General features: G+C 42.3%; 2 protein-coding genes across 10 annotated transcripts; both read right to left on the bottom strand.

Moving 5' to 3' along the window:
• Positions 1-1,218: 1,218 nt before the first annotated feature.
• Positions 1,219-46,508, bottom strand: PPP4R3A (protein phosphatase 4 regulatory subunit 3A). 2 transcript variants are annotated; one of them, XM_038755437.1, is made up of 15 exons: positions 46,051-46,508; positions 29,046-29,101; positions 25,286-25,384; positions 22,119-22,736; positions 17,693-17,770; positions 17,485-17,601; positions 16,669-16,824; positions 14,201-14,332; positions 13,971-14,073; positions 12,263-12,421; positions 7,729-7,898; positions 6,917-7,059; positions 4,934-5,127; positions 2,867-3,093; positions 1,219-2,517 (listed from the first exon to the last, which is right to left on the bottom strand). In XM_038755437.1, exons 1-15 carry the CDS (start codon positions 46,190-46,192, stop codon positions 2,407-2,409), a joined length of 2,505 nt encoding a protein of 834 aa, XP_038611365.1. In that variant the 5' UTR covers positions 46,193-46,508; the 3' UTR covers positions 1,219-2,406. The 2 variants fall into 2 exon arrangements, with proteins under 2 accessions (XP_038611365.1, XP_038611401.1); XM_038755473.1 differs by having other exon boundaries at positions 16,708-16,824.
• Positions 46,509-57,093: 10,585 nt separating this feature from the next.
• CATSPERB (cation channel sperm associated auxiliary subunit beta) lies at positions 57,094-129,808 on the bottom strand. 8 transcript variants are annotated; one of them, XM_038747556.1, is made up of 29 exons: positions 129,677-129,808; positions 128,264-128,321; positions 127,847-127,890; positions 127,292-127,376; positions 125,043-125,134; positions 122,756-122,902; positions 120,805-120,856; positions 118,434-118,529; positions 116,514-116,663; positions 113,218-113,310; positions 112,302-112,420; positions 106,201-106,233; positions 104,236-104,302; positions 103,853-103,899; positions 93,637-93,789; positions 87,344-87,496; positions 86,156-86,300; positions 84,731-84,885; positions 78,725-78,861; positions 76,640-76,830; positions 74,926-75,258; positions 73,444-73,583; positions 70,677-70,868; positions 67,036-67,146; positions 64,050-64,160; positions 63,656-63,791; positions 62,914-63,014; positions 60,830-60,904; positions 57,094-57,687 (listed from the first exon to the last, which is right to left on the bottom strand). In XM_038747556.1, the coding sequence occupies exons 4-29, from the start codon at positions 127,374-127,376 to the stop codon at positions 57,484-57,486; spliced, it is 3,318 nt and encodes a 1,105-aa protein (XP_038603484.1). In that variant the 5' UTR covers positions 127,847-127,890; positions 128,264-128,321; positions 129,677-129,808; the 3' UTR covers positions 57,094-57,483. The 8 variants fall into 8 exon arrangements, 6 of the variants coding, with proteins under 6 accessions (XP_038603484.1, XP_038603485.1, XP_038603483.1 ...); XM_038747557.1 differs by lacking the exon at positions 129,677-129,808 and adding an exon at positions 128,426-128,642 and having other exon boundaries at positions 127,292-127,379; XM_038747555.1 differs by lacking the exon at positions 129,677-129,808 and adding an exon at positions 128,426-128,642.
• Between the last annotated feature and the right edge of the window lie 14,371 nt (positions 129,809-144,179).

Here is a 144,179-nt window from a genome sequence, read left to right as displayed (position 1 = left end):
CACAGGGGGCTCACAGTCAATCCCCATTTTACAGATGAGGTAACAGAGGCACAGAGAGGTTGTGACTTGCCCAAAGTCACACAGCTGACAACTGGCAGAGCAGGGATTTGAACCCATGACCTCTGACTCCAAAGCCTGTGCTCTTTCAACTGAGCCACGCTGCTGCCAGAAGTCAATAGCACCAAATTTCAAGTTTTTGCCACCTTGTGCCCTATGATCTATACTGGTCATTCTCACACATCTGCCAAGTGATAAAGCCAGGGAGGATGGGCACTTTTGTACTTTCATAAATGAACCCAAAAAATCAGTTTAAATACATTAGTTTTTAAAACCATGGAATGTTTAAAAACAGGCAACCACCCTTGGGGTCCTCTAAAACAACACACTTTCTATGGAAATCTATGGAAAGAAAAATTCAACTTTTCACAATTTAATATACCACAGCCAATTTGTACAGTTGCAAACTCTCAACTGACTTTCTCTGGGCGACACAGACCTGGGAGGTTTTAGATCCAACAACCACATTCTTTCTTTCACACTCACTTTTTGTAACAGTAAAGTACCTTTTGCTTTTTACACCTGCTGCATAAATGAATTGGGTTAATTGGTCTAAATCAGCAACTCAAAATTAGCAAAATACTCTCTGAATTCCTGAAATTCACTTTAACCTCTTATGGCTAAACATACCCAGAGGGTTCACCATCAGATATATCATTACAAGGACGAGTTCATAGTTTGATTGTCTCGGGAACAATCCCTTGACCTCCAGCACTCTGGCATGTTGCAAGCCTATTGGTTGGCATCAGCACATTTACAGTAAGAGAGCAGTGAAATTTTGTTTTATGAATGAAGCTCAGAAGGATAAACCAAAAGGAAGCCAAGATAGTGCCAGGAAGATCAAAGTAGTCACGCTCAACTCAGTACTTTCTTCATTACTACGAACTGTTATCTCCTTCTGTGGGTTCTAGAGCTAAAAGATCTTTAATTAAAAAAAAGGGGTGTGTGCAATGGATAGTTCAGCATTTAATTTTATTCAAAAATGAATATATCAGAACTTGGCAAACAGGGGGAAGTGAATGATAATGGCTAGTTTGCTAAACTTGCTTTAACGGAATTATTAAAACTGATGTCATTCTAGTTAAAGGAAATTTGGAACCATCTCCTACATCTCAAACTGGTATTCCAAAGAAAGAGGTTTAAAAAATACAACTAATACCATTATTCTGAATTTTCACTTTATTTTTCAAAACTCAAATGTGTTACTCTTAAATTACCCATCGTAAATTTTGATTTATAAGTGTACCGTCATTCTTTCCAGATAAGAAATTTCAGGATCTCTTTGGAATACTCATTCACTTTCTAGGTTTAACAAAACTGTTTGAATTTTTAAAATTCCACCCTATTTCCCTGAATTGTTTCTCAAGACAGTTGCTGATGTAAATTTTAATATAAAATACTTAGTCACAAAATAGTATTGCTTTTGTATGCACACTAATGCAAGATTACTTTGCTTTTGTCAATAAAAACTATACCATTTTCCATAAAATCCTAAACAGATTAAGAACTGTGATGGAGAACAAAACTACACAGGATGAAACAGGTACCAGCACAAGTTAGATTATATTACATCAAAAAAATTTTAATGGTCCCAAATATATACTCAACAACTAAGCATACACTCAGGGGAGCAAAATAACTCAACAAAAACAAAACCCAAAAGAGAAACCAAAAAAAAAATTATGACACAAACGACCACACCTAGAATTCCACTCAATCTTTAATCAAGTAGGGAACATACCCCTACTTTAAAAAAAAAAATTAAAAAAATCTGCAGTTTCAAGGGCAAAGGGAACAGATAAAAAAGAGGAAACTTTCTATTCGGCCCCTCCCCCACAGAGGTTTTTAAAACCTGTTGTAGCTTGACTAAAATGTTCAGAATGTATGATTTCAAAGGCAGGTCTCTTTATATATACATTTATATAAAGAAACTGCTGGCATTCTCAACTTGTGAAGAATTGTGGCAGAAAAGCCCATTCTTCGTAGTCTCATACATGGTCCAAGAAAGCATGTTCTGATTGTAGCAACTGACCAGCCAATCCAGAGTTCCACTTACAAACTCCTGCCCTGTTGGCTTAATTTTTTTCCATTTCCTTCCCTGAGAAAAGGGCAATGTGTGGTCCAAGCTGGAGAGCTCAAAGGCATAAGTCTTTCCCCTAAATGTTTAATTTCCCCCTCCTTCTGCTCCATTGAATTGGCACTTGATTAGCAGAAAGCCAAATGCATAAGGCTGATCTGGGTCAGTCATCACAAAAGACCGCTGCTTTGTTGTGGATTTTTTTTAGGGGGTGTGAGGGAGAAAAAAAAATGTTTTTCTTTTTCAACAGGTACTGATCTAGGCAGTTGCCATTATGACTCAAGCTTTGCTTTCTTTGACAACGATAGAGTTTCTTCCTTATCTTCATCTTCATCATCCTCTTCATCATCGTCAGGATAATCCACAAGTCCCACCAGTCCTCCCTAAAAATAAACACAAATTGTTGAAAAAGTGGTTTTCATAGTCAAAAATCTCCTTGTAGGAAGAAAGGCAACTATTGATTTTTTCACATCTCCCTTAGAGGTATCACAACTGCAAATGAAAACCAATTGTTTTAAACTGAAGATGACATTACTAATGATGAAATCCTTCTACACATGCACAAAACTCCCTAATAGAGTGTATCTAACACAGAAGAAAGTTGTTCCCTGTAGGCCCTGTTTTCTTGCCCATCTCTTGTATTCTGCTCTCTGTCAAGCCTTTGTTTTGGGTGGCGGGGTGGCAGGTGGGGAGGTTAAGCCCGGTCATGCAGGTCTGCCAGGTGAAAAATACCTTAGTAGTAATAGCTGCCGTCTGAGATGTGCTTTTAGAAACAGATCCAGGAGATCCGGGTGATCCTGGAGACCCAGGCGATCCTGGAGATCCAGGCAAGTTAGTTGCAGATGACTGGCTGGTAAGATTAGTCTTTGTCCCACTTGAAAGGGAAAGCTTGAAACTTGGGCTCTGACGACCAGAGAGATTTGTTTTCAGCAGGACCTCCTTTTCTTCGCTTTCTTTCACTGAAGAGAAAACAACTTTCAGTAAATAGGAATCACCCCACGTATTTTTAACTGTAAGCTTGTTATTGGCTGGAAGTGTGTCTGCTAATTCTGTCATACTATACATTGCCAAGCACTTAGTGCAGTGCTCGGCACAAAGTAAGTGCTCAATTAATACCACTGATTGACTTGACCTCTTTTCACAGAAAACAGAATCTAGGCAGTCTTGCTTTAGAGCACAATTTGGATATAACACAAAGGATGAACTGGGAAACAGAGCGCTACATAACCTGACGGTGAAATGGCTATAATGTGACAGCTCTGAAGGTTGCCTCTTGAAGCGTGATTCTAAAGGATGCAAGACAACACCAACAGTAGCTTAGCAGCACTGCACAAGGAACCAACTCCAACACTTACCACTGCTTTCTGAAAAATGAACTAAAATTTTGCAAATTGGTTCCTAGCATAGTGTTAATGAAGTGACAGATAGTAAGGCACATTTGAAATTGGCTGACTTCCTCAGCCTTCTTCAATTTCGGCCAGGATGACAGAAGCCTGTACCACTTCAATTGCTTGAGCCATTAATCACATTCATTATACTTATTGAGAAGCAGCATTGTGCAGTGGATAGCGCATGGGCCTGAGAGTCAGAAGCTCATGGGTTCTAATCCTGGTTCCACCACTTGTCTGCTGTGTGACCTTGGGGAAGTCATTTCACTCAGTTCCCTCATCTGTAAAATGGGGATTAAGACTGTTGTGAGCCCACGTGGGACAGGGACTGTTTCCACCTGATTTGCTCATATCCACCCCAGTACAGTGCCTGGCAAATAGTAAACGCTTAATACCATCATTATTGTTATTATTGTTGTTGGGGGTTTACCGTTTGCAGAGCATTGTACTGCTTGGAAGAGTACAAACAGTCTGTAGACAACCTCTGCTCTCAAGGAGCTTACAGTTTAGAGGGGAGACAAACTTTAAATTATAATAGGGGAAATGGCAGAGTAAAAGGATGTGTACATAATGCTATGGGGCCGGGGTGGGGTATCAAAGTACTTATGGGATACATACCCAAGAGCGTAGGCGACAAAGAAAAGGGTAAATAAGGTGGAGAAATGAGGATTTAGTCGGGGAAGGTCTCAGAGTAGATGTGATTTTAGTTGTGCTCTAGAGATAGGGAGAACAGTGGTCTGTCAAATATGAAGGAGGAAAGAATTCCAGGCCAGAAGGAAGATGTGGGCAAGAGGCTGGTGGTACAACAGGTGACACTGAGTAGGACGGCATTACAGGAGCGTTGTGTGCAGGCTGAGTACTTCAGTAGATCACTGAGGTATGGTAGGAGGAGGAGAGCTGATTTGAATGCTTTAAAGCTGATGGTAAAGAGTTTTTTTTTTATATGCAGGTGGATGGGCAGCCACTAGACGTTTTTGAGGAGTGGGGAGGCCCCATGACTGGCCCAACATCATTTTTTGACAGCATGAGGGTTTTCAGAAATGTAATTACTGTCTTTTAACATGAATGCCTAATGTAGGAGACACTGGAGAATGGAATCGATAGGACAGTAAATAAAAACTGAATAGCACTGTCTACTGGATTTTATGGCAGAGGCTGACATTTTTTAGGTACTTCCCCCGGCCTCCCCCTTCTTTTAACCTCAAACTTAGCCAATTATAGATTGCAATTTCTAAATACTGTAGTTGTAAGTTCCTATGGTTGTTAATTACAGTGCCAGCTATAATTAAGGGTTGGTGATGGTTTTTAAAGAGATCTGAGCATACTGTGCATGCGCTCTCTCTCTCTCTCTCAACCTTTTCATTCGTCTGATTTGTACATACTCCTTCCCATGCTTATCCAAAAAACTCACATTTCTTCCTCTCCATGAATTTACTGATTGGGTCCATTATGTCATCATCATTTTTAGTTTTATTATCAGACGGAGGAACCACAGCTTCTCCATCTTCCATGTCATCTTCATCTGTGTTGAACCACATTTCTTCCTCATCTTCTAGTGTTCTTGCATCTCTTCGATATCTATGGTTCCTCAGGATGGAACGCATGCTAAAAAAAAAAAAAAAAAGAAAAAGTTTAAGACTATACAAAATAACTTATGTGGGATAATTTTGACCAAAGTTTTTAAATCCTAGAGAAATGTGGTCAGAAAGGCCTACAAAACATAATATATCTTTCCCTTAATTCATGCATAAAAATTTACTCCTTTTTCATCTGACTAGCTGAACATTATCAGAACTCTACCGCTTTGTGTCAACTACTTAGTAACTTTTGGTGCTCTATGTTCTATTAGTTTTTGGAATTTAGAGACCATGTTAAGGCCATTCACGTTTAGTTAATGAAGTATATTTAGTTCTTCCAAAATGTACTTTTTTCATCACACGTCCTAGAGAGAACAACATTAGGGAATTAGGTAAACTTCTGAAAATACACATCTGCCTGGAAGATGATGTATGCTGGAAGAGAGGGCTGTGTACCACAATGGAGTCATTCTTAGAAGCCAGGTTCACTAAGAACCTCTCTCATATTAAGGCAGAATAATAATAATAATAATAATAGTATTTATAAAGTGCTTACTACGTGCCAAGCACTGTACTAAGTGCTGGGGTAGATTCAAAATAATCAGATCCCACATGGGACTCACAATCTAAGCAGGAGGGAAAAGAGGTATTGAATCCCCACTCTGCAGATCAGGGAACTGAGGCACAGAGAAGTGAAGTGACTTGCCCAAGGTCACAGGACCTGGGTTTTAATCCCAGCTCTGCCACTTTTCAGCCCTGAAAAGTAGCAGAACTGGTATTAAAACCCAGGTCCTCTGATTCCCAGGCCCGGGTATTTCCATTAAGCCATGCTGCTTCTCTCAATGTATACTACAGTATTTTAGAATGATTATTTTAATCTTGATATATGAAAACTACATTACCAATTTTTAAAAAAAATTTCCGACAACGCAGTTTTAACATTCAGCCTGTTGCATATCTAAGTTGAATAAATCCCAAATAGAACTAGTATTCCTTGGGCCCAATGCACTGTGACTACTCTCATCTCCCACTCTTCCACTCCCACTCTAGACTACTCTTCTAATAATAATAATGTTGGTATTTGTTAAGCGCTTACTATGTGCAAAGCACTGTTCTAAGCGCTGGGGGGAACACAAGGAGATGAGGTTGTCCCATGTGGGGCTCACAGTCTTAACCCCCATTTTACAGATGAGGGAACTGAGGTACAAAGAAGTGAAGTGACTTGCCCAAGGTCACACAGCAGACATGTGGGGGAGGCGGAACTCGAACCCATGGCCTCTGACTCCCAAGCCCACACTCTTTCCATTGAGCCACACTGCTTCTCTAGACTGTGAGCCCACTGTTGGGTAGGGACCGTCTCTATATGTTGCCAACTTGTACTTCCCAAGTGCTTAGTACAGTGCTCTGCACACAATAAGCGCTCAATAAATACAATTGAATGAATCTCCCAGTGGAGAAGGGGTAGGAAAGGTGTACCCCAAAACTATTAGAAGATGCTCACTAGAATTTAATTGCTACCTAACTGTCCGCACCTCCCACCCAAGTAGTGGCTGTGCTGTGGCTGAACCAGCTTCATGGATGGTAGTTCTTTTTCCATCAGCCAGTAAGTATTTATTATTATTAAGTATTTACTGAGCATGGACGCTAAGTATTTATTTAGCATTGTTCTAGGCATCTGGACCAGAATATCAATGTTCAGATCTGGATGTGTTACCACAAAGATCTTGTCATGAGAATATTTGCTTATGCCCTCAAAGTGGGAAGTTTGTTCCCCCAAAAGTACTGAAGAAACTCTGAGTAGTTTTAAATGTGTTCACCTGTCAAGTTTGGGATTATCTTGCCTCTCCCTTTGTTGCTCAAATCTCAGTTTCAGTCCTTTGAATGTCTGCACGTAATCTACATCTTCCAGTGCTTTCCAGTAATTATCAATTACATGAGCTGTTAATGATTTTATATCTTCCTACAAATAAAAAATTTCAACCGTAAACCAAGAGGAGAAACATTTCTATAGGACAAACTTATTACATTAGTATCCACAGTTCGAAAATGAAATGATTTCAAATGCTTTAATAGGATAGTTCATATTTCCAACACGCTTTAATTTGAGCAATTTTGATCACTTCTGTTATTTAACAGGGGAACAATAATTTCACAAATCCATATTCAGTAAAACTTAAAAAGAGATTAACATTTTTTCTTAAAGCCCAAAAAGAAACAGACTGAAATTTTAGGGCTGAGGCATATCAGAATAACTAGGCTCATTGTGCAAAAATGGAGACTACAAGAGCCATAAATACGTTAGAAAATGAAAAACGATTAACTGAACAAGTCAATCGCTGGATTTCTCTTGTTGGTTTTCTACTGCCTTAAAGTTATTACCAACAAATCAATGATTTGTTCTCATTCTCACAAAATGAACTAAAAGCCACAGGTCAGGTAAGATTACCTTGCACAGGAAGAATTCCAAATTGTATATAGCAGAAGTTGAGTTTTTTCAAGCCCATTACTACGACTTTCATATGAGGAAAAGTGACCAGCCCAACAAGCCAATTCATTTAATCAAATAAACTTTTCAGGCTTTTCCAAACTGTCAAATCTAAATGTTCAACTGAAAAAAATTAAGACCCACCACTCTAATAAATTCAAACATCTCTATAATGGCAGAGTTCATCAGATTGTAGCGGGATCCGTTGTTGAGAAATGCTTTGACCACTGGTTCAAATAAAAAACTTTTCATTATGTAGCGGTTGTAGAATTCATCTTTCAACCCAATAATCTTTCTCTTAAAACGAAGGGCACCTGCAACATAGAGGCAGTATCTTTTAAAGCCACATGGTCCCGTTTTAGACTCAGATAAGAAAGCTGAAAAATGAACGTTAACTTCAGGCAATAAATTTATTTCGAGCGCAGTGCTAACATTTCTCACCCAAAAGGCCTTAAAAAAATAGTCCTGGCTCAAGCAGCCAGTTTTTCCTTGTGAATGACACCTTTTCTTGTTTATGGGGGAAACACTGTGTTATTTTAAATTAAGGCAATCCAAACCTAGGGCTCTTTCAGAGCAGCAAATGTTTGCCCTGAAACTGCTGAGCAAGATCTAGGAAAAAATTTTGAAAATATAACAAACATCACTCATACTCATAGTAACTGTGCTGAAACCCTACTGTGCTACCTAGTCTCAAAGCCAGATTCTAAATGTAATATTATTTCGCTCATATTTTAAGACTAGAAAACTGCCTAATTTGATATTCTCCTTGTGTTTGGACTCTCCAGGCCAAAGTTCTATATAGCTTCAACTTCACCCCACGGAAGTTGCTCGGTGCACAGTATTTTGCATCAAAATGTATGTGCCCATCCCCAAATTTGGATATAATGATTTAACAGATTTGATGGTGGCATTTTTTTCAATCCACAATAGTGCATGCCCAAATATTTGCCTTCCCACAATTTAGAAACAAATTTAGAGGACGGTACTGAAAATGTGGTCCTCTATGCTAATCTCAGCGAGTATGCTTTTTAATTTTTTTTTTCTAGTTTTCCTTTTACAATTAATTAGGCTTTAACTTACAGATTGAGGCATATTCAAATCTTGAGGTATGGGGAGTTCCTTAAGTCACCATTCATCAAGATGTGAATATACTCCTTACAGCTAGACTTCAAGACAGAAAGCCTATTTACCTAAACTGAAATCATCATCAGTAAGTTAATGCCCCAGTTATTGTAAACAGTTCAAAAAAGCATACTCACTTCATGCAGTCACATCGTCTTCGGTTGGCAAGATTAAATATTGTATTTGTATTTTGAATTCTTTGGAGATCATGGAAGTGGCTCGTTAAATTGCCAATTTGCTATTAATCAAGTCCTTCATGAGCAGGTAGCCAGGTAACCATGCTGACACGGTTTCTGGGTGGGAAGGCAGAGGAGTAAAGCAGCTCAATTTTTCTTCCGTTGGCAGAAAAGAGGTCCACAAGTGAATGCCAAATTAGGTACAGGTGATTATAAACTGCTTCCACAATAAAAACGTATTCAAGAGTGTATCTTACAAAGATAAACACACTCTGGGTAGGGAACTTTCAAAATCGCTTCTAGATTAGTAACTGCATTTTTGTTTTTTGTGTTTAGCTAACTATTGGATATTTTCAAAAAACATAAATAAGCATGGTGAATCAGTAGACAATTTAAACAATAGAAATACAGGGAGATGCACTGTTCTGTGTGATCAGTAAGTATAAACTTGATGAAGTACTATCTTCCCAAAATAGCAATGTGAGATTTTACAGTGCTTTTATTTGCATGTCTCACACTTGAGACCATCTCAAAGGATGTAGGTTTCTGTGTGGCCCAACGTGAGACACTAAAATGAATATTACTCAGTAAGATACTGTTCTGGCTCAGGCAGAAACTAATAAAAATAAAATTAATAATAATAGATAATAATTTATTGTGTAGTTCTAAACATTACAGGGGCAGTCTTAGGATTTCCTTATATTCCACAATGCACTAATAGTTCTGAACTCCGCAGGCCATTTAACCCTGGTGGATAAAGTGCAAGCACATCTAGTTCTTGGGACAGCAAAGTATTATACCTCACCTGCATTCTAAAGCCTTTTCCCCTCCAAACCCTGAGTTCGTGTGAGGTGCTGATCCCCATCAAATGGGTGGCACCTCTGCTGTCTAACCGCTGGCATTCCTACTGGGGGAGAACACTGATTCTTACTGTGCAGGGAGAAAGTGATTCTAATGCTAGCTCCATCCCCATCACCTATGTTGGTGCCAGAACACCGACAAATAATGCTTGCACCCGATATCCAAATAGCAAACAGATAGGACAGTTTTCAAAGCGGTTTTGGAGAGACCTCTAGACCTCCGAGAGCTACCGGGTTAAATGAAGATGGCCACACAGAGACTTAAAAGGTTTGGGCCAGCTCACTTGCTTTGAACCCGAACAATCTGTGGGCTGCGTTGGGAAAAAAACAAAATCCCCAATAGGACAAAAACCCAGTGAGGTTATGGCTGAACTTGGCTCCCCTGCCCTCCTAATCAGACTTACCTCTGGGCTAGATGCATATGGTTCCTTTAGGGAAACACAAGGGAACTAACCTGAACTTTTAATACAGTGGGACACTCAGCAATACATTCTAGGGCATGCAGTGGCATGCACGAGTTGTTTCAACCTCTGCAAGGGATTAAGTATTTCAGAATTCACTGCATGCTGCTATACTAGGAATTCTGATTAACTTTTTTGGGATACTTTAAAGTGCTTGTACAGATTTGGGCCTAATTAAGTCCATTTTTTGAAGGGGAGATTGTTTGGGGGAGCAGCCAGTTCTGTGACAGAAGCCAAGATCCCATTTTCCTATTAAAGGTAAGTGCTCACTGGACTCACATCAGGACCAGCCATGAAACTTAAGCCCATGCTAGAATCCCTAGTCACCTGGATCACTATATATTAAAGTCACTCAGTTTTAGATGATCAAAATGCACAAGTGATCTAGAAGCTAGAATGTTGTAGATTAGATTATTCCTTGCTGTGTGACTACATGGGATAAACCTGAATCTGTTAGTATTAGTATCTACAAAATGAATAAAAACATGCCCCAGACCTCATAGATATGAGGCTTAATAAGGTGATCTAATGAAACTCTACGTTGTTTAAATATACAGTAATAAACTGAACTATTTCTTCAGCAGTTTATTTTTTAACCCTTGCACAACTTTCCACGTTCTTCAGAACTGACAAAGAACTGTTGCAGTGAAAGAGCCAGGTTTGAGCCGTGAAAATATAGTTTAATATCACTGTTTACATATGTGTTTCCCCAAACGGTATTTAGTTCAACCTAATTCCTGCTCCTTGCCAATGTTATTCTAAATCCCTCTCCGATGACAGTCTGGAAACAAAAAATCAAAAATATTTGTGTCTCACCCTCAAGCATGCCCACTCTTCCTCCCCGCCCAACCCATGAACAGCTTATTACATTTTAACCCTTTCCTTAAGCAAAAAGAAAGGAAAATCAACTATGAGTATCTCATTTTCAGGATTCACGGTACAAAAAATAAAGTTTTGAGGCTGGCACTCAAGAAAGAGCGAGGAGAGGAATCAACAACTCCACTACTATTGCGTATGCACTGAAGCATAAAAGCTTATTTATATTTCTAGGTTAATGAATCTGGCTAATTGCCATCATTGCAAAAATATGTCAAGACACATCGATATGATGTAGCCCTAATTTGATGGTATATTCTTGAATTTGAGTTTCACAGTGGCCATAAAAGCATTTGGGAAAAAAAAAATAAGTTCAAGAATAGCAAATAAGTATTTGAAACCTCTAAACATTTTAATGGAAAAATCTGGAATTTTATGTGTTTCATTTTTCAGTTTATAATAATAAAAGTACATACCCACAATTAGCTAATTGTTATTTAGTGCTTAAGAATGGATGGTCCTAGGCATCACTCAATCCCCCAACAATGATGGTATTTGTTAAGAGCTTACTATGTGTCAAGGACTGGTAAAGCCATACATTAGTTCAATTGCCCATAAACCAATTAGTTTAATTCACTTCCAGATCTATGATATATATATATATATGGGAAGCAGTGTGGTGTAGCAGATAGAGCTCGGGCCTGGGAGCGAGTTCTAATTCTGGCTCCACCACTCGTCTGCTGTGTGACTTGGGCAAGTCACTTCACTTTGGGCCTCAGTTACCTCATCTGAAAAATGGGGATTGAGACTATGAGCCCCATATGGGACAGAGACTGTGTCCAAACCAATTTCCTTGTATCCACTCCAGCACTTAGTACAGTGCCTGGCACAAAGTAAGCAATTAGAAAATACCATAATTATCACCATATGCTCAACTCCCAGATCTACCACACATATACTCAACTCCAATAAGCTACCTTTAAGAACTGATAGATTGATTCTGAAGCAAAAACTGCCAATGAACCCAACCCACAAATATTAAGCACCTCTCATGTCCAGTTATTGAACTCACACAGGGAATACCATGAAAGAGGTTACTAAGATGGTATATAATGACAGAGGAATCAGATATGTACTTTTTGCATTGGTTCATGCTTTAAAACCTTTGTTTTAAACTCCAAGATTTAAATGAACTAACAATCTTCATATTTACTAATTTATTCTACCAGACGCAAACACTTACATAATGCCAAGAAAGCATGCTTTGAGGTCATCAGAACTAAAACTCTTCGAAGGATATCCTTATTAATAATATAGTTCTTTATGTGGTAAGTATGATGTTCCACACAAAATGTTAACAGTTCCAAAATAAGTGCCAGTAATTGGGCTGTCTGAAAGTCATCTAAAACAAATGGACAGAATTATCAAAAAGGCATACATACTATAAAAAATGACTTTGAAACTGTTTTCAGCAGTTTTTAAGGCTAGCTTCATCTTAATACAAATAAAGCAAGACAAAAATCAGTTCTGCAATTAATTTCAAAATCAACTATAAACTTTCAGTCAAGCACAAGTAAACTTGGAATTTGCTACAGAAACGGGGGAAAAATTAGACTCCCCAAATAATGGCGCCTATGAGAAACTCCCCAATTCATCTCCTCCACCTTCTAAATCATGCCAACCATCAACCACGTTAGCACTCAAATATACATCTGTTTGTTATTTGGGGTTATTATTTAAATCTATTCACTCATTTATCTGTCAGCTTACATCTATTGTCTTCTCCCAAGGATTGGTATGCTCTCTGTGGGCAAATGACTCGAATACCTACGTCACATTGCTGTGCATACAGTAGGTCCTCAGTACGTACTACTGATACTGACTAAGAGCTTCTGTGCATGAGTTAGCTGTCTCTGCCATCATTATCCACTCTGCTTTCCCCTCTGAAGAGTGGAAAAAGGGCCAAAGAGAAGTTAGTCCGATGTCTGCTCAAACAAGACTCAACAGCTCTTTGCCACTCCTTCAAAATATTACAAAAGTAGTAAGATCTTATAATGACATAACAACAACAAGTTCTTATTAAACCAAAGCCAAACAGTGGACTGAAGAGAAACACTCCTGAATGGAAAAAATATTTTGCAGAGCCATAACAGTCAAAATTTTAAAATTCATAAAAACCAATCTTGATACTGTAATTTAAAAATAAAAGATAAAATGTGCCATCTTAAGTTTTACCATTTTCAATGTCCTGAACAGACATTACATAGCTTCCAAGGGAGTGTTCAGTCTTTTCACTACTTGCATTTGCATGATCACTGTTCTTCATTCTCCCACTCAAACATTCAAACTTACCTCAAAAGTAAAAAAGCAGGCATCTTGGTTTCAGAGCACTACGGGAGACTGAGGGGTGGAAATTATGAATTTCGCAGCTAATGAGATGGGAATAATGTGCCCAAATTTTAAACACCAAAGTTGAGATTTATACATCAAGAAACGTTAAAATACAACCTGGATGAATAGAGGATCTATGATGGTTATTAGAAGTTGAGTAAGCTGATTCAAAAGACAAAGTGATGGATTCTCCCATCAAGCACCTGCGTGGAGGAATGGATTACAGTGGTTGTGGTTTGTACGGCACCACTCAAACTCTCCAGTCCCTGCCAATTATAGAGAAATGTAACTCTAGGTTATAAAAGGATGATACAATCAGATATAATTGTTCTTCTTCCTCAAAAGTGCCTTATATTCCACTTCCTCAGGGTGACCCTGATTCACCCTGAAAGTCCTTTGTATGTTTTTAGATGCATACTGCATTTCTTATAAATTCAATGGCACCTTTTGAAAAATAAATTTCAAAAATAACACTCAAAAGTAGCTTTCAGTTACATAGACTAAACCCGGTCTCGGACATTTAGAACATTAAATTTAATTGTCAATCTAAATTCTCTTACCTTTACTAGGTTTCTCTTCAGTGGTATTTGCCAGTAAAGGGGCAGTGAGCACATGCATACAGTGTTTGTAGAAGAAACCCAGAAATTCTGTCTTCTCAGTTTTCTAAGGGATCAGAAACATTTTCCATGAATTCTTTATACACAGCTAATAACATGATAAGATTTCGAGGCTGGGAATTGGAAAACTATGAGGGTGGGGGAAAAAACAGAACAAAACACCCAATCCTTACATTGGCAGTGGCTAGCATGTTTTCTGGGTCAACTAAAGTTCGAAGCAGACCCATAAGCTGGACAGCTCCTCCAAGTTCAGGATCTGTATCACAAATCATGTGTTCTATTATGAGGTTAATGAGTAGAATATCCTGATGAAAAAAAAAAAGATACAAAAGGGGGGGAGGGGAATTTATTATAGTGTGAGGAAAGCCAGCAGCAAGATTAACATTATTTTCCATTGTTACAGCATTATTAGACAATTACCCTTAATTATAGCACATTTTAAATACTGCTAACAGATGTTCACTTAAGAACTTTAATCGGTTATGTCAAGGGTGTAGTTTGTAGTTTAAGTCCTTAAAAGATCCAAGATGTTTTAGGGACACAATTGCTTCTTTCAGCATCTAAGTGCCATACAAAGCTGGTTTGAGGTCCTAGTATATATAAATATGTAAATGTTTGCCTTGTGGTTCATTTATGAAGGAATGAGTAAGGAATTGCTTCCCTATCCTTTGGCAGAGCTTGGTAGGGGGCCCAAGACAAATTACAGAGGGGAAAGATGGGCTCTAGATGGCCCAGAGGGTCAGAGATGCGATCAATGTGGAAGAAGAGCAGAAGATGGTATGCTACAATCTCTACTAGCCTACTTGCACAATTAGCTTTTGGCCACCAGGAAGACCACTGTCCCACATTTTATCAATTATGGATGCAGTTTCTTTTAATTTAAAAGGAATTGGCTGCTTGATAGATGAAATAAAAACTCAAGCTAGCATGTCCAACCACAGGAAAGCGGAAGCAGCCACTTACAGTGACCTGGGAAGTCTAGGTGACACCCGCCCCCGAGTGTGTACCTCTCTCCCTTTCATTACTTTGCTGAAGATGGGATAAAGGCTCTAGGGGCTTGGGGTGGGGAAAGCTGGAGGAAAAGGGACCCTTCTTTCACCACATTCACTGAGTGCCCATGACTTACAAAGAGCTTCTGATGTCATTTATTGGCAAGAGATTAAATCACATGTCCCTCCTCCTCTTGTTTAAACGGTGCTGGATGCACTGGGAGGACACCTGCTTTGTCAAGGATGGAGCTGGGAATCACCGTGATCAAGAATGGGATGAGGGAAGGAGGAGAAACATGGAAGGGACATTCCAGAACACCCACTCTGGAGATGGAATTTGCTGGCAGAACCCACATTTTCCCCTCTTGTAGTGTGGCCTCAAATGGACGGTTTGGAACACCCTAACCAATATCAATAATTGAATTTGCTCGAAGTTATTTCCTAAATGTCACTGCTTTAATTTAAAAATGAAGTCCAAATGCTGAAGTCCAAAATTTTAAACACTTTAATATATAACAGAACATTATAGATCTTTTAAAAAGATTAAATGAGTTTTGCCACTAAAAATAAAAATTACATATGCCCAAATAATTAAAAATTACCCTAAAGGGAACAAAAGTACTAAATATATCTAAAATACACACTTAGCTATTCTTTTACTTAAATTATTTAAACACTCAGTGCCAGAAAGTACGGTTTTCCAAAGCAGCAGCATGGCCTAGTGGAAAAAGCAGGGGTCTGAGAGAAAACCTGGGTTCTAATCCTAGCTCTATCACTTTTCTGTTGTGTGATCTTAGGAAACCTACTAAACTTCTCTGTGCCAGTTTCCTCATCTGTAAAACAGGGGTTAAATCCTACTGTCTCCTACTTAGACTACAAGGCCCATGTGGAACAAGTATTACATCCAACCTGATTATCTAACATTCTCCAGTGCATGGCACAGAATAAATGCTGAACAAGTAAAATAATTATTTTTACCCTTTTTTTTTTGCTAGAATGATTACTTCTACTGGCTGTTTGACATATCAACCCAAATAGGGGAGCTTTATTACATAAAATTACATTTAACTGATAGTTTGGATTTTGAGAGATTGAGACCTAGTGAATATTTTCAAAATTCATTATTTCATCTCTCTTTAGTTAGGAAGAGGGCTTTATAAAAAAAAAAAAGGGCTTTCCCCCCAAAAATGTACATTTTGCACTTCTTTGATCTCAAGTAAAAATCTTGGGTAACCCCACAATTTCTCATGGCAATATTAAGGGATCAACTGATTAGACCACTGGCCCAAGATAAGTTAAATAAAGGCGGACAAGGGATAGACAAATTCAGACCTATTGTCTTCTAGGTTAGTATTAAAGTTACCTCAATCTTAAAAAAAATTCTTTTGAGGACTTAAAACTACACAAGCCCTGAAGGAATTAATAAATGTAACCACATGTGCTGTACCAGATGCCCAGAAAGAAAACTTGAGTTAGGCGAGATAAACTGGATGAACTGGAAATACTGACACAATTTTACAAAATGTTGATGTTTCTATACTTCTCCCTTTCCCTTTAAAAGCAACACACTTTAAAGCTCTATCCTCAAGCAAATATGACAGTTAAAGCCCCTCAAGAAGATATAATTACTATTAGTGCCAATAAATATTTACCTTGTTGGTTATTTTTTGCTCTGTTAACTTCTTACTTACATCATCATTCTGTTGAGCCTCCTGCATGACAAACTCTCGTACCATGGACGGATTATATTCAACCAAGTATGAGAATATATCAGTAGCAGCACTTCGCACCTGGGCGTCATCCATACCCTGTAGATTAAAAAACACTTTTCTATCTAATGAACACTTTTGAATGACAGGCCCTTAAGCCCAATCAAATCTATCAACAGAAACATCAACATTAGGGGAAATACACCTTAGGAAAAATAATCCATTTCTATCTGTATGGATCCTTCCATGTTATTTGGATTATAGCCAACTTTCTACCAACTCTTTATACTGCATTCTCCTAGATGCTTAATACAGTGCTCTGCACATAGTAAGTGCTCAATATATATGACTGATTAAAAATTTTGCAATTTGATTTTTTGGTCCCCTCACTAACTACATTGTTGACCGTGACTACTGTACTAAGAATCAAGCGTCCTTTTTGAGTTTCAAAAATTTAACAGATTCTATAATCTGTTAAACAGATTGTAACACTGGGCTACAATCTCCAACAAAGACTTTCTAGGTCAAAAAATTGGCATTAAAATGCAAGCTTTACTCAATTTTGCTTCCAGGAAACCTATTAAAATGAATGGTTTCAATATACTCAGATATATAAAAATATCCAATCCTTACATTTTCAGAAATCCAACTTTCTACCTTATCCTCAGGCCATTTTAAATATAATTACTTCATAATTTTTAATTAGAAAATGTCTTTAGTACTCAATCTTTAATAAAGAAGAATTTTCAAAAGACTTACAAGAATGACTTCTAGAGCTGGTAATATGCCCATATTTGACAATGTCTTGAAAAATGAATCTCTGTTTTGAGGTTGTAATGTTTGAGAAAATGCACAGAACTCTTTTAGGAAATTTACCTGAAACAGAAAAGTTACCAGTGAATTTGAATTGTAGGTTATTGGTAATTTATTCTACTTATTCTTAGTCCAAATGTGTACAAATTCTTACCAATTCCTGTCTCTTTTCCTCATCTGTAGCTTCATCTGTTAGTTGTGCAAACAAATCTGTCAGAAATTTTTCATCTTCCTGGAGAAAAAAAAAACACCATGCAATTTAATATTTAAGCCAATGACTACTCTGATTTCAAGATGATTTCAACCTGCTAATGATAACCATTATAGTTGCACTTAAAAATGGACTTTACTCAAATATGAATGATTGCCAATTTTAAAGGTAAACTGGCAATACCTAACAATGCTCAGAGTAGCATTAGGCTTTATACACACATATGAAACTTCAGGATGCCTACCTCTGTTGCTGCTTATCCTTTCAGAAAACTAAATAAAAAGCAAATTCCCTATGTTCACAAGTAAAAGTAATAGCCCCAACCTAAAATGTTTTGGCAATGTGAAGATCTATTGTTAACAATTCTATTTGTGGTTTCTAATGAATACTTTTGAAAAGTTTGGCTTATCTTTAAAATGAATATTAAAAGTAGATGATTTCTAAGAGCAGCTTTCAAATTTTCATATTTTAGATGCTAAACTGAATGTACAAGAATTATTCAAAATTAACATTTAAAAAGAATTAGACAGTCAACCTAAAGCTAACACCCTGTTCCATAGAAGTTGTGGCAAATAGTTTTCATGTACTTCTTAATATTAAAGATGAGTAGTTCTAACAATAATAATACTAATGACAATAATAACTGCAGTATTTGTTAAGCTCTTAATATGTGCCAGGTACTTTACTAAGCACTGGTGTGGATACAAGATAATCAAGCCCCACTTGGGCCTTACAGTAAGTAGCTGGGAAAACAAGTACTGAATCACCATTCTGCAGATGAGGAAACTGAGCCATAAAAGCTTAAGTGATTTGCTCAAGGTCACCCAGCAGGTAAGTGGCAAAATCAGGATTAGAACCCAGGTCCTTTGACTCTCAGGCCTGTGCTCTTTCCACTACGCCATACTGCTTCCCTCTAAGAAGGTGAATGAATAATTCAGTAAAAACGGCTGAAAATAATTTCCTAGGTACTTAAACTCAGCTCCACGCCCCATCCCCACGTATTCAGTATTTCCCCTTTTGTATCCCTCCTTAGCTATCAATAATATTTATCGAGCAATTACTGTGTGCAGTACATTGTACTGAATGGAAGAGTACAAGATAACGAAGTTAGCAACCACTTTCCCTGACCACAAAAGGTTTACAGACTAGAAGAAACAGACATTAATATAACTAAATTACAGAAATATACAAAAGTGCTGTGGGACGAAAGGGCGCAAAACCAAGTGTAAAGGTGACATAGGGAATAGGAAAGGGGGGAAATGAGCTTTTAATAAGGCTTCAGAGGTAGGGAGGTTAATCGTCTGTTGGATATTAAGGGTGAGGGAGTTCCAGCTTAGAGAAACAATGTGGGTTAGGGGTCGGCAGTGAGATAAACTAGAATGAGGTTCATTAAGTAGGCTGGCATTAGGAGTGAAGTATGTGGGCTGGGTTGTACGAAATCAGTGGGGTAACGGAAGAAGGGGCAAGGTGACTACTTTAAAACCAGTTGTAACGAGTTTGATGAGAAAGTGAATGGACAATCAGTGGAGGTTCTTGAGTTGTGGGGTTCTAAGGACTTGGGTTCTAATCCATGGCTCTGCCACTTGTCTGCTGTGTGATCTGGGGCAAATCACTTAACTTCTCTGTGCCTCAGCTACCTCATCAGTAAAATAATAATGGTACTTGTTAGGTGCTTACCAAGTGCTACGCACTGTTCTCTGTACTGGGGTTGATACAAATTAAGCAGGTGGGGCACAGTCCCTTGTCCTACATGGAGCTCACAAGCTTAATCCCCATTTTACAGATGAGGTAGATGAGGCCCAGGGAAGTTAAGTGACTTGTCCATGGTCACAGAGCAGACATATGGCAGAGCCGGGATTAAAACCGTGAGCCCCATATGGGACATGGACTGTGTACAACCCAATTAGCTTGGATTTACCCAGTGCTTAGTACAGTGCCTGACATTTTAAGCACTTAAATACCATAAACACAAGGTGGGAAACATGAACTGAATGGTTTTGTAGAAAAATGGCTCAGGCAGCAGAGTGAAGTATGGACTGGAGTAGGAAGAGACAGGAGCCAGGGATCAGCAAGGAGGCTGATGCAGTAATCAAGACAGGATAGGATAAGTGTTTGGATCAACATCATAGCAGTTTGGATGGAGAGGAAAGGGTAGATTTTAGCAATGTTATGAAGGTAGGACTGACAGGGATTTGTTGACATGGAATGAATGAAAACTGAATGAGAGAAATGAGTCGAGGACAACGCCAAAGTTATAGGTTTGGGAGACAGGGAGGATGGTGGTAGTGTCTACACTGATGGGAAAGTCAGGGGGAAGATAAGGAGTTCTGTTTTGGACCCATTAAGTTTGAGGTGTCAGCGGGTCGTCCAGTTAGAGATGTTCTGAAGGTGAGACTGCAGAGAAAGGGGGAAGTCAGGGCCAGGGAATGTAGATTTGGGAATCATTTGCATAGAGATGGTAGTTGAAGCTGAAGCTACAGGAGTGCAAGAGTTCTCCAAGGGAGTGGGTGTAGATGAAGAATGGATGGGGACCCAGAACCGAACTTTGAGGGACTCCCACAGTCAAGAGGTGGGAGGCAAAAGAGATGCCCATTAAGGAGACTGAGAAGTAGTGGCCGGAGAGATAAAAGGAGAATGAGGAGAGGACTGTGTCAGTGAAGTCGAGGTTGGATAATGTTTCCAGGAAAGGGAGGTGGTTGACAGCGACGGCAGCTGAGAGGTCAAGGAAGATTAGATGGAGTAGAGGCCACTGGACATGGCAAAAAGGAAATCATTGGCGAGGGCAGTTTCTGTAAAGTGAAAGGGGTGGAAGCCCGACTGGAGGGGGCGGTCAGGGACAGAATTGGAGAAGAGGAAATGGAGACAGTGGGTGTAGACAACTTGCTCTACAAGTTGTCTTGCTATCGGTTGGTCCAAGTGTCCTCTCCTCTCGCCTTTCCTGGCTGCTCTGGGACCCCTCTACTGAGACCCCTCTACCCCTTCTGCTGAGAGAAGCAGTATGGCTCACTGGAAAGAGCAAGGGCTTGGGAGTCAGAAGTCATGGGTTCAAATCCCAGCTCCGCCAATTGTCAGCTGTGTGACTCTGGGCAAGTCCCTTAACTTCTCTGTGCCTCAGTTACCTCATCTGTAAAATGGGGATTAAGACTGTGAGTCCCCCCGTGGGACAACCTAATCACCTTGTAACCTCCCCAGTGCTTAGACAGTGCTTGGCACACAGTAAGTGCTTAATAAATGCCACCATTATTATTATTATATTCTGACCTCTGGTTTCAGGCCACATATGCACAGTTAACATTTATCTCCTGCTATGCCTTCCTATTCATGGCTCAGTTAACTATGTGACAGATCCTCACTGGAATCACAATATAGACTGCTAAAACAGAAATGAAATGGGAGCCACTTAGAAAGTATTCCAGTTCCTCTACCTTTCCTTCTCTATCCACATGGCCTCAGGAGTCCCTCCCACTACAAACCTAGATCCACTTCTGAATGGTCCACCCCCCCACCACAGGAGAAGATAAACTTAGTGGTTTCACTATTTCTGATGCCAAAAGGCAGAGGCTTATACTGTTGCAAAAACTTCTAAGAGATGGAAGATCCTGTAATTCATTAGTAGGTCAAACAATGGACAGGAAAAAAGCACCAGGACATAGATTCTAATCTTGCCTCTACCATGAACTTGCTATGTGACCATGAACAAATCAATTTCTTTGGACCTCAATTTCCCCCTGCTATAAAAGAGATAATATCACCCTTTCCTCCTTGGCTCACAGGGATGTTGAAAATACAAATAACATTTCTGATATTAAACATTATGAATTAAGACATTCCATTAATCCAAGTTATCATCAACTATGAAATATTCTTTTCTAGATACTTTAACAGGATAAAAATTATATGCCTGAAATTGTTGGACAGTATTATCAGGAAGCAAGGGGCTAATGCTCAATCCCTTTTGCTTCCTTTAACTATTAGATTCCATTCAGCATGAAGGGCTAACACACCTTCATTTCTACAAGTGGCTTTTGAACTTTCAGTTTTATCCCTTTAGGAGGCAATAAGCTGTTAAGATCATCTGGAGTTGGCCTCAGTGTGGAAAAACAAATTAAGACAGGTCGAAGGTCAACTATCAGAGATTAATCTCCTCAGAGATTACAACAAAAACAGTAGTATACAGTTTGTATATTTTTAAAGCAATTAAAAATGGTACTTGGGAGCCTGTTTTCCCCAGGACAGCCAATTCCTGCCTTAAGAAAGCTGGGTGGAAGAGCCATTACAGTTTTCTGCCAGCAGTACAAATCTTAATCAGGGGCAATTTTTTTTTAAAGTTCTCCCACAAAGAAACTTTTTGGTGCATGATCTGGCTTACCTGCAACATTCCAACAATTTCCACTTTATTAAAAAAGATGAAGGAGTGAAGAGTTGATAACATATTTTCCTCAAAGACTGAAGGGGTGGGTAAGACCATATCTTGAATATACTGAACTCTGTATGTTTGATGTATTTTTTGTTTCAGCTCAGGATCTGATATGGGAATCACCTCTTTAAACCTGGCTGTTTTTGTCAGAAATTCCCTGTGTTTCCGTGACTGAGATAAAGAAGGATCATATTCTAGGCATCCAATTACATCCATTATACATTCCTCAGAGAACATGACTTCAAAAAGTGCAGTTCGATTCAAGAGGAAAATTCCCTTGATAATTTCATACAAGTGGTGTAGTCCTTCAATATTCTCCAAGTCTTCACACACATGAAAAAGTTCCAAGAGCTTTTTAATGTAGCCCTCATTTTCCAGTGCTAGTGCGAGTTTCTCACGACGCAAGGGGGAAGGCAATGAAGATGCCACAAGTTCTGCAATTTCTTCAAGTCTGCTTAATTCACAAGATGGCAATTCTAGGCCTGGTGATGACATATCATCAAAACGTTCTTCCTCAGATTCATCCACAAGGTCCTGAGTAATATCCACTGAAGGGTCTTTTCCTTGAACCTGTTAAAATAATGGAACACATAAATGTATAATCATCTGGCAATTTATAAATTCCCAAGAAGCTGTTTGCAGGAGACTAATAAAACAATCCTATAGCAAGGAGAAGTTAAGAAGAAACATCATTCATAGGTGTTTCATTTACAGACCTCACCTTGTACCCAAAAAGCATGAACTGAAAGGTATTGAGCCCTGATGAGTCTACAGCCCTTAGGGTCTGGTCTCCCCACTACTATGTCTTTGAGCCCTAAGACAGGCCACAGGCAAGAATGCAATTGGCAAGGTCCCTTGGACTTCTCATATGAAGGGGGAAAAAAGACTTGCTGAGTAGCCAGCCTGGTTAGGCTAAAATGAATCACTTTAATTCTTTGCAATTCTTCCCACTGTCAAATGTTACATTTTAACACACAAAATCCCCTTTTATAGTGAAGAGCTTAAGAGTTTAGTAGGTCTGTGCCAGATGAATGGATTACTGCTGATCTGAAATATCCACAGTACCTTCTATAAAAATATTGCAGACTACCAACAACTGACTTCAGGTTGTGTTTCTACAGCAGAGCATCAGCACTCTGCTATGCTCATTTTGCTCATAAATGGGTTTTGCATGTGCAAAGTTTTGTGAGCCATTCACAACGTGCTGCACCCCTCCCCACCTACTTGTTTGTTATACTTCATGCCCTAGTGGACACATGACTGGCAGGGAAGAAATTGTACAATTGTCCCTGCACAACCCACTAGCACTGAAATCACTTTCTCTGAAATCATTTTCTCTGCAAATCCTGAATTTTCAGGCCCGAGGTTCATCACTCATTTCCAGGGAAGACCCCTATTACTTCCTGACTGGCAACAGAATGACAGGAAGATTTTGAAAAACTAGCAACCTAAAAATGACCTCCTCCATTCAATGCTTACTTTTACTTACTTTTACTTAATTTTTTAAAGTTGCTCAGAATTTCCCTAAAGAGTTCAACTCCAGAGATTAAAAAAAACGACACAACAAATTCCTGTTCTTTGCTCCTGGGTCAGGTCTAGAGACCTAGAATCATCCAAAAACTAGATGTGCACTTTCTGTATGGTGGGCTACTCACCTCTGGAAGAACAGTATACTAAAGATGTGGCCAGCCCTCATGAACTGAACAGTTGCAAAATGAAAACATAATATGGCCAAGAACTGAAGAATTAAAAACAATCCCTTTAACAGTAACGGTAAGCTAGCATTCCTGAGGCGTGATAAGAAGAGCTAGAGAGCAAGTGTTCCTGAAACAGGGTAGAGAATGAGCAGAGGCCTGGGGTGGGTGGTTTGGCAGGGTCTGTGGCCAGGGTAGCAAAATACTAAATAAGGCATACATGTACAAACCACATAGAGACTGAAGAGCCACATTTGGCCCATGAGGCGCAACTGGCTCTATTACTTTCAATAAAAACTGAATGGAAACTTAAATATTCTAGACTGCAAGCTCATTGTGGCAGGGAATGTGTCTGTTTATTGTTGTACTCTACCATGCACTTAGTACAGTGCTCTGCATACAGTAAGCATTCAATAAATACAACTGAATGAATTTCATATTGACAGAGGAAGATAATTCAAAAGCAATAAGGGCAGTATTGACAGTTACTACAGCCATCAGGGAAGACATCTGTTTGTTGAAGCTTAGTGATAAGGTGGGTGAGATTATTGCTAGGGACATTTTCCCCCACCCACAGCCTGTCGCCTCTTCCTGGAAAGCAAAAATCCTGCCTCAATGGGTCTGGCCAGTAAACAAGCCCCAGATGACCTGGAAATCAGGACTGAGACAGAGCTGTACCTCACATTACGGGACTAGAGAAAGGGAATGATTCTACAAAATGAAACCAGTTTCTGAAAAAAGTCAAAGTAATGTTTTCACAAACTGGGTAAATAATTCTGTCAGTGGAAGAGATTCTTTTCCTTAATACATTTCTACTCTATGGTTATGCTTGGTAGCCCAAGAATATAAGGAAAAATCTTCCCCATTCCAGCACAGAATTTCACTTCAGCACACAAATCAAATCTTAATTGTAGTATGAATTTTTTTCCTAAGCAATGTGCTTTCTAGAATAAAATATGCTATGTTCAGAAAATACCCATAATACCTTCAGCAATCCTGGGATAATTTTATAAAGGAGTATTGAGGTGGTATAACAACCCTAACAGGCAGAAAAACCATAGAGACTATAATAATATTGTCTTTTCTCATCTTCATATTTCACAAGTGTAAATCCTTCTTTCTAGGGAAAATAAAGGGGAAGATAAAGACACTCATGGGGACCCTGATACACTGGGCCCATATAAAAGGCACTGTTTTAAATTAGTCTCTTGCAAGGGCACTTTGCAGTCAGTTACCTTTAACATCTATAGAGAAATGCAAAAAAAAAAATTAAGCTTTAAGACTGTTTTTCAGAGATAACTGAATTTTACAAGATGAACACTCCCAAAATATTTCTGTTCTAGTTACAAATTCTGTATTTCAACTTGGGTATGGCAGGAATTGACACAGGATAATCAAGAACGATAAGCAAAGGAGGATTCTTACCTGACATATTTTCTCCCAAATTTCATCACATCCAGCCTTTTCTTGAAAGCTAAGGGCCAAATCATAATTTTCTGCTTCAGACCACACAATCAATGTGTCCTTAAAATATGAAAGAGGGTTATCTTTTAGTTTTCATTATGTTGGACAAATAATTGTGAGCATATCTATCAAAATACTTTATCAAGATGTTTAACAGCACAATAGAAATGGAATCAATTGGGCTGAGCCATAGTGTTAAATCCTGTTCCCAGTACTACATTTGTTAGATATTGTATGTTTAGCCAAAGTAGCTAAGACTGAATCACTTTTCTAGGGCAACTCTTATAGAGAATAAGCTCATGGAGTAAGGGCAATGTCTGCTGCTTCAACTGAATGTTCCTAAGTGCTTACCACGCTGCATAGTACCCAGGGGACACTTGATAAACACTTTGCAACCACTACTTCCACAAAAATTGTGTGTGACGAGGTGTGAACAGTAAAAAAAATATGTTTTTCATTTTGGCAACTCCTAGGGTTAAGATTCTTCCCGCCCCCCCACCCAGTACCATGTGGAACAGAAGAGTATGCTCCAGACTCTAACTGCCATTTCCCCAATGCTATTTCAAAGGAAAATGACAAATAAATGGCCTGAGCATTTTAGCACAATTTTAATGTCTGGATGTAAATATCTATAACCCCAGACAACAAGGCTTTTAGACGTCCTGAACAGTATTCTGGGACCAGCTCCTATCCAATTAAAAGCAGAATCACATTCCTGCATTTTCCAAAACAAGAAAGCAGAGGAAAGTTTTTGGGGGGTACCTGGCTTTGTAATGCAAGAGGAACTCCATTCCTCAGATCTATTTGGGGAAAGAGGCCAGGAAGGGTTACAACTGCCAGTTGTAGCAGATGACCTCCAAGGGCTAACTGGCCAAGCCATTTCACTCTCAACTAGAAACTCTCAGGTCTTTCTAGATAATTTATTATACTGTGAGCCCCATGTGGTGCAAGAAATGTGTCCAACCAGACTGTCTTGAATCTACCCCAGGTCTTAGTACAGTGCTTGGCCCACAGCAAGTGGCTTAATATCACATTTAATGCATCATATAATAAGCAATATTAACTGTGATGATTAAGGCTCCAATGGCCTAGTGGATACAGCATGGGTCTAGGAGCCAGAAGGACCTGCTCTCCTTCATCCAGAACAAGAGGAAGAAAAAACAATCCCTAAAGAAATAAGTTACTTCAACTCAGACATTGGTCATCAGTAGCCAACAGGATATCCACCCCAGAGTTAAGAAATTGTTGAAAAACGCTCATACAGCATTCTTACACTGGCAGCCAATGACGACTGCCAGGAGGCAAACAGCGATCATTGCTCAAGAACTGGTCAACTAGGATACTTATGAAGAAGGATCAGACAGTCACAGTTCTCTGACAAATCAAACTGGAAGACAATGCTGATAGAAGAGAAGTGACGTGGCTTAGTGAATACAGAACAGGCCTTGGAGTCAGGAGGACCTGGGTTCTATTCCTGGCTCTGCCACTTGCCTGCTGTGTGACCTTACGTAAGTTACTTCACTTCTCTATGCCTCAGTTCCCTCATCTGTAAACTGGGGGTGAAGACTGTGTGCCCTAAGTGGGACAGGAACTGTGTCTAAACTGATTATCTTGTATCCACCCCAGTGCTTAGAACAGTGCTTGGCACATAAGCGCTTAAATACCAACATTATTATTATTACTGCTGCTAAACATTTGCTGTACATGGTCTTCATCTACCTCACACTGGCTTTCAACTAGGTAAAGTGTGGATGGCCTGAGAGCTACTCTTCACAATGCTAGCTGGAAAATTTGGAGGTTGCCCTTCGGTGGAATGAGAGTAAGGATCCTGGGTTAAAGCTGTTTTTTGATACCTTTTGCTACCACAAATGGTGTTACACAGGGATGAACTGGAGTGCCACTTTTCACCGTAATAGTCATAGCCTTGAATTCAAAGATGTGAAATGTGGGGCCTACCAGCGGGATCCCTTGGTTGGTAGCCTCTTGAACTGTGGTGACTGTGTGAAGACAAATGGGCCAGTCTTATGTATGAGGTACTATTTGCAAATGATTGCAAAATAGTGCCCGACACTCTTGAAGGGGGCTACCTGAACAGTGGACTCCTTAACTGCAATGACTTCAAGTGAAGACAAGTGGGGCAAAGACTCTAAAGCATGAGATACTATTTGCCGATGAGTCTACAGTAGTGCCCAACACTCTTGGAGATATACAACTGCTCAATGAATGTTCTGCATGAGCCATTGAAATACTTTGGGCTAACGAACACTCTGAAGAGATCAGAGTCATGCTCCAATTAAAATTCAACCCTACCATGTCTGCCCCAGTGGAATCCACTCACAATGTGAAGTTTAAACCTGCAGAAAATTCTGCTTCTTGGGCAGAATGTTCTAGTGTAATCCTATTAGTTTTATGGACAACCACATCACACAATGCACCTGCAGAACCACTGCAGGATTAGGAAAAGTCAGCACCCTGAAAAAGGAATCAAAGAGCGAGGCCTACCACACTGCTATTGACACAACACTGCTATGCTGCCACCATATTGATAGATATCAAACAAGCTGATCAACTCCATCTATTGATTGAGGTGGACAGCTAGATTAAGTGCCAAGATCTGATTCCACAACACCTAGGTTAGTCAACATTGTAAAATCACAGGCAGCTAACAGATTAAGCAGCATGGCTCAGTGGAAAGAGCCCGGGCTTGGGAGTCAGAGGTCATGGGTTCTAATCCCAGCTCCGCTGCTTGTCGGCTATGTGACTTTGGGCAAATCACTTAACTTCTCTGTGCCTCAGTTACCTCATCTGTAAAATGGGGATTAAGACTGTGAGCCCCACGGGGGACAACCTAATCACCTTGTATTCCCCCCAGTGTTTAGAACAGTGCTTCACATATAGTAAGCGCTTAACAAATGCCATCACTATTATTATCAGTCTGTGCGCAACTACTGCTTGGGAGGCCAAAGCAACAGAAAAGTTGTTTTTGCGCAAAACCCGCCATTTAACTATCCAGTCTTTTGGGGACACTGCACTGCCATAGGGAAGAAGAAATGTGCTGGGTAGTTTTAAACGTGGCCCAACAACCAGTGCAAATCTACACTGCACTATCAGTAACTGGTTACAAGCCACATTTCTTGTAGATTCTCCAGCAACACACAGGAAGTGGTGGGCTGAGGGACAGGAGGCCCACCAATATTTTCTTTTTTTTTTGGGGGGGGGGGGGTTCATTCATTTATATTGCTTCAATAACCATCTGTCTGGGAATGATTCCCAGAATGCTCTCCCTTTACCATTACTTTCCAATCCTGAAAAAGAAAATTATTTTCTTTTTCTAGAACAAGTCCAATTGGATGTTGCATTGCCGCCTGAAACTATAATGCAACTCCCACATCACAACTTCCCAAACACCAACAATGGCATGATTTTCATTATTAGTTCATATCCTCATAATTTGGGGAATCATATGACCTTTCAATCACTGCCAAACTGAACTTGTCTCCAAATGTTGCTGATTCTCTCAGCAAAATAGCCATAAAGGTGTGCTGTTTCCACCAGCGGCAACATCTTTTAAAACAAAGAACACGCTTATATTTCATGCAACTGACCAATAGGCTGTCAAAATGTGATTTTTCATCCCCAAACAGCTCAGAACACTTTCTCCTAATCATCAACTCACATTTCAGGTAAAGTAAAATATAAAAAATTCAACTTCAAATGTTACCTGTTGCTTCTGGTATGCAGTGTTAGGATTGATTTTGGATTCCAAAAGCAGAGATCCTGAGGGAAAATAAAAACAAAATTCCATGTTTTCCCCTTCTTCAAATACACAATATTCTAAATATCAGTCTTTTGAAACTCATATTCCACTATGTTTAGTGCTTTTCCCAAATATTGTTCACAAACAGGTACACGATCACATTTATGAAAAAAATAGTCACTTGTGCCCCAATATCTCCATATGTAAAGTAAAAATACTATTTGGTACCTCATAAACTCATTTAAAAATTCAAAACAATACAAATAGTACTTTCAGTTCCTCATACAGAAGTTACAATATTAGCAATACAAATCATTCCATTTTTCCTGGTGTACTAATTTTTCTTTCTACTTTATTTTTCTATTTCTGCATGAGGAAAAAAATGTGAAACAATTCTGTTTCTTTTTTATAGTAGTTATCCTATAATTCAGAGGTTGGGCTCAAGAACAAGTTTAGGTTTTGGGAATATTGTATAACAGTAAGAACCGATTCAATGAAAATTAATGGGTTAGACAGTAGTTTGACCATAACAACCATTTAGCAGACCCTTAACCACTCATTGTTATTTTGTTAATTAAATACTGTTAAATCGCGAAAACACCAAGTACTGTAAGGCGTAGCAGGGGCCTCCACTTCCTCTCCTCCTTGATCCCCTCCAATCTGGCTTCTGCTCCCTTCACTTCCTCCCTCTCTAAGGTCACCAATGATCTCTTTCTTGACAAATCCAATTGCCTCAACTCCATCCTAATCCTCCTCCACCTGAGCTGCCTTGAACACTGTGGAACCCCCTTCTCCTGGGAACATTACCTAACCTCAGCCTCACTGACACCGTCCTCTCCTGGTTCTCCTCCTATCTCTCTGGCAGCCTCTTCTCATCCCTTTCACAGGCTCCTCTTCTGCCTCCCACCCCTAAACTGTGAGAGTCCCTCAGGGCTCACTTCTGGGTCCCCTGCTATTCTCCACTTGCACCCACTCCCTCAGAGAACTCATTCACTCCCATGGCTTCAACGACCATCCCTATATAGCTGGTTCCCATATCTACATCTCCAGCCCTCATCTTTCTCCTTTTCTGCAGTCTTGTATTTCCTCCTGCCTTCAGTACATCTCAACTTGGATCTCTCACCAACAGCTCAAATTTAACAACCAAACCAGAGCTCATATTTCCACCCAAATCCTATCCTCCCCTGACTTTCCCAACACTGTAGATGAAACCACTATCCTCCCTGATTCATAAACCCATAACCTTGGCAATACCCGATGCATCTCCCTCATTAAACCCACAAAGTCTGTCATCACATCTTGTCAGTCAGTTCAGCCTTTGTTCCTCTCCAAATCAACTGCTACCACACTGATCCACACATTATCCTTGCCTACTGCATCAGCCTCCTTGCTGATTTCCTTCCTCCTGTGTCTCCCCACTTCAGTCCACACTTCACTGCCCAGATCACTTTTTTGAAAAAAAGGTTCAATCCACATCTCCCCACTCCTTAAGAACCACTATCGGCTGCCCATCCTCTTCTATATCAAAACAGAAGTGCCCTATCATTGTCCTTAAAGAACTCAATCACCTTGCCAACTCCTATCTCAACTCACTGATTTCCTAACTTTACACAATCCGCTCACTTGGCTCCTCAAATGCCAACATACTCACTATACCTCCATCTCATCTATCTCGCCACTGGCCCCTAGCCCACGTCTTGTCTCTGGCCTGGATCTCCCTACCCCTTCAAATCCAAAAGACCAACAGTCCACTATCTCACCCCAATGCTTATATGCAGCTGTTTGACAGCTTTATTAAGGCTCACAGTAGGCTTGGCCAACGGCTCTGAAATGGCCCCTCCAAATTGCTTTTTGTGATGGGTAGTAATCTATTTTAAGGCACCATTATGGAGATTTCAGTTCCAAGTATCTGACAAAGTTGTGACTTAAAATACAGGATTCAGCAACCTAGGCAGCAGGTCAGATGGCCATTTCTCCACCTGGGACATCCGGCCCAAGACCATCCCATCCAGCGCTTAGAACAGTGCTTGGCACAAATACCATCATCATCCCAGTCTCACATGAGCAATCACGTGTGCTCCAACACCTTCAGAAGTCCACCCTGTGGACTATATTTCCCAGTGCCTCCTGCTTCCTTCACATACACAACTGCTGAATCAGTAAGACAGCCAACAAGGTTATGGAAGTAGGCTTGGCTCCTCAATTTTAACTAAAATACAGTATGCTATTCCTTAACTAATTCTGGAATGAGATTAACACAAGGATATGCAGGAAGAGCACAGTACCAGGAGTCAGAAAACCCAGGTTCTTGTCCCGGCTCTAAAATTTGACTTGTGAGACTGTGGCAAGCGATAATAATAATTAACAACAATATTTTTGGTATTTATTAAGCGCTTACCATATGTCAAAGGACTTACTAGGCACTGAAGTAGACAGAAGACAATCAAGTCTGACACAATCCCACAAGAGGCTCACACTCTAAATAGGAGGGACATCAGGTGCTTAATCCCCATTTCACAAAAAAGTACTAAAATACCTGATCTCTCTCCATCTTACACAGAGAACCCGGTGGGGACTGCCCTTAATAATTACCATGATTATCATTTATTTGTCAGAGCCATCAATTCTTAATTATTCAAGTTAAATCCCCTTTCCTGTCCCCTTTTCGATCATTCATAGCTCTTTAAGAAGTTCCACCAGAGTCAGGGTCTAGGAAATGAAAGGAAAAACTGAAATCTGTTTTGCTTCTTGGTTTAAATGTGGTTAAAACATTTGAGGCTCACAGTCTATGCCACATTCAGGAAAATTTATACTCATCCCATACAGATATCTTAATATTTTGTCCTATATCATGATCTATTTTTCCAAAACTCATCTGGAGACAGTGACAGTCTAGTCTGTGGTAATCCACTGCTACCAAAATGATTACACCAATTTTGACTCATGGTTTAAGATCTTTGTGGGCAAGGATCATGCCTACCTATTTTAGTGTATTCTCCCAGGCACTTTGTACAGTACTCTGCAAGACTGATAAATAAAAAAAGAAAACAGGCTACTTGTCTTATAGCAAGCATCATAGACTAACCACTCGCAGAGAGAGAATTAATACTCTCTGCTCATTTTACTTTCCTATTATTCATTTATTTTCACATTTTTAACTGTTTCAATTTGTACCTACATACCCTTTCCCCATGTTTAGTACTGCACATATTAAGCATGTTTCTCTACAACTCTAAGGGCAAAAACAGGATAACACCATATTTCTTTGTTCACCAAGACTTAGCATTCAATCATATTTGGAGACTGCTTACTGTGTGCAAAGCACTGTATTAAGCGCTTAAGCACTGTAGACAGTCAAAATGACACTGTTGAGCCTGAGCCATTGCCCTAGGGATCTCTTATTCATTTCATTCATTCAATCGTATTTATTTAGCGCTTACTGTGAGCAGAGCACTGTACTAAGCACTTGGGAAGTACAAGTTGGCAACATTTAGAGACGGTCCCTACCCAACAACGGGCTCACAGTCTAGAAGGGGGAGACAGACAACAAAACATGTGGACAGGTGTCAAGTCATCAGAATAAATAGAAGTAAAGCTAGATAATAATAATAATGGCATTTATTAAGCGCTTACTATGTGCAAAGCACTGTTCTAACTGCTGGGGAGGTTACAAGGTGATCAGTTGTCCCACTGGGGGCTCAGTCAATCCCCATTTTACAGATGAGGTCACTGAGGCACAGAGAAGCAAAGTGACTTGCCCCAAGTCACACAGCTGATAATTGGCGTAGCCAGGACTTGAACCCATGACCACTGACTCCAAAGCCTGTGCTCTTTCCACTGAGCCACGCTGCTTCTCCTAGATGCACATCATTAACAAAATAATCAGAATAGTAAATACATACAAGTAAAATAAATAGAGTAATAAATCTGTACAAACATATATACAGGTGCTGTGGGGAGGGGAAGGAGGTAGGGCGGGAGGGATATCTTCCTACTGCTACCTGCCATAAGCCACTCACACCATTTTCTTGGTAAATTACTGCTCACAGTTCCCCTCCACCAGGAAGCTAAGCACAATTATACAGGGCAGTCCCCAAATCCCACCTCCTCAAGCACACCTTCTCCAACTAATTCCCCACACTTTAAAGCTGTATAAACCCATTAGCCACCTCTATTTTATGACCTTACTTACCCCCATCCTCTATAGGATTTTTAATTATTATTATTAAGGTGTTTGTTAAGCATTTACTATGTGACACACACTGCCCTAAGCACTGGGATGGACAGATGACAATGAGGCCAGCCATAGTCCCTGTTCCTTATGGGGCTCACAATCTAAGGTTTGCATGTTTATTCAACTGAACATTTAATTATTTATATGGAATATTCTGTAATTGTGTTTATATTTGTCTCCTCCTGTAGAGTTTAAGCTCTGAGGGTGGCAAACCTGTCACTTCTTTGATGTGAACTTGCCAGCACTTTATACCGTAGATTGCATCAAGTGGATACTCAATAAATGTTACTACTACTTAACTCCATCTTGACCCCTATTCCTCCTCTTCAATCTTTTAAATACCGTGTTAGTTTGTAAAAAAAATTTATGTTGATTCTACTCGTCATCTCACACAGATTGAAACTCCTTTAAGGAAGGGATGGCATCTGTTCTAGAAAAAAAAAAAGTTTCTAGTGAAGCACCTTCTGGTAAAATTCCGACAGGCATGGTTTAAAGTAGAAAAAGAGAAAGAAAACCTCACAGTGATGTGCCAGATCCCTGCCAAAATGTTACCTGGGAAATAGCATGAAACCTAACTCTCCATGGACTCCCCCTAAAAGTTAATTCTCAGGAATTTTCCCTTTAAAACTACCAGTCATAGGGAAAAATCCCCAAAACTGTTCCCAAGGGAAAATTATCAAGAACTGACTTTAATTTCAGGGAAAAATGCTGGAAAAACTCACTCATCCAGTTTACATAAACCACTGTGGGGGGGGGGGGGGGCGGCTAGGGGAAGGAGAGAAGGTGTCACAATGCAAGGTGATGCTTCCTTGAGCAACAATCTGCAGTAACGCTGTTCCTCCCAGGGCTAGTCAGTGCTGATTTATTTCACCAGTCAAAACAGAAATACTTCCCTCAGATGCTCTTACTTGGCATCTGCATATTGAATTTGATTGATGTCTTATCTCAATAAGGAGCAGCATGGCCAGTGGACAGAGCACAGGCGTGGGAGTCAGAAGGACGTGGGTTCTAGTCCCAGCTCTGCCACTTATCTGCTGTGTGACCATGGGCAAGTCATTTCACTGCTCTATGCCTCAGCTACTCATCTATAAAATGGGGATTAAGACTGTGAGCCCCATGTGGGACACAGACTGTGTCCGAACTGATTTATCTTTACCCAGTGCTTAGAACACTGGCTGGCACATATTAAGTGCTTAAATACCATTAAAAAACCCCTGCCTATCACCCACTTGCCTATTATTTGCCCACCTTAACTACTCCCTTGTAACCAATGAGTAAATAAATGGATTTGTCAAACCTGGGCTTTGTCAGGTACTTTGATTGCCTTCTTCATTCACCAACAAATACTTTTCCTTCTGCCCACAAAGTAATTCTGCGGAACTACCCTGGTGTTGTCAGCAGAGGTGAAATGAGGCAAAAAAAATGCACTTAAAAAAACCTGGGAACCCCATTTAATTCCAGATTAAAGACCTGCTCTTCTTGTTTACAGTTGTCACCTGCAAGTCTGGATTAAATGGACAGTCTCGGCTGGATGACAGCTTTAATATCCTTCAGAATGAAAGCGAAGAAAAAAGTTCTCAGCTTTGAGAAAACTGAGGAAGAAAAATAAATATTTAAATTGCTTCGTTCCTGTAAATATTTAAGCAAGACGCCTTGAATGAATTTTTATTCACTAGGATGGATGCAATGCAGGGGCACATCTTAAACATGTACAAAGATTTGAAAAAGGCAAGTGAAAGTATGTATTCTCTATTTTTGAAGCATATTTTTTTCCTACAGGATAGGGCAGCTGAATTTTACTTTAAGCGCTTAGTACAGTGCTCTGTACACAGTAAGCGCTCAATAAATACGACAATGAATGAAAGGCCTCAATTTGACTATTTTAATATTACCATCTTAAATATAGAAAGGAGAAAATGTAATCAGGACCAGGTCAACACCCAGTTGTTCCTAAATAAAGCTTTGGATACAAGGAATAGATAAAATACCTTCTGTGCCTAGCCTTTTTCTCAGCGTATCTTACTATTGAGAAAAATTAACAACTACATGTGGAGATGGCAAACTATTTTTAACATCAAGATTCTAAAGTTGCTTGCTTTTATTATTTTCTGTTATATTTTGTACTTCCCCAATTGCTTATCACACACAGAAAGCCCTCAATAAATACAACTGACTGATAGATTGTGCGCCCCATGTAGGACAGGGACTGTGTCTAACTTGATAAATTTGTCTCTACCTAAGCACTTAGAACAGTGTTTGACACAAAGTGCTTGACAAATAACCATAATTAATAGTATTATCTAGGCACTAAACTTGTATTTTTACCAAGGACATTACCCAGTAATCTCACAAACTATAGAAACAGTGTGGCCCAGTGGAAAGAGCAGGGGCTTGGGAGTCAGGAACTGGGTTCTAATCCCAGCTTTGCCACTTATCTGCTGTGAAACACTAGGCAAATCACTTAACTTCTCTGTACTCCAGTTCCCTCACTTGTAAAATGAGGATTTAATATCTGCTCTCTCATTCTTGGAAGGTGTCTGCACACAGTAAGCACTCAATAAATACGACTGAATGAGTGAATGTGAACCATGGTTGGAGCAGGGAGTGCATTCGACCTTAATACCTTGCATCCAACTCATCGCTTTGTACAGTGGCTTGGCACATAGTAAGTTCTTAACAAATACCAGAATTATTATTATTGTTACATGCTTCATGGTGACAGCTGTTTTCACCCTTAAGTACAGCCAGCTAGGCAAATTCTTGATTTTCCAGCTCAGGAAAACCAGAAAATTAGGAAGTATGGAGAAGTTCCACTCATAAGACAATAATAATGATAATGGTATTTAAGTGCTTCCTATGTGCTAGGCACTGGGGTAGATGGGTTGGAAGTTTTTCTGCTGGGGCATTGGCCCACCAGAGCTGAGGCGTTTCCAACCTATACTTTGTGGCTCCCGAGGAAAGGTTGGTGGGGTCAGCTCAGGTACGCCAACCCAAACAAGCAACCGCGGTAGCCCGTCACACTGAAAATCTGCCCTTCTTCACTGTGACAGGATCAGCTCTTGACAGGGCAGGGTAAGGCATCCCCCCCTTCAGGGTTCGCCACCACTAGTCAAGCAAAGGCCTGGAATCGCTCACCTAAGGCACACTGTGACTGGCTTCCCCATACCTTCATTACAGGAAGGGCAAAGGTAACCCAAAACATGGATATGTGTGTGTGTGCGCACATACACACATACATGCAAACACACACAATTTATATTAATGCCTGTCTCACCCTTTAGGCTGTAAGCTTACTGTGGGCAGGGAATGTGTTTGTTTATTGTGAAGCAGCATGGTGTAGTGGATAGAGCAAAGGCCTAGGAGTCAGAAGGTCGTGAGAACTAACCCCAGCTCTGCCACTTGTCTGCTGTGTGACTTTGGGCAAGTCACTTCACTGTATTCACTGTATCTTGTACTTCCCAAGCGCTTAGTACAGTGCTCTGCACACAGTAAGCACTCAATAAATACGACTGAATGAATGCATCTCGGTTACCTCATGTGGATCAGGGACTGTGTCTGACCCGATTTGCTTGTATCCACCCTGGAGCTTAATGCGGGCAGCGCCTGGCACAAAAACTCTTAACAAGTATCACCATTAGAGTAGCAGCATGGCATAGTGCATAGAGCACACACCTGGGAATCAGAAGGTCATAGCTCCTAATCCCTGCTCCCCCACTTGTCTGCTGTGTGACCTTGGGCAAGTCACCTCACTTCTCTGTGCCTCAGTTACCTCATCTGTAAAATGAGAACAGACCATACCAACCAGATTTGCTTGTATTCACCCCACTGCTTAGAACAGTGCATGGAACAAGGTAAGCACTAAACAAATAGCATGATTATTATTATTACTAATAATCACGCTATTTGTTTGTACTCTCCAAAGAGCTTAGTAAGCTCCACTTTTCCATAGAAGCAGCATGGCTTAATGGAAAGAACAAGGGCTCGGGAGTCAGAGGTTATGGGTTCTAATCCCAGCTCCACCATCATCAATCGTATTTATTGAGCGCTTACTGTGTGCAGAGCACTGTACTAAGCGCTTAGCTAAGCTCCACCACTTGTCTGAATGACCTTGGGCAAGCCACAACTTCTCTGTGCCTTAGTTACCTCATCTGTAAAATGGGGATTAAGACTATGAGCCCCATATGGGACAACCTGATTACCTTGTACTTACCCCAGCACTTAGAACAGTGCTTGGCAAATAGCACTTAACAAATACCATCATTATTATTAGTAGTAGTAGTAGTAGACTGTGAGCCCATTGTTGGGTGGGGACTGTCGCTATATGTTGCCGACTTGTACTTCAAGTACCTAGTACAGTGCTCTACACACAGTAAGTGCTCAATAAATACGACTGAATGAATGAATGATAGTACAGTGCTCTGCACACAATAAGCACTCAAATACTGTCAAATGCGCACACACACACATATGTAAATATGTATATCAGGAGTTTACTGTACTTTGAGAGTTGTGCTGATTTAAATGATTAAGAACAAATCTCACTGTGAAATCACTCCAGAGAGATGAGGGATTTCAGAGAATTCCTTGATAACAAAATGCTTTTGCTTACTCAATACGCAGAACTGCGCATGTCTAAGAACTCTACTGTACTGTTCTCTCCCAAGTGTGTAATGCCACTGATTTGACTGACTGGCCTAATACAAAGCATGTCTCCAGTTTCAGCGTAGGGGGGTTGATGTTGCTTTGTCTCACACACCACAAATCCTGTCACTCAACACTTTTAAGAATACTGCAGGAGTGAACAAGTTTTGCCAAAACCCCAAATATATCCATATAACGCTTATCATAATAAAGACGTATTTTTCAAAGTTTGCAATTAAGTTGAACAGCTCAAGAGCCTCTTCAAAAAAATTTTTTTTTGAAGATTCTGTTTAAACTGGTAGATTTCTGTTGGGACAAAATGAATCAATTACTCAGTTTCGATACGAACTCAGACCAAACAAAATAACTTGGAAAAATCTAGTACTTTCAACTACAGAACGCAGCTGAACAATCACAACCTTTAAAGACAGACAGAAGTGATAATTATCAATCTACTTTGTTTCTTTCCCCTTAACCCGATGCCTGGAAAATGCTCACCCAAATGGCAAGGGGCCAGAAAAGGTGTACCCCTCCATTTCCATGGATTGACCAACAAAGCCAGGGACTCTCTCCCCAAGACACCCACCCCCATGGATGTAGGCTCACTGTCGGCAGCATCACCCTCAAATCAAAGCACAACTCTACATCTCCAATTTAAAACTTACCTGGCACCCATTCAAAATGTGGATGTACTGGCTTACTTAGATGCTATGAATCCACTTACTTTCTTGTTATAAACAGATACACAATTCATTGTACATTGCCTTTGAATAAAGGAGGATTTTCACATTTTAAATCAACAGTGTTACCAAAGGCTTCAATTCAGGAAATTTCACAGATAGCGCTTACACTGACCTACAGTGAAAACGAAGTAATGTTTTCCCTTCAAATTACCTCTTTTTCTAAAATGGTATTTGTTAAGCTCTTACTATGTCCCAGGCACTGTGCTAAGCACTGAGGTAGATATGGGCTAATCTGATTGGACACAGTTCATGTCCCACATAGGGCCCAGTCTTAATCCCCATTTTGCAGCTGAGGTAATTGAAGCAAAGAGAAATTAAGTGATTTGCCCAAGGTCACAAACCAGACAAGTGGTGGAGGCACGATTAGAACCCAGGTCCTCTCTCAATCCCATGCTCTACTCATTAAATCAGGCTGCTTCTCTAGAATTTAAAACTAAGTTGTGCTCATTTTTAAATATTGAACTTTAAATATACCTTAGTCACAAAGATATATAAATCCAGAAAAGGATAGCACATAAGCAAACCTTTGCAGGAAGTTTCTCTGATGAACATTACGAATGTCCACAAAATACTGACAAAAAGAAACTAACTCCGTATCACTGTATGTTCCCAATGAGGCCAAGACATAAAGAGCACAAATCCTCCTCCCCCACCCCACTTTGGAAGGTCTGTAAAAGCAGTTCTTTGGAATTGGGTGGGGCAGAGAGATTGAAAGCTCTTGCAGATCATTTCCTTACTCGTTTGACATCTTTGTCATGTACAACCTTTGTAGCCCTTTCAAAGTGAGGGGTGTTTCAAGCTCAGTCGCTGGCAAATGCCCAGAATTGCCTGCATATAAACCCACTGCTACTACCTTGCTAGCACTGGATGTTGTCGATGTCACGTCAGCGGTATAAACCATAACAAATAAAATCATAAAAACAAACACGAATATAGAAAAAGCACTGCTACTTAGACTAGGCACCCCACGAGGGACGTGATTATCTTGTGTCTCCGCCAGTGCTTAGTATAATTTAAGTGCTTACCAAGTGTCACAATCATTAAATTAGCATATTAGAGACCTACTGGTGTGCCTTCGGCCCTAAGAGCTCAGAATACCCAATCACACAGGGGGAATGAACTTGTAAGGCGTGCGAAATAGGAACCAATTTTACAGATGGGCAAAGCGAGCCCCGGAGAGGCTGCCAAATGACCCTCTCAAGGTCATCCCGGTAAACGAGCCATAAAAGGGGACATCCTGACACCCAGTCATTTACTCCCCGCACATGCTAGATCATGTGGGGCATGTCACTGGGACAGGAGGCCCAAACTGCGTGACACTGCACAGGCTAAATCTGAAAGTGAAGCAGAAGCAACCAGCGTGGCCTAGTGGAAAGAGTCCGGGCCTGGGAGTCGGAAGGACCTGGGCTCTAATTCATCATCATCATCAATCGTATTTATTGAGCGCTTACTGTGTGCAGAGCACTGTACTAAGCGCTTGGGAAGTACAAGTTGGCAACATATAGAGACAGTCCCTACCCAACAGTGGGCTCACAGTCTAAAAGGGGGAGACAGAGAACAAAACCAAACATACTAACAAAATAAAATAGAATAGATATGTACAAGTAAAATAGAGTAATAAATATGTACAAACATATATAAATATATACAGGTGCTGTGGGGAAGGGAAGGAGGTAAGATGGGGGGGATGGAGAGGGGGACGAGGGGGAGAGGAAGGAAGGGGCTCAGTCTGAGCCCCTAATTCTGAGCTCCGCCCCGTCTCTGTTTTGTGTGTGACGTTGGGCAAGTCGGTTCCGTTCTCCGGGCCTCAGTCACGTCATCCGTAAAATGGGGATTAAGACTGGGAGCCCGATGTGGGACAGGGACTGCGTCCAACCTGATTAGCTGGTATTTTACCCTAGCGCCTAGTACAGTTCCTGGCAAGTAATACATGCTAAACAATACCACTGAAAAAGTAATAAGTGCTTAACAACATTGAAAAAAAAAAAGGGGGTGGTGGTGCAGTGTGGATCCGGGAAGTAAGAAAAGGCAAGTGGCTCTTTGAGGCGAATGATGAAGGGGCACGTGGCCCACCATGCGGCGTGGCTTGGTGGCAAGAGCACGGGCCTGGGAGTCAAAGGTCATGGGCTCTAATCCCGGCTCCGCCACTGTCTGCTGCGTGACCTTGGGCAAGTCACTTCACCTCTCTGGGCCTCAGTTACCTCATCTGTAAAATGGGGAGAAAGACTGCGAGCCCCACGTAAGACAACCTAATTTACCTTGTATCTACTCTGGTGCTTAGAACAGTAATTGGCGCGTAGTAGGCATTTAACAAATACCATCATCATTATTATCGTTTAGTGGAAAGAGCAAGGGCTTGGGGCTCAGCGGTCATGGGTTCTCTGTGCCTCAATTACCTCATCTGTAAAATGGGGATGAAGACTGCAAGCCCCACATGAGACAACCTAATTACCTCGTATCTACCACGGCGCTTAGAACAGTGCTTGGCAGGTTGTAAGCGCTTAACAAATGCCATCATCATTATTATTCAGTGGAAAAAGTGGACCTTGGGACTCTGAGGTCATGGGTTATCTGGGCCTCAGTTACCTCATCTGTAAAATGGGGAGGAAGACAGAGAGCCCCACGTGGGACAACCTAATTACCTTGTATCCACCCCGGTACTTACAACAATGCTTGGCACATCGTATGCACTTAACAAGCACCATTATCATATTACTATGGAGTGAAAAAATGCACAGGCTTGGGACGGTCATGGGTTCTCTGGGCCTTAGTTGCCTCATCTGTAAAATGGGGATAATAATGATGGCATTTATTAAGCACTTACTATGTGCAAAGCACCGTTCTAACCGCTGGGGAGGTAACAAGGTGATCAGGTTGTCCCATGGGGGGCTCACAGTCTTCAACCCCATTTTACAGATGAGGTAACTGAGAAGTGAAGTGACTTGCCCAAAGTCACACAAAGTCACACAGCAGACAACTGGCAAAGTCGGGATTTGAACCCGTGACCTCTGACTCCAAAGCCCGAGCTCTTTCCACTGAGCCACGCTGCTGCTCTAAGCCTGTGAGATGTGGTATAACTAATTAACCTAATTAACCCTGTATCCACCCCGGAGCTTAGAACGGCGCCTTTTTTTTAAACGGCATTTATTAAGCTCTTACTATGTGCAAAGCACTGTTCTAAGTGCTGGGGAGGTTACAAGGTGATCATGGTTGTCCCACGGAGGGCTCACAGTCTTCATCCCCATTTTACAGATCAAAGTCACACATCTGACAATTGGCAGAGCCAGGATCCGAACCCATGACCTCTCCGTCTCTATATGTTGCCAGCTTGTACTTCCCAAGTGCTTAGTACAGTGCTCTGCACACAGGAAGCGCTCAATAAATATGACAATGAATGAATGACTCCAAAGCTGGGGCTCTTTCCACTGAGCCACGCTGCTTCTCCTAAGCAGCGCGTGGCACATAGTGTGTAACCAATGCCATTATTATTATGTTGCCATGCTTGTATGTATTTATTGCTGTATTTATTTTATTTGTACATATTTATTCTATTTATTTTGTTAGTATGTTTTGTTGTCTGTCTTCCCCCTTCTAGACTGTGAGTCCGCTGTTGGGTAGGGACTGTCTATATATGTTGCCAACTTGTACTTCCCAAGCGCTTAGTACGATGCTCTGCACACAGTATGCGCTCAATAAATAGGATTGAATGAATGAACTTGTACTTCCCAAGCGCTTAGTAATAGTGCTCTGCACACAGTAAGCACTCAATAAATACGATTGGATGAACTTGTACTCCCCAAGCGTTTAGTACAGTGCTGTGCACACAGTAAGCGCTCATTAAATACGACTGAATGAATGACCTTGTACTTCCCAAGCGCTTAGTACAGTGCTGTGCACACAGCAAGCGCTCATTAAATACGACTGAACGAACTTGTACTTCCCAAGCGCTTAGTACAGTGCTGTGCACACGGTAAGCGCTCAATACGATTGAATGAATAAACTTGTACTTCCCAAGCGCTTAGTACAGTGCTGTGCACACAGCAAGCGCTCAATACGATTGAATGAATGAACTTGTACTCTCCAAGCGCTTAGTACAGTGCTGTGCACACGGTAAGCGCTCAATACGATTGAATCAATCAATCGTATTTATTGAGCACTTACTGTGTGCAGAGCACCGTACTAAGCGCTTGGGAAGTACAAGTTGGCAACATATAGAGACAGTCCCTACCTACCCAACAGCGAGCTCATAGTCTAAAAGGGGGAGACAGAAAACAAAACCAAATATACTAACAAAATAAAATAAATAGAATAGATATGTACAAGTAAAATAAATAAATAGAATTGAATGAATAAACTTGTACTTCCCTAGCGCTTAGTACGGTGCTGTACACACAGTAAGCACCCAATAAATACGACTGAATGAACTTGTACTTCCCAAGCGCTTAGTACGGTGCTGTGCACACGGTAAGCGCTCAATACGATTGAATGAATGAACTTGTACTCCCCAAGCGCTTAGTACAGTGCTGCGCACACGAAAGCGATCAATAAATACGATTGAATCAATGCACTTGTACCTCCCAAGCGCTTAGTACAGTACTGTGCCCACAGTAATGGCTCAATAAATACGACTGAATGAATAAATTTGTACTTCCCAAGCGCTTAGTACGGTGCTGCGCACACAGCAAGCGGTCAATACGATTGAATGAATGAATGAACTTGTACTCCCCAAGCGCTTAGTACGGTGCTATGCACACGGAAGCGCTCAATAAATACGATTGAATGAACTTGTACTTCCCAAGCGCATAGTACAGTACTGTGTCCACAGTAATGGCTCAATAAATACGACTGAATAAATAAATTTGTACTTCCCAAGCGCTTAGTACGGTGCTGTGCACACGGTAAGCGCTCAATAAATACGATTGAATGAATAAGGCTGTATTTCCCAAGCGCTTAGTACGGTGCTATGCACACGGAAGCGCTCAATAAATACGATTGAATGAATGAACTCGTACCTCCCAAGCGCTTAGTACAGTACTGCGCAACCAGTAAGCGCTCAGTACGATTGAATGAATGAAGTTGTACTCTCCAAGCGCTTAGTACAGTGCTGCGCACACGGAAGCGCTCAATAAATACGACTGAATGAATGCACTTGTACCTCCCAAGCGCTTAGTACAGTACTGCGCACCAGTAAGCGCTCAATACGATTGAATGAATGAAGCTGTACTCTCCAAGCGCTTAGTACAGTGCTGCGCACACGGAAGCGCTCAATAAATACGATTGAATGAACTCGTACTTCCCAAGCGCTTAGTACAGTACTGCGCACACGGAAGCGCTCAATAAATACGATAGCGTGAATGCACTCGTACTTCCCAAGCGCTTAGTACAGTACTGTGCCCACAGTAATGGCTCAATACGACTGAATGAATAAATTTGTACTTCCCAAGCGCTTAGTACGGTGCTGCGCACCCAGTAAGCGCTCAATACGATTGAATGAATGAATGAAGTTGCACTCTCCAAGCGCTTAGTGCAGTGCTGCGCACACGGAAGCGCTCAATAAATACGACTGAATGAATGAACTTGTACTCTCCAAGCGCTTAGTACAGTACTGCGCACCCAGTAAGCGCTCAATAAATACGACTGAATGAATAAATTTGTACTTCCCAAGCGCTTACTACGGTGCTGCGCACCCAGTAAGCGCTCAATACGATTGAATGAATGAATGAAGTTGCACTCTCCAAGCGCTTAGTACAGTGCTGCGCACACGGAAGCGCTCAATAAATACGATTGAATGAATGAAGTTGTACCTCCCAAGCGCTTAGTACAGTACTGCGCACCCAGTAAGCGCTCAATAAATACGACTGAATAAATTTGTACTTCCCAAGCGCTTAGTACGGTGCTGTGCACACGGTAAGCGCTCAATAAATACGATTGAATGAATAAGGCTGTACTTCCCAAGCGATTAGTACAGTGCTGCCCACACGGAAGCGCTCAATAAATACGATAGAGTGAATGAACTCGTACTTCCCAAGCGCTTAGTACTATACTGTGCCCACAGTAATGGCTCAATAAATACGACTGAATGAATAAATTTGTACTTCCCAAGCGCTTAGTACGGTGCTGCGCACCCAGTAAGCGCTCAATACGATTGAATGAATGAATGAAGTTGCACTCTCCAAGCGCTTAGTACAGTGCTGCGCACACGGAAGCGCTCAATAAATACGACTGAATGAATGAACTTGTACTCTCCAAGCGCTTAGTACGGTACTGCGCACCCAGTAAGCGCTCAATACGATTGAAGTTGTACTCTCCAAGCGCTTAGTACAGTGCTGCGCACACGGTAAGCGCTCAATAAATACGACTGAATGAATGAACTTGTACTCTCCAAGCGCTTAGTACAGTACTGCGCACCCAGTAAGCGCTCAATAAATACGACTGAATGAATAAATTTGTACTTCCCAAGCGCTTAGTACGGTGCTGCGCACCCAGTAAGCGCTCAATACGATTGAATGAATGAATGAAGTTGCACTCTCCAAGCGCTTAGTACAGTGCTGCGCACACGGAAGCGCTCAATAAATACGACTGAATGAATGAACTTGTACTCTCCAAGCGCTTAGTACAGTACTGCGCACCCAGTAAGCGCTCAATAAATACGACTGAATAAATTTGTACTTCCCAAGCGCTTAGTACGGTGCTGCGCACACAGCAAGCGCTCAATAGGATTGATTGAATGAAGTTGTACTCTCCAAGCGCTTAGTACAGTGCTGCGCACACGGTAAGCGCTCAATAAATACGACTGAATGAATGAACTTGTACTCCCCAAGCGCTTAGTACAGTACTGCGCACCCAGTAAGCGCTCAATAAATACGACTGAATGAATAAACTTGTACTTCCCAAGCGCTTAGTACGGTGCTGCGCACACAGCAAGCGCTCAATAGGATTGATTGAATGAAGTTGTACTCTCCAAGCGCTTAGTACAGTGCTGCGCACACGGAAGCGCTCAATAAATACGATTGAATGAATGAAGTTGTACTCCCCAAGCGCTTAGTACAGTACTGCGCACCCAGTAAGCGCTCAATAAATACGACTGAATGAATAAATTTGTACTTCCCAAGCGCTTAGTACGGTGCTGCGCACACAGCAAGCGCTCAATAGGATTGATTGAATGAAGTTGTACTCCCCAAGCGCTTAGTACAGTGCTGCGCACACGGAAGCGCTCAATAAATACGATTGAATGAATGAAGTTGTACTCCCCAAGCGCTTAGTACAGTGCTGCGCACCCGGTAAGCGCTCAATAAATACGATTAAACGGATGAGAGAGTATTATTATTGTGGTTGAGGGGGCCTCGCTCACCGTCGCTCTCGGCGCGGACGAGCAGGGACATGCCCTTCAGCCTGTCCACGTAGCCCGAGGACACATGGCCGGTGCCCCGGTCATCCCACTGGCGGTCCTCGTTCAGCGTGTACACCTTCACCCGCCGCCGGGTGTCCGTCATCCTGCCGCCCGGCGGGGGCCGAAGGCCGCCAACACAACAACCGCCGCGGCCTCCTCGTCGTGGGCTCTCAGTCCCCCCGCCGCCGCCGCCGCCGCCGTCGTCGTCGTCGTCGTCGGCCCGGGCCTCCCGCCCTCCTCATGGCCCGGCCTGGCGGGTCCCCATTGTCCGGCCCCGAAGCCGCTTCCCGCCTCCTCCTCCTTCTCCTCAGGCCGCCGCCATGTTCTCCTCCTTCCTCCCGCTCCGCTCGGGCCGCGGCGCCTCACGGCCGGCGCCGCCCTTCTCCCTCACACAGCCGAAGCGGCCGCCATCTTGGTTGCTCCGCACTAACGGCGCGCGGGGTCTCCCCGGCTGCGGCGGCAGGGGGCCATTTAAAGAGACAGGACCCTTCGCGGCGCGTGACCCCCCCCGGGGTGCGCATGCGCGCTCCGCAGGCCTCCGGACCGGTTAGAGCCGGACTTCCGCTCGCTTTCGGAGTCATTCGATCAGTCGTATTTATTCATTCATTCATCATCATCATAATCAATCATATTTATTGAGCGCTTACTATGTGCAGAGCACTGTACTAAGCGCTTGGGAAGTACGAATTGGCAACATATAGAGACGGTCCCTACCCAACAGTGGGCTCACAGTCTAAAAATAATAATGATAGCATTTATCATCATCATCATCAATCGTATTTATTGAGCGCTTACTATGTGCAGAGCACTGTACTAAGCGCTTGGGAAGTCCAAGTTGGCAACATATAGAGACGGTCCCTACCCAACAGTGGGCTCACGGTCTAAAAGGGGGAGACAGAGAACAAAACCAAACAGACTAACAAAATAAAAGGCTATGTGCAAAGCACTGTTCTAAGCGCTGGGGAGGTTACAAGGTGATGAGGTTGTCCCACGGGGGGGGCTCACAGTCTTCATCCCCATTTTACAGATGAGGAAACTGAGGCCCAGAGAAGTGAAGTGACTTGCCCAAGGTCACACAGCTGACAAGTGGCGGAGCCGGGGTTTGAACCCATGACCTCTGACGCCAAAGCCCGGGCTCGTTCCACGGAGCCATGCTGCTTCTCCAATCTCATCATCAATCGTATTTATTGAGCGCTTACTGTGTGCAGATCACTGTACTAAGCGCTTGGGAAGTACAAATTGGCAACATATACAGACGGTCCCTACCCAACAGTGGGCTCACAGTCTAAAAGGGGGAGACAGAGAACAAAACCAAACATACTAACAAAATAAATAAATAAATATCCATAAATAAATAAATAAAATAAGTTCATTCGTTCAATCCTATTTATTGAGCGCCTACTGTGTGCGCAGCACTGTACTAAGCGCTTGGGAAGTACAAATTGGCAACATATAGAGACGGTCCCTACCCAACAGTGGGCTCACAGTCTAAAAGGGGGAGACAGAGAACAAAACCAAACATACTAACAAAATAAAATAAATAAATAAATAAACAAATAAATATAAATAAATAAAATAAATTCATTCGTTCAATCGTATTTATTGAGCGCCTACTGTGTGCGCAGCACTGTACTAAGCGCTTGGGAAGTACAAATTGGCAACATATAGAGACGGTCCCTACCCAACAGTGGGCTCACAGTCTAAAAGGGGGAGACAGAGAACAAAACCAAACATACTAACAAAATAAAATAAATAAATAAATAAACAAATAAATATAAATAAATAAAATAAATTCATTCGTTCAATCGTATTTATTGAGCGCCTACTGTGTGCGCAGCACTGTACTAAGCGCTTGGGAAGTACAAATTGGCAACATATACAGACGGTCCCTACCCAACAGTGGGCTCACAGTCTAAAAGGGGGAGACAGAGAACAAAACCAAACATACTAACAAAATAAAATAAATAAATAAATAAACAAATAAATATAAATAAATAAAATAAATTCATTCGTTCAATCGTATTTATTGAGCGCCTACTGTGTGCGCAGCACTGTACTAAGCGCTTGGGAAGTACAAATTGGCAACATCTAGAGACGGTCCCTACCCAACAGTGGGCTCACAGTCTAAAAGGGGGAGACAGAGAACAAAACCAAACATACTAACAAAATAAAATAAATAAATAAATAAACAAATAAATATAAATAAATAAAATAAATTCATTCATTCAATCGTATTTATTGAGCGCCTACTGTGTGCGCAGCACTGTACTAAGCGCTTGGGAAGTACAAATTGGCAACATCTAGAGACGGTCCCTACCCAACAGTGGGCTCACAGTCTAAAAGGGGGAGACAGAGAACAAAACCAAACGTACTAACAAAATAAAATAAATTAATAAATAAATAAAAATAAATAAATAAAATAAATTCATTCGTTCAATCGTATTTATTGAGCGCCTACTGTGTGCAGAGCACTGTACTAAGCGCTTGGGAAGTACAAATTGGCAACATATAGAGACGGTCCCTACCCAACAGTGGGCTCGCAGTCTAAAAGGGGGAGACAGAGAACAAAACCAAACATACTAACAAATAAAATAAATAAATAAATAAATAAATAAATAAAAATAAATAAATAAAAATAAAAAAATCATTCGTTCAGTCGTATTTATTGAGCGCCTACTGTGTGCGCAGCACTGTACTAAGTGCTTGGGAAGTCCAAGTTGGCAACATCTAGAGCCGGCCCCTACCCAACAACGGGCTCACAGTCTAGAAGTCAGAGGTCATGGGTTCAAATCCCGACTCCGCCAACTGTCAGCTGTGTGACTTTGGACAAGTCACTTCTCTGGGCCTCAGTGACCTCATCTGTAAAATGGAATTAAAACTGTGAGCCCCCGGTGGGGCCACCTGATCACCTTGTAGGAGCCTTCGCTGCGCGTGACCCCAGGGTGCACATGCGTGCACCGAAGGCCTCCCAACCGGTTAGAGCTGGACTTCCGCTCGCTTTTGGATTCATTCAATCATTTGTTCAGTCGTATTTATTCAGTCATTCATTCAATCGTATCTATTGAGCACCTACTGTGTGCGGAGCACTGTACTAAGCGCTTGGGAAGTCCAAGTTGGCAACATCTAGAGCCGGCCCCTACCCAACAGCGGGCTCACAGTCTAGAAGTCAGAGGTCATGGGTTCAAATTCTGGCTCCGCCAACTGTCTGCTGTGTGACTTTGGACAAGTCACTTCACTTCTCTGGGCCTCAGTGACCTCATCTGTAAAATGGGATTAAAACTGCGAGCCCCTGGTGGGGCCACCTGATCACCTTGTAACCTCCCCCAAGCACTTAGAACAGCCCTTTTAGACTGTGAGCCCACTGTTGAGTAGGGACTGTCTCTATATGTTGCCAACTTGGACTTCCCAAGCGCTTAGTACAGTGCTCTGCACACAGTCAGCGCTCAATAAATACGATTGATGCTTTGCACATAGCGCTTAACAAATACGGTCATTATTCTTTTAGACTGTGAGCCCACTGTTGGGTAGGGACTGTCTCTATGTGTTGCCAACTTGGACTTCCCAAGCGCTTAGTACAGTGCTCTGCACACAGTAAGCGCTCAATAAATACGATTGATGATGATGATGATAGAAGGGGGAGACAGATGACAGAACAAAACATATTAACAAAATAAAATAAATAGACAAATAACATGTACAAGTAAAATAAATGGAGTAATAAATATGTACAAATATATACAGGTGTTGTGGGGAGGGGAAGGAGGTAAGGCTTGAGGATGGGGCGGGGGAGGAGGGGTAGAGCGCTTACTCTTATTTATTTACTTATTTATTGAGCGCTTACTGTGTGCAGAGCACCGTACTAAGCGCTTGGGAAGTACAAGTTGGCAACATACAGAGACGGTCCCCACCCAACAGCGGGATCACAGTCAATCGTCTTTATTGAGCGCTTACTGTTCATCCATTCATTCAGTCGTATTTATTGAGCGCTGACTGTGTGCAGAGCACTGTACTAAGCGCTTAGAACAGTGCCTTGCACATAGTAAGCGCTTAATAAATGCCATCATTTATTATTATTATTATTGGGAAGTACAAGTTGGCGACATATAGAGACGGTCGCTACCCAACAGCGGGCTCCCATTCATTCATTCATTCAATCGTATTTATTCATTCATTCATTCAATCAATCGTATTTATTGAGCGCTGTGCAGAGCACTGTACTAAGCGCTTGGGAAGTACAAGTTGGCGACATGCAGAGACGGTCGCTACCCAACAACGGGCTCCCACTCATTCATTCATTCATTCAATTCATTCAGTCATATTTATTGAGCGCTTACTGTGTGCAGAGCACTGTACTAACCGCTTGGGAAGTACAAGTTGGCGACATATAGAGACCGTCGCTACCCAACAACGGGCTCTCATTCATTCATTCATTCATTCATTCATTCAATCGTATTTATTGAGCGCTTACTGTGTGCAGAGCACTGTACTAAGCGCCTGGGAAGTACAAGTTGGCGACATATAGAGACGGTCCCTACCCAACAGCGGGCTCACAGTCTAGAAGGGGGAGACAGACAACAAAACAAAACATATTAACAAAATAAAATAAATAGAATAAATATGTACAAGTAAAATAAATAGAGTAATAAATATGTACATAAAACATGGACAGGTGTCATCAGAATAAATAGAAATAAAGCTAGGGGCACATCATTAACAAAATAATTAGAATAGTAAATATGTACCAGTAAAATAAATAGAGTAATAAATCTGTACAATCATATACTGTGTGCAGAGCACTAGGCTGAGCGCTAGGGAAGTCCAAGTCGGCAACCCAAAGAGACGGTTCCTACCCAACCACAGCCTCACAGTCTAGAGAAGCAGCGTGGCTCAGTGGAAAAAGCCCGGGCTTGGGAGTCAGAGGTCATGGGTTCAAATCCCGGCTTTCCACCGATTGTCATCTGTGTGACTTTGGGCAAGTCACTTCACTTCTCTGGGCCTCAGTTCCCTCATCTGGAAAATGGGGATTAAGACTGTGAGGCCCCCCATGGGACAACCTGATCACCTTGTAACCTCCCCAGCGCTTAGAACGGTGCTTTGCACATAGTAAGTGCTTAATAAAAGCCATCATTATTATTATTAGAAGGGGGAGAGAGACGACAAAACAAAACATGTAGACACGTTTCTGAGCAACGCTACTTCATTCATTCATTCAATCGTATTTATTGAGCATTTATTGTGTGCAGAGCACTGTACTAAGCGCTTGGGAAGTACAAGTTGGCGACATATAGAGACGGTCCCTATCCAACAACGGGCCCCCAGTCTAGAAGGGGGAGGACAGACAACAAAACAAAACGTGGACAGGTGTCAAGTCATCAGAATATATAGAAATAAAGCTGGATGCACATTATTAACAAAATAAATAGAATAGTAAATATGTACAAGTAAAATAAATAGAGTAATAAATCTGTACAAACATATATACAGGTGCTGTGGGGAGGGGAAGGAGGTAGGGTCGGTGGGGATGGGGAGGAGGAGAGGAAAAAGGTGGGTCAGTCTGGGAAGGCTACTTGTAGGGTAGGAGCAATCCGTCCATCAACCCGTCCTAGCCTTCAGCAGCCCTTCCCACTCGGTCACAGAAGAGAGCTTCTAATGTACCATGTATCATGTATCCACCCCAGCGCTTAGATCAGTGCTTGGCACATTCATTCATTCAATCGTATTTATTCATTCATTCATTCAATTGTATTTATTGAGCGCTTACTGTGTGCAGAGCACTGAACTAAGCGCTTTGGAAGTACAAGTCGGCAATATATAGAGACGGTCCCTACCCAATAGCAGGCTTTAAGCGCTTAACAGATACTATTATTATTATTATTATTATTGTTATTTTTATTATTATAATCCCGACTCTGCCACTTGCCTGCTGTGTGGCCTTGGATGACTCACCTCACTTCTCTCTGCCCCCACTTTCTTCGACTGTAAAATGGGGATTCAGACTGGGAGGTCACCATTCATTCATTAATTAATTCATTCAATAGTATTTATTGAGCGCTTACTGTGTGCAGAGCACTGTACTAAGCGCTTGGGAAGTACAAGTTGGCAATAGAGACCGTCCTTACCCAACAACAAGCTCACAGTCTAGAAGGGGGTGACAGACAACAAAACAAAACGTGTGGTCAGGTGTCATCAGAATAAATAGAAGTAAAGCTAGATGCACATCATTGACAAAATAAATAGAATAGTAAATACGGACAAGTAAAATAAATAGACTAATAAATCTGTACAAACATATATACAGGGGCTGTGGGGATGGGAAGGAGGTAGAGCAGGGCGGGGGGGATGGGGGGGGAGAGGAGAAAGGGGGCTCAGTCTGGGAAGGCCTCCTGGAGGAGATGAGCTCTCAGTAGGGATTTGAAGGGAGGAAGAGAGCTAGCTTGGCGGATGTGCGGAGGGAGGGCATTCCAGGCCAGGGGGAGGACATGGGCCAGGGGTCGATGGAGGGACAGGTGAGAACGAGGCACAGTGAGGGGGTTAGTGGCAGAGGAGCGGAGGGTGCGGGCTGGGCTGTAGAAGGAAAGAAGGGAGGTGAGGTAGGAGGGGGTGAGGTGATGGACAGCCTTGAAGCCGTGAGTGAGAAGTTTTTGCTTGATGCCTAGGTTGACTGTTAGACACTGGAGATTTTTGAGGAGGGGAGTAACATGCCCAGATCGTTTCTGCACAAAGATGATCCAGGCAGCAGCGTGAAGTATAAACTGAAGCGAGGAGAGACAGGAGGATGGGAGATCAGAGAGGAGGCTGATGCAGTAATCCAGTCGGGATAGGATGAGAGATTGAACCGGCAAGGTAGCGGTTTGGATGAAGAGGAAAGGGTGGATCTTGGCAATGTTGCGGAGGTGAGACCGGCAGGTTTTGGTGACGGATTGGATGTGAGGGGTGAACGAGAGAGCGGAGTCGAGGAAGACACCAAGGTTGCGGGCTTGTGAGACGGGAAGGATGGTAGTGCCATCTACAGTGATGGGAAAGTCAGGGAGAGGGCAGAGTTTGGGAGGGAAGATAAGGAGTTCAGTCTTGGACATATTGAGTTCGTAATAATAACAATAATAATCACAGTAATTCCTAAGTGTTTACTATGTGCCGCAGTTCCCTCAGCTGTAAAATGGGGATTAAGACTGGGAGTTCAGCATGATTAGCTCGTAATAATAAAATAATAATAATAATAATGGTATTTTGTTAAGCGCTTACTATGTGCCAAACACTGTTCTAAGCCCTGGGGGAGATGCAAGGTAATCAGGTTGTCCCACGAGGGGCTCACAGTTTTAGTCCCCATTTTACAGAGAAGGTAACTGAGGCCCAGAGAAGTGAAGTGACTTGCCCAAAGACACACAGCTGACAAGTGGCAGAGCCGGGATTAGAACCCGTGACACCTGACTCCCAAGTCCGTGTTGTTTCCACTAAACCACGCTGCTTCTCCCAGGGCTCAGTCCAGTGCTTAGCGCAGAATAAGCACTCAACAAATACCATTAAATGAAAAATTGATCATCTGGAGCCAGAGGAGGACTAAATGGACGAGGCGGGGGTAGGTGCCATGGTTCTTATTTTCCAAACACTCTCCCTCCTACTTAGTCTGTGAGCTCCAAGTGGAACAGGGACCATTTCTGACCTGATTAACTTGTATCTACCCCCAGCATTTACTACAGTGCTCGATACATAATAAGCACTTAACAAATACCATAATAATTATCATTAATGTTACCTAGATACCACATGCTAGTATTGGAAGGCTAGTATTGGTACTGTAATCTTGGCTAACTCATCAGTCACAAATGCCTCTCCTGCACAGGATTCTTCTACCATCCCTCTGGGCTCCTAGACTGCAGGTTTATGACTGTGATTCTGGGAGCATTCGTTCCATGATATTCAGCATGGCTCAGTGGAAAGACCACATGAAGATGGCAATGGTGTAAACTCGTTGTGGGCAGGGAATGCATCTACTATAATGTACTCTCCCAAGAGGTACAGTGTTATGGTATGGTGTGCTTTGCACACAGTATGTGCTCAATAAATACAATTGAATGGTGGTGACTGTGAGGACCTGGACTATTTCCTAAGTATTCCCTATGTTGAGGAAGAACTCGCGTAAGTGCTTAAGCAGGATGTCCCCTCCACGCTTGTCCAGCTCAGCAGAAGTGCCATTGAGTCCAAGGGCTTGTCCATTTTTCATGGCTTTGATGATGATGGTACTTGTTAAGCACTAATTATGTGCCAGGCACTGTACTAAGTGCTGGGGAGGGTACAAGAAAATTGAGTGGGACACAGTCCCTGTCCCATGTGGGGCTCATAGTCTCAATCCCCATTTTACAGATGAGGTAACTGAGTCACAGAGAAGTGAAGTGACTTGCCCAAGGTCACACAGCAGATAAGTGGCGGAGCTGGGATTAGAACCCATGACCTTCTGGTTCCCAGGCCCGTGCTCTATCCGCTAGGCCACTCTGCTTCCCATTACAGAGAAGCAGCCCACAAAGAGTTTACACCATTGCAGCCTTCAAGAGGAAAGGCTTTGTAAACAGTAGGTACTCAAGTACTATTGAGGGAAGGATCCGATTGTGGAAATAATCAAGGCATCTCATTACTCTCCATTGCTTTGACCACTCTAGTGACATTCCCAACAGATGTGACCACTGCCACATTTTCCATATTGGAGTCCCAGTGCCACGACTGTTTGGATGGGTATAATTACTAAGCGTTATTGTCACAGGAGAAGGGCGGGCCTCATTATGGTAATAGTCAAACTTCCATTGCAGGAGCAGAAGATATCTAGAAAACCCACTAAACTGTGAGCTAGTTGTGGTCAGGGAATGTGTCTTGTTATATTGTACTCTCCCAAGCACTTAGTACAGTGCTCTGCACACAGTGCACAGTGAATACGATTGACTGAATGACCCATAGGGTGACCAGTTTTTGGCTGGTTTGTCCTTCGCAGGACAAATTGATTTTGGATTCCACAACAGACTCCTTTATGCCCAGTATATTTATTGTAACCAGACTTCTTCTGCCTCTGGTGTTGAGTCCTAGAAATAAACCGTTCAAGAATATGAAATTGACAGGTACCCCACTGCCAGAATAATGCAGGGTTTCATGGGGCTGAAGCTCAAAAGGGCCACTGGGGATTTAGAAGCCCTGCTCCAGAGCATTATGTTGCTGCTATAAATAAGTCGTGGTAATGTACGTCTGTGTGTGCCTCACCCCTGACCTCTGCCTCCTTCCCATCTTCCCATTCTTTCCCCAGGCCTACTGTCATATTCCACTACCCCTTTGCCACTGCCATCACCTGCACCTCCAAGCTTTCTGCTTCAGCTCGGAGCCCTACTGTCTTTAGATGAGGCCCAGAGATCTTCTCCCCAAAACCTGACATGTATTGCCACTGCCGCACAAAGCACCTGGAGCCACGGAGGAGGGGAGCGCGTAGGTACCTGAGTTTTTCAGAAGGGTGTTGCACTGGGGAGACCTGTGAGACCTGTGGTCTGTGGGTATTGAAGGAAGAAGGAGTACTAATCTAGGCGCAGAGGCACAGCGCAGTCAGTCAGTCAATTTTATTTATTGAGCACTCACTGTGTGCAGATCACTGTACTATTGAGAGTACAATGCAACAATCGATATAAAAGGCACAATTCCTTGGCCACAAGGAACTTACAGTCTAGAGGGTGGCTTACAATGAAACATCAAACCCCGCTGCGAATGAAGTGACTACCAGGACCCCTGGGCCAGTTGGGTATATGTGTGGGGTACAATAGCAAATAAAACTGGTTGTTTCCCTGAATGATTGTATTGTACATTGTCGTAATCTGGGGTAAGGCACCAAATCACTTTTTTTTACAGTATCTGTTAAGCACTTACTACATGCCAGGCACTGTTCTAGGCACTGGGGTAGGTACAAATTAATCAAATTGGGCATAGTCCCTTTATAATAATAGTAATAATAATAACATAATAATATAATATATAATAATAATGGTATTTGTTAAGCACTTACTATGTGCCAGGCAGTGTACTAAGCGCTGGAGTGGATACAAAGTAAATTGGGTTGGGTACAGTCGCTGTTCCCTATGGGGCTCTCAGTCTCAATCCCCATGTTACAGATGAGGTAACTGAGGCATAGTGAAGTGAAAGTGAAGTGACTTGCCCAAGGTCACACAGCAGACAAGTGGCAGAGCTGGGATGAGAACCAAGGTTCTTCTGACTCCCAGGACCTTCCTCTAGCCATTAGGCCTTGCTGTTTCTCTAAATAATTTGTGGTTGTATCGTGGGGTGGCTGTAACCCAGAATATGCCTGCAGATGATGCATGTCAAACTGAAGCGAATACTGATGGTGAGACATCAAGCAGCCTATAACTTATAATTTCTTCAGCCAAAGCATACAATAACCCAGCCTATTCAATATTGGTCAACAATCTTCCACAAACAGACCATGGATTGACATCTGAGTTGTAGCGAGGTCCAAGACATATATACATGTATCCACAGCCTCATTCCGACTCCTGGCAGCAGACCAGTGACACTTCCAATGTCTGTTTGCCCAGATAGCTTATCAATTGGCAGGTGAAATCATCTTAAATCCTATTTGATATCCTGTTTGATTCTATTCCAATATTTTAAGTTCTCAGAACTACTGAATCTCTGGCATTTTCCTACGTGTCACAGAGTGGGGTGGATGATAAATTCCCTCAATTTAGCAACTACAGATCTAAATTTGGTAATCAATCTAGCAACGGAATTTATTGAGCACTTACTGTGTGCAGAGCACTGTACTAAGTGCTTGGGAGAGTACACTAAAGCAGAGTTGGCAGACGTGTTCCCTGCTCATGATGAGCTTATGGTCTAGTCTAGCATATAGTGTAGTGCTAGATATCTTGTGGATGTTGAATAAATGATGGTCGGCGAGAGCCCAAAATGCATGGGGAGATTGAAATTTAAAAATGACACTTTTCTCCAAACAAACATCTTTATTAAAACCAAACTTTTTGATTATCCCTCTTCTTTCATCCCAACATAGTAATTACCAATAAGAGTGAAAGACCTGAATGGGTCAGGAATATTCAGAAACTCCCCCAAACCTAAAAGGCTTCACTATATTCTAGAAACTTAAGAAAACAAACTTTACATTCAAATCTTGACCTGTTCAACATCCTATATGTTTCCAAAAAAGGATTCTGTGTAACAAAAAGTAAAAGATTTACAAAAAATGCCAGAAAAAGGTAAATCAATAGCACTGCTATTTAGTGTGTATAATTAATAACGAACACCTTGTGATGGAGATGAGATTTTGAAATGCCCAGAATATTTTCAAGATAAAATACATATTACTTCAGTATCATTTTCATTCCTGCAAATTTATGTCTAGATAGATTGTCCCGAGAGAGAGGAAGATGATACAGATATTTTGATCTTCTTCATTATCATAGTTTTAAAACTGTCCCACGCTTTTATGTTATACATTTTTATCAAGAATGTTACAAAGATAAACCCCCCCAGGAATACGGCTGTTGTAGTGGCAATAAGGGAGCGTCCTGGAAATGCCATCGGCACCTCATCAACATAGATCTGCAAGAGGGAGAGCGTGAATGGTTAAGTTGGTCTACGCTCCATAATTAGAACAAGAGTAATCATTAGCTTCTCATATAAATCTAGGGATATTGTTAGCATTTGGTGGAATTCTGGGCCAGAGTTAACCCACTACAAGAATCTGGGTTTGGGGGTGTGTATATGCAAGTCCATTCTAACTTGGAAATAGCCACCAGACTATTAATAAAAATAACAATTATGATAATAATAATGATGGTATTTGTTAAGCACTTACTGTATGCCAGGCAAGGCACTGGACTAAATACTGGGGTAGATACAAGCAAAGTCACTTAACTTCTCTGTGCCTCAGTTACCTCATCTGTAAAATGGGGATTAAGACTGTGAGCCCCCCATGGGACAACCTGATCACCTTGTATCCCCCCAGCACTTAGAACAGTGCTTTGCACATAATAAGTGCTTAACAAATACCATTATTATTATTATTATTAATAATAATAATAATAATAATAATAAATCTGGTCCCATGTGGAGCTCACAGTTTCAATTGCCATTCTCAGATGAGGTAACTGAGGCACAGAGAAGTGAAGTGACTTGCCCAAGGTCACACAGTAGACAAGTGGAGGAGTCAGAATCAGACCCATGACCTTCTGACTCCAAGGCCCGGGCTCTATCCCGGACTCTATCCACTACACCATCCTGCTTCATCTAGAATGGAGAACAATTTATGTTGGGTGAATAGTAAACAATCATCCTTTCTTTCATTTGTCATACACGACACTTCCGTGGCGGGGCTGTTCATTGTAATGCAGTTTCAGAACACCTTAGGTGATATTACTGGGGCTGTCAATTGGCCCCATTACTCATTTTGCAAACCTTGGAAGAGTGAGTTCATAGAAACGACAGAGCAGCCCAACTGCTCTACAGAGACGCTATTGAATCTTATAAGGAATTATGGCCACATGAGCTGATGGCATTAGCCCAGTTGTCTGTTGCTTCTGCGACTCATTCAAGGTTGACAGCTCCTCCAGGGAGTGGAAGAACTGCTGCCCTGCAGAAACCCACTTGAACATTACAGGTTCAAAACTGAACTGAAGCCCTTGAGGCTGCACTCATTCTAAAGAGCTGATATGCAGTGTGGCGAGAGGGATGGAGGAAGGAGAGGTCCGTTCCCTGAACAGCATCATTATTATTATTATCATTATTATTATCATGGTACTTGTTAACCACTTACTATGTGCTAAATGCTGTCCTAAGCGCTGGGGTAGATACAAGGTAATCAGGTTGGACACAGGCCCTATCCCACATGGGGTTCACACAACTGAAGCACAGGGAAGTTAAGTGACTTGCCCAAGGTCAGACAGCAGACACAGCAGAGCCAGGGCTAGAGCCCAGATCCTTCTGACTTCTAGATCTGTGCTCTAGCCACTAACTACACTACACTTCACCTAAATGGGGAGGTTTCAGAGGCAGATTTCACCCTCCTCCCCATTCTTCTTTTATAACATAGCTCTACCATGAAGAAAAAGTGCTAAAGTGGCAGTAGCCCTGTCACCCACAAAAGTGCCTCTGGTAGAGAAGGTGTTGAAGAGGTTCCTGGAGTCCTCCTCAGAACTTCCTTGGCCCTGTTGTTCTGGAAGTGACCTCTGGCAGGATCCATAGGAGGTCTGATTATTTCAGAGATGGGCCCCTTTTTTCATGGAAAGTGGATTCCCCAGCACTCTAGCCAAATGCTCAGTAAAGTGGATCACACCCTTGTTTTGTCTTAGGCCGTCGAGTCGTTTCTGACCCATAGCGAAACTATGGACACATCTCTCCCAGAATGCCCTGCTCTCCATAAGAGGTGACATTTTTGACTTTTGAAATAGGTGCACCCAACAGCTTTGTCTAGCTTTCATTTGTTTTTAAATATATCTTTGGTTTAAGTGTGCACTGTTCTTTCAAATGGAAAAAATCATCACTTTTTAAAACAAAAATAGCATTTATTCATTGCTTACTATGTTCCAGGCACTGTTCTAAGTCCTGGGGTAAATACAAGGTAATCAAGTTGGGCACTGTCCAAGTCCTCCATGGAGTTCAGAGTTTTTCTTTCTATTTTACAGAGGAGGTAACTGAGGCACAAAGTTAAGTGACTTGCTCAAGCTTACACAGCAGACATATGGTTGGGGTTGGGATTAGAACCCAGGTCCTTCTGACTCCCAGCCCTGTGCTCTATCCAGTAGGCCACACAGCTTCTTTTTAATCTCTGTTGATGACGGCAGAGCATAATGAATCACCATTTAGAAAGGTGACACAATTCTTCATTAGGTTACAGTGACGCCTAGCCTGGGGGTTATCTGGATCACTGGCTACCACGAGGCTCAGAGGGACATCGCTATAAATTCTCTTGGGACGGGGAGTAGAAAACCCAGCCAAGTGAATTGGCTAAATCACTTACGCAGCCTCACAAGGCTGTAAACGCTTAGTGGGTAGGAACTAAGCCTGCAAAAAAAAAAATACACGTGGGTATTTTCTGTTGATAGGTGTTAATATTCCCTTCATCTCATGCAGCAACAGATATGATACTTCTCTGGAAATACAACCTTGTCCGAGTTGGAGTTAGCTCGGTGTGGAGGACAGGGTATGGAAAGAAGCCTTCTAAAAATTCTGGCCCTAGCCACGTGGCCCCGATAGCCCCTATTCGACTGGAGCATCAGGTCTGAAAAGGACACACCACCTTCCTCCTACCACTCATTGGGGTCAAATCCTGCCCTGCTGGAGACAGGCCAGAAGCAGTAGCAGCATGAGTCAGGTGGGTTTTTCGGGTTACCCTATCACAGCCCCAGATCCATGAAGGAAACACTGCCCTCCCTCAAACACCAACCTGGAGGTTGGATTCTGTTCTTTATGGAGTCCCTCTTTTCTTATCTGTTTTTGCTGCATTCATTATTTTTCTCTCTTCCACATGGGCCTGTTGCCGGTTCCCCTCATTTTTAGATAGAAGTGGCCTTGGGCTCAGGGTCTCTGGCTATCATCCTTGTATCTTTCCCCAATACTCAGGGCAGCACTCTACACAAAGTAGGGGCTCAGTAAACACTACTGAATGATTGAAGAATCCCTGCCTTGGTGCAGGATACCCATTTGCAAACCTATGACAATGAAAATTGTAGGGAACTCACTTTACCTGAAATTCCACCACTAAGGGACAAAAGGTGACTCCAGGAATAGTAGTTACTCTGAAATGGAAAAGCTCAGAACCCTATGGAAAAACGCAATGGTTAATATTTGGTAACACATCCGTTTCCTGATGTTAAAAAAGGACGATTTCAGAGGGTAATTTTCTACAAAAATGTAACGGAGATCCCACTAATACTTAGTTTGAAAAATGACGCTGAGCACAAAAAGTTTGGTGATCCTACTTATCTCCCTCTTCCCTTAATCCTGATCCTAATCCTAATCCCCTAATCCTAAAAAGCAGCATGGCTCAGTGGAAAGAGCCCGGGTTTTGAAGTCAGAGGTCATGGGTTCAAATCCCAGCTCTGCCAATTGTCAGCTGGGTGACTTTGAGCAAGTCACTTCACTTCTCTGTGCCTCAGTTACCTCATCTGTAAAATGGGGATTAAGACTGTGAGCCCCCCGTGGGACAACCTGATCACCTTGTATTCTCCCCAGCGCTTCAAACAGTGCTTTGCACGTAGTAAGTGCTTAATAAATGCCATCATTATTAATCCTGACTCACCTGACAGTAGGCACAAGAACAGAACTCAGGGAGAGCCCACAATAATAATAACAGTGATGGTATTTGTTAAGCACTCACTATGTGCCCGGCACTGTACCATGCACAGGGGTGGATACAAGCAGATCAGGTTGGACGCAGTCCCTGTCCTGCATGGGGCTCACAGTCTCAATCCCCACTTTATAGATGAAGTAAGTGAGGCCCAGAGAAGTTAAGTGATTTGCCCAAGGCCACATAGCAGACAAGAACCCATGATCCTTTGACTTCCAGGCCTGTGCTCTACACCTTGCTGCTTCCCCACATAATCTAGTGCTTCTAGGACTTGTAGACATCAGAAAAAAAGATCACGCATTCCGATCAATCGACAAGTGGTACTGAGCATCTGTACATGCTCAATCAATCAATGGTATTTATTGAGCTGTTACTACATGAAAAGCACCATACTAAGTGTTTGGGAGAGTACAGTGCAACAGTCAGCAGACACGTTCCCTGCTCACAGTGAGCTTACAGTCTAGGGGGCTCAAAGCCTAAGGCATTTCCCGAGAGCTGTTGGATAGTGGCAGGGAAAATATTCTAGTTGCCCTTTTGCTCCAGTACTTTGGGCAATTTTCATCCACCTCTTACCAGCAGGAGTAATAGTATTTATTAAGCACTTATTGTGTGCAGAACACTGTACTAAGCGCTGGGAGAGAATAATACACAGATGGGAATTAGACATAATCCCTGCCCCTCAGGGGGCTCACGCTTTGGTTACCGGGACAGGTAACTAAAATGTTGGGGAGATGGGTATGAGAGCTTTACCTCTATTTATACTAATAGTTATGGTATTTGTTAAGTGGTTACTATGTGCCAGGCACTGTACTCAGCACTGGGGTGGATACAAGCAAATCGGGTTGGACATAGTCCCTGTCCCATGCGGAGCTCACAGTCTCAATCCCCGTTTTATAGATGCGGTAACTGAGGCACAGAGAAATAAAGTGACAAGTCGGGGAGCCGGCAATAGAACCCATCAACTTGTACTTCCCAAGCGCTTAGTACAGTGCTGTGCACACAGTAAGCGCTCAATAAATACGATTGAATGAATAACCTTCTGACTCCTAGGCCCTTGCTTTATCCATTATGCCATGCTACTTCTGCTTACACCCTACTCAGTCTAGGTAAGGAAAGGGGGAGTAAAACCAAATCATGGTTCAGGGCTCAAAGTGGAGGGGCCTCAGAGCTGGGTCTGGGGTTTTTTAAAGTGGATTTTAAGGGTAAAGAGGCTGGAAAATGTAACTGTAATCCACCAATGTAGGTTTAGTGCCTAGGACATCATTCTACTTCTACTTGAGTGGTTCCCTCATTCTCTAAAACTTGTATGTACACCACAGAGTTCAAGAAACTGACCACTCCCCTCAAGATTATAGCCTTAAACCACCAAAATTTTCACTTCAAACTTAAATTAAGCACTTTAGAAAACGTTCATGGTTGCACAAAGTACACTATACAAACATATTGTAATGTTTGTATAAGCTTTAAAAAAAATAACTTACCATTATGCTTAGGTTCAGGCCCTTTGGATTGTACACCGTAAGTTTACTTTCGGCTTTCAAATACTTTTTCATTTTTTCCACGCCCAGTGTTTCCTCGTCTTCTGTAAAACAACAAAACTGTGTTTCAATTTTGTGTCTTCTATCTTCTCAAGGCCGTGTTTTCTAGGGGTGGAACTTAAGTGGGGAAAGACTCTAAGGCTTGATGATGCCTTCCAATGTTTCATTGGAGAGAGGCAGTTTGCTGGCAGAGGACAAGATGTTCTGGAGAAAGTATATCCATGGAGTTGTTATGAATTGGAAATGACTTGATGGCACTTAATAATAATAATAATAATGATAGTTTGCTAGTTTGCCATTTGGGCTCCCTCTTTTCTCCTCCTCAAAAAAGTGCAGGCTCCCCTTGGAGATCACTGGGGATGGAATGCTCTCTGGGGGAATCTGATCCAGAACAGAAAAGTTGTTCTCAAATTTCATTGTCAAATCCCTTCTGCATCGACTGCTAAGCCACAGAATCTGGGACTTTGAAGTGGTGCTAAATCAAAGCCTAGAAACAACAGGGTAGACATGAACATGCTCACTGTTACCCATTTTTTTCTTCAAAGAATGGCTATACATGTGGAAACTAGCTGGGCGTGTGTTGGAGAGGGATGGGAAATGGATTCACAGAATCAAACTGGTAAATTAACAAGTGATAGAGCATTTGGTATCAAATGAGAAACCTCCACAGATGTTAGAGCCTTACTTAGCATCCAGGTTTCCCTGTTGTTAACTTCTGTTATAGTGATAAGATACGGGGGTTCCATTGGGACCCTCCCATCCTCACTCACAACTTCCAAAATGATAGGGTATTTGATAACAGGAAACCTCTGACGTGGAACCTAAAATATAAATTACAATAACACTCGAATTAAAAAGCAACGACTACCCGGGGGAGGTAGGGTAAAATGAAAAGGGGAAGAGTTCTGGAACACCAACCTAAGCATTTGAAATATTGAAATATAGTTTCCTGAGTCCTGTTATCTTGCTTGCATAATAAGCACATGCCTTTCCATGAACTTGAAATATTTTGTTCATGTCAAAAAGACAATGGACTTCACTTTGAAGTCTTATGCTTAAATGCAATTAAATTATCTTACCTCCTCTTTGCAGTCCGAGAAAGCAACATTATCTGACAACTTCTGGTTTTCCGTGCAGTTGCATTCTGCTCGAGAGGACTTGTTAGCACACTGTTTGTATTGGCCTGTTAGCTGCAAGAAGCAAAGGATAAAGGGGCCATTTTTCCTATCTTACACAATTTCTACAAATTAAAGGGTTGTTTTGGTGGAGATCCAGGGAAAGTTAGCCTCTTGTCTCACCCCTCTCCAGTCTGCTGCCTGGATCATTTTTCTAAAACGCCGTTCTGTTTCCATCTCCTCACTCCTCAAAAACCTTCAGGCATTACCTATTCCTCTCCGTATCAAGACAAAGCCCTTGACCATTGACTTTAAGGCATTCATTCATTCATTCATTCAATCATATTTATTGAGCGCTTACTGTGTGCAGAGCACTGTACAAAGCGCTTGGAAAGTACAAGATGGCAACATATAGAGATGGTCCCTACCCAACCATGGGCTCAATCAGCTCTCTCCCTCCTGTTTATTCATTCCCTTCTTCCACAACCCCCTCACCTCATCCCCATTTTATGCTCTTCATTCTCCTCAAGCTAACCTACTCACTGTATCTCATTTATCTCTCTCTTCTCTGACCCCTTATATCAGTTCTTAGCCTCCTGTCCTCCCCTTTCATATCCACCATCCCTATTTTCAAAGCCCTTCTGAAAGCCCATCTCCAATGGGAGACTATCCCTGAAATATTTTCTTTTTCTCTTGAGTTCATATCCTCCCAATTACCATGTCAGCACTTTCGTTCCAGTTCTGCATGGGGAGAGGGGAATCTGTGGATATATGAGAAAGTTTGAGAGGGTTTACGATTGCATGTAAGAGGGAATGTGAGAGAGTATACATAAGAGAATATGTGTGTGAGAGGAGAGCCAATGTATCTGAGGGTGAATGAGAAGTGCGTGCCTACATGTTTTTGTCTCACCATCCTGCAATCTATATTCCCTCTGACTGTGTCATCCATCCTTTCCTGGCTTCTTCAACTTCTTAATCTTGGATCACTGTCCCTGCCCTCATGGAAGGTCCTGCCCACTAACATTATATTGGCAGGACAGCAATACAACTAGTTCTATTCTCCAGCTCCATTTCCTTTTGTTCTAATTAATAATGTATTGGGCTATTATAATCACTTTACAAATAATTGATTAGAAATGAGCTACTTTGAAAAAGAAGAGCCTCATGCAAACATACATAAATGGCATGAGTGGACTATACGTGGGAATCATTTTCACATGGCTGAGGAAGACCACCCACCCGTTGCTAGGGTTAATAATTATTTTGTGGCCTCTGAGGACTTCTTCTGGACTTTTTTTTCAACATCACTATTAGCAGAGTTTATAATCGGCAAAAGAGTTACTTCTCTGTGACCATAAGGCCAATTTCTTGATTTTTACTTTAATAATGAGAAAAATAATTATGGTTATGTGTTAAGTGCTTCTTATGTGCCAGGCATTGTACTGGGGTGGATAGAAGCAAATCGGGTTGGACACAGTCCCTGTCCCATGTGAGGCTCAGAGTCTTAATCCCCATTTTCCAGATGAGGTAACTGAGGCACAGAGAAGTTAAGTGACTTGCCCAAGGTCACACAGCAGACAAGTGATGGAACCATGATTAGAACCCACATCCTCTGACACCTAGGCCCATGCTCTATCCATTATGCCATGCTTTAAGGTATTAACACATTCTTTTCAGAAGAAAGGAGAGAGAAAATGTAGGTGACAAACAAACAACTGGTGATTTCCAAGGAGTCATAAATTGACCTTGGAGAGGGTCTCGGCAATTTTGGCTGGGGAGACGAGGAGGTGTGCTGTGACAACATGATCCCAAACTCAACAGCCTTGTTAAGTGACCAACCAAATTAAAAGATCAAAGTTTTTTGGGTTTTCTTTTTAAATTAAGCCTGAGATCCAGAAGTGCAATTCGAGAAGCAGCATGGCCTATTGGAAGGAGTAGGCTTGGGAAACAGAGGACCTGGGTTCTAATCCTGACTCTGCCACGTGTCTGCTGTGTAATCTTGGGCAAGTCACTTCACTTTTCGGTGCCTCAGTTCCCTCATCTGCAAAATGGGGAACTAATACCTCTCATATGTGAGCCCATTGTTGGGTAGGAATTGTCTCTATTTGTTCCTGAATTGTACTTTCTAATCAATCATCAATCAATCAATCAATCGTATTTATTGAGCACTTACTGTGTGCAGAGCACTGTACTAAGTGCTTGGGAATACAAGTTGGCAACATATAGAGACGGTCCCTACCCAACAGTGGGCTCACAGTCTAGAAGGGGGAGACAGAGAACGAAACAAAACATATTAACAAAATAAAATAAATAGAATAAATATGTACAAGTAAAATAAATAGAGTAATAAATACGTGCAAACATATATACATATATACAGGTGCTGTGGGGAGGAGAAGGAGGTAAGGCGGGGGGGATGGAAAAGGGGAGGAGGGGGAGAGGAAGGAAGGAAGGGGCTTTCTTCACTTTCCTGACTTTTTTGATGGCATTTATTAAGTGCTTACTATGTGCAAAGCACTATTCTAAGCACTGGGGGGGTTACAAGGTGATCAGGTTGTCCCACGGGGGCTCACAGTCTTCACCCCCATTTTACAGATGAGGTAACTGAGGCCCAGAGAAGTTAAGTGACTTTCCCAAGGTCACACAGCTGACAATTGGCAGAGCCAGCATTTGAACCCATGACCTCTGACTCCAAAGCCCGGGCTCTTTCCACTGAGCCACGCTTCTTCTTAATGCTTGGGCCTCCTCTATTCCCTCCTCCTTCTCCTGTCTTCAAAAAATTAAGCCAGGGTTGGCTTGCCCAGCACTCAGCAAGAATCCTGTAAGGTGGATGCTTCATAATTACTTGATAATGTTGTTTTCCACATTTCACCAAAAAAAAGAGTTCTTTTTTTGGTGTGTTGGTTTTGTTTAAGGTATAGGTCAGATATAAATGCAGGAAATGACTTACTCGAGATTTGGGAAAATAGTCTCTGGGTCTGCCTTTGCTAGGATCCGCATTGTAGATGTTATCCGTGAGTGGGATCGCTATTCCCAAATTAGATGGAGGCCTGTAGTTCACCTGCATAGAGTAGATTAAAGTGAGAAATAGCACAGACAAGTAGGTATATTTGTCAGATAGGGAAAATACAATGCTATTTCAATTACTTTTGATATTTTGGCCTCATTTCTAGCCACAATTGTGCTGAGAGTGTAGGCAGTGTGGCTTCCCTTTTCATGGCATTTGTTAAAGTGCCTGCTATGTGTCAAACACTGTTCTAAGCATTGGGTTAGAGGCAAGATAATCAGATTGGACACCATCCTTATTGGTGACCCAATCCTGCTGCTTCCAATGGGGGTGGGTAAGTGGGAAACAGGGAGGGAGCAGTGAGTCCCATCAGCATTCCTCCCCACAGCACAGTGCAGGCAGGAGAAAGCATTTTGGAAGAATGGCCTGGGAGAGAGAAGTGAGCAATTTGTGCAGATATATCTAGGTAAAACTCTGTCTCCACCCCTTGTGACCAACTGATCCCCCTCCTACTAGAGCAGCTCTGACTACTTTGCAGGTTCCCGCCCTGGCTTGCATGCCTTTCTTCATTTAGATTTTGTGGTCTAAGGATGGGGGAACTCGGATCAGGACTCTATGATCTAGAAATAGTCTAGATGGAAATAGGATTGTGAAACAGATGGAAATAAGGGCTGTTGGAGGAAGGGACAAGATGTTTGGATCCTTAGGAGAGGTGGAGGTAGGGCAAGACAAGGGCAAAGAAAGAAAGGCGGAAAGGAAAGAAAAGGAAAAGAGGCCAAAAGGAGAGTTAAGAGCAAGATTGTAGATAAAACCAGGAGGGAGACTGAGGGGTATACAAATCTCCATCTCCTCTTCCACTTCCTCCTCCTCTTCATCTCTAGACTATAAGCTCATTGTTGACAGGGAATGTGTCTGTTTATTGTTGTATTGTACTCTCCCAAGCGCTTAGTACAGTGCTCTGCATACAGTAAGCACTCAATAAACACGATTGAATGAATGAATGAATCCTCCTCTGCTGTTTGCCATTCCCTGACACAGAGGCCTGAGCCGTGAATGAACTGCAAACAACGGCAACTGGTGGCAGTGGTTGGGGGTGAGCAGCAGCAAGTCACTTAACTTCTCTGTGCCTCCCTCCATTACCTCATCTGTAAAATGGGGATTAAAAGTGTGAGCCTCATGTGGGATAACCTGATCACCTTGTATTTACCCCAGTGCTTAAAACAGTGCTTGGCACATAGTAAGCAGCGCTTAACAAATACCATAGTTATTATTATTATTTTGGCCACTTGGCTGCACCAAGATAAGCTTATGCTCTCCATCTGCAGCTCTATTGAATTGTACTCTCTCAAGTGCTTAGTACAGTGTAATGTTCACAGTAAGAGCTCAGTAAGTGGCTAAGTGAGCCATTGAGCCACTTGTCTGCTGTGTGACTTTGGGCAAGTCACTTAACTTCTCTGTGCCTCCATTCCCTCATCTGTAAAATGGGGATTAAGACTGTGAGCCCCACGTGGGACAACCTGATCACCTTGTATCCTCCCCAGCGCTTAAAACAGTGCTTTGCACATAGTAAGTGCTTAACAAATGCCATTATTATTACTATTATTATTATTAAATAACCATTGATTGATTGCTTTTCTAGGCCCCAGATAGGGGGTTTCCACAGTGGCTGGGTGATGTACTTCCGATCCAGCCAGGAGGAAACAGTTCAGCCGCAGTGAGGTTGGTAGCAGTGGCAGCAGTGGAGGTGGCTGCTGAGAAGGCTGTCCCTCTCTTGCTCTTCAGCAGTGGCAAGAAGACCTGGCCACTGCTGCTGATGCCATCATCACGTTGTGACTGAGTGGTAGTGTCCTGCTACCTTGGCGTGGCAGCAGGTTTGACAGGAGAGAACCCAAACAAGTTCAACTGTATTGCCTGAGGCAGCTCTTCTGGTCATTTTAGCTCACTTTTTGAGAAGCAGCATGGCCTAGTGGATAGAGCATAGGCCTGGGTGTCAGAAGGACCTCGGCTCTAATCCCAGTCAGCCAGCCAGTCAGTCAGTTGGATTAATTGAGCCCCTACTCTGTGCAGAGTGCTATACTAAGCACTTGGAGAGTACAATATAACAATCCCAGCTCTGCCACTTGTCTGCTGTGTGACCTTGGGTAAGTAACTTCACTTCTCTGGACATCAGCTATCTCATCTGTAAAATGGGGATTGAAACCATGAGCTCCACATGGGAGAAAGACTGTGTCCAACCTAATAAACTTGTATCTACACCAGTGCTTAGTACAGTGCCAGGCACATAGTAAGTAAGTACTTAACAAATACCATTTAAAAAAAAAATCTTAGCTCACCATTAGGGCCAGAGAGGAAGGACAAAGAAAGGGGTTGGAGACGGAGAGAGGAGAAAGGGTGTTAGTGGAGGGGTGGAGCAGAAAGATGGAGGAGAAGGGTGGAAAGCAGAGGAATGGAAAAGAAGACTCAGCAGTAAAGGGAACGAAGGGGAATAATTGGGCAGAACATTAAGAGACTAGATTTTGGTCTTCTAAACTGGGAAAGGGGCAGGAAGAGTTGGTATGTAGTGTTTACTAAAGATGGCCTACAAAACCATTGACCAAATGGGTAAAAACTGTATTGAAATACATTTTTTTAAGTGGTTCATATCGAGATCGCCTAATAAAATTAATGCCACTAGTTTATCCAAATGAAACTTCTTGCTGATAGTGAATCCTTATTTGACTGTGTGAATGTGACTAAAATAGCATTGCAAGCAACAGTTTCTTGCACACTGGGCTGCTTCTTTAATCCCTTCTCTTCCAATGCTGTGATTCCCTCCTTATGACAAAACCCATCTTCAAAACGCTTAAATACACACCAACCTAGCGGCAGGGAGAAGAGAGTAAAGGTGAGAGATTAAGTTGAGGTCCTAGAAGTGGAATTGCAAGTTAATTTTAAGAAAGCGGTCTGTGGTTCAAACAGGAAAACCAATCAAAATTGAAGTAAACTCATTTTGAAAGCACAGAACAGTCAAAACTAAAATAAAAAATTTTGAAAGCACATCAGAAGTCATCAAAACTTGCACTATTTCTACCTAAGCACCCAATTAACAAAGAGTAACTTCCTTCTTCTCTGCAAAGCTTTTTCAATGTTTGAAATTTTGAGGGGCAGCAAAATGCTATGATCAGTGAAACTCAAATAATTTGTAACCAAACTGGAGGAAATGAGCTAAAGATACATATCTCAATTAACATTTTTGCAAGATACCAAAGTGACATTGTGAGGGGCTGAGTTTTCTAATGGAGACACTCTTTTGTGGCAAATAGACAAAGGAAAGAGAGAGTTCTTAGTCATAACCAAAGACTTCCTATTTATGATAAATCACAATTTGCAGATCTTTAAATGGAAATCACTTTCTTTTTGGAAGTACTCCAGGGAGAGAAGGGATGAAATTTCTACTTTTCAAATCATTCCACTTATTCAAATTATTGCAAAAGCTTCCCTCCTCCCCTCCTCAGAGCCACGTGCAGTTTTACAACCATAAAGGGGCTAAAGGACAGATTGATGATTAATCTCGCAGTAGTAATATGTCTGCTTACGTTTCTTACCAGTAATTTTTTCATTTTTGCTCCATTTTCACTCTCATGCCCCATAGTTGAATTTATGTCCATCATTTTCTCATGGGAAGCAAATACCATTCTTTTACCATAACTACAACTGCTCTTCAGTGTTAGGATAACTGTTGTTACTGGACATTCTATTGATGCCTTCCAGATAATTATCGCAATTGAAGTTGTACCCTGAGAGAAAGTCACATCATTTCTAAGTCCACATATTGTAACTGAAAGGAGAAAAACTTCAGAGACAAAGTAATGTGATAAGAGGAGACATGAGGTCATTGAGTTCTAATGGAAAGAGGGACTATCTAGAGGTGGTATCTAGAAATTCACATATTTGCAAGAACAACAATCAGTGGTATTTATGGAACACTACTGTGTGTAGAATACTGTACTAAGCACTTGGGAGAATACAGTTTATTTATTATCATTTATTTATTTATTTATATTAATGTCTGTCTCCCCACTAGACTGTAAGCTCATTGTGGGCAGGGAGTGTGTCTGCTTATTGTTATACTGTACTCTCCTAAGTGCTGTAGCATACAGTGCTCTGCACATAGTAAGTGCTCAGTAAATACGACTGACTGACTGGCTGAATAAATACGATACAAGAGTTGCTATCACAAGCTGACCACAAGCTTACAGTCTTGGGGTGACCCTACAGTTTATTCATTCATTCATTCATATTTATTGAGCACTTACTGTGTGCAGAGCACTGTACTAAGTGCTTGAGAGGTACAAATCGGCAACATATAGAGACGGTCCCTACCCGACAATGGGTTAGATATAGGTTGTTTAGAATTGAAAAAAAATCAACAATGGAATCATAGAAGGAATCATGGCAATTGGCTCATCAAGAGCTTTTACTTTACTCTGGCCAACATTTCCAGGATTGGGTCACTAACATTTAAAAAAGATTCAACAATTCTGAAACAATGTATCTTCAACAAAAACATATGTATTGAAAACTTGAGTTTGTGGAGTAACAATAAATCAAAGCCTTTTTTCTGTTAGATTAGGTCTTTTCCCATTTTTTAGTTAAAACCTATTTCCACAGGAGTAAAATGGGAAGGAACTAATTACAATAATGTGGGGAGTAACAATAGAAAAATCAAAAAAGGAGCAGATTTTAGGTACTGGGAGTCAGAAGAAACCTGCCTACTTGTTTTGTTTTGTTGCCTGTCTCCCCACTTCTAGACTGTGAGCCCATTGTTGGGTAGGGATTGTCTCTATTTGTTGCCGAATTGTACTCACCCAGCGCTTAGGGAACTGCTCTGCACACAGTAAACGCTCAATAAATATGATTGAATGAATGAATTGGAACTGTTAGGAGAGACTGTAGGGGAAATAGAAAATCATGGTGTTGCAGGGGATATAATAATAATAATAACAATAATGGCATTTATTAAGCACTTACTATGTGCAAAGCATTGTTCTAATTGCTGGGGGGATACAAGGTGATCAGGTTGTCCCACGTGGGGCTCACAGTCTTCATTCCCATTTTACAGATGAGGTAACTGAGGCCCAGAGAAGTTAAGTGACTTGCCCAAAGTCTCACAGCTGACCAGTGGCGGAGCTGGGATTTGAACCCATGACCTCTGACTCCGAAACCTGTGCTCTTTCCACTGAGCCATGCTGCTTCTCTATGGAATCCTAAAATCTTGTGCTTGGTATGAGGTGATCATATGGTTAGCCCAAACCATAGAACCAGTTGAGGTCAGGATCATGACTATTGAGTGACTATATTTTTGGACAGTGAGGAACTTTCGTAGAGTATGTGGTACTTTGCCTTTTCATTCCCTTATAGTTTTATCCTTAAAGAGTCTCTAGTGTAATGGAAATCATAATATGCCAGGGAATTTCACTGCCTTTCTTCCAAAGTTATCTTACACTCAATTGAACTCAGATTCCTAGAGTTCATGAAGGCCTAAGGTGATGTAACATATTTTATACCTGACTTTACCTTAATAATAATGATAATAATAACAACTCATTCATTCAATCATATTTATTGAGTGCTTACTGTGTGCAGAGCACTGTACCAATAATATTTGTTAACACTTACTATGTTCCAAGCACTGTACTAAGTGCTGGGGTAGGTACAAGATAATCCGGTTAGAGAAGCAGCATGATCTAGTGGATAGAGCAGGGGCCTAGAAGTCAGAAGGATCTGGGTTCTAATCCTGGCTCCACCACTTCTCTGCTGTGTGACCTGGGCAAGTCACTTAACTTCTCTGTGCTTCAGTTACCTTGTCTGTAAAATGGGGATTAAGACTGTGAGCCCCATGCAGGACATGGACGGTGTCCAAGCTGATATACTTTTATTTACCCCAGCACTTAGTACAGTGCCTGGTACCTAGTAAGCACTTAACAAATGCCATTTCAAAGAAAAAAATCAGGTGCCATATGAGGCTCGCAGTTTAAGTAGGAGGGAGAATGCATATTGAATCCCCACTTGGCACATGAGGGACCTGAGACACAGAGAAGTTAAGTGATTTGCCCATGGGCACAGAGCAGGTACAAGATAGGGGCAGGGTTAGAACCCAGGACTTTCTGACTCCCAGGCCTGCGTTCTTTCTACTAGGCCACACTGCTTCGATTCCTCTTTTCTGTCAAGAATGTTAGCAACTCTTCCTCAAACATTAAAACCAAAATCATCCCAAATCCTCATCAGGAGTGCCTTCCCCATGACAGTTTTCCAAAACCTGTTACCAAAAGTTTTAAATACTCATTGGCGAGCCTGAAGATTCAATTTTACTTTTTGGAGAAATTTGCTCTTGACGGAGATTTCCATAGTGTAACTATCAATGTCATCCCAATACTGTTTGGTGTTTACTTCCAGCAAGGTTGGATTTCCAACTATTACATCTAGAAGTGGCATTTGGAATTCTGATATGGCTGTAGAATCAAAAGGAACAAAGGCAAATAAACTCTCAAGTATTTCATTTCTTTAATTCATTCATTCATTCAATCAAATTTATTGAGCGCTGACTGTGTGCAGAGCAATGTACTAAGCACTTGGAAAGGACAATTCAGCATAAAAGAGAGACAACCCATGCCCACAGTGTACTCACAAATTGAGAAGCAGGGGTCAAATGACTCAATCAGTCAATCAATCAGTGGTATGGACTCATCAGAATAATACAGCTATAAGAGCAATTTGTATAATTAGTTGTAAATAGGTTATGCCAACAGCCCTAACTGGGAAAGCCTGTCTCAGACTGCTGAAGGTGTGACCAGTACTGAAAGAAAAGACTGCTCAGACAAGGAATCGCAGGGGCAACACTTCCCCATCCTAAAACTTGTACCTTCCTCCTCCTCCTCTCCCCTGCCCCTGATTCCCCTCACAACTGCCAGAAATGGGAAAGAGGCATATATTTTTGGCCCCAAGCAGTCTTTACCCAGAGGACCACCTAAGGGTTTGGGTCAGGCTTGGGGTGGCCTGGGGAACAATTACCACAGAGACCACAGAAAATCCAATTATTAAGTGGTCTGGTCCATTAACTGGAGAACTCAGAACCAATAAAAGATAAGGGGAGACTCAAAAGACAGGTGAAGAAATACATGGCAAAGTAAGTAAGGAATTAGGAATTTAGGACAAGAATTTTGTGGTAATGGTGAGGTATCTAAGCCACTTAGTATAGTGCTTGGCACACAGTGAGCATTCAATAAATATGATTAATAATAATAATACCTAAACCTAAATAATACCTAAAGTAAATGAGGTAATAATGTAAATATGCTTCTATTGCCAAGTAGCCCTTCTAATGGTCTAGATCTAAAGTAGGGCTTGCCCAGGTCTTCTTCCCTAGGAGCCTAAATATTTTAATGGATTAAAAGGGGATTTTATAAAGTATGGGTGGAAACTAAGGGGAAAAGCATCATGGCGTAGTGGATAGAGCATGGGTTTGGGAGTCAGAATGTCATGAGTTCTAATCCTGCCACTGCTACTTGTCTGCTGTGTGGCCTTGGGCAAGTCACTTCACTTCTCTGTGCCTCAGTTGCCTCATCTGTAAAATGGGGATCAAGACGATGAGCCCCATATGGGAAAAGGACTGTGTCCAACCTGATTTGCTTGTATCCACCCCAGCGCTTAGTACAGTGCCTGACACGTAGTAAGCACTGAACAAATACCACAATTATTATTATAAGCAACAAAAATACTTCAGGGGATAGAGAATGGGCCCTAAGAAATATGGCTAGTCAGAGTTGAAGAAAAAGTAAATGTAAAGTGGCTGACCTTGTCTAATAGGGATGGTTTTGAATGTAAAATCCTTAGTTTTCCCCAGATCAACGTACTTAATGACATTTAATGATTGATTGTTCTTATGTTGAAGCAAATATTTACAAGGATCTTGAGAAATTGTCCATTTCCTCCTAGTCTTTATTCCAAAGTTATACATAAACCATAAGTCTTCTGGCACTGTTTGGTCAGGTACTCTCTTTGGCATGGTCGCGTAGGCTAAAGCAGTTTTATTATCTATAACCTCAAAAATTAGGAAGCTGCTATAACCAGGAATCACCACAGTCTTCTCAGTATCAGAGCTATTAAAACTAGACTTCTTTTTTTGACCTAAGGCAAAAAAATGTAAAATTATGTTTTTTACCAAACAAAGTAGTAAAATCATGTCTTCAACCATTTGCTGGATTTTTAAAGACGGGTCTTTGCCACAGAGCCCGAGGACACACTTGCACCAATTCAGATCTTCATCATCATAAATGTCAATAGAAAATTTTGATCAGACACACACAAAATGAATTATGCAGATTTAATTTCCGGCATAATTAGGGTTCTTTGTTTTGGTTTTGATTTTATGAATTATTTTTAATATAGCAGAGAGACTGTATCCCTTCCAGTGCTTAGAACAGTGCTTGGCACATAGTAAGTACTTCACAAATACCATAATTATTATTACTATTATTATTATTATTACTATTATTATTATTGTTAGTCCTTGTGGTAGTGCCAGGGGCAAGACATAGTGGGCTGACAGCAAGGACAGCAGCTCATCTGATCAGTATTGTGTCAGACAGCTGAGGGTAGAAGAGAGTGGTCTGGAGCTTGGAGTTTGCCTTATCTGGCCAGCAACCCCAGACTTTGTAGTCTCAATACACAGAATAGTGGCAGTTGCCCCAATCGCAGATATGCAGTCCCAGACATCCCTCACCCTCTCCTGTCTTCCCCCTCTCCTGCTTTACTCTCCTCTTGAACTTTGGGGAATGTCTCGCCCATATGGAATGCTTCGTCACCTTATTTTGCTCTGCTCATGAAGCTTTCTGTAAGAGCTCTCAACAAATTTGGAAGGTGTACATGATATAAAAGTGCAACCTGATGATGACATATTGATTTAGGGTGCATCACTAGAAGAATATGAGTCTTGAATTTATTAAAGAATGCAAAGCAGGCATGAAATGGAATAAAAATAAAGATAAATTGAGAATAAAGGAAATTTCATATTTAGGGGAAAATGGGCTAGCAAATTCAACCCTGAAGTCAGGCAAGTTCAAACAGGACTGTTCCAGTGTCAAAAAGGCATTAGGCATATTGTATTTAAATGGGAAATATTTGGCCAACCTACCTCAAGAAACAAGACATTTAAGATGTTTACTAAAATGACAAAAGTGTCATGATTTGGAATACATATCACCCATGAACATTTGGAGCAAAGATAAATTATATTCCAATCCAAACTTTGCTGGCACTTATAGCCATTCTAACTTACACTGTTGTCTCCTATTGTGCACGACCTTTCCCAACTCAACTTCCTGTTGTTTCTAGGTCCCCATAAATCATTTTCTATTTCTCTGATAACTTTTTAATAAAGGTCCAGTGGTTTAATGCATTTGAAAGTTAAATATGCTTGGAAACATACTTTAAAATGGCAAGAATGGGCATCTTGCACCCAACAAATGTTCTCATTAATTTCAATCTATCATCCACAACTTTATCTTACCATTTGGTTGGATAACAAGTGTAAAAGTTGAGTTTGAATTTCTCGTAATAGTTAGAAAGCTATTCAAACAAGGGCTTTCCTTCGGGGAGTTAAGAGGAATCTTCTCTACAATGGTTGCAATGGCAGAGGATGTATAACCTGGGAGATGATCATGTTGGAAAACTTCCTCTATCACCATTGATCCAGAAGGGCTAAATAAAAAATAAAATTAAAATAAAGTCTCAGAGCACTTGAACAAGATTTTCATTTAAGCAATCGAATCACATTTCATAGGTATTTTTCTTTTCAGACTTTGCAAAATCACAAATTTCTAACATTCATTCATTCATTCAATCATATTTATTGAGTGCTCTCTATGTGCAGAGCACTGTTCTAACCACTTGGGAGAGAACACTAAACAATAAACAGACACATTCCCTGCCCACAATGAGCTTACAGTCTAGAGGCAGGGAGACAGATATCAAATCAAAGAAATAAAATTACAGATATGTACATAAGTTTGGAGGAGCTGGGAGAGGGGAATAATAATAATAATAACAATGGTATTAATTAAGCGCTTACTATGTGCCAAGCACTGTTCTAAGCACTGGGGTAGATACAAGGTAATCATGTTGTCCCACGTGGGGCTCATAGTCTTAATCCCCATTTTACAGATGAGGTAACTGAGGCACAGAGAAGTTAAGTGACTTGCCCAAAATCACACAGCTAGGGAAAAGTCAGGGTGACACAGAATGGAGTGGGAGGTGAGGAAAGGTGGGGCTTAATCTGGGAAGGCCTTTTGGAAAAGATGTGCCTTCAATATGGCTTTGAAGTGGGGGAGAGTAATTGCCTCTAGAATTTGAGGAGGGAGGGCATTCCAGGACAGAGGCAGGATGTGGGCTAGGATTCGCTGGTGAGATAGGTGAAATGAAGGCACAATGAGAAGTTTAGCACTACAGGAGCAAAGCGAAGTGCGAGCTGGGTTGTAGGAGAGAAGCAAGGTGAGGTGAGAAGGGACCCCCCTTCTAGACTGTGAGCCCGTTGTTGGGTAGGGACCCATCTCTATATGTTGCCAACTTGTACTTCCCAAGTGCTTAGTACAGTGCTCTGCACGCAGTAAGCGCTCAATAAATATGATTGAATGAATGAATGAATGACAAGGTAGTGGAGTGCTTTAAAGCCAATAGTGAACAGTTTTTGTTTGATGCAGATGGTGGATGAACAACCACTGGAGTTTTCTGAGGAGCAGGGTGACGTGTCCCGATCATTTTTGTAGAAAATTGATCCGGGCAGCAGAGTGAAGTATGAACTGGAGTAGGGAGAGACAGGAGACTGGGAGGTCAGCAAGGAACTTGATGCAGTAAGCCAGGCAGGATAGGATGAATGACTGTATTAACATGGTAACCATTTAGATGGAGAGGAAAGGGCAAATTTTAGCTAGGTTGTGAAGGTGGGACCGAGAGGATTTAGTGATGGATTGAATATGTATATTGAATGACAGAGAGGAGTCAAGGATAATGTGAAAGTTACAGGCTTGTGAAACAGGAAGGATTGTGGTGCCTTCTAAAGGGATGGGAAAGTCAGGGGGAGGACAGAGTCTGGGTGGAAAGAAAAGAGCTCTATTTTGGCTATGTTAAGTTTGAGGTCATGGGAGAATATCCAAGGAGAGATGTCTTGAAGACAGGAGGAGATGTGAGACTGGAGAGAGAGAGAGGGAGGGAGGGAGAAAGAGAGAGAGAGACAGACAGACAGACAGACAGAGAGAGAGAGAGAGAGAGAGAGAGAGAGAGAGATCGATCAGGACTGGAGATGTAGATTTGGGTATCATCCACATAGAGCTGGTAGTTGAAGCCATGGGAGCGAATGAGTTCTCCAAGGGAGTGGTTGTGGATGGAAAATAGAAGGGGACCCAGAACTGAATCTTGAGGGACCCCTCAGTTTCCTCATCTGCAAAATGGGGATTAAGACTTTGAGCCCCACATGGGACAACATGGTGACCTTGTATCTCCCCTAGTACTTAGAACAGTGCTTGGCACATAGTAAGTGCTTAACAAATACCATCATTATTATGACTATTATTATTAGAAACTAGAATCAGATTATTACCTGTATGTCAGCAGTTTGCCTTTATGAATGCTAAAAAATCTTGCATCAATGTCATCGGACTTCAGAGTGAACAATATCACTTGTTTCAGACTAATATACTGCACAGCAAGGGGGGTATTAAAGTTCAAATCAGAATTCTGAAATAGGAGGAATAAAATGTTATATGCATTTTAATAATATTTTTCTTTGGGACAAGTAAACATTCTAAACTGGTGAAACAATTCAGCACAATTTCTATAAGAATATCAGTCAATATCCCCCTTTCTCTGAGAAGCATTGACTGCAGCATTAACGTTCTTCGAAATATGGTATGGGAGAATGAATTTTGACACTTAAAGAACATGCTCATTCCAAATCAACCAAATAGACCAAATCTTACCGCTCTTTCAAAGCCAAACCCTCATATTATTTTGTGCCTTCTATTTTTTAATCTGAGAAAAATGAAGATGATTAGTCTATAAATTAATCACCAAGTCATACTTTGAATAAAGACCTCCCTAACGCAGCCATGCAAATTAACACAAATCTGCAGGCTGGCGGTCCAACAGAAATTGGATTGAGTCAGAGAGACAAGTGAGAATTTTTTCAGTTGAAACTTTGAATTGCACCTCTGGAATTATTCTGCAGACTGCAGAGCCTCATTTTATCCTTCATTCATGGTGTCATGTGCTGCCAGGGATAAGCCCCAGATTGCTGAGGCCAGGGAAGGGCACCATGAATCTTTTATTTCCGATGAAGAAAAATTGGCCACCCTGCTGTGGAGTCATGAGCAAATGAATCATTGCCAAGGGTCTCTTCTTCATACTGAAGTATTTCCCTTAAAACCGGTGAGTAATTTGCCATTTGCAATACTTCTGAAGATCTCTGAAAGTTCCACATATCATATAACAAAAATGGAACTGCAGTCTGGCAATTATTTTCTAATGGTGTTTTGTTAAGCACTTATTATGCATGTGCCAGACATGTTATTAAGCACTGGGGTAGATACAAGCTAATCAGGTTGGACATAGTCCATGCCCCAACATAGGGCTCACAGTCTCAATCCCCATTTTACCTGAGGCACAAAGAAGTGAAGCAACTTGCCTAAGGCCATATAGCAGACAAATGGTGGAGCTGGGATTAGAACCCAGGTTCTCTGATTCCCAGGATCAATCAATCAATCAATCGTATTTATTGAGCGCTTACTATGTGCAGAGCACTGTACTAAGCGCTTGGGAAGTACAAATTGGCAACACATAGAGACAGTCCCTACCCAACAGTGGGCTCACAGTCTAAAAGGGGGAGACAGAGAACAGAACCAAACATACCAACAAAATAAAATAAATAGGATAGAAATGTACAAGTAAAATAAATAAATAAATAAATAAATAGAGTAATAAATATGTACAACCATATATACATATATACAGGTGCTGTGGGGAAGAGAAGGAGGTAAGATGGGGGGATGGAGAGGGGGACGAGGGGGAGAGGAGGGAAGGGGCTCAGTCTGGGAAGGCCTCCTGGAGGAGGTGAGCTCTCAGCAGGGCCAATCATCTGATCAGGATCATGCTCTTTCCATTAGGCCACACACCAGAGGAAGTCTCCAGGAATAATAATAATAATTTGCCATTTGTGACACTTCTGATCTCCAAAAATTCCATGAATAATATAATAAAATGGAACTGCCTCCTGGAAATTTTTTTAATGTTATTTGTTAAGTGCTTACTATGTGCCAGGCACTGTACGAAATGCTGGGCTAGGTAGCACAGTACTCTGCACACAGTAAGGGCTCACTAAATAGGAATGAATGAATACAAGATAATCAGGTTGGACACAATGTATGTACCACATGGGGCTCACAGTGTTAATCTCCATTTTACAGGTGAGGTAACTGAGACACAGAGAAGTCAGGTGAGTTACCCAAGGTCACACAGTGGAGCCTGGATTAGTAGCCAAGTCCTTCTGACTCTCAGGCCTGTGCTCTATCCACTAAGCTGTTTTGCTTCCCTTATAGAAGTGGGGCTGCTCTTGGGAAAAGAAGTTATTCTTCTCAAACTCCCACTCCACTCCACCTCATCCCATCTCAGACTGGAGTCTGGGACCAGGGACCTGGTATTTTTTAAGACCTTACTCTGTGTCAAACACTGTTCTAAACACTGGGGTAGAGATAAACTAATCAGGTCCTACCCAGGGCTCACGGTCTAAGTAGGAGGGAGAACAGATATTGAAACCCCATTTTACAGTTGAGGAAACTGAGGCACAGGGACATCAAGTGACTTGCCCAAGGTCACACAGCAGGTATGTGGTGGAGCCAGGATTAGAACCCAGGCCCTCTGACTCACAGGCCCATGTTCTTTCCACTTGGCTATGCTGCTTCCCAGGTAAGCCAAAATTCAGTGATCCCATCACATTGGTTTATGTTTCATCCACATCTTAGATGTCATTGTGGGCAGTGATCGTCTCTCTTCATTGTTGAATTGTACTTTCCCAAGCACTTAGTACGGTGCTTTGTGCACAGTAAGTGCTCGATAAATGTGACTGGATGAATGAATGTCATTCACGTTGTTCATTCATACATTCAATCATATTTATTGAGCACTTACTGTGTGCAGAGCACTGTTCTAAGCACTTGGGGAGTACAAGTCGGCAACATATAGAGACGGTCCCTACCCAACAGTGGGCTCACAGTCTTGAAGGGGAAACAGGCAACAATACAAAACATGTAGACAGGTGAAATCAAAATCGTCAGAACAGATAGAATTATAGCTATAATGCACATCATTAACAAAATTAATAATAATAATAATGGCATTTATTAAGTGGTTACTATGTGCAAAGCACTGTTCTAAGCACTGGGGAGGTTACGAGGTGATCAGGTTGTCCCACGGGGGGCTCACAGTCTTAATCCCCATTTTACAGATGAGGTAACTGAGGCACAGAGAAGTTAAGTGACTTGCCCAGTCACACAAGTCCACTAGTGGGCCAGTAGAGTGAAGGACCTTTCCAAAGAGGCTAACACGACAAAAGATTAATTTTAGGCATGGAGAGAATTGGATTTAAAATGTAAAGTCTCAGTAATTCGAGGAAAATATTGCTTTTGGTAGGTTCACTTGACCCAGATCTGAGAAGCAGCGTGGCTCAGTGGAAAGAGTCACTGGCACTGGAGTCAGAGGTCATGGGTTCAAATTCCAGCTCTGCCACTTGCTTGTCAGCAGTGTGACTTTGGGCAAGTCACTTAACTTCTCTGTGCCTCAGTTACCTCATCTGTAAAATGGGGATGAAGACTGTGAGCCACATGTGGGACAACCTGATCACCTTGTAACCTCCCCAGCATTTAGAATGGTGCTTTGCACATAGTAAGCGCTTAATAAATGCCATCATCATCATCATCTGCACTGCCTAGTGCCCTGGGCCAAGATACCCCTCGACAACGCCACTGCAGAATCCCAAGGGAGGGCTGCGCAGGTCAAATTGGGCAAACTCTAACCTAATGTTGTTAGAGCCAACTTCAGTCATGGTTGTGAATACTCAGCCCAGTCTCTAAAGAAGTGTTTAGTCATACAGTTCACCCTAGCTAGGGCACATTCCCTCACACACCATCTCTCACACAGTGGCACATTCAAGCACAGATGCACCTTTCACGTTCCACCCTTGCATTCTCGTATTTTCTTAAAGGTGCAAACCAGACAGGTGAGAATCAATTAAAAAACAGCAGAAACAATTTTTCTCAACTCTGTCATCCTTAGGGCTCTGGGTACTTTCTAATTTGACTCAGTGACAAAAAATATCTGTTTGACCCCAGGTGAAGGCGGAAGTGATAGTTTTTCATGACAGCAGAGAGCTGAGTTGGCAACCTCAGTCCCGCAAGCTGTAGCTAGCTCTTCCGTGGAAGCAAACGTGGCTCTTGAGCAGGGGACTTGTGAGGGGGTGGGGAGGGAGAAGCACTTAAAACTGCTCCAAGTGGACGTTTGGTGGGGGTGGAGAAAAAGGTGGAAGGGAGCAGAACTCGAAGAAAGGGTCTGGAGGTCCAGGGCTGACAGTCCCAGCCAGAGGGAAGGTGACAGCCAAGATCCAGTATGGTCTGGGGAGGAAACAGCTGGGATGATTAGCAGGGCTGGCTCCCCAGGCAGGAGGCAAGGGCCAGTCCTCAGGAAATCACCTGCACCCTAGATTCCAGCTCAGACTGTACCGGGCAGAGAATATGTCTGCTCATTCCATTGTATTGTGCTCTCCCAAGCACTTAGTACAGTGCTCTGCACACAGTAAGTGCTCAGTAAATACCATTGCTTGATCAGTTGATTGATTCAGTTGCCACTGCTCCAGCTCTTCCTGGTGAGGGTGCCAGCAGAAAGACATTTCCCTTCTGCCCCTCACTTGCCTCCCTCCTCCTTTGGGCCCCCAAGGGGTCTGGACTACAGGAAGCTTCTCTGGAGATTCAGGGACTGCTCTCTACCACAGTAGATGAAGGAGGAGGAGGAGGAAGATAAAAAAGAGAAACAGAGGCCTGCCCACCCAGATAATAATAATATTAATAATTATTATGGCATTTGTTAAGCACTTACTTTGTGCCAGGCGCTGTCCTCTAGGCTGTGAGCTCATTTTGGACAGGGAGTGTGTCTGTTTGTTGTTTTATTGTACTCTCCCAAGAGCTTAGTACAGTGCTTTGCACAAAGCAAGCACTCGATAAATATGATTGAATGAATCCTAAGCGCTGGGTGAATACAAGCCAATCGGGTTGGACACAGCCCCTGTCCCACATGGGGCTCACAGTCTCAATCCCCATTTTACAGATGAAGTAACTGAGGCCCAGAGAAGTGAAATGACTTGCCCAAGATCACACAGCAGACAAGTGGCAAAGCTGGGATTAGAACCCAGGACCTTCTGATTCCTTAAGACCATGCTCTATCCACTACACCACGCAGATGTGGTGCTGCCTCCAGAAGAGCCCACCCTGGTGCTGTTTCTCACAGCTTCTCCTACGGTGGAGGGAGTGTCGCTGCTAAGGGCTGGGACATGGAACCGGGAGACAGGGCAGAGGATGAGGAGGCTGGGAGGCCGAAGATGGTCATCTTTTTAGGTTCCCATCCCAGACAGCCCTGCCCTCAGGGCTGAAGAGCAACCTTAACCCTTTTCTCCTTGGCCATCATGCAATTTACTCCCTTGCTTTCATGCGAGGAGACTACAAGGAAGCCTCTCGCAGAGAAGGGGGTGTGGGGTGATCTGGTAGTTAGAGTGAGGTTGTGGAGGTCACCGTTCACCATACTCTGAGGCTGGGGACCCTTTGATTTCCAGGCTGGGGGTCTCAGCTGGGTCTCTCCCCGGGGCTGGGTCCTTGCACTTGGCGTGGACCCCGCAGGATTGCCACAGGCTTTGTGTGAGATCAGGATTGGCAAGTCATGGGGAGAGGAAGGTGGAGAGGGAGCGGAAACATGAGGGTGCTGGTGGAGGTGGGGGGAACTTCAACTGGCCAAACAGCAAGGGAGAGATGGGGAGGCTAAGCCCCTTTCCTGTGGAAGTCCAGCTCCAGTCTCTATTCCCCCAGACCCCACCATCCCAGGAGAGCTCTTCCCCAGGGCCCATCCAGGGATAACTAGACTGTAGGCTCATCCTCTAGAGTGTAAGCTCATCATGGACAGGGTATGTGTCTGCTTGTTGCTGTATTGTACTCTCCCAAGCTCTCAGTACAGTGCTCTGCACATACTCAGTGCTCGATAAATATGACTGAATGAATGGATGTGTGAACCAGGGGTGGCCTGGGACATTATTTCCTTAAAATCACTTAGCCTGACAAGTACAACTCACTGTCTCTGCAGCCTGCCAGTAACACGTCCCCTGTCCTTGGATGATTGGCTCTTTGCCCATCAACTGTGGAAGAGTTTCATTTTGTTTGGCTCTCCCGCACAAAAAGGAATTGCTGCATCCTGTCATAAAGGACCTGTGATGATGAAGTCTTAACTGGACAAAATTTAGAATCTGGGACATATCTCTCAAATGCCATATGACATCCCAATAAATGACATCACTTACCTGGGCTACTGTACCTTCAACCCTTGCTGGATATACTTCTAAAATATCATCTTTGCTGGCATTCAGATAAATTATATGTAAATTTCCCAAGTTGTTAAAATACAAAGAGAAAACCTGTACTGTGGAATGGCCAAGTTTGCTGTATTGCCCTAATCCTATTGGAAGCAAAAGAGAAAAGTATAATGGATCCACTCATTTTAAATATAAAGAAACCTTTGTATAGCATATATAAGAATTTTCTGCTGAAGGTAGCCTTTCCTGAATATTCAGAGTCCATTGCACCCAGTAAGCACTCAATAAATACAACTGAATGAATGAATGAATTCAGGAAATCTCTGAAAAAACTATGAAAATTAAGATTTTAGAGATCTGAAAAAATCATAAACCTATTATCAGAGTGTTACCTCAGGTAACTTGTCAAACTACTTGCAGCTGTGTCTGGGGTATGCCACAACTGTCAACATCTTGTGGGTAGAGTCAGCTGTCAGGTGGAAAAGGAAAAGTTTATAAGAGTTGGAGGGAAAGGGATACCATTTTCATCAGCACCCCCTAAGCTATAATACTACACCCAGGGCTCTGATGATTTAGGCACCATTCCATCAGAGAATTTAAAAATCAAGTTCATAACCATGATTTGTTATTACCCTGGATCAGTAATTCAATGAGAAAATAAGATAATTTGCAAAAATGAAGAGTACTGGGAGGAACATGGACATGGTGGGAGGGGGAGTTGTGTTCCAAGAAAAAGGAAAGGGGAAACTGAGAAACTACCTTCTTACTCATATTTTCCTTATGTTATCTGTTATATGCCAGGCACTGTTCGAAGCGCTGCGGTAGATACAAGCTAATTGGGTTGGATCCAGTCGATGTTCCATATGGGGCTCAGTGTTAATCCCCATTAATGAGGCACAGAGAAGTTCAGTGACTTGCCTAAGGTCACACAGCAGACAAGTGGCAGAGCCAGGATTAGAATCCAGATCCCTCTGACTGCCAGGCCCATGCTGTATCCACTAGGCCATGCTGTTTTATTGAGCGCTTGCTGTGTGCAGAGGACTGTACTATTACTGGAGTACAATAAAGCAGAGTTGGTAGACACATTCGCTGCCCACAAATTGAAAAGGACGGTGACCATGAGTAGAAAATCCTTAGGAATCTGCACGGGACCTGGAAGACTCTGGGAATATAAGACACAGATTTCTCCGAGGAGCAGGCTTTAAGGGTGACAAAACCTCCAGTCTGAGCTATCCCAGAAACATCCAAACCCCTTAGGCGTGGAACCTTTCCTCCCCTGGGGAGAACTTTCTTTGTCCTAATCATAGAGGGGCACCTATGAGAGGCCCCAGGGATTGGATAGTTGACTCAACATTTCCTCCTAGCTGCTGGCACAGCCTCAGTGATCTGACTTAGCCCACCTGAATACCTCACCTGCCTTAGTGATATATAATATTCCAGCCTTGGTGACAAAGATAATTTCTTGAGTGTAGACACAATCATGAATCTTCACAATTAACTCCCCGGGAAAATTGATTAGCAAATCGAACGTGTTGCCTCCATCCACTGAAAGCCAAACCTGACGGGGTGGGAGGGAAAACCATGTCCAAAAGTTACAACCTACCTACCCAGAAAAGCCATCTTACAAACCCTCAAGAGAAATAGGGGCGATTACCACCTCATTTATAATAGTGAGACCTATTCATTGGAACACTGAAGGTAGACAGATTCTACAAATTTATGCCATATTCTTTGTGGGCAGAAGGGTGCTGAGACTGTAAGTGCAGGAAATAGGAGGATGAATGGGGACTTGAGCAGTGCTATTAGCAGCATGGTATTTATTGAACGCCTATTGAGGACAATACATGGTACTAAGTATGTGGGAATGGCACATTCCCAGTCACCAGGGAACTCTGGCATGGGCTGAGGGAAATGTGCACGGAGCTGGAGTTGAATTCCTATGATTTGCAACACAATAACCTTCTGATCCTCAATACCAAATCCTCCAGGCACCCTTCATGCTCTCCAGAATCATTGCTTCTTCGAAAAGGGAATTCAAGTTCCCTGACAGCTCCCCCTTTTTAATGGCTAATCAATCAATTAATTAATCATATTTATTGAGCACTTACTGCATGCAGGGCACTGAACTAAGCACTTGGGAGGGTACAATACAACACAGTTGGTAGACATGTTCCCTGCCCACAAGGAGCTTGTAGCCTAGATGGGGAGGCAGACTCTTTTAGACTGTGAGCCCGTGGTGGACAGGGATTGTCTCTCTTTGTTGCTGAATTGTACTTTCCAAGCGCTTAGTACAGTGCTCTGCACACAGTAAGCACTCAATAAATATGACTGAATGAATGAATATTAAAATAAATGATGGATATGTACAATCAATCAATCCGTAGTATTGACTGATTGCTTACTGTGTGCCGAGTACTGTACTACGTGCTAGGGAGAGTACAACAGAACAGAGTTGGTTGACCCGTTTCTTGACCGCAACGAGCTTACCCAAGTGCTTGTGGGGCTGAAGGTGGAGTGAATAAAAGGTACAGGTCCAAATTCAAGGGTGAGGCAGAAGGGAGAAGGAGTAGGTGAAATGAGGGCTTAGATGGGGATACGTACCTGATTGCCATAAGCATAGAGAAAGTGACTTCTTGGATGGAAAAATATTCCAATGGGTTTAAAGGAACGGTCGGGGAACGTGAATATCGGGAAATTCCTTTCCTTTGAGGAGTAGTTGCTGACTCCCTTGTTCACAGAAACAAATGCCCTACTCTGCACCAGGAAAAAACAAAATGATAATTAATTACCAATAGTCATTTAAGATTTTCAAGTGTTCCTAATCCATTAGCATGTTTCATAAAAAAAAAGTTATTAGCTTCCTCAGTTATATCCATCTTGCTTAATACTGGACCACAATTTCTACATCAACCACTGGGGTTTATGGTGTTACAGAGCTCCACTCTGTCTATCAGAACCTAGTCAGCCTGGCCTCACCAGCAAGCAGAGATGAAAGCCAAAAGGATGGCACACCTCTTACTTCAGCCCTCAAAAAAGAGGCCAAGCGAGAAATGCAAAAAGGCAAATTGATTTATTGAGACAGTAGATGTTATACTGAGACAGTAGTAAAATCTTAAAACATAACTAGAATAAATTAAGGAAAACCTCAAACACACACTCCTCTGCCTCATCATCATCATCATCATCATCATCATCAATAAATCAATGATATTTGAGTGCTCACTGTTGGCAGAACACTGTACTAAGCATTTGGGAAAGTATTGTACAATAGAATTGGTAGACATGGTGTGAGCCCGTTGTTGGGTAGGGACCGTCTCTATATGTTGCCGACTTGTACTTCCCAAGCGCTTAGTACAGTGCTCTGCACACAGTAAGCACTCAATAAATATGATGATTGAATGAATAAATGAATCATCATTGGTACTTATTGAGCTCATACTATGCGCAGAGCACTGTACAAAGCGCTTGGGAGAGTACAATTCAACAGACCTGATCAATGTGTTCCCTACCCAAAACGAGCTTACAGTCTAGAGGGGGAGACAGACATTAATATAAATAACTAATTTATAGCATCTAATTTAAGTATATTTCTATATTTATGGCGCTTGTTAAGTGCTTACTATGTGCCAAGCATTATTCAGAGTGCTGGGGTACATAGATAGAAGTTAATCAAATTGGACGCAGTCCCTGTTCCACATGGGGCCCACAGTCTAAGTAGGAAGGAGTAGGAGTTAATCCCCATTTTACACGATGAAGTAACTGAGGCACAGAGAAGTTCAGTGACCTGCCCAAGATCACACAGCAGGTGTATATGGAAGAGCCAGAATTAGAACCTAGGTCCTCTGACTCTCACGTCCGTGCCCTTTCCAGTAGGCCACTCTGCTTCTCTAATTTTATTCTTTCAATCGTATTATTCAATCGTATTTTATCAGATATGGACAACTGCCACTCACTATACCACCTCTAGTGCAAGCAAAAAAGTTACTTAAGCCCTGTTGCTCCACCAGAATTTTTCAAGGTGGACTGTTTGAACACGAGAAGCACACAAGCGTGCCAGCAGCGTGCCAGCAGTAGGACCAACTCTGGATTGATCTTCAAAAGAGAAGAGAAGCAGCATGGCCTAATGGATAGAGCACGTGCCTGGGAGTCAGAAGGACACCCCAGGCTCTGCCACCAGTTTGCTGCTGTATGACCTTGGACAAGTCACTTCACTTCTCTGAGTCTCTGTTCCCTTATCTGTATAATGGGGATCAAGACTGTGAGCCCGATGAGGGACAGGGATTGTGTCCAACCTCATTGTCTTGTACCTACCCTAGCACTTAGTACGGTGGCTGGCACATAGTAAGTGCTTAACAAATACCACAATTATTATGAATTATTAAGAGAAGCAGCATGGTGAAGTGGATAGAGCATGGGACTGGGAGTCAGAAGGTCATCATGGGTTCTAATTCTGGCTCTGTCACTTATCTGTTGTGTGACCTTGGGCAAGTCACTTCACTTCTCTGGACCTCAGTTACCTCGTCTGTAAAATGGGGATGAAGACTGTGAGCCCCATGTGGGACTGGGACTGCGTCCAACCTGATTACCTTGTATCTACTCCAGCACTTAGAACAGTTCCGGGCCCATAGTAAGCGCTTAACAAATATCATCATTATTATTATTATCATTATTACTATTATTATTCTTAAATGCTTTCTTGTCTGCCCTTCTTTTCCAGCAGTAGAATCACTGGGCAATGGGACAACTTGCAAGCCAAAGTTAGTTTATGCAGATTATTTGAGGGCAATGGGTAAATTCAAGTGATCAGATGTCCTTTTGCATTAGGTCCCACTTTTAGCTGGAGTGACGTGGAAGGGGCAGCAGGGAGCCAGCAGCCAGGCTGGATTAGAGGGAGAAGGCTGTGGCAGCAGAGGAACCAATGCCGAGCTTCCTCCTGACCGCTCCCATGCCCACGCAGCTTCCTCTTGGCCAACCAGATTGGATGCATTTCCCCTGTAACATGCAGGGAACAGTCAGAGGGCCCAGAGGAGATGACCTCAAAGCCAGCTAGTCAGCCAGCTAGCCAGCCAGCTAGCCAGCCAGTCATCTGAGGCATTGGCACTGTTGCAGCTGTTTTTCACCTGCACTCTTCTGCTACCACCACTGTCCTCTGCTCCTGGAGACTGAATGCTGCGTAAAAGAAGCCATCAGAGAGAAAATGTCAACCTTTAGAGGACCCCCCGGGGAAACACACTTTATTCAGAGGTTCAAAAAGACGTCCTTATGAAAGAGTGTAACCCACTGACATAGGGGGGTCAAGGCCAAATTAAGTAGCATAAAGTAATACCATTATACAACATACTGGAGGTGCAGATGGCATGATGTTATCATGTTGATGGTGTCGGAAGTAATGGGAGTACAGTGGATTGCCATATTAGCTAGTGACATTTTCCCTGTCTCAGAGTGGCCAAATGTCTGAAGCTGGCCCTGGTTAAAAAGAGCACTCAAGGATGGAAAGGAGATAGCTGAGTCGTTCGATCACTTCCTCAATTTGATTTTTACTGTGGAAGATTTTAAAGGGATCTTCACCCGCAAATAGATTTTTGTGTCCGTCAGGTTAGAGGAACTGAATCGAACTGAGTTGATCATATTATCAATAGGGTAAAAAAAAATCCAAATCAGAAACAGGTCACCAAGATTAGCTGGCATCCACCTGAGAGTTCTGAATGAACTCGAATGAGAAATTGCAAAACTCCTGGTTGACTGTGTAACTTATTGTTATGTACAGCTCCTGAAGCAAAGGGTTGATGGAACACCGACAAAATGCCCATCTATAAAAAGGATACCAGAGGTGATTCTGACAGTTACAGACTAATGGCTAGTCTTGATTTTACATTTTAAAAATGAGTATAATCAATGATTAAACTTGGGATGTTTAAGCCCTGAGGAAAATACAACTTTTTTGGGGGAAAGGCAACATAGTTTCTGAAAGGGGAAATCAAGTCTCACTAATCTACTGGAATTATTTCCAAAGTTCAACAAACATTTGGAAAGATGGAAACCAGAAGACATAAAGTATTTAAAATTTTCAAAAAGCCTTAGATAAGGTTCCCTGCCAAAGACTCAACCCCCACCCGCCTCAAGTAGTTATGGGGTGGGAAAAATATCTGGGGTCCCCTATGGGGGTATCCAAGAGGAACAGTGAGCAGGTGGTAAGAGTGATAATAGTAATATTGAGCACCCACTGGGAGCAACACACTGTACTGTACTAAGGCTTGGAAAAGTGCAAAAGAAGAGCAAGACATGTTTCCCACCACAAGGAGCTTACACTGTTAATTAGGAGACAGACATAAACATATCTACAGAGTAATCTGAATAAATAGTTGATTGCTGCTACTCATATATATATATATAATAAAAATATATATATACAAGTTCTGAGAAAGGGTATCAATCAATGCACTTACTGAGGGTTTATGGTGTGCAATAGTAGTAATAGTATTGAGTGCTTATTTTGGGCCAAGTACTGTACTAAGCCCGTGGGAGAGTGCAATACAATAAAGTTAGTAGATATGTTCCCCGCACACAAGGAGCTCACAGTATGGCGGGGGAGACAGACATTAATATAAATAAATTATACATATGTACATAAGTGCTGTGGGTGGGGAGAATGTCAAGTGCTCAAAAGATACAGGCAGATCCAAGGAGTGTAGAGTCTAGAGGGGAAAGAAAATACTCCTCACTCTAGGCAAAAACTTATCACTCTCGGCTTCAAGGCTCTCCATCACCTCACTCCCTCCTACCTCACCTCCCTTCTCTCCTTCTACAGCCCAGCCCGCACCCTCCACTCCTCTGCTGCTAACCTCCTCACTGAACCTCGCTTCACCTGTCCCACCGTCAGCCCTCGGCCCACATCCTTCCCCTGGCCTGGAATGCCCTCCCTCCACACATCCGCCAAGCTAGCTCTCTTCCTCCCTTCAAAGCCCTACTGAGAGCTCACCTCCTCCAAGAGGCCTTCCCAGACTGAGCCCCCTTTTTCCTCTCCTCCTCCCCATTCCCCCGCCCTACCTCCTTCCCCTCCCCACAGCACTTGCATATATATTTGTACAGATTAATTACTCTATTTATTTTACTTGTACATATTTACTATCCTATTTATTTTGTTAATGATGTGCATATAGCTTTAATTCTATTTGTTCTGATGACTTTGACACCTGTCTACATGTTTTGTTTTGTTGTCTGTCTCCCCCTTCTAGACTGTGAGCCCATTTTTGGGTAGGGACTGTCTTTATATGTTGTCAACTTGTACTTCCCAAGTGGTTAGTACAGTGCTCTACACACAGTAAGTGCTCAATAAATACGATTGAATGAATAAATATGCAAGATCTAGAGAGGACTGAGCTGATGTGACTCAGGGTGTTGGTAATTAATCAGGGAAGACTTGTTGGAAAAGTAGAAGAGTTTTAAACAATGGAAGACCTGTGGTATGTTGGATGTGTTGGGGGAGGGAGTTCCAGGTAGAGGGAAAAGAGTGAGCAAAAGGAATGGAGAGATGAGTCAAAAGCAAAGTACAGTGTGGATTGCTGGGAAGGAATAAAGACGGCCACTTGGGGCAGAGCAGGTGAAGAGAGACAATAAAATAATAATAATTATAATCATAGTATTTGTTAAGCACTTACTATGTGTCAGGCACTGTACTAAGTGCTGGGATAGATGCAAGATAATTGGGTTGGACTCAGTCTCTGTCCCACATAGTCTTAATCCCCATTTTACAGATGGGGGAACAGAGACACAGAGAAGTAAAGCGACTTGCCCAAGGTCACACAGCAGACAAGTGGTGGAGCCGGGATTAGAACCCAGGGCCTTCTGACTCCTAGGCCCATGCTCTATCCACTATATTTATAAGGTATTTGTTCACTGAATTGTTTGCTCCGCTATTTCACACTTCCTACTTTGTACTTGGCCTTTCTCTGGCTTTCTAGCCCTGAGTAGGACAGGGTCTGTGTCTAACCTGATCATCTTGTATTTACCCCAACACTTAATACAGTATTTGACACATAACAAGCACTTAAATATCACTATTATTGTCATTATTATTTATCTGTAAATCATTTTTGTTCATCTCCCCCAGTAGGTTGTAGACTCCTTAAGGGCAGAAAAGACATATTTTATTACTGATTTACTTAGTCTCTCAAGTCCTTAGTAAAGTGCTTAGCACTCAAGAAGCACTTAAGAAATTCCTCTGATTGACTGATTGATTGGGAAGAGGATGAAAACAATGGAAAAGGTGGACAATAAGAGAACAAGGAAAACATATTAGGAAAGGCAGATGAATAAAAGCAGTTTGAATTTCATCTTGCTCTGTGTAGCTTAATGGAACTTCACTTTGAATTGCATTCAGGATTCATACTTTTACTAACAAGCATGGGAGATTAAAAAACTATCATAGTTAGCTTGTTGTCTTATGCTGTCGCGTCATCACCGATCCATAGCGACGCCATGGACACATCCCTCCCAGAACACTCCACCTCCATTTGCAATCGTTCTGGTAGTATATCCAAAGAATTTACTTGGTAAAAATATAAAAGTGGTTTACTATTACCTCCCTTAGTGAGTAAGCTTGAGTCTCCACTCTCAACTTTCCTGTGCTGCTGCTGTCCAGCACATATGAGTTTTGACTTGTAGCACTGGTGAAAAAATCCTATCGATCTGGAATGTCATTGAAAAAGTCATGCCAACTATTTAGAAAAGTCTTCTGGCTTGGGCCAGTTTTACCTTGAAATGTACGGTAAATCCAAAAGCCAAATTGTTTTTTTTTTTTTTTTTTATCAAAGCGACTGTTAATGTACAGGAAGAAACCACGGAAGAAACAGAGCAACACACAGAAATGAAAATCCTCAGGATCTATGACATACCTCAGTTTCACAAAGACTGATCCCAGACTTCTTCTCATGGTCCACAAGAAATGATACCACTTTTCTGGGGTGTACTTTACCCATCTTTTTAGACAAAGGAAGGCAACTATGCCAATCAACAAATGGTTCCTTACTATAGAAACACGTAGCTACCTACCAGAAAGAGAAAGTTCAGTCAGATAAATCAGTAAATCTGTAGTAGTTGTTTTCAATCTCATGGAATCCATGCAATAAACCACACAATATTACCTGGAAGGATTATCCCACATTAGTGATTAATTTAAGGATTTAAAACATTGGAATTGAGTTTTGGTATCACATATTTCTACTAAGTGACAATTCCCTTCATTCAATGATTCTGAATCTCTCCAGCACTGTAGACCTCTCCATTGGTTTATCTTTGGGGTCCCCCTCACAAAGCCCAGTTTAGGGAAGCACCACTTTTTCATTAGAATAATAAGCTCGAAGAATCCTACCCAAGGAAATTTGATTTTCTCAGAAATTTCAAGGATTTATTCATTCATTCATTCATTCAATCAATCATATTTATTGAGTGCTTACTGTGTGCAGAGCACTGTACTAAGCGCTTGGGAAGTACAAGTTGGCAACATATAGAGACAGTCCCTACCCAACAGTGGGTTCACAGTCTAGAAGGGGGAGACAGACAGCAAAACAAAACATATTAACAAAATAAAATAAATAGAATAAATATGTACAAGTAAAATAAATAGAGTAATAAATATGTACAAACATATATACATATATACAGGTGCTGTGGGGAGGGGAAGGAGGTAAGGCGGGGAGGATGGGGAGAGGGAGGAGGGGGCTCAGTCTGGGAAGGCCTCCTGGAGGAGGTAGGGCTTTGAAGGGAGGAAGCTCTCAGTAGGGCTTTGAAGGGAGGAAGAGAGCTAGCTTGGCGGATGTGCAGAGGGAGGGCATTCCAGGCCAGGGGGAGGACGTGGGCTGGGGGTCGACGGCGGGACAGGAGAGAAAGAGGCACGGTGAGGAGATTAGTGACAGAGGAGCAGAGGGTGTGGGCTGGGCTGTAGAAGGAGAGAAGGGAGGTGAGGTAGGAGGGGGTGAGGTGATGGACAGCCTTGAAGCCGAGGGTGAGGAGTTTTTGCCTGATGAGTAGGTTGATTGGTAACCACTGGAGATTTCTGAGAAGGGGAGTAACATACCCAGAGTGTTTCTGCACAAAGATGATCCGGGCAGCAGCGTGAAGTATGGATTGAAGTGGGGAGAGACAGGAGGATGGGAGATCAGAGAGGAGGCTGAGGAAGTAATCCAGTGGGGATAGGATGAGAGATTGAATGAGCAGGGTAGTGGTTTGGATGGAGAGGAAAGGGCGGATCTTGGCGTTGTTGCAGAGGTGAGACCAGCAGGTTTTGGTGACGGCTTGGATGTGAGGGGTGAACGAAAGAGCGGAGTTGAGGATGACACCAAGGTTGCGGGCTTGTGAGACGGGAAGGATGGTAGTGCTGTCAACAGTGATGGGAAAGTCAGGGAGAGGGCAGGGTTTGGGAGGACACTCTTATCCTTTTTAACTGTCTCTCAAGAAAAGATCTCCTGCCTGCTTTCAAAATCAACCCCCTCCACCTGTGACTCTGGCTGAGTGCTGAAAATAATAATAATAATTTTAAAAAAACCTAATCAAGATAGTGTCAGCTTACACCGCCACCCCCACCCCATGTCCCACCACCCTCCTTGCCATCCTCCACACTGCATTCACTATCCTTACCACCTCAGAAGCAAGCAGGTTTTCAGGGGTCAGAGAGGTGGTGACGGCTGTGGTGGCAAGCGAGGGGAATTTTTTTGTGGAGTGGGGGTGGAGGGAGTGGCTAGCCATCCACTGAAGAAGATGGTGAGTAAGCCATCCAAGGCTTCAGAGCTTCCTCCATCCCTCCCAGCAACCCTTCACCGCTCCATCCCACTGCTCCTGCTGATCCCCTTCCCCATTGCTCCAGAACGTTCATTCATTCTGGGACTTTTCTAATTTTGGGGCAGAGCTCAGGCTGGTGCTGGCTTACTTCATTCATTCACTCACTCATTTAATCATATTCATTGAGCATTTACTGTGAGCAGAGCACTGTACTAAGCACTTGCGAGAGTACAATACAACTTATGAGCTTATGGCCTAGAGGACATTCCAGCACTACTCTGCCCATAATAATAATAATAATAATAATGGCATTTATTATGCACTTAAAATCCCCTCCCTCCTCAAATCCACCAGACAATTACTCTCTCCCCAGTCAAAGCCTTATTGAAGGCCCATCTCCTCCAAGAGGCCTTCCCAGACTAAGCACCACTTTTCTTCATCTCCCACTCCCTTCTGCGTCACCCTGACTTACTCCCTCTGATCTTTTCCCCAGCCCCCAACCCCATAGCACTTATCTGTAATTTTATTTATTTGTATTGATGTCAGTCTCCCCCACTCTAGATTGTGAGCTCATTGTGGGCAGGGATTGTCACTGTTTATTGTTGTATTGTACTTTCCCAAGTGCTTAGTACAATGCTCTGCACACAATAAGCACTTAATAAATACAATTGAACGAATGAATGAATGTTTGTCAAGCACTGTTCTAAGCACTGGGGTAGGTACAAGCTAATCAGGTTTGACACAGTCCCTGTCCCACATGGGGCTCACAGTCTTAATACCCATTTTACAGATTAGATAACTGAGGCACAGAGAAGTTAAGTGACTTGCCCAAGGTCACACAGCAGACAAGCAGCCGATCCAGGATTAGATCCCAGTCCTTCTGACTCCCAAGCCCGTGACCTATCCACTAGGCCATGCTGCTGCCTTTTTAAAGGGAAGGCAGCTGTGGGGTGGAGCACAGGGGAGGTAGCAGGGTGTCATAGTAATACTCCACAACAAAGCTGCCCAGCGGGGTTGGGTGGGGGAGCAGCATGATGGGATGGGAGGAGGGGTTGTCAGCTCAGGTCCCTGTAAACCCAAGGCCCTGGTTTTAAACCCAAGGAGTCCCTACATTAATCTGGACTTATCTGGAGCCTCTAGTTGCCCCTTGGTAATAGTCATCTGCAAAACCCTTTCATGAGGCACAAATCATACAATTGCTATGCCTACATTGAGAACCTATCTTGGCAGTTAAACAATAATAATTAAAAGGATCAGAGGCTGCTGATTAACAATCCACACACAGTCTCCAGGGAAGATGACAGTGATAACAACTGAATCCAATTCATCTTGAGAACATTTGGTTGGGCTGTGTAGACAAGGCTGCAGGTCAAAGTTATAGTTTCCTTGTGCAGACTTCCAGATTGGCCTGGGATTTCATATTAGGCCATTAATGCCCAGGGGTACTGGTGTCCCTCTTCCCCTTTCCCATCTCAGCTGCTGGCCTGCATAGGCCCTGAATTCCAAGGCCACTCAGGAAGAGGAAAGCAAGGAGAGGAAGGGTCAAGGATAAGGAGGGGAAAAGGTCTGAGTTGCTGTCAACCAAGGTGGTATGGTAATGTGGTGATGTGATGAGGATTTTGATCCTGGGGTGGATTTAGGCTTGTGAGAAAGAACAGTATCATCATCAATGGTATTTACTGAGTGCTTACCTTGGGCAGAACACTATACTAAGCACTTGGAAGAGTACAATACAATGCTCTCCTAACAGTGTCTTTTGAGTCCACATGACCCAAATACTCTGAGTATTGTAGGTTCTGAACTGTGGCTAAAATTAACTTTTGAACTGGAAAAACTTTTCCAGGAAAAATACTAGCCATGGAATCTATAAGATTATTAGATTACTAACCCACCAAGATTTTCCCAGTAGTCCACTGAGCTGATCTCTCTCTGGCATAGACACCTCGTCAACTCTGGATATTGGCTAATCCATTTTAACCAGGAATTAAACAGAGTCCCACTGCCTTGAGTCCAAAGGTAGCTAGCATTCTTAAATTGTGAGCCACACAAGCTACTTCTAACTACTGCTTTTTGTTGGAGTGAAAATGGAATTAGGGATGCTATGGCTAAACTCTGGGTTTAATAGCCCTTAAGACTCTTCAAACTACCATGCACTGTGCCTTCTGTGAACAAGATGAAGCCTTAGTCCCTAGCCGTTAGTTAAGAGTGCAGTGTCTCTCTGACAAAGTGAGATAATAATAATAGTATCTGTTAAGCACTTACTATGCATCAGGCACTGTACTAAATGCTGGGGTGGATACAAGAAAATCAGGTTGGACACAGTCCCTGTCCCGCATGGGGCTCACAGTTTTAATCCCCATTTTACAGATGAGGGAACCGAGGCACAGAGAAGTGAAGTGACTTGCCCAAGGCCACACAGCAGACAAGTGGAATTAACTAACTCCCCCTTCTATTGAGAAATATCAATTCTGGTTAGTTATACAATGCCAATTATGGAAAATTACAAAACTATTTCTCCTCCCTTATTGACACCCATGCCCATCACCCCCGCCAGCTCTTCCGTACATTCAACTCCCTTCTCAGGCCCCCAGTTCCTCCCCCTCCTCCTTCCCTCACCCCCAACGATCTAGCCTCCTACTTCATTAACAAAATTAAATCCATCAGGTCCGACCTCCCCAAAGTCACTTCCCCCCCTTCTCCAACCCCCCAGCTCTCAACACTCTCTGCTACTCTCCCATCCTTCCCAGCAGTATCCTCAGAGGAGCTCTCCTCCCTCCTCTCAAGTGCTACTCTGGCCACCTGTGCTTCTGACCCCATTCCCTCTCATCTCATGAAATCTCTCGCTCCATCCCTTCTCCTCTCCTTAACTTCCATCTTCAACCGCTCACTCCCCTCTGCCTTCAAACATGCCCATGTCTCTCCCATCCTAAAAAATCCCTCTCTTGACCCCACCTCACCTTCTAGTTATCGCCCCATATCCCTCCTATCCCTCCTACCATTCCTTTCCAAACTCCTTGAACGAGTTGTCTACACACACTGCCTAGAATTCCTCGACAACAACTCTCTCCTCGACCCCCTCCAGTCCGGCTTCCGTCCCCTACATTCCATGGAAACTGCCCTCTCAAAGGTCACCAATGACCTCCTGCTTGCCAAATCCAACGGCTCCTACTCTGTCCTAATCCTCCTCGACCTCTCAGCTGCCTTTGACACTGTGGACCACCCCCTTCTCCTCAACACGCTATCTGACCTGGTCTTCACAGACTCCGTCCTCTCCTGGTTCTCCTCTTATCTCTCTGGTCGTTCATTCTCAGTCTCTTTTGCAGGCTCCTCCTCCCCCTCCCATCCCCTTACTGTGGGGGTTCCCCAAGATTCAGTGCTTGGTCCCCTTCTGTTCTCAATCTACACGCACTCCCTTGGTGACCTCATTTGCTCCCATGGCTTCAACTATCATCTCTACGCTGATGACACCCAGATCTACGTCTCCTGGTCTCCTGGTCTCTACGCCCCTGCTCTCTCCCCATCTCTCCAGGCTCGCATCTCCTCCTGCCTTCAGGACATCTCCATCTGGATGTCTGCCCGCCACCTAAAGCTCAACATGCCGAAGACTGAACTCCTTGTCTTCCCTCCCAAACCTTGCCCTCTCCCTGACTTTCCCATCTCTGTTGACGGCACTACCATCCTTCCCGTCTCACAAGCCCGCAACCTTGGTGTCATCCTCGACTCCGCTCTCTCATTCACCCTTCACATCCAAGCCGTCACCAAAACCTGCCGGTCTCAGCTGCGCAACATTGCCAAGATCCGCCCTTTCCTCTCCATCCATACGGCTACCCTGCTCATTCAAGCTCTCATCCTATCCCATCTGGACTACTGCATCAGCCTTCTCTCTGATCTCCCATCCTCGTGTCTCTCTCCACTTCAATCCATACTTCATGCTGCTGCCCAGATTATCTTTGTCCAGAAACGCTCTGGGCATATTACTCCCCTCCTCAAAAATCTCCAGTGGCTACCAATCAATCTGCGCATCAGGCAGAAACTCCTCACCCTGGGCTTCAAGGCTGTCCATCACCTCGCCCCCTCCTACCTCACCTCCCTTTTCTCCTTCTACAGCCCGGCCCGCACCCTCCGCTCCTCTGCCGCTAATCTCCTCACTGTATCTCGTTCTCGCCTGTCCCACCATCGACCCCCGGCCCACGTCATCCCCCGGGCCTGGAATGCCCTCCCTCTGCCCATCCGCCAAGCTAGCTCTCTTCCTCCCTTCAAGGCCCTGCTGAGAGTTCACCTCCTCCAAGAGGCCTTCCCAGACTGAGCCCCTTCCTTCCTCTCCCCCTCGTTCCCCTCTCCATCCCCCCCATCTTACCTCCTTCCCTTCCCCACAGCACCTGTATATATGTATATATGTTTGTACATATTTATTACTCTATTTATTTATTTATTTTACTTGTACATATCTATTCTATTTATTTTATTTTGTTAGTATGTTTGGTTTTGTTCTCTGTCTCCCCCTTTTAGACTGTGAGCCCACTGTTGGGTAGGGACTGTCTCTATATTTTGCCAATTTGTAGTTTCCAAGCGCTTAGTACAGTGCTCTGCACATAGTAAGTGCTCAATAAATACGATTGATTGATTGATTGATTGATTGGAAATGGGGTCATGTCTTCTTTCGAAATTGATTGTATAATTGATGGCATAAACCATCTTCTTGGCCCAAAAACAGACCACTGGCACCAAAACCACTGGTCCCATCACCATAGCTAAAGCTAATACTCATGTGTGCCATTTCATCTAAGCAGCAGTCTCCTTTTGGCCTTGACTTCACTGGTCATTGTCCTGCATTTAGCACATGTGATGGTGGTGGTGAGGTAGGGAGAGGAGAAGGGGGAGGCAGGTGCAGGCTCAGATGTTCAGCACCAGAGCTCACCATGGTTCCCATTGACCCAAAGGCACAGATAGCTTTCAACCTGGGCTTGGTCCCACTGATTTCAACTCTCTTTTTTGATCAGCATTTCTGTCATCATTACTTCAGGCTCAATTTTACCACCTTTCTTTCCCTAATCCATAAGAGCATCTTGGCCTCTTGCCAGGGCTTTAAGATCAGAGCTACTATCACAGTAGGTCCCTAGCCAGTGGCACTGGCTGACTTCATGTCTCCGGGCCACACACAGCTTCTTTAGGGAAAAGCAGTCTCCAGGAGTCTTCTACCCTTCTGGTCCCAGACTCTAACGTGTCTTAATTTTTCATTTACTGCTAGAATATAGCAGATATTTAGATCATAGTTTCTATATTATTATTATTATTATGGTGTTTGTTAAGCATTTACTATGTGCCAAGAACTGTTCTAAGTGCTGGGGTAGATACAAGCTACTCAGTTCAGACACAGACCCTGTCCCATATGAGGAGCACAGTCTAAGTAGGAGGAAGAACAGACATTGAATCACCATTCAATGAGGAACCTGAGGCACAGAGAAGTTAAGTGACTTGCCCAAAGTCATTAAATCATTTTTTCTTTTCCCCCTTTCAATAAAAACACTGAATCTGAGATTTTGGTCCCAGAGATGGGGTCTAAGATGTTTCTAATTGTTGTTTGGTCATGGCAAGGTCAAGAAAGCTGTTTACAGAAATAGCCTGCCTCCACTCACCTTTCCTAGCTTAAGACTTTTACTTTCATAACTTTTAACATTTATTAAACACCTACAGTTAATTTCTCAACTGTACCATTAACAGAGATATTTTAATTTTACAAACCCAACTACCTTAGTGTGGTCAAAGTATAATAATCAATTCAAAGGCAAATCAGCAGGTTAATTGGTTCTCTTGACAGTGCATGATGTTATACTCCCTACTGTTGTATTGTACTCTCCCAAGCGCTTAATACACTGCTCTGCACACAGTAAGTGCTCAGTAAATATGATTGAATGAATGAATGTGGTGCCCCTCGAGTCTCTGTTCTGGGTCCCTTTCTATTCTCAATCTACCTCTGCTTCCTCAGGGCGCTCATCTGCTTCCATCCTTCCATGGCTTCAACTATAATCTCTCTACTCCTCTGCACTCTGACATTTCCTTTTATCTCTAGGACATCTTATCTCTATGCGGATGTTGCACTGGTAGTTCAAGCTGAGTAAGTCTTAAACCGAACGTCCTATATTCTCCCACAAATCCTCTTGCTCACCTTATTTTCCTATCACAACTGAGAAAATCACTATCCTTCCCATCTCACAAACCTGCAACCCTGAAGAAGCAGCATGGCCTACTGGATAGAGCACAGGCCTGGGAGTCAGAAGGACCTGGATTCTAATTCTGGCTCTGCCACTTGCCTGCTGTGTGACCTCAGGCAAGTCACCTAACTTCTCTGGGTCTCAGTTCCCTCATCTGGAAAATGGAGCCCGATGTTGGACATGAACTGTGTCCAACCTGATTAAATCGTATCTTCCCTAGAGCTTACTTAGTATTTGGCACAAAGTAAGCCCTTAACAGATACCATTTTTAAAAAAAACTGGCATTATCTTTTACTCCTCCCTCTTTTTGAAATCCCTCATCCCCTCAATCTGCCACCATATCTTTTGATTCTTTCTCCACAACTTTCCAGAATCTGTTCCTTGCTCTCCATCCAAATGGCTCCCACTCTAGTCCAGTCACTTATATCCTGACCTGACTACTTCATCAGCCTCCTCTCTGATCTTCTAGTCCCGTTTTCATACTTCATTCTACTTCCTAGATCAATTTTCTAAGATGTCTTTCAGCACACATCTCCCTATAAATGATTGTTCATTTCTTTCAGCATCCAACAGAAACTCCTAACCCTTAGCTTTAAATTTCTCCTCACTGCTTTTTCTTGCTCCTTTCCCACTCCACCCAACTTTCAATCTTCATTCCCCTAAAGCCAAATGCCATCCACTTGCAATCTTCATGGGTCTAGAGCCAACCTATTCACCATGCCTCATTCTTACTTTCCCACTGCTGACCTCTGGCTTACACTTGACTTTACCCTTTACCTGGTCCTTTCATATCTGACAGACAATGGCTCTTCCTTTCTCTGAAGCCCTTCTGAGATGTCTTCACCTCCAGGAGGATTTCCCTGCCCAATCTCTTATTTTCCCACTTCATGTCCCCCAACTGCTACATCAGCCTTCCTACATTAGGTAAGTACTTACATTCTTACCACCCTAGTAGCATTTCTGAACATATCATATATATTCTATTGCTTCCCTTACAAGTAACTTCCTTCAGGGTCTGACTCCTCTGCTAGATTGTAAATAATAATAAATAATAATGAAGTTTTTTGTTAAGTGCTTACTATGTGCCAAGCACTGTTCTAAAGTAATCAGGTTGTCCCACGTGGGGCTCACAGTCTTAATCCCCATTTTACAGATGAGGTAACTGAGGCCCAGAGAAGTGACTTGCCCAGGGTCACACAGCTGATAAGTGTAGAGTCAGGATTAGAACCCATGACCTCTGACTCCACGGAGCCAGTGATCATATATTCTTACTCTTTGGTTCTTTCCTAAGGGTGTAGTACACTGCTCTGCGCATAGTAGACTCTCCATAAATACTATTGGCTGACTGAGACAGTGTCATCCTCTTGAGGGTTTACTGACAAAGGCTGGTGCTTCAGGCAGAACAACAGGGGGGATAAAATGCTAGTCAAAGAACCCTGTGGGAAGCCTGGGGAGTATGCTTCTCATTCATTCATTCAATCATATTTATTGTGCGCTTACTGTGTGCAAAGTGCTTGAGAGAATACAACGTAACAATAAACAGATACATTCCCTGCCCACAGCAAGCTTAAAGTTACCAAATGGTTCTTTACCTGTAATAAATACCCCTGACATAGAATCACCATTTTGGAAAGTCTGAATGAGATTGACTAGGGGTAGCCCTGCTTGAGGGCAGGGGGATTAAGGGAATACCTTTTCAATGTCTCTTCTACCCCTAAAGCCCCTAGAACCATCTTGGGTTGATATCTTTGACCAGCACAATGATTTGGCACATATTAAACACTAACTTCATAAATACTCAATCTATTATTGGTGGTAAGTAGGACCCCATGACTTCAGAGTTCCTTGAACTCTGAAGAGTTATCTGAGGGAGTTCAATTAAAGAGTCTCCAAATATTAAACAGTCCTGCTCCATCTAGGATATAGAGTGCATAATTAGTCAGGATCCAATTAGGCATTGGATCCTTATTCAAAGGCAAAACTGGGATAGTTAGGAATTAGGAATGGTAATGAAAGTTTTTTTCCTATCAAAAAATATTCTCTTTTGAAATGACCATTTTATCAGTGATGCAGGTGTGAATCCCAATCAAGACGCTTACCTGTTTTCATTATAATACATTACCTGGCTTAGTGTCTTATCTTTGTCAAAGGAGATACTAATATAATCATCTATGAAACAGAAACAATTAAAGTATTACAGGCATATTAGAATATGAGTTCCCATAATGTACTAGGTTCTACATCTTACAAAACAAATGCAATAACAATGTATATTTTCATAAAATTTACTGATTAATCATAAGACCATTTGCTTGATGGAAAAGACATTGACTTACAGTAGATTTTTGTCCATTTAGATCAATAATTTAAACCCTATCATATTTTAAACCAGTATATTTATATTTTCACACAGTAATATTTGCATCATCATATTTATATATTGTTTATTTTTGTAAACTTTGTAGTCTATTCATAGTTGTCCCTTTTAAAAAATATAGAATTTACCTTCAAAACTCTCCTTGTTAGCTAGACACTGGACATTGTACCATATTCTTGATGTAATATAATCAGCCTATTAAAAACAAGGAGAACCAGTTACCAAACAAATCACTAAAACAAATTCAGGCATTTATCCATAGGCTGCCTTTTGTCCCACTTCATTTTATTGTTATATTCTTATTTGTCTGTTGCCTTCTCTAATGCTTTATATTATCAGTGACTAGACACTAAATTAGGTGAATTCCAAAAAACCCCTTCTATCTCTATTTACCCTACAAACCAGGGAAAATCAAGTACAATATATGGCTACCTTTGTGCACTGGCTCATGTTATTTCACAGGTGGTTCGGTAGTATTTTTTTGAAAAGGAAGTTTTCTTCCTGTACTAACTCTGAGTGTTCTTGGGAGCCCAGTTCTTGTTTACACTATTTATTATAGTATAAACTGTATACTTGCATTTAACTACTGTTTTGTTATTTTCTCCTGATGGGTAATTTTGAATGATTATCTTCTATTTTTGTTAGTCAGTCAATTGTATTTTTTGAGTGCTAACTGTGTGCAGAGCACTGTACTAAGCACTTGAGAGAGTACAATATTCCCAAACCTTGCCCTCTCCCTGACTTTCCCATCTCTGTTGACGGCACTACCATCCTTCCCGTCTCACAAGCCCGCAACCTTGGTGTCATCCTCGACTCCGCTCTCTCATTCACCCCTCACATCCAAGCCGTCACCAAAACCTGCCGGTCTCAGCTCCACAACATTGCCAAGATCCGCTCTTTCCTCTCCATCCATACCGCTACCCTGCTCATTCAAGCTCTCATCCTATCCCGTCTGGACTACTGCATCAGCCTTCTCTCTGATCTCCCATCCTCATGTCTCTCCCTACTTCAATCCATACTTCATGCTGCTGCCCAGATTATCTTTGTCCAGAAACGCTCTGGGCATGTTACTCCCCTCCTCAAAAATCTCCAGTGGCTACCAATCAATCTGCGCATCAGGCAGAAACTCCTCACCCTGGGCTTCAAGGCTGTCCATCACCTCGCCCCCTCCTACCTCACCTCCCTTCTCTCCTTCTACAGCCCAGCCCGCACCCTCCGCTCCTCTGCTGCTAATCTCCTCACCGTACCTCGTTCTTGCCTGTCCTGCTATCTACCCCTGCCCCACGTCATCTCCCGGGCCTGGAATGCCCTCCCTCTGCCCATCCACCAAGCTAGCTCTCTTCCTCCCTTCAAGGCCCTACTGAGAGCTCACCTCCTCCAGGAGGCCTTCCCAGACTGAGCCCCTTCCTTCCTCTCCCCCTCGTCCCCCTCTCCATCCCTCCCATCTTACCTCCTTCCCTTCCCCACAGCACCTGTATATATGTATATATGTTTGTACATATTTATTTATTACTCTATTTATTTATTTATTTATTTTACTTGTACATATCTATTCTATTTATTTTATTTTGTTATTATGTTTCGTTTTGTTCTCTGTCTCCCCCTTTTAGACTGTGAGCCCACTGTTGGGTAGGGACTGTCTCTATATGTTGCCAACTTGTACTTCCCAAGTGCTTAGTACAGTGCTCTGCACACAGTAAGCGCTCAATAAATACGATTGATGATGATGATGATACAATATGATCTCTTATTAGATTGTACTATGCTGCTTGAAGGCAAGCTTCATAAACCCTAGGGTGCCCAGGAGAATACTCTGCACACAACAGTCACTCTGCAAACACTATTATTATTTGAAAGGTTAATTATTACTTGACTACATAATTATTAAGCTGATTCACTAATTACTATATTAAGATAATACAGTCCAAGAATATTACAGAAGTGTTCCACTGAGGGACTAACTTGCACCTTCAACCTATAGTGCCAGGATATCTCGAGCCACCCCTGCAGGTAACCAAGCAATCTGTGGCAAGATACCATTATAATTATATTTATATTATATTTAACCATCCCTTATAATTTAACATTTTTACCTTCTCAAAACCACAGAAGTTGGCTCTCGAAAACTAGAAAAAAGACAAAAATGTATAATTGCAAATAAATTCAAAAGAAGAAATGGATTCAATCAATGCATCAATCATATTTATTGAGCACTTACTATGTACAGAGCACTGCAGTAAGCACTTGGGAGAGTATAAGGGAGTTGGTAGACATGTTCCCTGCCTATAATGAGCTTACAGTCTACAGGGGAAGACAGACATTAATATAAATAAATAAATAAATACTGTAGACTGACTCGAAGTCCTAACCCTGGCCTGAAGCAAGCTGAATCTATTTTCCAGGAATGGTTCTCATCAATCAATCAATCAATCATCAAGAGCTTACTGTGTGCAAAGCACTGTACTAAGTGCTTGGGAGAGTACAATATAACAGGGATGGTAGACACGTTCCCTGATTTGGATAACCCCTTGGGCTCTATTCAGTTTAGAATCCATCCTCAGGATGCTACTGCAAGCTACACCCTCTCAATCAATTTCCTATTGTTTTGGAAAGATTTTGAGAAAGAAACAAGAAAAATTAAATGATTACTTAAATTGCTTAATAATCTTACTCTAAGTGAAGCAGTATGGCCTAGTGGAAACAGCATGGGCCGAGAGTCAGAGGACCTGGGTTCTTGTCTGGTGTTTGACCTTGGGCAACTCACTTTTTATTGTACTTGTTTAACACTTTCTACACGACAAACACTATTCTAAGCGCTGAGATAGGTACAGGTTAATTAGGTCAGACACAGTCTCTGTCCTACATGGGGCCCACAGTTTAAGTATGCCTCAGTTACCTCATCTATAAATGGGGATTATGACTGGCCTAGCACATATTAAAAGCTTAACAAATATATTGTAAAAAAAATGAAGCATGTGGAAAAAAGGCCTGTTTCTCCAGTGGTTCCTGCACCAGTCAGTCAATCTTATTTATTGCTTACTGTGTGCAGAGCACTAAACTAAGCACTTGGGAGAGAACCATACAACAATAAGCAGACACATTCCCTGCCCACAACAAACTGTGAACCTCTACTAATCAGTCCAATGATACTGTAGTCTCCTATCAGGAGTAACAGATGAATAGTGGTTTTTAGCTTCAGGGTCAAGAAACTGAGCAGAGGAATTTATTATAGCCATTTGTGCCATGCCACTGGCACTTTCTCCTCCCTGCCACGCAGAGGCTCACTGGGCAGAGAGTCAGAGAGTTTCCAACAAATAAGTAGGCAGGCAGGGGTGCTGCATATTACAAAATTCATGTATGGTCTTTGCCAATGTTAGCCTGCTTCAGATAGAAGCAGAAAAGGAATCCAGGGCTTCTAAATCCTCGAACAATGTCCTGTTCAGTGGACCACCAGCACAGCTACTATCAGGCTACTACCAAAGACACATCCTGTGACAGATCATTTTTAATTAATTTAACAACAAGGACTGGGTCTAAGTATTTTTTGAAAGGAATTTTCTAATGGAAAATTCCCCATGACCCACATTTGCAGAGGGCAAATGTAGACTCTAGACTGTAAGCTTATTGTAAGCAGGAATCGTGTCTACCAATTCTATTATACAGTACTTTCCCAAATGCTTAGTACAGTGTTCTGCCCACAGTGAGCACTCAAATACCATTGATTTATTGATGATAGAGTTAATGCTTGAAGGGAATTTGCCAGTCATACAGGGGAATGTGTGACGTATAAGTCAGCGAATGTTTTTTGCAAAAGAGCCAAGGAAAATGATATATTTTAATAATTAGTGAGCAAAGAGCATGTTACACAATCTGAACTCACATTAATTTAACTTACACCATTGTGAATTTAATAGTTTTAAATATTCCATAGTTTGAAATCCTCATTCTCCTACTAACTTCCATGCAACACCTGCTCAGTGGTCTTTGCCCTGGGTTAGCAGTGTCCTTTTCCTTAACCACACTGGGTGTCCAGGCCTACTTGTTTTTATCCAGGCCTACTTGTTTTATGGGATCCCCATGTGATATATCTTATCACTATATCATTGCAACACACAGCTGCTTAATAGGTGGGAAGGAAAGTAAAGGGAAGGGGAGTAAGTATGAAGTGAGGGAAAGGAATGGAGGGAAAAGGAAAGAAAAGAACAGAAATAGAAGGAATAGGATTGGAGGGTCAAGGAATAGAGGAGCAAGAAATAATGAGGCAAGGAAGGCAATGCAACAGTCAGGCACTAGCTTGTCTTAATGTAAAGAGCCCAGACTTGGGAGTTAGAGGTCATGGATTCTAATTCCAGCTCCGCCACTTCTCAGCTGTGTGACTTTGGGCTAGTCACTTGGATTCTCTGTGCCTCAGTTACCTCATCTGTAAAATGGGGATTAAGTCTGTGAGCCCCACGAGGGACAACCTGATTATTTTGTATCTACCCCAGTGCTTAGAAAAGTGCTTGGCACATAGTAAGTGCTAAACAAATAACATTATGATTATTATTCTCCTCAACCCCAGAATGCAAGACCCTTTGCATTCTGCATTTCCCGGGCCTGGAATGCCCTCCCTCTGCCCATCCACCAAGCTAGCTCTCTTCCTCCCTTCAAGGCCCTACTGAGAGCTCATCTCCTCCAGGAGGCCTTCCCAGACTGCGCCCCTTCATTCCTCTCCCCCCTCCCCCTCTCCATCCCCCCATCTTACCTCCTTCCCTTCCCCACAGCACCTGTATATATGTATATATGTTTGTACATATTTATTACTCTATTTATTTATTTTTTTACTTGTACCTATCTATTCTATTTATTTTATTTTGTTAGTATGTTTGGTTTTGTTCTCTGTCTCCCCCTTCTAGACTGTGAGCCCACTATTGGGTAGGGACTGTCTCTATTTGTTGCCAGCTTGTACTTCCCAAGCGCTTAGTACAGTGCTCTGCACACAGTAAGCGCTCAATAAATGTGATTGATTGATTGATTGATTGATATGGCTGGGCAAAGTCAGCGGCTGTCTGGTGCCTTCCTTGCTGCTCAGACCAACCAGTGGAGGACAGGAGCCTTTCCCCTCCCCTAGGGGTCTGCATCATTCATTCATTCACTCAATCAATCATATTTATTGAGCGCTTACTGTGTGCAGAGCACTGTACTAAGCGCTTGGGAAAGTCTAATACAACAATAAACAGTGACGTTCCCTGCCCATAATGAGCTTACAGTCTAGAGTGGGGGATATGGACATCAATAAAGTCTCTAGGGATAGGTGAATACTGCTCTCTCTATAACTCAGAGCAGGACATGGTTCCTATCTGTTCAGCAACAGGTTTGGGCACCAGATTGGACTCAAGGTTCATTTCTGGGTCCCCTTCTATTCTCATCTACACCCACTCCCTTGGAGAACTCATTCAATCCCATGGCTTCAATCGATCAGTAGTATTTACTGAGTGCTTACTGTGTGCAGATCACTGTCTTAAGCACTTGGGAAGACAATACAATGCAACTAGTAGACACATCCCTTGACCACCAAGACCTTGCAGTCCAGAGGGAGAGACAGACATCACAATAAGATCTGTGTGGCTGAGAATGAGGTGAATTTCAAGTGCCTAAAATGGCAAAAATACAAGTACAAAGGTGACACAGAAGGGAGAGGGAGTAGGGGAAAAGAAGTCTTAAAGGCTTCTTGGAGATGTGCTTTTAATAAGGCTTTGAAGATGGAGGGAGTTGTCTGTTGTATATAAAGGGGGAGAGAGTTCCAGGCCAGAGGGAGGATGTGGGCAAGGAGTCAATGGCAAAATAGATGAGATCGAGGTACAATGAGAAAGTTGGTGTTAGCAGAGAAGTGTGCAGACTGGGTGGTAGTAGGAAATCAGTGAGGTAAGTTAGAAGGGGGTAATTTGATGGAGTGCTTTAAAACCCAATGGCAAGGAGTTTCTCTATACAAATGATTCCCAAATCTACCTCACCAGCCCTAAAGTCTCTTCTTCTCTGGAATCTTGCATTTCCTCCTAAATTATGATAATTAATAATGATGGTACTTGTTAAGTGCTTACTATGTGCCAACTACTGTTCTAAGCACTGGGATAGATACAAATTAAAACAGGCTGGATGTAGTCCCCGTCCCATATTGGGCTCACACTCTTATCCCCCTTTTTTTACAGATTTGGTAACTGAGACACAGAGAAGTTAAGTGACTTGCCCAAGGTCACACAGCAGACATATGGCAGAGCCGGCATTAGAACCCAGGTCCCTCTGACTCCCAGGCTCATGATCTGTCCACTAAGCCACGCTGCTTCTCCTGCCTTCGGGAAATCTCTACTTGGATGTCCCACCGACACTTCAAACTTAACATATCCAAAACAGAACTTCGAACTCATCTTCCCACCTGAACCCTGACCCTGCCTGAATTTCCTATCACTGTAGGAATGATGATGATGAGAATAATAATATTTGTTAAGCACTTATTTTGTTCCACGCACTGTACTAAGTGCTGGGACTGATATAAGTTAATCAGGTCTCGTATGGGGATCACAGTATAACTGGGAGGGAGAACAAGTATTGAACCACCATTTTGCAGATGAGGGAACTGAGGCACAGAGCAGTTAAGTGACTTGCCCAGGGTCATCCAGCAGGCACGTGGCAGAGCTGGGATTACAACCCAGGTCCTCCGTCTCCCCTGCCCATACTCTTTCCACTAGGCTATTCTGCTTCTCTAACAACTGGTCTCTAGACCATTCTTCCTGTCTCACAAGCCCTTAACTTTGGCATTGTCTTTGATTATTCTCTCTGTTTCAACCCGAATTTTCAATCTATTGAGTTCTATTAGCTCTACCTACATAATGGCTCTAAAATTTGCCCTTTCTTCTCTATCCAAATCCCTATCCTGCTGATCCAAGCGCTTATATCCCACCTTTACTACTGTGTCAGCCTCCTCACTGACTTCCCCACCTCCTGTCTCTCCAGTCATTACTTCATTCTACTGCCCGGATCATTAAAAAAAAAAGTTTAGTCCATGTCTCCCCACTCCTTAAAATCCTCCAGTCAAGCAATGATTGCCCACCCACTTCTGCAGTGAACAGAAACTCCTCACCATCAGCTTTATGGCACTCAATCAGTTTCCTCTCTCCTACCTTTCCTGGCTGTTCTGCTACACCCCAGCCCATATACTTTGTCCTTTAACACCAACCTACTCACTGTACCTGGATCTCATTTCTCTTGCTGCTGATCCCTTGCCCACACCCTCTCTCTGGCCTAGAATTCCCTCCCCTTGCACATCCAAAAGTCCACCACTCTCCCCACCTCCAAACCATACTAAAATCAGATCTCCTCCAAGAGGCCTTCCCTAATTCCTCACTTTCCCCTTTTGTTCTCCCTTCTTTGTCACCTATGTACTTAATATCTACCTCACCCTCAGCCCCACAGCACTTACGCACATACTCTTTACCTTGCCATTTATCTATGGGTATTTATTTCAATATCTATATCCCCTTCTACACTGAAAGTTCCTCGAGCAGAGATCGGGTCTGTACCACCTCCATTGTATTGTACTCTCCCAAGCACTGCTCATAGTAAGCCATGCTCACAGTAAGCACTCAATAAATCTCACTGATTCATTAATTCTCCCCAACATCCCACTTTTTAAGGCTTTTCATGACCCTCACCATCCTGATCCACTCCTTATCTTTTCCCTTAATTCCCCAGCTCCAATGGCAATATTTAAAAATTTTTCTTGATTAAAAGAAGTTTCTGTTTAATGGCCTTGGGCTCTTGAGAGATGAATACTACTTCATCTCTCTAATATAACTTATCTAACAATTAATACTAGTGTTAACTTCTCAAACTGGCTCTAGTCCCACTCAGAGGGAAAATTATCTTTCATTGTGCTTTCACAGATATTTTTATTAGCTGAGAAAAACCTAGGCTAAACTAAAAGAGCCTACATACAGCATCTTATCAAGAATCTTCAATCAATCAATCATATTTAATGAGTGCTTACCATGTCCAGAGCATTGTACTAAGCACTTGGGAGAGTACAATATAAAGAAGTTGGTAGATATGTTCCCAGCCTACAATAGCTTACAGTCTAAGCATCTTAATTGTTTTAAACAATTTAATGTATATTTAGGGACATTTAATGCAGCAGTTCAAGTAGAATACAAATATATACCTTTAAAATTTGGCCTCTTGGATAACGGAGATCCTCACTTATAAAAAGGCCCAAGGATGAGAGGATTACTAAATGGTGATTTGTTAAAATGATATCCACAAGTACAAAGTCATTACATACTGAAAAAGGAAAAATAGCATAATAAGTTAATTATAAAATAAATGTTTGGAGAGAGCACATACACAGCTAACAGCAACACTCTGAAGCCTAATGATGAATTTGGACTTTTTTGGACCTGTGAGGAGAACCTCCCACCTAGTTTCTTGTGCTATTGGTTTTATTGTAAGGATAATGGGTCAAAACACTGAATTTGGACTGGTTGGTCATAATAATAATAATACTAATAATGATGGCATTTATTAAGCACTTACTATGTGCAAAGCACTGTTCTAAGCGCTGGGGAGGTTACAAGGTGATCAGGTTGTCCCATGGGTGGCTCACAGTTTTAATCCCCATTTTACAGATGAGGTAACTGAGGCCCAGAGAAGTTAAGTGACTTGCCCAAAGTCACACAGCTGACAAGTGGTGGAGCTGGGATTTGAACCCATGACCTCTGACTCCAAAGCCCAGACTCTTTCCACAGAGCCATGCTGCTTCCCCATAAAATGGCTCCTTGTGGGCAGGGAACATGTCTACCAACCCTGTCATATTGTACTCTCTCAAGTGCTTAGAACAGTGCTCTGCACACAATAAGTGCTTAACAAATTCCATGATGATGGAATGGGGAATCAGAGACCCTCTATCCTTAATTCCACCACTAATTCCAACTACTGGCTGCTACTTGGACTTGAATAAGACAGTCTTTAGATCTCTGTTTCTTCCTTTTGAAAATTCGGGCACTGGGATCTTCCTCATGAAAAAGCTGAGAGACTTTAATTATTGATGCTAATTATTATCAGTTTTGAAGAGGAATTACTTTCTTCAAATGTATTACAAAGGTTGTTAGTCAAATTGAACCAGGTTACATCTTCAGACTGAAATCCAGAATATGTCCGGGCTAAGATGATTCCTAATAAAAACAAACCAAATAAAACAAACAAACAAAACAAACAACCAGAAGGTTAACAAGGCAAAAGCAATTGTTGGCCTGAGCATTGTAGATCAATCACCAAAGAACAGGATTATCCGTTGTTGGGTAGGGACCGTCTCTATATGTTGCCAACTTGTACTTCCCAAGCTCTTAGTACAGTGCTCTGCACACAGTAAGCGCTCAGTAAATGCGATTGAATGAATGAATGAATGACAACCTAGTTTTCCTCTACAGTGGTGGTAGGAATCAGATGAAAGCAGATTGGCTAAATTCTAGTACAGTTTGGGTCAGTAGAATAGAATGAGACGTTCCATCCTCCCCTTGCCTATACCAAAGTCATTAATACATTACTTTCATACAGTGGTTTTAATGATTCAAATAATTTGATTTTGATCTGGCAGCAGATAAGCTCTCCATGGGCTTAGGTGGGCCCCTCTAGACCCCCCTCTCCCCAACATTGCCAAGGAGTGAGGTGGGGGGCCTGGGCTAACGCCTCCTCTCTATCAGGCTGTGGGGAGAGGGGAGAAGATGGAAAGTCTGCCTGTGCCTAGAAGTGCCGATCCCGGGATGGGGTCGGAGGGGAGTCTGGTCTCTCCCCCAAATAGGCAGGCCCCAGCAGCAGGAGGGAGCTAGGCGAGACCAGAAGGAAGAGGATGGGAGCAGTTGTTTTATTCTGGCTAGAGACACCTTAATGGCAGAGGAAGTGCCAGGCTAGGGCTGAGGAGGCAGGGATGGGTAAGGGTCCTCACTGAGCCTAGTCCCTTCAGTCATGGCCCAGCTGTCCCCCACCATCGGAGTCCCCCCCCCACCCCGGGAGCCTATTTTCGGTTAATCGGTGTGTTCTCTCCCGGACAGCAGTGGGGCCTGGTCTGGGAAAGGAGAAAAAGAACCGAAACCAGCCGACTTCAACAGCAAGGCCAGAGGAAAAGTGACCCCTTCATACCCTCCCGACAGGACCTGGAGGGTGGGAAAGTCACAGCCCTGAGAATGACAGGGCACTCAGATCCCGGGAAACTAATTCATGTGCTCCCTTCCATCTGGGATCAATTTCAAATTCTATTCCCTCTCGAGGTTAAACTTGTTGATGGCAGGGATTGTATCTGAGAAGCAGCTGAGCCTAGTGGGAAGAGCACGAGCCTGGAAGTCAGAAGACCTGGGTTTTACTACTGGCTCTGTCATTTGTCTGCTGTGTGACCTTGGGCAAGTCGCTTCACTTCTCTGTGCCTCAGTTCCCTCATCTGCAAAACAGGGATTCCATACTTGTTCTCCTTCCTATTTAGATTGGGAGCCCCATGTGGGACCTGATTACCTTGTATCTACCCCAGTGCTTAGTACAGTGATTGGCATATAGTAAGTGCTTAACAAATACAGCTCTTTGTGGGCAGGGAATGTGTCTGTTTTGTTGTTATATTGTACTGTCCCAAGCACATAGCACAGTGCTCTGCACACAGTAAGAGCTAAATACGGTTGAATGAAATGCCACAATTATTATTATTATTAGTCTGAAACCTGAAACTGTTTTTTATTACCTATAAATAAGGACTTTTACTCGTTTCCATTGGTCCCGGGGTGGGTGTTAATAATAATGATGGCATTTATTAAGCGCTTACCATGTGCAAAGTACTACCTTGCCACAGTATTTGTGATATTCCAAGGAATAATTTGTGGGTCCTTATATCATTTAGGGGGCTCATCTTGGAATGAAATCACATGACTGTGAGCCCACTGTTGGGTAGGGACTGTCTCTATACGTTGCCAACTTGTACTTCCCAAGCGCTTAGTACAGTGCTCTGCACAAAGTAAGTGCTCAATAAATACAATTGAATGAATGAATGAATAACAGTTTAATTTGTGAAATGCAGCATGGATGACAATTTTTAATGGAACTGTTTCATTTTCCCTTATTAGGTACATTAGGTCAGTGTTCCCTATGGTTTATGAGTTTACAACATGTGCCAGCTGCTAAATAAATAAAGAGGGGCCCTGGAGGTGCCTCTTCACAAAGTGTACCATCCTCACCAGAGACTGTACACAGGAAGAGGTCCCAGAGAATCCTGATCTCGGTACATATCCCAATACAAGATCACAAACAGGACTTCAGTTGACTTCAAAGATAAACACATTTATGCAACGTAATGGTAGGGGGGTAGTTAAAATGGGGTGGGATGGGGGTGGGGAGGAGTAGTCAATCAATAAAATTTACTGAGCGCTTACTTTGTGAGACTCACACTACAAAGCACTTGAAAGCATACAATATAGTGGATCTAATTCCTAGCTTCAAGGTGAGTACAATCTCTTTTGTGATCTTTCTCATTTGTGTGATTATTTAATCCTGACTTTCATCTTGACTGGTTTGGGAGTTGGTTTGGATTGGGTTTAGATATGATCGCTGGGGCCCATACAGCACTATCCCCCCCAGGTCCTGCGGGGAGGTTTTAATCTCATATCTGTCTCAAAAGTTATTGAATATAAGGCACATCTCCACCAAGAAGCCTTCCCTGACTAAGCCCTCCTCTCCTTTTCTCCCACTCCCTTTTGCACGGCTCTTACTTCCTCCTTCATTCATCCTCCTTTCCAATCCCACAGTACAAATATATACATCTGTAATCTATTTATTTATCTATTTCTTTAAATTAACATCTATCTCCTCCTCTAGATCACGAGGTCATTGTGGGCAAGAATGTGTCTGTTGTCACAGCGATTGGACTCTCCCAAGTGCTTAGTAGAGTGCTTTGCACAAAGTAAGCACTCAATAAATATGATTGAATGAATGAATGAATGAATGAATGAAAGTGACTGTTAATTTTAGTCCTTGTTTGGTGGTTTACAGCAAAGAGGCCTCCATTTTCATTTAATAGGGAAAATCCCACATTAGAGACTAATAGTGATGTTAATTTCAGGGGAAAATTGAGATGGGCTTGCTTATTGGAAGGGGTTTGTAGGATTTTACAAGCTATGATAATGTTGCGCCTATCAGATTACGATGGAAGGGTGAACCCTAGGAAAGAATGTTATCTGGGTAGAAACTGGGAGTGCAAAAATATATATTTTATAGAAAGATAGAATGGAAACCCCTTAAAATCTTAATCTGATTTTCCAGTTAAAGGATTTGGAAACCCAAGGACTTGGTTAATAGAGTATAGATAGCCCAGGAACATTCACAATTACAAGTGCCAATTTACCAGGAAAATTATTTTTACATATGAGTCCAATTATTCCTACATCACTTGCACAGGGGCTTTGCGTCAATCTGAGAGTCGTCAAGTGTGGTATTATGACCTTAATTTCAGAGGGGTCCAAGATTTCTCCAAGTTGCCATTGAAGAATAGGTTCTGTAGAATAATCAAATTTAGAAGTTTAAAATAAATCCTGTAAATAATTAATCCACCCCATCATCATTATAATAAAGGTTAGTCAGGGCCCAAAGGAAGCTCCCTCCTGACCGCTCCCCTTCTTCTCTCCCCACCAAAAATGCCTACTCTTAACTTGTCCTGTCTTATGTCTAGTCGTCTTCGACCCATAGCAACACCATTGACACATCTCTCCCAAAATGCCCCACCTCCATCTGCAATCGTTCTGGTAGTGTCTCCATAGATTTTTCTTGGTAAAAATACTGAAGTGGTTTACCACTGCCTCCTTTCGCGCAGTAAACTTGAATCTCCGCCCTCGAGTCTCTCCATGCTTCTGCTGCCAGCACCCAAAACCAGCCCTGCTCACGATTTCAAGAATCTGAGGTAACTCAAAAAGTCTCAAGCTAAACTGGGCCTAGAGACAACAGAACTGAAACCTAGACTTTAAGGTACCTGGGTCCATGGAGTTCTCCCAAGGCAGAGTGGAACTCAGAGAGGAGTCCCAAACCAAACTGGTCTCAATGTAGACCTAAAGGGATGAGCCCAAGGAACTGGGTAAAACTGACCCCAATCTGGCTCTTCAGGGAGAGAATTAGGGTGTTGACAACATGTCAGCTAGGTGGGCGTACAATTCATCCAATTGGAATTTAATCTTGCAAAATCTTTAAAGCAGGAGATAACACACTGCCCCTCAGAAATCTGTTCCAGTGTTTAAACATTCTAGGCTTTAGAAAATTATTTTATAATGCTAATCCAAATCTTCCGTTCTATAGTTCAAGCTTGTTGCTACTTACTGGGTCTTCAGCGAAGGTGCATAAATACAGTTCTTGAAGTTATTAAGTTACAATTAATAACTTAATAGTAATAGTAATTGCTATTGAAGCTATTCCTTGACATAGTCATTACCAGCCTAAAATCTAGTGAATAATTATAATAACAAAAACAAACCAACTCAACTTTCTCACTGAAAAAAGCACCAAAAAACCTTTCTCAAGAAAATAAAAATAAGCAAATGACATGGCTTTGGAATGATCTGCAAACCCATGGGAGAAGTCTTTTGCTGATAGATCTTGGTTTAGAGGTCGGAGTATCTCCCAGGGATAATCCAAATAATCAAAGTAGCACAAATACAAATGAGATACCATTCAGAATGTGAGTTGCTCCCTAAGTATAATTTCTGGAACACTTTCAAAAGGTTCTTTTCTTTATAGGCCCTTGTCTTCAGTAGGGCTTAGATGTTAAAGAGAGTTCTGAAGAGTTTTTGCCATAGCTTTAGTATTCCTTGTCTGTGAAAAGTAAGAAGCCACTTACACTATTAAGGGGTGATGTGACAGTGACCTACATGCAGGTAGATTATTCAGGGATAAATACAAGAATTTGGCTTATGGTCAGTTTGGATAGGATTAGATTTCTATATCAAAGTTTTTATAAACTGAGCATTTAAGATTCAAACATTTAAATCAATCATGAGATGTAATAAAATTTGAAATGCATTTGTTTAAACTGTGAGCCCCATGTAGGACAGGGACTGTGTCTAACCTGATTAACTTGAATCTATCTCAGCACCTAAAACAGTGCTTGACATATAATAAGTGCTTTACAAATATAATAATAGTAATAATGATAAAAGTGATCATGACTGATCAGGCTGGGTTGAGGTTGGTCTGTATTTCCTGTATGACCCATGTCCCAGCCTTGAATGAAATCCAGCAATATCGGAAGAAATGATCTCTCTTGCCTTATGATTCTTACCTCGGTAGAAGTCCAAGAGTGTTCCTTCAGTAGAAAATACATTTAATCCATCATGTAGTGCGATGGTTACAAACCATTCCTCCCTTGCAGCAATATCTGTGAGGAAACAAAACCGAGAATTAGGACATAAAAAGTTTTCCTCATTTAATACAGAGAATGTGGTAGTGACTTTTAGGCTGAAAAATACCACAAACCTTAATTTTTATTTACAGATATTCACCCTTCCACACATACCTTTTTATTTAACATCTTTCTATCATCTGAGAGTAATTGTGGTACTTGTTAAGTCCTAACTATTTGTCAAGTGCTGTGCTAAACTCTGGGGCAGATACAGTACATTCAGATCAGAAAACACACAGTTTAAGGGAAAGGTATCTGATCCCCTTTGTAAAAATGAGAAAACAGAGTCAAAAATAAGTTGAATCCTTTCTTATATTCTTTCAAGTTTGGGCATGTTTCTGCCATTGAGGTTATCATTATACTATTTAGTATCTATCATTCAATTAATGGTACTGAATGCTTACTGTGTGCAGAGCCCTGTTCTAAGTGCTAGAGAGAGTACAGTCTAATGGAGTTGGTGGTCACTATCCTTTCCAGCCAGGAGTTTACACACAAGGGAGAGACAAACATGAAAATAAATTATGGATATGTACGTAAGTGCTATGCGACTGAAGCTGGGGTGAATATCAACTGCTTAAAGGGTACAGTTCCAAATGTATAGGCAATGCAGAAGAGTGGGGGGAGTAGGGGAAATGAAGGCTTATGTCAGAGAAGCAGCATGGCTCTGTGGAAAGAGCCTGGGCTTGGGAGTCAGAGGTCATGGGTTCAAATCCCAGCTCCCCCACTTGTCAGCTGTGTGACTTTGGGCAAGTCACTTCACTTCACTGTGCCTCAGTTACCTCATCTGTAAAATGGGGATTAAGACTGTGAGCCCCACGTGGGACAACCTGATCACCTTGTAACCTCCCCAGCGTTTAGAACAGTGCTTTGCACATAGTAAGTGCTGAATAAAATGCCATTATTATTATTATTGGAGGAGATGTGATTTTAATAGGGCTTGGAAGCTGGGGATAATGGCAGTCTGTCACATATAAAGGAGGAAGGAGTTCCAGTCCAAAGGGAGGGTGTGGGTAAGGGATCAGCAGTGAGATAGTCGAGATAGAGATCCAGTGAGGTCCAGTGAATGCCTTAAAGCCAATGGTAAGGAGTTTCCGTTTCATGCAGAGGTGGATGGGCAACCACTGGAGGTTTTTAAGGAATGGGGAGATGTTAAGTGAATATTTTTTAGAAAAGTGATCCAGGCAGCAAAGTGAAGTAAGGGCTAGACTGGGGAGACACAGGAGGGAGGGAGGTCAGCGAGGAAGCTGATGCAGTAGTCAGTAGAAGCACTGTGGCCTGATGGATAAAGCGCGGGCCTGGGAGATGGAAGGACCCGGGTTCTAATCCTGTCTCCTCCACTTGCCTGCTGTGTGATCTTGGGCAAGTCACTTAACTTCTCTGTGCCTCAGTTCCTTCATCTGTAAAATGGGGATTAAGACTGTGAGCCCTATATGGGACAGGGACTGTGTCCAACCTGAATATCTTGTATCTACCCCAGCGCCTGGCACATCGTAAGCGCTTAACAAATGCCATTATTAATTATTAATTAGTCAAAACAGGGTAAGTCTTTGAATCAGTGTAGTCAGTCAATCGTATTTATTGAACACTTACTGTGTGCATAACACTGTACTAAGTGTTTGGGAGAGTACAATATAACATAACAGACACATTCCCTTCCCACAATGAGCCTACAATCTAGATGCACGGACACAGACATCAATACAAATAAATAAATTACAGATATGTGCTGTGGGGCTGGGATTGGGGAAGAGCAAAGGGATACAAATCAGGGCAACACTAAAGAGAGTTGTACAAAAGGAAAAGAGGGCTTAGTCAGGGAAGGTCTCTTGGAAGTGATGTGTCTTCAATAAAGCTTTGAAGCAGAGGAGAGTAATTTTTTGCCAAACAGGAGGAGGGAGGGTTTTCCAGGCCAGAGGCAGGACATAGGCGAGAGGTCGGCAGCGAGACAGATGAGATAAAGGTACAGAGAAAAGGTTGGTATTAGAGGAGTGAAATTTGTGGGCTGGGTTGTAGTAGGAGAGTAGCGAGGTGAGATAGGAGGGAGCAAGATGATGGAGTGCTTTAAAGCCATTGGTATGGAAATGTGAGGCTGTAGAGGAGAGAAGTCAGGGCTAGAGAGTTAGATCATCTGGGAATCATCTGTGTAGAGATGGTAGTTGAAACACTCCCATTTTGGTTATGAATTAGAATAAGAATTGCTATCATTATTAAACTTTATTTAAAATGGCCATAGTGAATCAATGACTCTTACCTGAACCTACAACTATTGCATTTCTCGGGATTTTAACAGACCAGGACATGTCCTTCAACAGAAAAACAATAAAAGATTTTGTTATTTTATTGGGAACAAACCTGTTCTAAGCCCCCGTTGCTTCCTTTACGATTGCAGTCCATCTTTCACATTGACTTGGACACTTGAAAGAGCCACTGATGTCTCTTCTCCCCTTCTAGACCGGAAGCCCCATTTTACAGAGGGACAGGGGAGGTTTTAGGGATATTTCGCCTGATGGATTTTCTCAATAAAGTGGAAAGGTCATTAGGGGCAAGAAATGGGGGAGACTGGAGGGCATGGGGTTTAAGGAGCTTAATGTCTGGAACAACTGGTGAGGGCAATTCATTCATTCATTCATTCAATCGTATTTATTGAGCACTTACTGTGTGCAGAGCACTGTACTAAGCACTTGGGAAGTACAAGTTGGCAACATATAGAGACAGTCCCTACCCAACAGTGAGCTCACAGTCTAGAAAGGGGAGACAGAGAACAAAACAAAACATATTAACAAAATAAAATAAATAGAATAAACATGTACAAATAAAATAGGGTAATAAATACATACAAACACATATACATATATACAGGTGCTGTGGGGAGGGGAAGGAGGTAAGGTGGGGGGATGGGGAGGGGGAGGAGGGGGACAGGAAGGAGGGGGCTCAGTCTGGGAAGGCCTCCTGGAGGAGGTGAGCTCTCAGTAGGGCCTTGAAGGGAGAAAGAGAGCTAGCTTGGCAGATGGGCAGAGGGAGGGCATTCCAGGCCAGGGGGATGACGTGGGCCGGGGGTCGACGGCGGGACAGGCGAGAACGAGGCACGGTGAGGAGATTAGCGGCAGAGGAGCGGAGGGTGTGGGCTGGGCTGGAGAAGGAGAGAAGGGAGGTGAGGTAGGAGGGGGCGAGGTGATGGAGAGCCTTGAAGCCCAGGGTGAGGAGTTTCTGCCTGATGCGCAGATTGATTGGTAGCCACTGGAGATTTTTGAAGAGAGGAGGAACATGCCCAGAGCGTTTCTGCACAAAGACAATCTGGGCAGCGGCATGAAGTATGGATTGAAGTGGGGAGAGACACGACGATGGGAGATCAGAGAGGAGGCTGATGCAGTAGTCCAGACGGGATAGGGTGAGAGTTTGAACGAGCAGGGTAGCGGTTCGGATGGAGAGGAAAGGGCGGATCTTGGCAATGTTGCGGAGCTGAGACCGGCAGGTTTTGATGACGGCTTGGATGTGAGGGGTGAATGAGAGAGCGGAGTCGAGGATGACACCAAGGTTGCGGGCTTGTGAGACGGGAATGATGGTAGTGCCGTCAACAGTGATGGGAAAGTCAGGGAGAGGGCAGGGTTTGGGAGGGAAGACAAGGAGTTCAGTTTTGGACATGTTGAGTTTTAGGTGGTGGGCAGAAATAAATGCGACTGAATGAATGAATGAAAGATAGCACCATAAAATATACCATTGAGGCATTACGGGTTTGGTATACATTCAATTTAAGTGATATGTGAGCCAAAAAAATTTAAAATGCAAACTCCCAAAAGGGAGGCAGTATGCTAGTGTATATTCAGAGGAATATCTAGCACAATGTGGGAGGTCAACAACAACTAAGGAGCAATAAAAAAAAGGATGTGATTTTTGTAAGATTCATAGAGTCATTTTCTATTTCAGACAGTGTAACTCCTGCATTAATAATGAGCTAATTTAAGGAGCAGTGGCAGAGTCTACATTCAGAACGCCGTTAATAGATGGGTGTACAAGTCAAGCTTAATTTTCTTCCCTGTGTTTCCTACTTTAACTAATATATCACTTCTATCTTTTAATATCAGCAAATTGAAAGCTTATAAATGTTGGCTATTAAAAGGTGTAAATGGCGGAATCAAACTATGCTAGGATAGGGTGTGGAAAGAAAACGATTTTAGATTAAAGACTGTCAATAAAAAAATTACCAAAGTCATTTTAAAGTGGAAGACACTGGAATAGGTGCTATTCACGATTCTTAGACTGGGTGCCAGTCCCACTGACGTGTACTGTTTCAGAAGCCTGTTTCTGTTCTCCTGAGTATCAACTAAGCCAATTAACTCACAGTCAACTTCCTTTGAAGAGAAAAGAAAAAAAATCCACATTTACTTCTGAGGGGAAAAAAAGGCAATACGTATTTATCTTAAATAATGAATGGGGTAAGAGGCAGAGACTTCAGAAGACTAAGTGCTCATTTCAGCTGTATCTCTATTTAAGAAAAGATTGGATGGTATTCAGAAGCCAGAAAGATTTTTAGATTAAAGCAACACAGCTCAACTACATTAGGTCTTACTATTTTGGCCCTGAAGCATGACTAAAATTTTATTTCAAAATTAGAAGATGCTCCTGGATTTACAAATATTTGATCTTAAATTTTCTAACTGCATTGCAGAAATTACTAGTGAAGATACATTTGAAGTGAGATTCAACCAGAAAGAAGCAAGAAATATTAAAATTATGGCTTGCATTTAAAACTACAGGGCACATTGTTAAAGTTCATCCCCACTACAGAAATAAGGTAGTTGAGCTCTGACTGCTCTGGTAACAACTACTACAGGCCACCTTTCAGCGTTAAATTTAAACATCTCCAACAAAGTAGCACTTTAGTGATTTCCCCCTCTTTCCTTCTCTTCTTTTTAATTGATAAAGATCTATAATTGATAATAAGAATCAAATTGTGATTGAATCCTAGGTTCAATTAATGTGTTAAAAGTACAAATCTGAACCAATATATTTAATTCTGTGGTAATAGTATATACGTTTCAATTATTAAAATTAATCACACTTTGTTGTAGCATACTAGCAAAACTCCCTTATGCATTTGACTATGAAGATCCCTTTTTAAAGATTAGATAAAGTGGGATTTCCCAAATGACAACAGTTTACAGCTCAAATCAGGGAAACTTTCAGCAGACACTTTTTGAGTGACCTATGGTCTGATCTTTTATTCTGAATGATCCAGGGTGTGTCTAACCTATCTCCATAAAAATAAGATAAATATCCTATTTTGAAAGCAATTGTAGCCATGACTCCAAGTGGCCAATTTCTTCCCTTTAATAATTATGGTACTTGTTAAGTGTTTACTCTGTGCCAAGAGCTCTGTACTAAGTGCTGGGAAAGATACAAGATAATTAGGCTGGACACAGTCCCTGTCCCACATGGGGCTCACAGTTTAAATAGGAAAGAGTACGACTTAATTCCTATTTTGTAGATGAGGAACCGAGGCACAGAGAAGTTAAGTGACTTCTTAACACAGCAGGCAAGTGGCAGATCAATCAATCAATAATTTATTAAGCACTTACTGTACACAGAGCATTGTACTATGCACTTGGGAGAGTACACTAGAACAATATAACAGAGTTGGTAGATACGATCCCTGACCACAATGAGCTTACAGTGTAGAGGTGAAGACAGACATTGCTATAAATAAACAAATTACAGATATGTACATAAGTGTTGGGGGCTGAGGGAGAGGTGAAAAAGGGTGAAAATCCAAGTGCTAGGGTGATGCAGAAGGGAGTGAAAGAAGAGGAAATGAGGGCTTAGTCAGAGAAGACCTCTTGGAAGAGATGTGCTTTCAGCATGGCTTTGAAGGTGGGGAGAACCAGGATTGACTAGAACCCAGGTCCTCTGACTCTGAGGCCCATGCTCTAGGCCATGCTTCTTCCCTTCTCTTCCTCACAAAAGAAATCTAGGCTGCATCGTATTTAGAAATTCAGAACACATTGGACTGAGGCTTTCATGGATAATTCAGAAACCCCCTTCTCCTCCTAGGTAGTACTGGATTAGAACAATTCTTCCAGAAATTTTTGGTTTGAGGCACACCTCACACAAGATGAAGCATCTGTAGGTATACCATCACCAACACCATCACTACCACCACCATCAGAGCTTGTGGGAATGGAAGGTGGAAGTGCTCACAGACTGCATGTCATGTGAGGGAGCAGCAAGATTCCGGGTTCCGGGAGCTGTTGTCTGATTTCCCTGCACATGCATGGATTCAATCGAGCTTGAAAGTCTATCCACCTATTTGATAGGACAATTAAAGATGGCATCACTCTAAAAACCTTGGGGTACATCTGAAATTTCCCATGGCACAACAAAGAACTGTGGCACACTTGGTGAAAAGCACTAGACTAAAAAGCAATGCCACTGATTACATCCACTAGACAGAAAAAAAAAGGTGAAGATTAGTATTTTACAACTTGTACTTACCAAGGGTCCTGATCCAAGATACAACTTAATCATTTCATTCCTTTTCCATACTAAATGTTTTGAAGTGCAGGAAAAAAATGATGATTGTGTGACTAATTGAGACAACAAATATAGTTTAGGTTACTAACATGTTTTGCAATGATTTCACTAAGGGCAAAATTACTTTTTTATGGTATGTGTTAAGTGCTTACCATGTGCCAGGGCTGGGGTAGATATATAGCTTATCAGGTTGGGCACAGTCTCTGTCCCACATGGGGCTTGCAGTCTTGTTCCCCGTTTTACAGACGAGGTAACTGAGGCCCAGAGAAGTTAAGTGACTTGCCTGAGGTCACGCAGCTGACAAATGGCCGAGCCGGGATTGGAACTCAGGTCCTCTGACTCCCAGGCCCATGCTCTAGCCACTGGGCCCTGCTGCTTAAACAGGAAAACATTATAAAGCACACCAAACTGGGAATTTTTATGTCCTTGTGTATTTCAATTCATTTCACCAGATTAAAATTGAATCTTACGTGTCTAAAAAAAAGTGGGGTAAAGGAAACAATTTATCAGAGGAAGGGAACATTTTTGAAACAGTATAAGAAACTACATCAAAACAAATCATCTAATCCAAAGGGAGTTCCCTACTAAAAGCAGAGAGCAGAGAGCATCCTACTCTTGTGGTGGATTTTGCAGTGGGAGTGGCAAATGCCATATCAATGGTCCCGCAACCCGCAGGTGGTCAGTTTCATTCAGGGCTAGTTATGGGTGTGTGAGTCCACATCCTTTGGGTGTAATCAGGACAAGTCTTGGGAGGGCGGTCCTAGTTCTGGAGAAGCCCCGGGAGACTGAATCAGTTCCAAGGAAGCAGTATGATCCGGGAGTCAGAGGACCTGGGTTCTAATCCCGGCTCTGCCAATTGTCTGCTGTGTGACCTTGGGCGAGTCACCTAATCCCGGTATTCAATACCTGTTCTCCCTTCTACTTAGACTGTGAGCCTCATGTGGGACCTAATTGTTTTGTATCAACCCCAGCACTTACTACAAGTGATTGGGACAATGTAAGCACTTACCAAATACCACAATTATTATTACTCTCCATTTTATACTAAACCAGATGCCAGGGTCTGTCCTGAGGTGAACTGAACCCACTAAAGCAATCTCAGAACTAACTCAACTTCCCAGAGAGGCCCAGATCAGGGATGACCAGAGGTGGGGCTGGGCCACTTAGTGCTAACTCAGTTTAGACTCCCATCCTTGGAACCAAACCAACCCCATGAGTCTGCCTGGATTCCATGGGTTGGAATTGTTCCCTTTTACAATGGGCCAATCCATCTTATTAAACTTTCAGTGAAAGAAGTTTATCTTAATCAGTATGATTAGGTGCTGGCTCTAGGGGACAGCAACCACTTCTGGAAGCACCAAATTCATGGAGATTTGTATTGAATGTAACTATACAAGTTTAAATATGTCTAATAAATGTAATATTATACAACCAGAAGAGGCAAAGAGAATGTCTTCATAATGCAAAAAATTTCACAGGAGATGCACCAAATGGAAACACCTTGCCACTAGTTTTAAGGCATTCAATTACCTCCCCACTCTTAACTCACCTCACTGATCAACTACAACTTAATTGCTTCTCTAATGCAAACCTCCTCACTGAACCACAGTCTCCTCTGTTGGTTATGTCTTCCCTCTGGCCTGGAACTCCTTCCCCCTTCACATCTTGATGTCTGTTTCCCCTCTCTAAACTGTAAACTTATTTTGGATAGGGAACACTTCTACCAACTCTGTTTTATTGTATTCTCCCAAGTGCTTAGTACAGTGCTCTGCACAAAGTAAATACTCAGTAAATACCACTGACTGATTGACTGAGACCACTACTGTCCCCACCTTCAAAGCCCTCCGAAAATACTACCTCCTCCAAGAGGCCTTCCCTGACTGAACCCTCATTTCACTTATTGTTCGGATGGCCCTTGCAGATCTGACCACAGGGCAGGGAGAATTTCACTCTATATACACATAACTGAGGCATAAATTCAGATGTTTCCATTTCTAAGCAGACAAATAGGATGGGAGTGAAATGTGGTGATATAACCAGAAAAATAAGAAGAAAAGGAAAAAGAAAAAAATGAAAGGAAACTGTTTTGAGGGTAGCTGAAGGAAGGGTTGTCAAATGAGAACTTCCAAGAATAAAACAGAAATACATATATGTGTGTGCACACACACATACACACACATGTATATGAAGAAAAGGTAGTTACAATTTACCTTCAACATTATATGTTAATCCTTTTAAAAAATCAGGTAGTGTCAAAAGTACTCCAACAGTCACAAATAAAAAGATGAATTCCATCTGCTTGATCAAAGGAGAACGTTGTTAAAGCACAGATTTCCAATTTGCATCTCTATCTGCTACTTTACTTTCAAAATAGCCCTGGTAGTGTCAAGCACAAGCATGAAGGTAGGGGCAAAGGAGGAGGCATCAAAGGACAAAGTAGGGCCTGTGGGGAATACCTGCCCTCCTACTGTTGTCCTAGAAGAAACTTGAGCTAGCCCCATGTATAAATCTCCTCTCGGTAGATAATTGAAGAATGGTCTTCCATAAGGCCAAAGATATGTCTCTCCCAGCTTTACTAAATACCATTTCCCCCAGTCTTGCAAAATGCCACTTTGTAAACTAGAAAACCATAAGTCTTTTTTGCTTAAAATCAAACATTGCATCAGTTCTTAATCAGTTGATTCAGTTCATTCATGATTCATTTTACCTCAGTTATTTCTCTCAAGTTCAATCATTAGTCCATGAATAGATTGAGATATCCTTACCTCCACGCCCAGGATTCAGACAATAAACTGGCTTGGTGTGAGTTCTGAAAGACAGAAAAATGAGAAATTTGCTCTCATCCAATTTCCTAAAATCAGGGCAGGAGTGGCTCTGATAATCTTGGCTAGTCAGAAACTATCAATCCAGATAAGGCACGTGTTGAATAAAGATTCACCGTGTTGCTTAATCAAGGATAGGCACACACTACATTAGTGATAAAGCAAGGTGCAGAAGAAGGCTGGACTCTCTCTGGCTCTGCTATTAAGTTGGTGGAAACATTGTAATCTCTCCAATGATAAAACGGGGATAAAAAGGTGTTTTTCCCCTACCTTAATCATGCTTACAAATGACCCAAGACATCCCAGAATTTGGAATTTAAATTAAAATTTTGTCATTAAATATATATATATATATATTACCTGTTAATCTTCAGCAGAAGCAATTTTCTAAGGACTTTTCCCTTTTTTTCATGAATCCCTGAAAGAGGGAACAGCCTCCAAATTTTAATTTACTCATTAGGTAGAAAAGCAATTATAAATTATATTCTAAAATAAGTTTAGCATCCCCTCAATAATTCTTACTTTTTAGATTTCCTTTTACGATTACCCAGTCTTTTACCATTTGAAATGAATGCGCGGTAGGGGGACAGGGGAGGAGTTAAACCCTTTCATATCTACATTTTACTGGTCCAACTGTCTGCTTTCGAAGCAGCCACTAGGCTACTCTCTAGCTCTAGACGCGTTTGAAGGTTCCAAAAACCTACAGTTAACGTTTCCAACTGCTTCCTGCAGAGAGCACTCTTTTGTCACTTTTTCACCTAGTTACCACCTGGATTATCAGAATGAATTACTTTCCCCTCAAACCCATCAAACTGGGTAACCATTTGGGCAAATCTGAAGAGACCTCTGAGAAAGTCCAACTGTCTGCTTTCGAAGCAGCCACTAGGCTACTCTCTAGCTCTAGACGCGTTTGAAGGTTCCCAAAACCTACAGTTAACGTTTCCAACTGCTTCCTGCAGAGATCACTCTTTTGTCACTTTTTCACCTAGTTACCACCTGGATTATCAGAAGGAATTACTTTCCCCTCAAACCCGTCAAATTGGGTTACCATTTGGGCAAATCTGAAGAGACCTCAAAGTCAGTCAATCAGGGAAACGTCTTGTTAGTCAATCAATGGTATCTACTGAGTGCTTACTATTTGCAGAGCAACCTGATTTGTTTGTATCCATCCCACTGCTTAATGCAGTGTCTGGCATGTAGTAAGCACTTAACAAATACCACAATTACTATTATTAAGCACTTGGGAAAGTACAATTCAAGAGTTACACATGTTCCACTGCCCAAAACTTGTTTACAGTTGCCAGAGTACCAGGTTATTTACACCTTACCACACTCGTTTCTTAAGCTAAGAAACGTCTCAAACCTATATAAGAGGTCAAACAGTTGACAGTGAACCCATGAATATCCAGAAATATAGGAGACTCCTGTCTTCTAGACACATTAAGAAATCTGTGGTACTAGAAAGTCTCATTATTAGTAGCTGAGCCATTTTTCCCAATCAATAATCTGCAAAACATATCTTCTTAACCTCTAAGGGCCTGGCAGAGACAACAAAAAAATTTCCTTCAGCTCCACCAACTCCAACACCACACTCTCTCATTCTCCTTCCCTCTATCTTCAAAACAAGGCTTTCTCTTCCTTCTGGAGTATTAACAGCTGCTATTCTGCTTAGATGTTTGGGATCAATCTAATTTTTGCAAGATCCTGGAAGGGAAACAACCCCCCTCAGATCAGTAAAAAAAAAAGATCTTATTTTAGTAGGAAAATTAGCACCTCACACTGCTGATAATCATGGCTATATAAGATCTATTTCGATAAAGTATGTGCCAGAAAACAGGGTTCCCCTCGAAGCAAAGAGGATCCATTTGGGGCTCTCAAGGCACGTTATTTCCGCGGGTTTCGGTAGTCTGAAAGTTAATTTGGGTAGAGCTGTTTGGTTATTTTCCCCTGATAAACCACGGTGTGGCGGTAGATTCCAACAGTGTTCGTTAGAACCCTGGCTCATCATTCCAGCTGAATTAGGTTTGTTTCTGAGGGTGGGAGAGAAGGATAGACAGAAAGAAATTTGCCCTTCGAATCTACAACATTAACCAGCAGCAGGAATACTGATGTGAGAATTCCATTTGAATATCAGTGAAATTGAGTGCCACGTTTTCCAAATTTGTAATGAGTTTCTTCTGAAATAATAATCCTCATTTGCACTCTTTATTCACCTCTCCCTCAGCCCCACAGCACATATAAGCATATCCACAATTGATTTATTTATATTAAAGTCTGTCCTCACTTTTCTCCCCGGGCCCAGACTGTAAACTCGTTGTGAGCAGAGAACCAACTCTGTTGGATTGTACTCTTCCAAGGACTTAGTGCCGTGCTCTGCTCGCAGTAAGCACTCAGTAAATCATTAATTGTTTGAATATATTTTTTCCCAGTGTTTAGGACCTTACAAAAAAGAGATCTGCAAATGCGAAACATGATGTTAATAATAAACTGCTACATTTTCTGTCATTTCAGAGACAAAAGACCTTACAACGTTACACTGTTTTCCTTTTCAAACCTTACAAGGAATAGGTATTCATCAAAAACTCAGATTTGAGAGCATGCATGTTGCACATACAAGGGATCGAGGTAGGAAGAGGATGAGTGAAAACTCAAAAAGGTTCTGATGAGTTGAAGAGCCTTGAGCAAAAGGGATCAGGGCAATATAGTATCTGTAAGAAAGTACTGCAAACTGAAACTGAGCTACAGAAAGGCAAAGAGGAGAGGTTCTGTCTCCATGCAATAGACTGTAAATAAATACAATTGAATGAATGAACTGTAAGATCCTTGAAGACAAGGCTCATATTAACCAATTCTATAGGCCCAGTAGGCATTCTCTTACTTGCAGAGCTGGGACTCGAACCCAGATCTCCTGATTTCCAGAACTGAACTCTTACCGGTGTTTAAACAGCACAAATAGAAAAGCTCTCCCCACCTGGCATATCAGCTCTCTTCACCCCTCTAAAGCCTATTTCCAACTGTACCTCACTCTCAACTCTCATTCCTCCAACCTCTTGCTCGCACTATTTCTTTTAAATGGTATTTATTAAGCACTTATTATGTGCCAGATGCTGTACTAAACACTAGGGTAGATACAAGATAATCAGATTGGTCACAGTCCATGTCCCACATAGGACTCACATACAACTCACAAGACCCACATAGGACTCACAGTTTTAATCTCCATTTTACAGATGAGATAACTGAGGCACAGAGAAGTGATTTGCCCAAGGACATGCAGCAGATAAGTGACAGAGCAGGAATCAAAACCCAAGTCTTTTGATTCCTAAGCCCATGCTCTTTCCACTAGGCCATGCTGCTTCTCTAAGTGTCACCAAGATGGAAACTCCCCACCACAATCTCATCCCACCATGAGTCCCACAGCATTTATGTACATATCTGTAAATTATGTATTATAAATTATTTATATTAATGACCATCTCCCTCTCTAAACTGTAAGCTTGTTGTGGGCAGAGAATGTGTTTATAAACGCTGTTGTGTTATACTCTCCCAAGTGCTTAGTACAGTGCGCTGTACACAGTTAGTGCTCCATAAATACGATTACTCAAATCTACCAAATCACAGCTCTCCCCATCTTAATGTCTTCCTAAAATCCTTTCTCCTCTGGGAAACTTTCTCCAACTAATTCAGAGCACCCTTGTGCATCATCTCAACAGACAACCTTAGCACTTATGAATTTATATAGGTATACTGTATTTTTAATTTTTCATCAATTTCACTCTATTATGCTTTTGCTCTCCCTGCTGTACTGCTGTTCTTCCTCCTGCTTTCACTATCTGTAAATATTTTTTCTCTGTCTCCCCTATTAGCCTGTAACACCTTACAAACTTCTAGAAGGCAGGGAACATGCTATCTAGCTTCTTTTGCACTCTCCCAAATGCTTACTTAATAGTACTTTACACTCCACAGACAGAAACACCCAGTTCTTACTAATGATCGATTGATTGCCTGACAGAAATGGCTCTAGGGCTACTGAACATAAATTGGTAATGTTGCATGTTGTTAAAAAGAGCAAGCCTGATCTAAAAATGTTTAGGAATTCCACAGTGATACTGCTGTGGCCTCTGTTCAGGGAGGATTAATGAAGGTGATAAAAATGTTGAAAGAGAGGACCTCACAGGATAGGCAATTGGGAGTGTTTAGCCTGAAGAAGAGGTAGCTAAGAGGTGCTTTAATACCCATCATATATGAAATGTGCTTCAATCGTGGTTAGGCATTTGTTAAGACATAAATAATTTCCTGAGAGGGAGAATAAGGGAAGTCCAAGTTGGAAATGTCCCTATCACACATAGTTGGGGACCAACCCAGTTTGGATACATTTTGAGTGCCATAAAATTCAGTCCTTCCCCCACCTTAATAATCCACTTGTGTTTTGCCTGAGAACCATTTCATTTTCCATTTCAAGGAAGGACAAAGTATTGAATCAAATCCAGGGTAGGTTGGAAACCAAATGCGTTATCTCTACCTCCAAAAAGATGGCAAAAAATTGCAAGGAGTGTTGAACAAAGCTGGAGGTGAAATCAAAGAGACTCCAGATTCCTCTTATTTTGATTCCAATTAATAATGCCAACAGAAACTGCAGCAAAAATTACATATCAACAAAACAGCTGTTTTCATTCTCTATTACTTGTCACTGTTATATATAAGGGCAAAGGTATGGTACAGTGGAGTCTCCAAGCCACTGTAAAATAACTAAACCCAAACACAATGTTTAAGTCTTATTGGAGAACAGAAATACAAGCAGTCTTGGGGTCTAGAGATTCCTCTAGAAAAGTGGCTAATACCTAACTGGACATGAAGAACACAGGCTTGGGAATCAGAGGTCATGGGTTCTAATCCAGCTCCACCATTTGTCTCCTGTGTGACCTTGGGCAAGTCACTTAACTTCTCTGGGCTTCAGTTACCTCATCTGTTAAATGGGAATTAAGACTGTGAGCCCCACGTGGTACAACCTGACTACCTTCTGTCTCCCCCAGCTCTTAGAACAGTGCTTGACACATAGTAAGTGCTTAACAAACACCATAATTATTATTATAATTATATTGGCAACAGTACCTATTCTAAAATCCCTAATATAAGACTATGGAGAAGGAAGGGTTAGCACTCTTTTCCTTGGAGGCTTGTATTGGCATGCCCTGGGACCACACTTGAGAGGAGGTTTGTGTTGCTTGTCTAGCTCTCTTCTTCCCTTCAAAGCCCTACTGAGAGCTCACCTCCTCCAGGAGGACTTCCCAGACTGAGCCCCCTCTTTCCTCTCCCCCTCCTCCCCCTCCCCATCCCCCCACCCTGTATATATGTTTGTACATATTTATTACTCTATTTATTTTACTTGTACATATTTACTATTCTATTTATTTTATTTTGTTAATATGTTTGGTTTTGTTATGTCTCCCCCTTCTAGACTGTGAGCTCACTGTTGGGTAGGGACCGTCTCTACATGTTGCCAACTTGTACTTCCCAAGCGCTTAGTACAGTGCTCTGCACACAGTAAGCGCTCAATAAATACGATTGAATGAATGTTGCTTAGCCTAGACCCTGATTGGCCGTTTGCATCTCAAAATCTCTTGTGGCCAAGTTCAGTCATTCAGTTGTATTTATTGAGTACCTACTGTGTGCAAAACATTATCCACAAGGGTCTCTGCCTCCCCTACTCCCCTTCAGCTGCTGCTACAACAGAAGAGATCTTGAGATCGGGGCGGATTAAGGCCAAGGGCTTTAGGGATTGCAGTCTAATAATAATAATCATAATAATGATGGCATTTGTTAAGCACTTACTATGTGCCAAGCACTGTTCTAAATGCAGGGGTAGATACAAGGTCATCAGGTTGTCCCTCATGGGGCTCACAATCTTAATCCCCATTTTACAGTTGAGGTAACTGAGGCACAGTGAAGTGACTGGCCCAAAGTCACACAGCTGCCAAGTGGCGGAGCCGGAATTAGAACTCACGACCTCTGACTCCCAAGCCTGGGCTCTTTCCACTGAGCCATGTTACCCTCTCCCAAGCTCACCTTTCTCAGGAGACCTTGGGCTCAGCTTCAGGTCATCAGAAATAGACCTGCAGGGAGAGAAGCAGGGGCATGGGATCATCCTAACAGCTGTACTCTCCACCTCTTCCTCCCTCAAAAATCTTAGCTTCAAAGAAAGACGCAGATGGTGGGGTCTGCTGGGAGCCAACCTGAGTAGAGCCACCCCAATGATGGCTTTAGGAAGATCCCAGACAGCCCTCAGCCACTGGCCAATTTAATGGCTGGGAATTTGTTGATGCTAATGGGCAGAGGATGTACAAATATTCATGTCAGAAATGCTCTGGTCAAGGAGAGGCAAACACATGGCTGACAAAGAAGCACAGGGGAGCCAGCATGGGGACGGCTGGGAGGCTCCTTAGTACAGTGCACAGTGGTACAGAATGAGAAGGGGCCTGAAATGTAATTTAGCAATCCTCTAGACTGTAAGCTCACTGTGGGCAGGGAATATGTCTATTATATTGTTACACTGCACTCTCCCAAGTGCTTAGTACAGTGCTCTTCAAACAGTGTTCAAAAAATACAGTTGAATGAATGGATAAAAGTGAAAATGCTGATTTTGGGATTACTGGGATGGAATTCTGAGGGGATTTCACAGTATCCACTCTGAAAAATATTGTGTCTACGTGGCCCAATAACCATTAATGCTGACTTGGTATTGAACATTTACCCCATGTAAATTTAGGGCCAAAGAATAATTTTATATGGGAAAATTCTTTGCAAAAAAAATCCATAGCTTTCCCAGACATTACCATCTCTTTTGTTTTCAATAAGAAAGGAAAAGTAAAAACAAAAATAATGGGGTTAGACAGAGGCAATAGGGAGAAGAGATAAGGAAGTTCAATAGGAACATTTTGTGTCAACTTCTCCCCTAGTCCCACAGCTGCCATGAACTTCTAATCAGTAGTTAATTTGAGTCACTGAAGAGGAACCAGTTCTCTACCCAGCTGTTGTGGGGTACTTTAGACATGAGAACTGGATGTAGAAAATGCAACTTTATCCTCCAAAGGAATATAAATTTGGTATGTGTATTTTATACACATACATACACACACAATTCATATGTCTCATATAAACTATGAATACCATTTTATTGAGCCTCAGAATATAGTTAGCTTTAAACTTTGTCATTAAAAATTTATCCACAAGCAGAGGATGAATTAAGAAGCAGCATGGACTAGTAGATAGAGCACAGGCCCGGGAGTCAGAAAGACCTGGGTTTTAATACTGACTCTGCCACTTGTCTGCTGTGTGACCTTGGACAAGTTATTTAACTTCTCTGTGCCTCAGTTACCTCAGTTGTAAAATGGGAATTAAGACTGTGAGCCCTATGTGGGACATGGACTGCGTCCAAACTTGTATCTACCTCAGTGCTTAGTACAGTGTCTGGCACAGAGTAAGCGGTTAACAAATACCACGTGAAAAAGTGAAAGAACTTTGGTGGGGGCTGGGGGAGGGAGGAGCGGAGGCAAGGAAAGGAGCTAGAAAATTTTAGTTTTAACTTCTTTCATAGCCCTAAGCATGAAAAGAATACAACTTTTAGAGTACAGTGCTTTGGCACATGCAAGTTTTTACTTACAAACGTTTTCATGCTTTCTCTATGTACATGCAAATGACCTAGCCTAATTTATTTAATTCTCCTTCCTCGCATCCTCAAAAGTGCAGTGAGGTGGAAGTCAATGAAATTGATAATAAATTTATATGAAGGCTAAGTACATAATAAAAACTGTTTTAGGAGCAACAGAGGAGGAAACAACTAGAAAATTCTTTCCACTTTAACAGCAATTTTCCACCTTCAAAAAGGAAATCTAATGCTGGAAGGATGTTTTACAGTCATGGACAAGGACCCAGATAAATTTGCTTGGAATAAACAACAAACATTAAGGAACAGTGGAATCTAGCATCTTTGAAGTTAGGTGAAAAATGGAGATAGTAGGAGTTCCTTGAGTTCACTCCCTTTTGTATATTGTGGAGAGAGAGAGAGAGAGAGAGAGAGCCTCAGAATCTCCTCACCGTGCCTCGTTCTCGCCTGTCCTGCCGTCGACCCCCGGCCCACGTGATCCCCCTGGCATGGAATGCCCTCCCTCTGCCCACCCGCCAAGCTAGCTCTCTTCCTCCCTTCAAGGCCCTGCTGAGAGCTCACCTCCTCCAGGAGGCCTTCCCAGACTGAGCCCCTTCCTTCCTCTCCCCCTTGTCCCCCTCTCCATCCCCCCCACCTTACCTCCTTCCCTTCCCCACAGCACCTGTATATATGTATATATGTTTGTACATATTTATTACTCTATTTATTTATTTATTTAACTTGCACATATCTATCCTATTTATTTTATTTTGTTAGTATGTTTGGTTTTGTTCTCTGTCTCCCCCTTTTAGACTGTGAGCCCACTGTTGGGTAGGGACTGTCTCTGTGTGTTGCCAATTTGTGCTTCCCAAGCGCTTAGTACAGTGCTCTGCACATAGTAAGCACTCAATAAATACGATTGATGATGATGATGATGACCTGTATATATGTATATGTTTGTACATATTTATTACTCTATTTATTTTACATGTACATATCTATTCTATTTATTTTATTTTGTTAATATGTTTGGTTTTGTTCTCTGTCTCCCCCTTCTAGACTGTGAGCCCACTGTTGGGTAGGGATGGTCTCTATATGTTGCCAACTTGTACTTCCCAAGCGCTTAGTACAGTGCTCTGCACACAGTAAGCGCTCAATAAATACGATTGATTGATTGAGAGGAGAGAAAGAGAGAAGGAAGAAATGGGAGAGATCATCCACAGGATGAAAACTGCTCTGCTCTGATCACACAGCATGTGAAAATCATCCAGAAATGAAGTTGACTTTTAATTTTCTGTAAAAGAAATAACATTTTATTTAAACAGCTCTAAGAGTTAGATAAGCTAGTGTATGGGGTCTTTGATAATAGGATAGCTTGATCTTGATTTAGCGGTATATGGAGACAAAGGGATGGACTAGATGACCTCATGAAATCCCTTCCAGGCCTACGATTCTATAGAACAGAACAATGCCCCATTGGGCTTTGAATGGAAACTGATTCCTTGAGATTATATAACTCAGTGACTCTATCCAAAAGGCTCTACCCTGAAGGAACAACAGGACTAACAGTGACCAGATACCTTGCCAACGTGCCTTGAAGTGTAGGGGTGAGGGAGGGCACTCTCCAGATTTGGGATGTTTGGATTGGTCACTAGTAGATCATACACCACAAGAAGCGTGGTGTAGTGGATAGAGCATGGGCTTGGGAGTCAGAAGGTCATGGGTCCTAATGCCGGCTCCACTACTCGTCCGCCCTGTGACCTTGGGCAAGTCACTTTACTTCTCTATGCCTCAGTTACCTCATCTGTAAAATGGGGATTGAGACCGTGAGCCCCATGTGGGACAGGGACTGTGTCCAACCCGACTTGCTTGTATCCAACCCAACGCTACTATAGTGCCTGGCACATAGTAAGCTCTTAACAGATATTATTATTGTTATTCTTATTATAACCTGTAGCCTTCAGTTGGGTATAGGGTGACTGAGAGGATTCTGGCTGTTTCCTCGGGTCTTTATCCTTCTCCTACAAATAGTACTATCTGCAGGAAAGGAGGAGTTCTGTAAATCACAGAATCATAGTTTATCAGCATCTGCTGCTAGGTCTCATTGCACTTGAAGTTCAAAGGACAGCAGGTCAGAGCTATTCTCTGTGACAAAATGAATAAATGACAACTGATGGCTTTATGGCTGTTTTTTGTTGAAATCGACAAAGGTGGTTTAAATCTGCAGTACATGTGCATAAGGATCCGGGATTATTCATGTGCCAGGTGCTAGAATGACGCCACAGCTAACATTTAGCTTCACATTTCCGTTGACCAAATCCCCTCACACCCTTTATAAACAAAGAGTTGGCAGGAAACCACTGCATATTGCACAACTAGTCAATATCACATATTGTTCGAAGTACTAAACCCTCCCAACAGAAAACTCCTGGTACAAAAGGGCTTCCGTGTTTTCGGTACTAACTTGGGCAGCTGCTCTAAGCCAGGGACACTGGAGTGGCAGCAGGTAGATTTCAGTTTCGATAAGTAACTGTTGGGATTTTTTTTTAAAGAGTTAAGACCATTTTAAAACATGCTTGAAGAGGCCTTCGGGGACAAAAATGAGCACTCCTTGTTCAGACTGAACCTCCGAACAAGAATTGAACATTCCTTACTCTGGACAGAAAACTACCAACTGGTAAATTGGTCAGACCAGAGCAGTACTAGAGAGCTAGTGCCTAGGGCTATAGATAGAAAGGAACCTGAGCATGTTTCAGGAACACTCTGCTCATCAACTAGCCATTGGGTGTTGCGGTAGTGGGGTGGGACAAGGAGGATTAAGGGGAAGGCCTCCCATCACTTTATGGAAGAGTGTGGCCAACAGAACACTTCTGAATGGCCCTGTTGTCATGCTTTTTTTTCAGTTGACAGTCCAATATATGTCTGAAGGTCACCCTGGAGAGTGTTCAACTCCCCAACTCAATGGCCCCAGATGTTTAGCTAATGTCAAATAGCATGAATAATAATAATAAATGTGGCAATTGTTACGTCTTTACTCTGCCAGGCACTGTACTAAGAGCTAGGGAAGATACAAGATAATTGGGTTGGTCAGAGCCCCTGTCATTCATTCATTCATTCAATCATATTTATTGAGCGCTTACTGTATGCAGAGCACTGTACTAAGCGCTTGGGAAGTACAAGTTGGCAACACATAGAGGCAGTCCCTACCCAACAGCGGGCTCACAGTCTAGAAGAATGATGGCATTTATTAAGCACTTACTATGTGCAAAGCACTGTTCTAAGCTCTGGGGAGGTTACGAGGTGATCAGGTTGTCCCACGGGGGGCTCACGGTCTTCATCCCCATTTTACAGATGAAGTAACTGAGGCACAGGGAAGTTAAGTGACTTGCCCAGAGTCACACAGCTGACAATTGGTGGGGCTGGGATTTGAACCCATGACCTCTGACTCCAAAGCCCATGCTTCCACTGAGCCATGCTGCTTCTCTAATCCACATTTCACAGATGAGGAAACTGAGGAACAGAGAAGTTAAGTGACTTGCCTAAGGTCACACAGCAGTGACTCCCAGGCCCAGGCTCTTTCCATTAGGCCACGCTAGATTGTTAACTCAACTAGATTGTAAATTTCTAGAGGGTAGGGGTTTTGTCTACCAGTAATAATAGTAATAATAATAATAAAATAATAATCATTATGGTATTTGCTAAGCACTTACTATGCATCAAGCACTGTACTAAGCACTGGGGTGGATACAAGATAAATCAGGTCAAATACAGTTCCTGTCCCTTATTGGGCTCACAGCCTAAGTGGGAGGGAGACCAAGTATTTAATCACCATTTTGCAGATGAGGAAACTGAGATACAGAGAAGTTAAGTGACTTACCCAAGGTCACCCAGCAGGTAAGTGGCAGAGCCAGGATTGATTAGAACTCAGGTCCTCTGACTCCCAGCCTGTGCTCTTTGTACTAGGTCACATTGCTTCTCAACTCCATTTTATTGTACTCTTCCAAGCACTCAGCACAGTGCACTGCATGTAGCATGGGCTCAATAAATACCACTGAATGATTGATATCAATGCAAATATTTAGTCCTGAACCAGATCTCTGGCAAGACAAAGGCCAGGTATTCACAGTAAAGTGAAGGAGAAAACTGAGGCATTCAGATCCTGAAATTTTCCAGTGATTTCAAGACCTTACAGGACACCTTTGGCCCTTGGTAATTGATGGAATGATTGTTAAGTCGTCATAATACTAATGAGACCAATCCTATTTGAATGTTTACTCAGATGACTAAATAAAATAGGCTCTGGGAGTAACGCCCTTCCCCATCCTGTGAAGTGAAATTGCTTCAGAGCCCCAAGACCATCTGGGCAACTTGCCAAATGTGGTGAAATGGTTTGCTGGTTACCTAACTGAGGTCATTCATTTCATGTGGGCAAAGATCCACTCACCCTGGCTAAAATCAGAATCACAGACTCTTGAAGCATCCAGTAAAGTACATTCCATAAATACTTGTTGAAAGTGAGGATAACCTCTCTCTCATCATCTTTCATTTGCACTGCAGCATACTGAAGAGGAGGAAATGGAACTTTTTCTTACGGGAATCTACAGAAACAGAGAGGTTGGCTCGGTATGAGGATATTGCCATAACTTAGAATAAAGGCACATTTATCAGTTATAGATTTTCAACAATTTTTGGACCTAGCCTTAATCAGGCTCTGTTTTGATTTCTCCAAACAAAGATGGTCATTTTGTTATACTTCAGCACAGCCTGAATTTCACAAAGGAGGTGGGGATTCTCAGAAAAGAATTTACCTTCATTATAATTTCTGGGACACAGCATGTGTTCCATTTCATTTTAGAGAGCACTCAGGGAACTCTGGAGGAAGTTTTGACTTCTAAGGCAGAGAGGAACAGTTCCAAAAATGTTCAGGTGCAAAACAAGATGAACATAGCCACAGTGTAGTATTGCAGTGGAGTTTTGGTAGTACTAATCCTTCACTTCTGAGTACAAGCTGTAGAACGCTGCTGGAGGAAATACAGATATCAGGCTGATCTTGCCCATCTTAAATCCATTCTTCTCTGCTTACCACCTTTATTGATTCCCACATCCACTGCCCTTGCCAGTTGTTTCAGATGTTTCAGTCCCTCCTCAATACCCCCATACCTCTATCTCTTGTCCCAGATGACCTGGCCGCATATTTTATTGAGTAATTTGAAGCCATCAGGCCTGATCTCCCTAAAACCTCCCCTGCTCATCTTCCATCCCTCCCTCCTTTTGCCCCTTCTTCGACTTTCCCATCTTTCCCAGTAGCATCTCAAAAGGAAATTTCCCACCTCCTCTCCTACCTCATCCCTTTACATTATATAATAATGATGGTATTTGTTAAGCATTTACTGTGTGCCAGGCACTGTATTAAGTGCTGGAGTGGATATAAATCAAGTTGGATACAGTCCCTGTTCCATGTTGGGCTCACAGTCTCCATCCCCATTTTACAGGTGGGGTAACAGAGGTCCAGAGAAGTGAAGTGACTTCCCTAAGGTCACAGAACAGACAAATGGTGGACCTGGAATTAGAACCCATGACCTTCTGACTCCCAGGCCTGGGCTCTATCCACTAGACCACACTGCTTCTCAAAACATTTGCCCCCTCCCTTCTTCCTTCCCTGACCACCACTTTCAGCAATGCCTTCTTCCCCACTGCTTTCAAACACGCTCACATCTCCTTTATCCTAAAAAAATCCTCCTGTGACCCAACAGCTCCCTCCAGTTATAGCCCATCTCTCGCCTATCATTCCTTTCCAAACTCCTTGAGGGACTTGTCTACACCTGCTACTTCTAATTTTCCCCTTGACTCCCACCAATCGGGCTTCTAACCCCTTCACTCTACAGAAACTGCCCTCTCAAAGGTCACCAGTGATCTCCTTTCTTGGCAAATCCAATGGCCTCTTCTCTATCCTAACCTTCCTCTACCTTTCAGCTGCCTTCAGTACTGTAGACCTCCCCCTTCTCCTGGAAGCATTATCAAAGCTTGGCTTCAATGATATTGCCCTCTCCTGGTTCTCCTCCTACCTCCCTGGACACTCATTCTCAGTTTCTTTCACGAGCTCCTCCTCTTGCCTCTTTCCCCACCTTACTGTGATAGTCCCTCAAGGCTCAGATCTGGGTCCCCATTTATTCTCCAAATACACCCATTCCTTGAACAATTCATTCTCTCCCATGGCTTTAATTTCCATCTCTATGTGGATAATTCTATATCTCCTGCCCAAATCTTTCTCCTCCTCTGCAGTCTCTTATTTCCTCCTGCCTTCAGAACATCTCTACTTGGATGTTCCACCAATACTTCAAACTTTGACAGAGCCCCTCATCTTCCCACTTACACCCTGTCCTCATCCTGTCTTTCCCATCACTGTAGACGACACCACTATCCTCCCTAATAAAAATAATACTAGTATTTGTTAGGTGCTTACTATGGGCCAAGCACTGTTCTAATCACTGGGGTACATACAAGCTAATCAGGTGGGACACAGTCTCCGTCCCACATGGGGCTCACAGTCTTAATCCCTATTTTACAGATGAGGTAACTGAAGCGCAGCGAATGTTATGTTGCCAACTTGTACTTCCCAAGCGCTTAGTACAGTGCTCTGCACACAGTAAGCGCTCAATAAATACAATTGATTGATTGATTGAGAAGTGACAGAGCTAGGATTAGAACCCAGGTGCTTCTGACCCCCAGGCCTGTGCTCTTCCCACTAAGTCATACTGCTTCACAGTCCATCTCACAAGCCCTTAACCTTAACATTATCCTTGATTCATCCCTCTCATTCAACCCACATATTCAATCTGTCATCAAATCCTGTCAGTTCTGCTTTCACAACATTACAAAAAAGTTCTACCACATTGATCTAAGCACATATCATAACCCACCTTGACTATTGCATCAGCTCTTGTTGAACTCCCTGCCTCCTGTTTTCTTCCCACTCCAGTACATACGTCACTATGCTGCCTGGATCATTTTCCTAAAAAAAGTTTAGTCCATACTACCTCATGCTTCAAGAACCTCTAGTGGTTGCCTATCCACCTCTGCATCAAACAGAAGCTCATTACCAATGGCTTTGAAGCACTCCATCACCTTGCTCCCTCCTATCTCACCTCACCGATTTCCTACCCCAATACAGCATGCTCATTTCACTCCTCTAAGACCAATCTAATTTAAGACCATTAAATATGTGTCTTACCCTTGTCTATCCTTCATCCGACCCCTCACCCGCCTCTGGCCTGGAACTCCCTCCTCTATCTGTGCCAGACCCTTACTCTCCCTGCCTTCAGAGCCTTATTAAAATCACATTTCCTCCAAGAGGCCTTCCCCCACCAAGGCCTCATTTCTCCCTACTCCCACTCTCTTCTGCATCACTCTTGCACTGGATTTGCACCATTTATTCACCCAACCCTCAGCCCCACAGCACTTATGTACATATCTGCTGCTCAAGGAGCAGCTTAGCTTAGTGGAAACAACATGGGCTTGGGAGTCAGAGGTTGTGGTTTCTAATCCCGGCTCCGCCACTTATCAGCTGTGTGACTTTGGACAAGTCACTTACCTTCTCTGAGCATCAATTACCTCATCTGTAAAATGGGGATTAAGACAGTGAGCCCCACATGGGACAACCTGAACACCTTGTATCTACCCCAGCATTTAGAACAGTGCTTGGCACATAGTTAGTGCTTAACAAATACCATCAATATTACTAGTATTATTATTATTTTTTTTAATGTCTGTCTCCCCTTCTAGCCTGTAAGTTCATTATGGTCAGGGTCCATGTTTACCAACTCTTTTATATTATACTCTCCCAAACACTTAGTACAGTGCTCTGTACTTGTACATATTTACTTGTACGTATTTATCAATCAATCAATCGTATTTATTGAGCACTTACTGTGTGCAGAGCACTGTACTAAGCGCTTGGGAAGTACAAGTCGGCAACACATAGACAGTCCCTACCCAACAGCAGGCTCACAGTCTAGAAGGGGGAGACAGAGAACAAAACCAAACATACTAACAAAATAAAATAAATAGAATAGATATGTACAAGTAAAATAAATAAATAGAGTAATAAATATGTACAAACATATATACATATATACAGGTGCTGTGGGGAAGGGAAGGAGGTAAGATGGCGGGATGGAGAGAGGGATGAGGGGGAGAGAATATTTACTATTCTATTTATTTTATTTTGTTAATATATTTTGTTTTGTTGTCTGTCTCCCTCTTCTAGACTGTGAGCCCGTTGTTGGGTAGGGACTGTCTCTATATGTTGCCAACTTGTACTCCCCAAGCACTTAGTACAGTGCTCTGCACACAGTAAGCGCTCAATAAATATGATCGAATGAATGAATGAATGCTTTGAACATAGTAAGGGTTCAATAAATGTGATTGATTGATAATGCATCTATCATTAAATAGAGTTTCAAAATAGGATTTTCTGGAGTTTGGGGAAATCTAGAAAACTAAACATAATGCTGGCCCCATTTACTTACCTCTACAATAGGTGAAGTGCTTATTTGTTCATGTTAATTTTTCATACAAGACGGAGCAGATTCACCAAACCTCAGCAAGAGATCATGTATTTAAACTTACCAGTGT

The sequence above is a fragment of the Tachyglossus aculeatus genome, chromosome 1, assembly GCF_015852505.1.
Source record: "Tachyglossus aculeatus isolate mTacAcu1 chromosome 1, mTacAcu1.pri, whole genome shotgun sequence".
In the NCBI taxonomy this organism is placed as follows: Eukaryota; Metazoa; Chordata; class Mammalia; order Monotremata; family Tachyglossidae; genus Tachyglossus; species Tachyglossus aculeatus.
This window is presented reverse-complemented; position numbering and strand designations above follow the sequence as displayed.

What these genes read in the sequence shown, in the direction of transcription:
- PPP4R3A (XM_038755437.1), bottom strand. Translation starts at nt 46,192, where the DNA reads ATGACGGACACCCGGCGGCGGGTGAAGGTGTACACGCTGAACGAGGAC. An exon ending in AGGAAAAGAGACAGGAATTG is followed by an intron (nt 17,602 to 17,692) that starts GTAAGAATTTGT and finishes TTTCTGTTTCAG; the next exon opens with GTAAATTTCCTAAAAGAGTT. An exon ending in ATTCATGGAGAGGAAGAAAT is followed by an intron (nt 3,094 to 4,933) that starts GTGAGTTTTTTG and finishes TTTTCTCTTCAG; the next exon opens with TGAAAGAAAGCGAAGAAAAG.
- CATSPERB (XM_038747556.1), bottom strand. Translation starts at nt 127,376, where the DNA reads ATGGAATTCATCTTTTTATTTGTGACTGTTGGAGTACTTTTGACACTA. An exon ending in AAGATAAGACACTAAGCCAG is followed by an intron (nt 93,790 to 103,852) that starts GTAATGTATTAT and finishes TCTTTCTGGTAG; the next exon opens with GTAGCTACGTGTTTCTATAG. An exon ending in TCTCGGACTGCAAAGAGGAG is followed by an intron (nt 63,792 to 64,049) that starts GTAAGATAATTT and finishes TTTATATTTTAG; the next exon opens with GTTCCACGTCAGAGGTTTCC.